Source organism: Euleptes europaea, chromosome 4 (genome assembly GCF_029931775.1).
Source record: "Euleptes europaea isolate rEulEur1 chromosome 4, rEulEur1.hap1, whole genome shotgun sequence".
Classification (NCBI taxonomy): domain Eukaryota; kingdom Metazoa; phylum Chordata; class Lepidosauria; order Squamata; family Sphaerodactylidae; genus Euleptes; species Euleptes europaea.
Window position 1 is genome coordinate 115,045,560 of NC_079315.1, and position 137,148 is coordinate 115,182,707.

At 46.9% G+C, this 137,148-nt stretch overlaps 1 protein-coding gene and 1 non-coding gene across 2 annotated transcripts; one reads left to right on the forward strand and one right to left on the reverse strand.

Annotated features, from left to right (window-relative positions):
• Positions 1-2,987: 2,987 nt before the first annotated feature.
• Positions 2,988-99,215, reverse strand: ARK2C (arkadia (RNF111) C-terminal like ring finger ubiquitin ligase 2C). The gene is made up of 8 exons (XM_056847822.1): positions 99,153-99,215; positions 21,453-21,744; positions 17,782-17,907; positions 16,898-17,027; positions 16,282-16,386; positions 11,019-11,114; positions 5,978-6,084; positions 2,988-3,124 (listed from the first exon to the last, which is right to left on the reverse strand). Exons 1-8 carry the CDS (start codon positions 99,211-99,213, stop codon positions 3,007-3,009), a joined length of 1,035 nt encoding a protein of 344 aa, XP_056703800.1. The 5' UTR covers positions 99,214-99,215; the 3' UTR covers positions 2,988-3,006.
• TRNAV-UAC (transfer RNA valine (anticodon UAC)) lies at positions 15,790-15,862 on the forward strand. Its single transcript has one exon. It is a non-coding gene; the product is annotated as a tRNA-Val (tRNA).
• Positions 99,216-137,148: the final 37,933 nt, after the last annotated feature.

The following is a 137,148-nucleotide window of genomic DNA, read 5'->3' on the forward strand; positions in this document are numbered from 1 at the left end:
GGAGAGTTTCATTTACTTCTAGGGTTGCCAACCTCCAGGTGGTGGCTGGAGATCTCCCGCTATTGCATTTGACCTCCAGGCGACAGAGATCAGTTCCCCTGGAGAAAATGGCCACTTTGGAAGGTGGACTCTATGGCATTGTAGCCTACTGAAGTCCCTCCCCTCCCCAAACCCCACCCTCCTCAGGCTCCACCCCCAAAATCTCCAGGTATTTCCCAACCCGGAGCTGGCAACCCTATTTACTTTCCCTCACCCTCAACTATTAATGCACTTGGGTGGGTTTCAAAATCCAGTTCAGAATTTTTATATATATTAAAATGTGTGGTTTTACGTAGCGAGATTGACTCTGTAAGGGTAAAATCCTGGATGATGGTTTGATTTCACATTGGTTAAGTTCCCTACCCCCACCCCCACCCCTAAGATCGGGGCACAATTGTAACACATTCCAGATTTCCCTTGTGTCTAGACTCTCACGGATCTTGCCATTTGGACTCAGGTATCTGCTGCGTCGTATCGCATTTCCACCGCTCCTATGGGGCTCAATTGGAAATATAGCATTTTTTTTAAAAAAAAAAGCAGCTTTAAAAAGTTTCAGGATGGTTTTCAAGCCAAATTTTCCTCTCTTTTTTGTTTTGTTTTTGTTTTCTGTCGCACATGCTCTTTTTAAACAGTCCCAAAAACTACAGAGTTCATCATTTGGAAAGAAAAATTACAAAGAGCTGGATGAAAAGCAGGAGGGGGTTGGTCTCTGTCCTTCCTTCACTCCTCGGGAGGTTGAGATGGGAAGGTAGAGCGGACGAGGATCCGACGGATCGTTTCCTAATTGGCTTTCCGTGCCAATTTAGGAACTGAAAGTAAAAAGAAGAACAGGCAAGAGGCGGTCTTTGGGGCCCCATTCTGGACATTTTTTTCGAGTGAATGGGGCTTGTGCTTTTTCTGTGTGTGTGTTTTCAAGAGAAGGCAGAATCCATTTCTTGTAGCCTATGCGACCCATCTTCTGACCAGTTATCCTTGAGCAAAGACTGTGAGTGTGCGTCGCCTTCTGCTAGGACAATGGGGGACTTGTCCAAACCACCTCAACTGATCCACAGGTCCAGATAAAGCTTGCTTTCTCCTCCCAGTCCACGGGGGCTCTGGCCAAACAGCCATCTGGTTGTAAAAGCCCACCTCCCTTCCAAAGAGCAAGTGGGGAGACTATCAGAATGGCCATTTTATGTTGGCGAGGCCGATGAAGGGGAAAGGATCAGATTAAGCGTCCCTCGTTCGCCTTTTCTGCAGGCTGGGGTCCCCATCGTGGTGCATGTGAGTGCCACGGCACCCGCCAATACCTTTTCCTGGTGCTCGCCAAATGTGTTTAGAAAGTGGGTGACGCCGAGTGGACCTCTTGCACAGCAGGGCTTCTGACTGGCCATTGGAGATTTGATTGACTGTGTGTATTTTTTTAATGCTGTTTTGCCAGCAGCTGCCAAAGAAGAAGAAGAAGAAGAAGAAGAAGAAGAAGAAGAAGAAGAAGAAGAAGAGTTGGTTTTTATATGCCGACTTTCTCTACCACTTAAGGAAGAATCAAACCGGCTTACAATCACCTTCCCCTCCCCCTCCCCACAACAGACACCTTGTGAGGTAGGTGGGGCTGAGAGAGCCCTAAGAGAGCTGTGAATAGACCAAAGTCACCCAGCCGGCTTCATGGGAAGGAGTGGGGAAACCAACCCAGTTCACCAGATTAGCCTCCGCCACTCATGTGGAGGAGTGGAGAATCAAACCCGGTTCTCCAGATCAGATTCCACCGCTCCAAACCACCGCTCTTAACCACTACACCATGCTGGCTCTCAAGCATCTTCACTGTGGCCACCACACGGTGTCAGAATCATAACAATGCCCGCAGGCTCAAAAAAGACTGGGTACCCCTGCTGTCGATGGGTTTTTGGTCCACTTGCAGAACAGCCCACAACCTAACATCCGCTGGGATTCATGAGCTGTAGGAAGAATTGGGCCCAGAGGGCGTGGAAGTTGCTCGTGAACACACCGTCTATCCTTTTTCTTGGAATTCCACCGTTCAGACACAGGAGGAGGAAGCAAGCGTCAATCAAGCCCTGTAACCTTGCTAACACATCCAGCACAGAAGATAAGGAAGATAGAAGCTTCTGGCAATCATTCCCTCCCCCATTTACCTCCAGTTCTCTCATTTCCCACATTTCTTCTTTTGTTAAAAAAAAAAAAATCATCTCTCTGCAAACTTGACTCCAAGTTAATAAACGCTCCACCCATCTTTTTCCCCCATCACAATGTAAGCAGGATTTTTCTCTTTTCACCTAAGCATGGGAAGAATTTATTCTCTTTGTTTCTCTCTGTGTCTCTCTCTGTTCCTCTCTCTCTCTTGTAATGTTTTCAGCCAGGCACCAAAGCAAGAAATCTTATGCAGGAAAAAAATTATCATTATTTTTTTTTTAAAAAAAACCCAACCCCCAACAAAAAGTTTGGTGCGGATTAAGGTAACAGCCACAAATCCACCACAAGATGACGGGGCACCAAGACGACATTTCTAAGCGCACATGCTCCAATAGCCATCCATGGAAATAGCTAAAGAACCCCTAATGCATTTCTACTTATTTCAAGAGGTATATATATACAATCCTCATGAGAAGCAGGATTGAGAAGCCATTACTAGAACACTATGCGCCTCCCTCCTCACAACTAACTCTTCCCGCAGGGCATTCTAGCTGCGTCCCCGCGCATTTCTCCGCCCCCGGGGCTGCTGGGATCTCTTCCTACCTCTAGACATTATAACCACCAAATCATCATCATCTTCATCTTCTCCTTTTTGTTATTTTTGTTCTTCTTCTTCTTCTCTCTCTTTTTAATTAAGCTGCAAACAAGCTTGCAGGCTTTCTTAAAAAAAAAACCCAAAAAAATAATCGAATGGCTCAGAAGGCAAAATTCCACTGCGTGGGACGTCAAGTGTCCCGGCGAGGACCGAAAAAGAGAGGACGCCTCCGCACCGGGCCGGTTTCAGCTGTCGGATCCCAGTTGGGTTTCAATGTCCACGCGGCAGATGGGGCATTTCTTGCTGGTCGCTAGCCACTGATCCACACACACTTGGTGGAAAAGATGCATACACGGCAACCGCCTGGAAGAGAGAAGTGGAAGGCCGGGGTTAATTCTTTAATTTTTTAAAATTGGTTTATTTTTCAACATATTATAAAACATACAGCAAAAGGCATACAAACCACACGACCTAACAATTCTGCCTGTCAATACATCTCTTGGACAAGTTACAGTATGAATAACTGGCATGGGTTTATAATCTTTCTAACCTAAACTGTTATAAAACTATTAGATGCTTACACAACATAATATTGATTGGTTAAAACTGCATTGACGTGCTATATATTTATCTATATATTTGCTGATATCAAAAGTTAGCTTATATGGTTAATTCTGAAGAAGAAGAAGAAGAAGAAGAAGAAGAAGAAGAAGAAGAAGAAGAAGAAGAAGAAGAAGAGGAGTTGGTTTTTATATGTCTCTACCACTTAAGGGAGACTCAAACCGGCTTACAATCACCTTCCCTTCCCCTCCTCACAACAGACACCCTATGAGGTAGGTGAGGCTGAGAGAGCTCTAAGAGAGCTGTGACTAGCCCAAGGTCACCCAGCTGGCTTCGTGTGTAGAAGTGGAGAAACAAATCCAGTTCACCAGATTAGCCTCTGCCGTTCATGTGGAGGGGTGGGGAATCAAACCCGATTCTCCAGATTAAAGTCCACTGCTCCAAACCACTGCTCTTAACCACTACACCACGCTGGCTCTCAGCAAAGAGAAGTTCGCCTGTAGAACTCTCTGCCACAGGAGGTAGCAAGGGCCGGCAGTTTAGCGGGTTTAAAAAGAGGATGAAAGGAATCTCACGGAGGAGGATAGGTCCATGAGGGAACACACATGAATGCATGAAGCTGTCATGTCAAGTCAAGTCAATACCTTTATTGGCATACTATGAAGCTGTCTTATACTGAATGACGCTCTTGGTCCATCAAAGTCAGTATTGTCTACTCAAAGTGGAAGCGGCTCTCCAGGGTCTCAGGCAGGGGTCTTTCACATCACCTACTTGCCTAGTCCCTTTAACTGGAGATGCCAGGGATTGAACCTGGGACCTTCTGCATGCCAAGCAGATGCTTTGCTACTGAGCCACAGCCCCTCCCCAGAAGCATGGATGAACCCCAGGGCTTTGACATGGTCTAGACTTGTACATGGTGCATTTGGCTTCTTCTGCTAATGTCATTTACATGTTGCCAGCACTATTTAAATATTTAAATTATGCACTGTGATTTGAATCAGATTGTTTTCCTATTCAAATTTCCCCCGAAAACCCACATCACCGATTGGAAGCGATGACATCAGAGTGGATGGACCAAGAGTCTGATTCAGCATAAGGCATTTTGGCCTTTCATGCAGGGGTGTTTCTCTGCGGTCACCCCCACCAGCTGCTTCGGGGCTTCCTTTTGATTATTCATGCCTTTCCCAACCACCCGAGGTCGCCTCGCTCTCCCCACGCGTTTGGTTCAAGAAGGCTTAGCCCTTGACCGATCCAGAGAGGCCGAATATCTGTGGGATAACGGGAGGCTTTGGGATAGGCTACAAATAGGGCTGCCAACTCCGTAGGGTTGCCAACCTCCAAGTAAAAGCTGGAGATCTCCTGCTGTTACAACTGAGCTCCAGACAATAGAGACCAGTCCACCTGGAGAAAATGGCTGCTTTGGCCACTGGACTCTATGGCATTGAAGTCCCTCCCCTCCCCCAAACCCCACCCTCATCAGGCTCCGCCCCCAAAATCTCCCACCGGTGGTGAAGAGGGACCTGGCAACTTTACGACTCCTGCAACCCTACAACAGGTTGAGCAATTCCTGGCGATTTGGGGGCGTAGCTTGGGGACGGTGGGGTTTGGGGTGAGGAGAGGCCTCTGTGGGGCATAATGCCCTAGTGTCCACCCTCTGAAGCTGCCATTTCCTCCAGGGGAACTGATGGGGTTACCAACCTTTAGGTGGCACCTAAAGCTCTCCTGCTATTACAATTGATCTCCAGCTCACCAAAATCAGTTCTCCTGGAGAAAATGGCTGCTTTTGAAGGTGGACCTTATGGCATAATACCCTGCTGAGGTCCCTCCCATCCCTAAACCCCACCCTCCCTAGTCTCCACCCCCAAAATCTCCAGGTATTTCCCACTCCAGAGCTGGCAATCCTAGGAAATGTTCTCTGTAATCTGGAGATCAGTTGTTATTCTGGGATAAATCCAGGCCCCACCTGAGTCTGGCATCTAGGGTTGCCAGGTCCCTCTTCGCCACCAGCGGGAGGTTTTCGGGGCGGAGCCTGAGGAGGGCGGGGTTTGGGGAGGGGAGGGACTTCAATGTCATAGAGTCCAATGGCCAAAGCGGCCATTTTCTCCAGGTGAACCGATCTCTATCGGCTGGAGATCAGTTGTAATAGCAGGAGATCTCCAGCTAGTACCCGGAGGCTGTACAAAGAGGCAGCACGTGGCTCAAAATAATAAACACCAATATCAAGAAACAACAATTGTGTCTGTCTTACTGTCAAATGTATTGAAAACGGACCACCAAAACAAGTGAAAAGTGTGTCAAAAAACACACACAATAGCCTTGTTTCTTGATATTGATGTTTATTATTTTGACAGTAAAACAAACACAATTGTTGTTTCTTGATTTTGATGTTTATTATTTTGACAGTAAGACAAACACAATTGTTGTTTCTTGATATTGATGTTTATTATTTTGAGCCACGTGCTGCCTCTTTGCACAGTTACCACTATTTTCAGCACAGGTTCCCTCTTTCTCCAGTTTAAGTACCTGGAGGCTGGCAACCCTACTGACCCTAGTTACCAACCCATCGCACGGGCACACGCACACACACACAAAAGAAATTGGGGGAGGGGGTTGTGCAACATGGCTTTGCCAGGCTCCCCTGGAGAATAATTATACCTCACATCCTCGCCATCTTCCAGCATCGAGAGACAGATTGTGCATTTCTCATCCGTGTCCGACTCTTCCCCCTCCTCCTTCTCTGCTTTGCTCTCCTGCGGTCTCCTCTGTGGATAAGAGCAAAGACATCGTCGGGTTAGCAAAGGCGAAGCCCGGCAGAAGCAGGGAAATCTGAACGGGCAGGCGCTTTGCCATCCCCTGCGCGGACACAGCAGGTCAGGGAAACCTGCCCAGGCGAATAAAAGCCCGCACGGGAGGGATGCCAAGTCTCATTACAGCCCTGCCTGTCTACGTGGGGCAGGAGCGGAGAGGCTGACGGATGCCTGTCGGCCTCTTGCCAGCAGGGAAGCATTTCGCGGCCGGTTCTCTCAAAACCCATAGCCCCCCACTAGGGTTGCCAACCTCCAGGTGGTGGCTGGAGATCCTGGGTACTCAAGGTTGGGTGGGATAAATAAAATGTACAGATGGTGAATGAAAATATAATTTATTTAAGGCACAATGTCAAGATAAAATTATTTCAAAAACTTTAAAACAGCACAATAGCATTTCCTAAGGTTGATAACTATCACTACATGCCAGACCCGTTTCGGCCTATTTGGCCTTCCTCAGTGGTCAATTGAAACCCAAGTAAAACATACACACATTTACAGATATATATACTTATACAGACAATATATATCAGACCAGGAATGTATATAGGTTGTATAATCTATTACCAGTTATTCAAACATCTGGTAAGATTGTCTCAAGTTGTCATACTGGGCTGTATAGGCCTCCCATATAAAATGTATGCAATTATCAACCTGGTAAAACAATGCCACGGCCCACAACCTGGCCGGAGATTTCCTGCTATTACAAATAATCTCTAGGTGAAAGATATAAGGTTGCCAACCCCCAGGTACTAGCTGGAGATCTCCTGCTATTACAACAGATCTCCAGCCGATAGAGATCAGTTCCCCTGGAGAAAATGGCCGCTTTGGCAATTGGACTCTATGGCATTGAAGTCCCTCCTCTCCCCAAACCCCGCCCTCCTCAGGTTCCACCCCAAAAACCTCCCGCTGGTAGCGAAGAGGGACCTGGCAACCCTATATTCCATATAGCTGCTTTGTTGCAGTTGAGAAGGCGAGCTTAGCCCCAGCTCATTCAAAATCCTCTCATGCATGTTTGGCTCTGAGACATATTTCTTTCAAGAATCATAACCTGCCAAAATCTTATACATTTGTATTTGAGGGCTCTCAACCAATTAATTTTTTTAGTTCATTAGCGACCTGCATTTTAAGCAATTAGTATGCTAACTATGCAATTGTAGATAATGTACAATTTGTACATCACCCAAGGCTCAGTACCAATTGCCTTTTTTAAATACTGAAAGAAAGCGTCAGATAATTTACAAGCTGATTAACAGAAAGCTACCAATTCTTGTTAGAAGGAAAGGTTATTTTATTTCTCCCTCTCTCTCTCTTGTCCTGTTATCTCCTTTCTGTATGGAGTTCAGGGCACCAGCCATGGTTCTCCCCTCTTCTGCTTTAACCTCACAACAACCTTGCAAGGTAGGTTAGGCTGAGACAGTAGGATATTAGTGCTGATTCAGATGTTACGAAATTCCCCCTAAAGTAAACCTGCAAAGGCTTTTAAGTAGTGACACTCAGGCTTGCAAAAGTGTGCTACTGAATGGCTTTAAATTGAGCTTACTGCTTCCTCAGGTGGCAAGTGGCAACATCTAGAGCAGGTATCCCCAACCTTTTCAAAAGCACCAGAGGTTGCAAAGCATGGATCTAATCACTTGTAGCTACTCCAAAGTTTCACAAAATAGTAGTAACGTCAAAGATGCAATTAAATTGCAAACATGCATTACAGCATACAAATAACGAGCAAACGCAAAAAGCAAAAGTGCTGATAATATAACATAAAACCACAACAGTGACAGGTTTGCACACATGAAGCTGCCTTACCCTTGGTCCGTCAGAATCAGTATTGTCTACTCAGACCGGCAGCGGCTCTTCAGGGTCTCAGGCAGAGGTCTTTCACATCACCTACTTGCCTGGTCCCTTTGATGCCGGGAATTGAACCTGGGACCTTCTGCATGCCAAGCAGATGCTCTACCACTGAGCCACAGCCCCTCCCGGCTAGCATCCTGTTGCAATATCCTGTTCAGACTGTTACTAGCTATCATCAGAAATGAAGTAATTATCCTTTATGACACATAAATAATATGAGACAATGAAGCCATACATTCAATTGACATGTGCAGTATAGACAGCTATGGGCTGATGGAACCTGGGATTTTCTGCATGCCAAGCAGTGCTGTGCCATTGAGCCACGGCCCCTTCCCAATGACTAATAACCATTTATGTACCTTATTTTGTCTAATTCCTATGTAAAGACAATGGAATTAGCAGCCATCATTGTGCCTGGTGCCAGTAAGGAGGGGAGGGGCCACGGCTCACTGGTAAAGCACCTTTTTGGCATGCAGAAGTTCCCAGGTTCAATCCCCGGCATCTCCAGTTGAAAAGACCAGGCTGTAGGGGATTTAAAGACCTTTGCCTAAGACCCTGGAGAGCCACTGCCAGTCTGAGTGGACAATCCTGACCTTGATGGACTGAGGGTCTGATACAGTATAAGGCAGCTTCAAGTTCTCAGCTTAATCGGTAGGGTTACCCACATCCATGTACTAGCTGGAGATCTCCTGCTATTTACAACTCATCTCCAGCCAATAAAGATCAGTCCACCTGGAGAAAATGGCCGCTTTGGCAATTGGACTCTATGACATTGAAGTCCCTCCCCTCCCCAAACCCCGCCCACCTCAGGCTCCACCCCGAAAACTTCCCACCGATGGCAAAGAGGGACCTATTAATCGGTCTGTCCTGAACTGACTGCCCATCAGCTTCCTTGGGTGCCTCCAAGTTCTAGCATTATGAGACACCTTCTCCATCTACTTCTCGGCCACGCCCGAGAGGGGGCATAGCAGAACTAGCCTTGAAGGTTGGCCTGCCATTCAGAAAAGTTGACCTTCAAAATATATAATGTAAACACACAAGCCGCTAAAATAGGAAGTGCTTCTCAAACTTAGAAATATAATACAAATGCAAAACATGCAGGAAAACCCATCTGTCATTCCATTCAGTGATAGGAAGATCCTGGATGCGCTCCTGAAAAAGCTTACAGCGCTATCCTGAATACTCGCTTCCGCATTCAGTGTGTAAATCACGGTGAATGCTTTTAACAGCTCGACACTAAACCCACAAATCCATGGCTCACTGCATGGTAATGCTGCTAAAAGACCCAATATGAGTTCCAGCATTTCCAAAATCTTCACATCTGTACCGTCTTCACAAAACCCCTTTCAGCTAACAACCTTCCCAACAGTTTAGGTCAGACAAGAACGGAGAGATCTGCGATTAGGTCTCCCAACTGTTTAATTTTATTTTATATCAAAGGATTGGGGGTCACACATGAACACGTGAAGCTGCCTTATATTGAATCAGACCCTATCAAAGTCAGTATTGTCTACTCAGACTGGCAGCGGCTCTCCAGGGTCTCAGGCAGAGAGGTCTTTCACATCACCTACTTGCCTAGTCCCTTTAACTGGAGATGCCTGGGATTGAACCTGGGACCTTTTGCATGCCCAGTAGATGCTCTACCACTGAACCTCCAGCCACAGTCCTGCCATCCTTAGTGGAATGAATCCACAGGATCCTAACTGAGATGCTCCAAACTAGATCTGATTGGCCTGGAATTATAGGATTTATCCAAGACCTGAATGAGTAGGGCTGCCAGCTCCAGGTTGGGAAATACATGGAGATTTGGGGGTTGGCGCCTGAGGAGAGCAGGATTTGGGAAGGGGAGGGACTTCAGTGGGGTATCTTGCCATAGAGCCCACCTTCCAAAGCAGCCATTTTCTCCAGGTAGGTTTGCCAGGTCCCACTTCGCCACTGACGGGAGGTTTTTGGGGAGTAGCCTGAGGAGGGAGGGGTTTCGGGAGGGGAGGGACTTCAATGCTATAGAGTCCAATTGCCAAAGCAGCCATTTGCTCCAGGGGAACTGATCTCTATCAGCTGGAGATCAGTTGTAATAGCAGGAGATCTCCAGCTAGTACCTGGAGGTTAGAAAATTAGTACAGAAACAGGCAGATAACAATGTGTAATAACAATAGTGTATTAAATGTAACAACGTGCTACCAAGCAAATATACAACAAAAAGTCTATTAGTCCAAGTACAGTAACAATCAATCCGAGGTCGATGTCTTCAAATGAAGAAGGGTAGAAAGGGATACAATTATTTCAATTCTTTTTCAGTCCCGTTTTTGTGCAAATATGCATATATTACAATAAACAATCTATCATAAATATTTTCACAAATAACTTGAACAATTTTAAATAAAGATATACTTACAAATATTGATGTCAAATGTGTTCATTTCAATATAAGCTTCTGTAGCTCGAATAATTTCCATAAACTTTTAACTTTTAAACATTACCCTTTTAGGGATCTAAATTGCAACCATATATATTTCTTTCTTAGTTTCTCTATTCCAACATCAGGATATCCATTGAAAATATTTATGCTAGATTGTTTATTGTAATATATACATTTTGGACAGAAACAGAACTGAGGAGGAACTGAAATTATCGTATTCCTTTCTACCCTTCTTCATTTGAAGACATCGACCTCTGATTGATTGTTACTGTACTTGGACTAATAGACTTTTTGTTGTATATTTGCTTGGTAGCACGCTGTTACATTTAATACACTATTGTTATTACGCATTGTTATCTGCCTGTTTCTGTACTAATTTTCTAACCTTAGGTATAGGTACAGAGGTGTTGTTTTTTGATTGCTTAGTACCTGGAGGTTGGCAACCCATGGATAGCCCTATCCTCCACGAACATGTCCACTCCCCTCTTAAAGCATCATGCATAAGCATCACGTGCCCCAATGGCAACTGTCCTACTGGATCCAGGCCACGGTTCCTCTGCTCCTGACACCATCTCCCAGGGCCCAGCAAGCGCTGGAAGTCAGGTGTGCTTTTCCAATCTTTTACCTTTTTGTACTTGTGCGGGAAAGTAAACCGTTCGATGGTGTTCTGCACGGCCCCCCTGTTCACGCTTCCTAGCCTGTCTTCCAGTTGCAGCAGCTCCTGAAATGAAAAACACCACGGGGTGAACGGGGGTCCTTTTCCAAGATCAGCCGCTGGAACATGGGCAGAGAAGAAGCAGCTTGTGGGACATCTGGATTTGGCCCTTTGTAAACCAAACAAATTTAAACCATTTTTTTAAAAAAGCAAACCTGCAATTTGTCTAATAAAAATGTTTTCAAAAGATATGTATGAGAAGCATAATGTTCTGATAGGAAAGTAATGAATTATTGATGATACTTATTGTGTTTATAGATCTGTATCTCAAATAAGATGGAGGTTACTCAAGTTGAATCACTGTAAAGTAATAATAGAATTTTGAACTTGACTCATAGTAGAAATATAATTCAATAATTTTTAAGCAATACTATAATTATTTACTCAAACTACCTGAGAAATTATCTACATTCAAGGACATCTACAGATATAATGTGCCGATATGTATTATTTAATTATCTTACCATATATTGCCTACTCTTGTACTTACTATTGAATTTTTTATCTTCTTCCAACAATATGTTACTTATTATATATATATATTATGTTATCTCTAAAGGAGACTTTGGCATGAGTCCTTCTATATCATTTGTAGTAATCTCAGGGTTTTTTGTAATTTGTCTCATGTTTTGTTTTTATTAATATCATATAATAAAAATAGAAAATAAAAAGATTTTTATTTTATTTATTTTATTTATTTGTTCAATTTATAACCAGCCTTCCCCGGCCGAGACCAGGCTCAGAGTGGGGAACATCAAACATATCAATATTAACAATAAAAGTAATAATTCTAAAATTAAACAATAAAACCCAATTAAAAACCTTAAAATCTTATATATATATCTACATAGTACCTAGTAATCTAGTACATAGATTCTATACTGTACTGCTATGTCTGGAAGTATTAAACAAATTATTTTGAAACACTGGAACATAGTCGGCTCTATTGCTGGCTGTGCTATGCCACCCATTATAGGCTACAGGCATACTTTGTTTCTTAGGAACAAACTGGTACACACAGATCAGATGATAGAATTTTCCCCTCCATCTGTAGTTGTTCATCATAGATGAGGGTCATGTGCAATGTGTCCCTTCTCTTTACCAGTCAAACGTTTCACATATGAAAATGCTGTATTTTGTTTTGAATTAAAAATGTTCACAAATTGCAATTCTAGCAATGTCATTTATGCGATTATTTGCCCCTGCCATTTGATGTGCATAGGAAAAACCACCTGAACCCTAACATTGCATATAGGAAAGCATCGATCTCGAATAAGAAATAACGTCCTTCAGTCTCCCCTGGTAGAACATTTCAAATAGTTAAAGCATGCTGACACCGATGTAAGATTGTTTTGTTGTTTGGCAACTTCAACAAAAGGAACATACAAAAGTGAATGTTGACAAGATTTTTGTCCAACAAAAAGCACACTTTATTAGCCTGTTCAACATGGTGGATTCTTTAATGTGGATGGTGAAACTGACTAAGTGGGAAATTATCACAGTGTATGATGCCATAATACATGGTGGTATATATTATGTGGAGCCGTTAGTTTCTTTGTAAATCCTTTGGTAAACGTTTCTTTATACTTTTGGCCATAGTGGCTGCAAGTACCTGGAGGTTGGCAACCCTAGTTATGTACGAAGCAAGTTGTAGCTTTATTCTAGAGTCAGTCTGGGATCCATCTCACACAGAGGCAGCTGACACGACAGCCGTTGGGGACCACCCCCCTACCCAGAATTAATTCAAGAAATTTAATGATTCCCGTTCAACTAATTCATTAGGTGGGCTTCCAGCAATGTATCTGGATCTCCCAGATTAATTTTGATCAAGCTCAGACAGATGCAAGTAACCGTCCCTCGACAACAATTAATTCAAGAAAATTAATTATCCCCCTTCCTCTAATTCATCAGCGGGAGTTCCAAAAATGGATCTCCCGGATTAATTTTGACTCCCTCCCCCCATAGCTAGGAGGCTTTTATCCCCCAAAGCATGCTTGGATTAGGACTAGCTTTAATTTTCAATTTTTGGCAGTAAAATTATGTCTGGGCTGTACCGTCTCTGACTCCAGATTACGGGGCGGGGGGGGGGAGCTCATGGGTTTGTTTGTTTGTTCATTTGTTTATTGCATTTCTAGCCCACCCTCCACAACCAGCCTCTAGATGTGTTTGACTACTCCTCCCTTTAAAATATTTCCTGCTACACAGGAAACTATTAAGAAGAAGAGCTCTAGCTTTACAATCTCACTGGCATGCTTGTTTTCGATGTGGAGGGAATATTTTACCCCTCAGAGAGCAATGGTGTGGTCTAACCTTAGGGTTGCCAACCTCCAGGTAATTAGCAAAAAAGAAAAGAGCATAATACCGTCAGGTTTGGAAACTGACACGGGAAGAAATCAGTACAATAATACAAAATGTGTATATTGTGTTTTAAAACATTTCAACAAGTACAATGGACTACAACAAGCGACAATAAACGATATATACAAAATATACAAAACATGTTTGATGCAGTTTATGAATAGTACAGTCTATAAATAGTAGAATCTTCTTAGTATATAGAAAAGTATTTTAAAAAGTCCATCAGGTACATGTATAAATGATCACAAAATCTTCATTAAGCATGATGGGTGGGGGACGGCCGTTTCAAGAAAATTTCTTCAGCCCCATTTCCAATCAAGTATCCAAGCTTAATTAAATTGTATATATCATCATGAAGTCAGTTCACCAGTTCACACTTGAGAGTATCCTACGGGAACTGGTGAACTGACTTCATGATGATATATAGAATTTAATTAAGCTTGGATACCCCACCCATCATGCTTAATGAAGATTTTGTGATCATTTATACATGTACCTGATGGACTTTTTAAAATACTTTTCTATATACTAAGAAGATTCTACTATTTATAGACTGTACTATTCATAGACTGCATCAAACACGTTTTGTATATTTTGTATACATCGTTTATTGTCACTTGTTGTAGTCCATTGTACTTGTTGAAATGTTTTGAAACACAATATACACATTTTGTATTATTGTACTGATTTCTTCCCGTGCCATTTTCCAAACCTCCAGGTAATAGCTGGAGATCTCCTGCCATTACAACTGATCTCCAGCTGACAAAGATCAGACCGCCTGGAGGAAATGGCTGCTTTGGCAATTGGACTCTATGGCGCTGAAGTTTCTCCCCTCCCCAAACCCGGCCCTCTTCAGGCTCCACCCCAAACACCTCCTGCCGAGTGGCGAAGAGGGACCTGGCAAATCTATCCAGCCTCAAGGTCTGACTTGAAGCTTCAGGGTTTTCGCTTCTTTCTCATGTCTCCAGGCAAAGGAGTAAATTTTGAGGAGGAGAACAGGACAGACGCCAGAGGGCTGGCTCTTCTTTGGGGGGCATTTTTCTCTGCTAGTCTCAGTCAAAATGGTTAACTGGCTGCAGCTAGGCTTACCAGGTGCCTGCTAATGGCAGGCGAATTCCTGGTAATTCTTTCTGATGCTCGCTGATGCTATCTGGTCAGTGAGTGGAAGCAGGCCAAAAACCTCCCACAGTTCAAAGAGAACTGTGACTAGCCCAAAGTCACCCAGCTGGCTTTTTGCATAAGAGTGGGGAAACAAACCCAGTTCACCAGATTAGCATCTGCCGCTCATGTGGAGGAGTGGGGAATCAAACCCACTTCTCCAGATTAAAGTCCACCACTGGTCTTAACCACCACACCACAACAAAACTTGTAGCAGAATTCTCCCCCCCCCCCCAATTCAGCCCTTGGCTCTTAATTACCATATCTCTGCTGACAATGTTCAGTTATTTTTTGCTCTTTCCAACCTGTCCTGGCCTCCTTTTCTTATTCTTCATCTGTCTCCTTGATATCTCCTTATAGCTGCCTGTTCATTCTTTGAAGCTAAACCTTTCCAAGCCCCAAATTTCTTGGTCCACTCCCAGACTTTTCTTCTGGGTTTATTTTGTCTGTTTAGCGATGAGATTGCCATTTCTCCTTCACTTCAAACTAGAGGTCCTGGTGTTATTTTTAACTCTTCTTTTTCCATCCTTCCTTTTCACAGTCATTAGCATCTTATTATTATTATTATTATTATTGTTGTTGTTGTTGTTGTTGTTATGAGGTAGGGCCCTTCAAAAAGTGTTGCAAATTATCCAGCTTGCTCTTCATCTCCTCCATGATCTCCTACTGCAGTTTCCAACTGGGAATGCTCTTTTTTTTTCTTCATGCCTACAGATTCCCCCAGGTCTGCAGAAACTAGGGTTGCCAGCTCCGGGTTGGGAAATACCTGGAGATTTTGGGGGTGGGGCCTGAGGAAGTCAGGGTTTGGGACTTAGTGGAGTATAATGCCATAGAATCCACCTTCCAAAGCAGCCATTTTCTCCAGGTGAACTGATCTCTGTCACCTGGAGATCAGATGTAATCCCAGGAGATCTCCAGATACCACCTGGAGTTTGGCAACCCTAGAAGAAACTTCCCCCTTCTTTGCGGCTGGCCTCACTGTGTTATTTTGATGATCCACATGTGGGCCAAACTCTTTTATATTAGAGCAGGGGTGTCAAACATATGGCCTGTGGGCCGGATCGGGCCCCTTGAGAGCTATTATCTGGCCCGCGAGCCAGCCGAGGCAGCCACACCCCTACTCTCGGTCTGGGTTGGTGAGGCATGGCCCGGCCCAACCAAGTGTGGTTCCATAGTGTAGTGGTTATCATGTTTGCTTTACACGCAGAAGGTCCTGGGTTCAACCCCCAGTGGAACCACTTGGAATTTGGGGGGAGCATCTGCTTGGCATGCAGAAGGTCCCAGGTTCAATCCCCGGCATCTCCAGTTAAATGGACTGGGCAAGTAGGTGATGTGAAAGACCCCTGCCTGAGACCCCGGAGAGCCGCTGCTGGTCTGAGTAGACAATACTGACATTGATGGACCAAGGGTCTAATTCAGTATAAGGCAGATTCATGTGTGTTCATGTGACATTTATGTCATATCCAGCCCTTGTAACAAATGAGTTTGACACCCCTGTATTAGAGGGTTTATCATCTCATCCTTCTCCTATTCCCCTGGAAGACAAGACTGTAAAAATGTGACAACAATCAATAATCCTAGTTTATTTAGTATTATACCCACAAAGGCTGAATTAAGTTCCTGGAAAAAGGGTCTTGTTTAATGCCAGAAGACTTACTTCATAACTCTCTCTCACGGCAGACGTGTGTCTGTTTGGATTCAATCCCTGAAGAGTGAGAAGCTGAAGTTGAGGATATGGGTAGTTTCTGATATCATGGATGACCTGAAAGGTGGAGAAACGTTGATTAAAAAACCCAAAAAAACAGAATGTCACACAAGTGAGGAGAACTGAGTACCTGCTGTTCTTTGGCCCTGACCTGGATGGTCCAAGCTAGCTCAATTTTGTCTGATCTTGAGAGCTAAGCAAGGGACACACTGGTTAGCACTAGGGTTGCCAGCTCCAAGCTGGGAACTACCTGGAGATTTTGGGGGTGAAGCCTGAGGAGGGCGGGATTTGGAGAAGAGAGGGACTTCAATGGGGTCACTTCCAGCGTGACCCAGACGTGCCGGCATCACACCGGGCCAGTGCTAGAGCATCATCATGTAGCTACAACGTTGCCGTGCCCCTCCCCTTGTTTTGCCAGCCTGTTTTGCCCACCAAACAGATGAGCGTTGGCGGGCTTCAGCAACAATTACCAGGAGTTTGCTTGCCATTAACAGGCACCTGGTAAGCCTACCTGAAACAATTTTAGTGTGCGACCAACAGGCCTCCGATGCGATGCTTTTTCGCTTACCATTTGTGTTGAGGATGTGCTTCGGGGGAAATGGTGTATCCTTTGAGTAGCTAAGTAATGCTGATAATGCTGCGGAACGGGCCTCACTTGGAACTGATTGTGAGTCAAACCGGCATCGACACTGAGGTCCCTGGAAGGAAGGAAGCCAAACCAAACATGACCTTCCATCTTGCTTTTAGGTCAAAACTGAACACACCGAGTTTTCACCCCTTGTTGCTAGGAGCTGGGATTTACTTTACTTTCCCAACTGTATAGCCAACTGTTTGCTATAGAACTGCCAACTTTGGTCTCTTCCACAGCTCCATTGCCTTTAAAAGCTGGATAATCAGTAATCAGGGCAAGCCGTTTTAGGCACTACATCTGGGTAAGGTTGCCAACAGCTTAATGGGCTGTTGGGGTTGCCAGGCCGAGGCTGGCAACCAGCAGGAGGATTGGGGAGCAGTAGGGTTACCAGGTCCCTCTTCCCCACCGGCGGGAGGTTTTTTGGGTGGAGACTGAGGAGGGCAGGGTTTGAGGAGGGGAGGGACTTCAGTGCCATAGGGTTCAATTGCCAAAGCGGCCATTTTCTCCAGGTGAACTGATCTCTATTGGCTGGAGATCAGTTGTAATAGCAGGAGATCTCCAGCTACTGCCTGGAGGTTGGCAATCCTAGGGAGCAGGGATATGGGGGTGGCATGTGATGTTAACAACATGACCAACATCACTATGTCACTTCCATGTACAACCCAGACATGACAATGGGTAGCTCTAGGAATTGCCTGAAACTCTACGGTAAAACCATAATGTTTCCAGCAAATCCTAGAGCTATCCATTGTCACTTCCTGTTGTGCCTAGAAGTGACGTACCAGCACAGGGCCAGCAGCAAAAATCAAGGAAAGGCTTACCAGTCCGTTCCTTCCGCTAAGTATCTGGGCTGAGGCCCCATGGGTTGAGGCGTCTGGAGTTGATGGCCAAATTCGAAGCCTGGATGTAACCGATGAGGTTGGACAGACATACGCTCCTGAGTCCGCCTGCAGGATCCAAGAGGGAAGCAAAGATGGAAAGTTCTGAATCAGTACGACAGTAATGCTGACCTCTAAACAAAGCATTCAAATCAGTTGATTCAGAGGTTGAGCAAAATAGTATGAAGTGAATGAAAGAAATTGTCTTGCTGAATCAGTAGGGTTCCCATTTGCCCGGTGATGGCAGGCAACTGCCCGCCAATTAACCGGGCTGCCCGCTAACCCTCAGCTGGTTGGCGAGCAGAAGCAGGCCAGCTGAAGCGGGGGAAGCATTGGCATCGTGACATGGACATTCTAGCATTCTCCCCACAAATCTCTATGGTTTCCACAGAATTTTTGGCGGACAGTCCTAGAGCGTCCCGCGCGATGCCAGCGCTTCCGGGGTAAAACCGGAAGTGATATCATCGCACCATGCACGCGGATCAGCACGCCCAGCCCTGCCTCCATGAAGCTCCCGCCGGTGGCCAGGAAGGATCTGGCAACTTTATGAATCAGGTCATCGATTCATCTGGTCCATGCAGCTCCCAGGAAGCTCAGGAGGACATTATAGAGATGGATATCCTGTCAGTGGCCCCCAGGATCTACATATTGCCTCTGTATGTGGAGGTTCCATTTTTGGACCCATATATTCATCCATCAAGTTATTCCTTCAGCCAAAATAGATATTTCATGAAGGGGAGATGTTTTAATGCTTTTTCCAGGAAAACAAATTCCCCAACACACAGAATAACAGCAGGTCAGCCAATACTGTTGCTTGCCTATGGTGGATGATCTATCCTCTGCCCATTTGTCCAATGCTTTTTTGAACGCCGTCTCCTTCAGCCTGTGCCTACTCCACAGTGGTCTTTGGCAAAGCCTGAAAGCTCTTCATGGCTGAGGGATGGTAGAGCACAGCAACTAAAGGAACAATCTGGGAAGGTCCCTAATTCAAACCTCATTTCTGCCATGTGTTAGAGTTGCCAGCCTCCAGGCGGGGCCTGGAGATCTCCCGATATTACAATTGATCTCCAGACTACAGAGGTCAGTTCCCCTGGAGAAAATGGATGTTCTGGAGGGTGGACTCTATGGCATTGTACCCCACTGAGGTCCCTGTCCTCCCCAGGGTCCACCCCCAAATCTCCAGGAGTTTCCCAACCTGGATCTGCCCACCTCACCGCCCACTCCCCCACCAGTGGCCGGGGGGACACCTGGCAACCCTAATTCCAGCAGCAGCCATGCCAACACCACAGACTCAGTAGAGGAGCACAGGCAAGCCACTCCTTTCCCCAGCCTCAGCCTCCCTCTGCAATAGGGGTATAATAAGACCTTTAGGGTTGCCAGGTCCCCCTTCGCCACAGGCGGGAGATTTTGGGGGTGGAGACTGAGGAGGGCAGGGTTTGGGTAGGGGAGAGATTTCAATGACATAGAGTCCAATGGCCAAAGCGCCCATTTGCTGCAGGTGAACTGATAGGGTTGCCAACCTCCAGGTACTAGCTGGAGATTTCCTGCTATTACAAATGATCTCCAGCCAATAGAGATCAGTTCACCTGGAGAAAACGGCCACTTTGGCCATTGGACTCTAGGGCATTAAAGTGTATCCCAAACCCCGCCCTCCTCAGGCTCTGCCCCAAAACCTCCCACCGGTGGTGAAGAAGGACCTGATTTCCATGAGCTAGAGATCAGTTGTAATAGTGGGAGATCTCCAGCTAGTACCTGGAGGTTAGAAACCCTACCTATCTTAAAGGTAAAGGTCCCCTGTGCAAGCACCGGGTCATCCCTGACCCATGGGGTGACGTCACATCCCGACGACTTTGTTTTCATGGAGGTTTGCCATTGCCTTCCCCAGTCATCTTCCCTTTGCCCCCAGCAAGCTGGGAACTCATTTTGCCGACCTCAGAAGGATGGACGGCTGAGTCAACCTTGAGCCAGCTACCTGAAGCCGACTTCTGTCAGGATTGAACTCAGGTTGAGAGCAGAGCTTGGACTGCAGTACTGCAGCTTACCACTCTGCGCCACGGGGCTCCTTCTACCTATCTCACAGGTATGTTATAAAGATTATAACTATATAACATATATGGAGAACTATGAACACTTATTCTCGAACTCCAAGGACAGTAAAAAGATATGAAATTTGTGTTTTCACGTCTCACTTTTGGAGGGGTATGTAGACCGTGTAACTTTATCTGTTAAGAACATCTCAGTTCTTTTCAGAGGATCCCTGAATAACCCAGTAATAAATACCATTATGCAGATTGATCATGTTTATGCAAGAGTACTTACTTTGCATATATCCCAGAGGGGAGACCTTGTGAGTCTTTCTCCCCAAAAGAAAACAAGAAGCGCTTTTGCAGTATGAAGTCTAGCAGATTGACAGTGGAGTCCTAAACAGAATTGTATCCCTCGAAATCCACTGAACTCAATGAGCTTAGAAAGGTATAACTCTGCTTAGGATAGTACCACAAGTATTGCATGAACGTCAAGGTGGCAGCCCTAATTTCTGTTCTCACAGGATGTCAGCAATTAGGGTTGCCCACCTCCAGGTACTAACTGGAGATGTCCTGCTGTTAGAACTGAACTCCAGCCGATAGAGATCAGTTCACCTGGAGAAAAATGGCTGCTTTGGCAATTGGACTCTATGGCATTGAAGTCCCTCCCCTCCACAAACCCCGCCCTCCTCAGGCTCCGCCCCAAAAATCTCCCACCAGTGGCAAAGAGGGACCTGGCAACCCATTTAGCAGGTGGGGGGGAAGTACCCCAAAATTTGGGGTCATCACACTGTATGTGACACTCTAGGGTTCACCTAAAAAACCCTAGGGTGTCAAGTTTGATGGTGATGTCACTTCTGGGTATTCGCCGGAAGTGATGTCATGCTGCTGGCAGATTCACCCTGTCCCCACCACCTCCCTCTGGCTGCTTGCCTCTTTACATGTCACAAAGTCTTTGTGTTTGTTGAGCGATGGCATAAGAACTTTGAATCAGACGTTGAACGGGCAACGTGATGACGTCAATTCTGATGTCTGCCGGAAGTGACGTTGATGCATTCTGGGTGACAGAGTCCTAGGCCTCAGTTTGCTGCTGGTCTGTTTTCCCCAACCTAGGGTTGCCAGGATTCCTCTTGCCACCGGCGGGAGCTTCATTACGGTGGGACTGGGGGGTGAATGGTGCGAAAGTCACACTTGGGGTAAAGCCGGAAGTGACGGAGACGCTAGCTCCAAAAACTCTATGGTTTCTATAGTGTTTTGGGAAGAATGTGCTAGAGCATCCCCATCACTTCCAGGTTTACCCCAGAAATGACATTAATCAACCCCCCTTCAGCTGGCTTGCTTCTGCCCGCCGGCCAGCTGAGGAGCAACTGGCACCCCCTTAATTGGCGGGCGATTGCCGGCCATTACCTGGTATCTGACAACTCTCCCCCCATCCCAACTGGTTGCCAGGGGGTACCTGGCAACCCTAGCACCATCCCCGAAATCATGCACAAAGGTCTCGTCCTCCAAATGGCTCAACAACCGGCCAGGGGGCTTCGATTCCTTCCCGAGGTCGTCGTGACGCCAGGTGGATCCTGGGATGAGGCTCACCTGGGATGAGGCATGATTCTGCGTTGCTGGGCCTCGAGGAGCTGCTGCTGGAGGAGGTATTGCTGGTGTAGGGCCTGAGGTAGGAAAGAGGGTCCCGTCACATCCTGGAATGGCAGGGCAGGCAGAGGCGGCAGGGGCTGGTGGAGTGGGCCACTGTGCTGGTGAGCGGTCGCCACGTGAGGCTGGACAGCGTGAGGCAGGGGGAAGTCAGCGGACATCTGAGGCTGGGGGCCCAGGTGGAAGTGCCGGCAGGAGGTAGCGTGAGGATGCTGAGACCTTTGAAAAGGAGCGCCTGCAAGGGAAAGAACGGGCCATCGGTCAGAGAGGGGCCGGAAGAGGAAGGCAGAACAACCCAACATCCTGCTAGGGTTGCCAACCCCCAGGCACTAGCTGGAGATCTCCTGCTATTACAACTGATCTCCAGCCAATAGGAATCAGTTCACCTGGAGAAAATGGCCACTTTGGCAATTGGACTCTATGGAATTGAAGTCCCTTCCCTCCCCAAACCCCGCCCTCCTCAGGCTCCACCCCAAAAACCTCCCACCGTTGGTGAAGAGGGACCTGGCAACCCTATTCTCATCACTTAGGATGACCTAGGGTTGCCATCCTCCAGGTACTACTGTAGCTAGAGATCTCTTGTTATTACAACTGATCTCCAGCCAATAGAGATCAGTTTACCTGGAGAAAATGCCCGCTTTGGCAATTGGACTCTATGGCATTGAAGTCCCTGCATGCACACAGCCACCCATTGCTCTGGAAGCATGTCCCTGGAAATGAGACGGGGATACGTGTTCACACATGCATGCAAGACACGCAGTTTCTCTTTGTTTACTTTGCACCAGGGCCTACAACGTTTGACAAAACACATGCCTTTTGAAAAACTTTGGGGCTGTGATCGTGGGACAAGACACAAAAGAAAAGAGCAAGAGTCCAGTAGCATCTTAAAGATTAACAAAATTTCTGATAGGGTGTGAGCTTTTGTGAGCTGTGAGCTGTGACTCACGAAAGGTACTAGCTGGAGATCTCCTGCTATTACAACTGATCTCCAACCGATAGAGATCAGTTCCCCTGGAGAAAATGGCCACTTTGGCAATTGGACTCTATGGCACTGAAGTCCCTCCCCTCTCCAAACCCCACCCTCCTCAGGCTCCATCCCCAAAAACCTCCCGCTGGTGGCAAAGAGGGACCTGGCAACCCTAACAGCGACCCATTGAGACCGAAAAGTCTGTGAAACTGAACATGTTGCAGACACTCATCCACATGTGCCAGTCACCACCTGGTGCCACAGCCCCGCACTGAGAGATACACAGAGGTCTCAGCCCTGAAGCAAGATTAAAATTCTATTTTATGGCTCCCAAGAGAAACGAAACACATATGCTGAATCCTGCCTGACTTGCCAAATGTATGCAAATTAACTCTGGTTTCTAGATGTCTCATGAGTAGGGTTTCCAACCTCCAGGTACTAGCTGGAGATCTCCTGCTATTACAACTGATCTCCAGCCGATAGAGATCAGTTCACCTGGAGAAAATGGCCGCTTTGGCAATTGGACTCTATGGCATTGAAGTCCCTCCCCCTCCCCAAACCCCACCCTCCTCAGGCTACGCCCCAAAAACCTCCTGCCGGTGGAGAAGAAGTTCCTGGCAACCCTATCCATGAGCCTATTATAGGTTGCCAACCTCCAGGTGAGGCCAGGAGACCTCCCAGAATTACTATTGATCTCCAGGCAACTGAGATCAGTTCTCCTGGAGCTAATGGCTGTTTCCGAGGGCGGACTCGATGTCATTATACCCGACTGAGATCCCTCGTTTCCCCAAACTCCTCCTTCCCCAAGCACTACCCCCAAATCTCCAGGAATGTCTCAACCCAGAGTTGGCAACTCTAGGCCATCATAGTGCTTTTCCACTCAAAAGGACGCAGATATCCGGAATCTCAAATATGCAGACTCTGTTGCATTGCCTTATCCCTAGGTTATCCTTATCCTGAACGTCTCCCAGGTTGTCCCGTTCCTTCTGGGTGGTCTTAATCTCATACCACCTTTAGATAACCTTGACACAACCTCCATTAAGTCTCGATTAGGCCAAAATAATGACCTCCCTATCAGTAGTCAATGCTTGTGTCTCCCTCCTTCCCAAATGCTCAAGAGGCCTGTTTTGTGTCAGTCTGTCCCCGGCTGCAAGATTTAAGCGATTTAACCATTAGATTAATTGACAGAGGAGCCAGTTTTAATTGGCAAGGTTGCGAACTGATGGCAAACTTCTTGACCAGTTGCCAACCTTTTTTGTACCGGAATTCATCCTTGTGTCTCTTTTCCAGGCCGTTTTCCTATAGCCAGCGCGGTGTAGTGGTTACTCTAATCTGGAGACTCTAATCTGGACTCTCATCTGGAGAACCGGGTTTGATTCCCCACTCCTCCACAGGAGTGGCGGATGCTAATCTGGTGAACCGGGTCGGTTTCCCCCTTCCTACACGTGTAGTCTGCTGGGTGACCTTAACCATTACACCATGGGGAATCCCCGCCTCTGGATACGCTGCTTTGTAAAACCAAGCTTGCAAAACCAAGCTTGAGTGCGAGCAAAACCAAGCTTGAGTGCCCCGCACTTTGCCTTATGCACGGAGGTTTCACCTGGACTTTGCTCAGGGGAAAGGGAAGAGTCGGGTTAACGGAGGAATGGGAAGACCCGGACATAGTGAGGGCTGGGCACGAGGTTGTCTCTAGTAGAGGGAAAACTCATGCAGAACTCCAAGGAACAACTGATTCAGACCGGGGGTGAACATTAGTGAAAGTACCCATGCATAAACGACCAGAGAATTAATGTGTGGACATGGGCAAGTGAGGCTTTTCATGCCAGAGAAGTAAATAACCTCATCTGGTCAATAACAATAACTGTTGGTCTGCAGTAACTGTTGGTTACTGTTGGTCTGAGAGCCAGCATGGTATAGTGGTTAAGAGCGGTGGACTCTAATCTAGTGAACCAGGTTCGATTCCCCACTCCCACACATGAAACCTGCTGGGTGACCTTGGGCTAGTTGCAGTTCTCTCAGAGCTCTCTCCGCCCCTCCTACCTCACAAGGTGCCTGTTGTGGGGAGAGGAAGGGAAGGTGGTTGTAAACTGGTCTGAGACTCCTTAAAGGAAGAGAAAATCGGGGTATAAAAACCAACTCTTCTTCTTCTTCTTCAGTAAACTGTTAGATGCGAGTCCAGCCTTAGAGACCATCAAGATTTTCAGCGTATGGGTTTTCAAGGGCCAAAGCTCCCTGATGAAGGGGATCTGACGAAAGTAGCTTTGACTCTTGAAAGCTTGTACCCCCCCAAAAAAAATATTGTTGGTCTCTAAGTTGGTTCTGGAGATTGCCAACTCTGGGTGAGGAAATACCTGGAGATTTGGAGGGTGGAGCCTGGGGGAGGGACTTCAATGTCATAGAGTCCACCCTCCAAAGCAGCCGTTTTCTCCAGGGGAACTGACCTCTGTCGTCTGGAGATCAGTTGTACTAGTGGGGGTCTCCAAGCCCCACCTGGAGGCTGGCAACCCTATACTGGACTCAAATCTAGCTGAACATCCCATTGAGTCTCTGTTAAAGGGACAGGACTTTTTTTCCCCCTTTCCAGGTTATTGGCAACCCTACCAACAGCCATTTTTGGAAGCAGAAGATGCAGGGATTCGGAGAACATCACCGGTCCACCCCCCTTCCTCTTCTCTCAGATCCTTAATGTTTTTTAGGCTGTAGGGACGATGAACAAGAGGGGGAATTGTCAAGGATGATGGGAGGCGAAGGGAGGGGGGGTGAGGCGGGATTTCCCAGTAGACCAGATTGGGAGGGGGAGAAAGCCATGAACTTTCCCTCAAAGTGATCCGCGGAGGAGAACGTTGCAACCTCAGGGGGTAAAAGAGTCCAGCTCTGTTGCCACATGTCAGATGATGGCGTTCCTCTGAGGCGCATGACAGCCCCCGTGACATTTGCATGCTCGCTTTGTATCCCTGACAAGCGTCTCAAGGCTTGTGCCGACAGCCGAGAAATTCTCAACCAGGCTGCCAAAAAAAGAAAAGTCATCAATCAGTTTGTGGATTTGTAATTCGTGATCTTTCATGGGGTATGTTGGCGGCTGGGCCCTCTGCCACGAGCAACCCTCATTCAGTTATCAAAAGAACATTCATGTTTAGAAAAATACCATGGCTGTAAGGGTAAGGTTGGCTGAGGGACTGCTTTTGAATCTGACGGCCCACCGGCCCAGTGGGAAGGTGGATTGGTGGGAGATTGGGCATTTTCTTTCGGCTTTCGCGGGTAAATTCCTGGCATATGAACAAGCCCATGCAGGGGAGAAGACAGAGGGGATTAACTAAGGTTGCCAACCTCCAGATGGTGCCTGGAGATCTCTTACTACTACAACTGACCTCCAGGCGGCAGAGAGCAGTTCGCCTGGAGAAAATGGCCGCTTTGGCAATTGGACTCTATGGCATTGAAGTCCCTCCCCTCTCCGAACCCTGCCCTCCTCAGGCTTCACCGCCCAAAACCTCCTGGTATTTCCCAACCTGGAGCTGGCGACCCTAGGATTAACCATTCATAGAATCATAGAGTTGGAAGGGACCACCAGGGTCATCTAGTCCAACCCCCTGCACAATGCAGGAAATTCACAACTACCTTCACCCTCCCACCAGTGACCCCTACTCCATGGCCAGAAGATGACCAAGATGCCCTCCCTCTCATGATCTGCCTAAGGTCATAGAATCAGCATTGCTGACAGATGGCCATCTACCCTCTGCTTAAAAACCTCCAGGGAAAGGAGCGTTCCCACCTCCCGAGGAAGTCTGTTCCACTGAGAAACCGCTCTGACTGTTAGAAAATTCTTCCGAATTCTTCCTTCAATCCCCCTCCCAAAGGGTTTTACTAATCAAACCTGCCAAATTAAAAAGGGGAGGCCTTAAAAATTCCACTCCTCTGCCTTTGGATGCACCAGGGGCTGGTTTCAGTTAGCAAAACCGCTGGGATGGAAGCGTTAATTCCCGCTCCTCTCTGCATAGCACCGATCCAAATCATGGCCATGTATGCCCTTAATTTACCTTTTAAAGACAAATAGATCTGTTATATCCTTCAGGCCTGGTTTGACCCAGACAGAGCAGGCAATGCCAGCCCACCCTCCTCTCCATTAGGGTAGCCAACCTCCAGGTAGTAGCTGGAGAACTCCCGCTATTACAACTGATCTCCAGCTGATAGAGATCAGTTCCCCTGGAAGAAATGGCTGCTTTGGCAATTGGACTCTATGGCATTGAAGTCCCTCCCCAAACCCCGCCCTCCTCAGGCTCCACCCCAAAAACCTCCTGCCAATGGCGAAGAGGGACCTGGCAACCCTGCGAGGCAAGCATGTTAGTGTGTTTGATATTTTGCAGGGGGGGATGTGGCTCAGTTGAAGAGTCTCTGCTTGGCATGGAGAAGGTCCCGGGTTCTATCCTTGCCATCCCCAGTTGAAAGGACCAGGCAGTACACGTGAAGCTGCTTTATACACGTGCTGACAAGTTCCAGCCAATTTAATTATAGTTTCCAACTTGAGCCCACGTGCTGATAATTTATCTCAACCTCCAGGTACTAGCTGGAGATCTGCTATTACAACTGATCTCCAGCTGATAGAAATCAGCTCACCTGATACCGGATACAATTTTTGCTCACCGAACTTTTTTGATATATGCACCACTGCTGCACGTTTGATATATGCAGCTAAATGGAAGACGGGTGAGATAGCGACAAAAAAAGACTGGATAAATAAGATGCTGGAACTGACAGAAATGGCAAAACTTATGGCTTTGATAAACCAAACTGATAATGTACAATTTTGGGGGGAATGGGAGGCGTGGAGACTTTACTGTGAAAAGCAATTTTTGATGGGATCATTTAAAGGATACTCTTTGATTTAATCCCTTATATGAATTTAAACTATGGTTATATTATGATATTGAATTAACAAATAGATGAGACAAGATAAGATAAAAATATATTAATTAACAGGATAGGGATTAGTGTTGTTAGCAAAAGTATATACAATTTAAGTTAGGGTGGAAGAGAGTGAGGGGAAGTCATTTTTTATTTTGTTATGATTATCTTCTTTTTATTATTTTGTTTGATCTTAAGTAATGAATGTTTTTATATACGTTAATGAAATGAAGAAAACAATAAAAAATTATTATAAAAAAAGAAAGAAATCAGTTCACCTGGAGAAAACGGCCGCCTTGGCAATTGGGCTCCATGGCATTGGAGTCCCTCCCCTCCCCAAACCCCGCCCTCCTCAGGCTCCTCCCCAAAAACCTCCCGCTGGTAGCGAAGAGGGACCTGGCCTCCCTAATGAACACACACATGAAGCTGCCTTATACTGTATCAGTCCACCGGCCCACCAAGGTCAGCATTGTCGTCTCAGACTGGCAGCAGCCCTCCAGGGTCTCAGGCAGAGGTCTTTCATGTCACATACTGAGGAGGGGCTCAGAGGTAGAGCATCTGCTTAGCATGCAGAAGGTCCCAGGTTCAATCCCCAGCATCTCCAGTTGAAGGGACTAGACAAGTAGGTGATGGGAAAGACCTCTGCCTGAGACCCTGGAGAGCTGCTGCATGCCTGAGTAGACAAGACTCACTTTGATGGACCAAGGGTCTGATTCATAGGGTTGCCAGGTACCTCTTCGCAACCGGCGGGAGGTTTTTGGGGCGGAGCCTGAAGAGGGAGGGGTTTGGGGAGGGGCGGGACTTCAATGCCATAGAGTTCAATTGCCAAAGCAGCCATTTTTCTCCATCTGATCTCTATCGGCTGGAGATCAGTTGAATTAGCAGGAGATCTCCTGCTACTACCTGGAGGTTGGCAACCCTACGGATTCAGTATAAGGCAGCTTCATGTGTTCAATGGCAGGAAGTTTTGGGGAAGGGCCATAGCTCAGCGGTAGAGCATCTGCTTGGCATGCAGAAGGTCCCACAGGTTCAATCCCCGGCATCTCCAGTTAAAGGGACTAGGCAACTAGGTGATGTGAAAGACCTCTGCCTGAGACCATGGAGAGCAGCTGCTGGTCTGAGTAGACAATACTGACTTTGATGGACTGAGGGGCTGATTCAGTATAAGGCAGCTTCATGTGTTCATGTATTTAGATGGACTTGTTTAAAGAAGGTTTTCTTCAACCAGTCTGAAGGACAGCCTGTCCCCATATGTCCCTATGGGCCAACTGCAGTTTTCTGTGACCCGTTTGGCATCTGCTTGATGCCATTTTTTTCTGAATAATCATTTCGGCTTTGTGCAACAGGGTCTCTGTAGAAGTGAAGGGGCGCGCTGTCTTCAGAGGTTTTAGGTGGTACCATAAGGCTGTTTTATTTGTCATGACTTTAAATGTAGTTTAAACTATGGACATTTTCTTGGAGGGGTCATGGGGTATTTTTTTAATCGCATTTAGAATTGGATCTTGGAATTGTAAGCCACCTTAGGCTACAAGGGGAGAGCAGGGTATAAACATTTTAATAAATAAACAAATCCCACGACAATCTACGGATGGGAAACATTCCTGTAGACTTATCAAAACTCTTGGCTTCTCTTAAAATCCAGAAGAAAAAAAAGGAGGAGGAGAAACCTCTGGCAGAAGACACAACAGTGACCGGTTCTGCCGGCTAGTATCCCGTTTTGATATCCTTCTTCAGACTGCAGCTATCATCAGAAATGAGATAATTCTCCTTTATGACACATAGGTAATATGAGACAATGAAGCCATAAATTCAATTAACGTGTGTCGTGTAGACTATGGGCTGAAGTGGAGCACATTCCAGCACCCATAAGTCTGGATACTAGCCAGCAGACCTGTCACTGTTGTGGTTCTGTGTTATATTATCAACACTTTTGCTTTTTGCGTTTGCTCATTATTTATATACTGTAATACATTTTTTAGGAGCCCCGTGGCGCAGAGTGGTAAGCTGCAGTGCTGCAGTCCAAGCTCTGCTCACGACCTGAGTTCGATACCGACGGAAGTCGGTTCCAGGTAGCCGGCTCAAGGTTGACTTCAGCCTTCCATCCTTCCAAGGTCGGTCAAATGAGGACCCAGCTTGCTGGGGGTAAAGGGAAGATGACTGGGGAAGGCACTGGCAAACCACCCTGTAAACATAGTCTGCCTAGCAAACGTTGGGATGTGACGTCACTCCATGGGGCAGGAATGACCCGGTGCCTGCACAGGGGACCTTTACCTTTTTTTAAACCTTTTTTTTAATACATGTTTTGCAATTTATTTGAACCCTTGTTGTTACTACTATTTCGTAAAATTTTGAAGTAGCTACAAGTTATTAGATAGACGCCTTGTAACCTCTGGTGCTTTGCACATTATTTTTTTCTGTTCCCTATTATAATAGGCACGCTCCTCTGATCCTGGAGAGAATAGGTATGCATCATGACTGGTATCCATTTTAACTAGTATCCATGAATACTCCTCTCCTCCATGAACATGTCCACTCCCCTCTTAAAACCTTCCAAGTTGGCAGCCATCACCACATCCTGGGGCAGGGAGTTCCACAATTTAACTATGTGTTGTGTGAAGAAATACTTCCTTTTATCTGTTTTGAATCTCTCACCCTCCAGCTTCAGCAGATGACCCCGCATTCTAGCATTATAAGAGAGGGAGAGAAGCTTCTCTCTGTCTACTCTCTCCAAACCGTTTGTGTTTGTGTGTGTAGGAATATGCTGGTTCTCTTTCCACATCTCTCTTTTCGATCACAGAGTTCCCCCAGCAACGTCTGGCTGCAGAAGAGGCAGCGGTAGATTGACTCAATAAGTCCCTGCCAAGAGATCTTCATTTGTCTTTCCACTATCTGTACCAATGGGAGGCTGAGTCGGTCCACTGGGAACCCACCGCTCCAAATCACGCCGGCGCTTATCGCAAAGTTGACAAGATGCAATTGTCTCAGGCTCCACACTTAAGAGCGCCTCCATTCCTTCCTCTGCGCCCCTCTTAAAAAAAAAAAGCTCAGATAATGGTGACATGTGCATTGCAAGTGCCAGCTGGAAAACTTTTTCCGAAAGCACCGATCTTGGAGCGGGGTGGGGAGAGTGGGGAGAGCCAACAGTGGATGGAAATGCTGCTGCTTTCGGTTCAGTTTTCTCACCTTCAAATGTGTTTCCTGTAGGATGGTGGCACATTTGCCAATTAGGGGAGGGGCTATGGTTGCCAGCCTCCAGGTAATAGCAGGAGATCTCCTGCTATTTCAACTGATCTCCAGCTGATAGAGATCAGTTCACCTGGAGAAAATGGCCGTTTTGGCAATTGGACTCTATGGCATTGAAGTCCCTCCCCTCCCCAAACCCTGCCCTCCTCAGGCTCTGCCCCAAAAACCTCCCGCCAGTGGTGAAGAGGGACCTGGCAACCCTAGGAGGAGCCATGGCTCAGTGGTAGAGCATCTGCTTGGCATGCAATCCCCAGCATCTCCAGTTAAAGGGACTATGCAAATAGGTGATGTGAAAGACCTCTGCCTGAGACCCTGGAGAGCCGCTGCCGGTCTGAGTAGACAATACTGACTTTGATGGACCAAGGGTTCAGTATAAGGCAGCTTCATGTGTTCGAGTGAGCAACCTCCAGAGGGTAGCTGGAGGTCTCCGGCTATTACAACTGATCTCCAGGCAGTAGGGATCAGTTCGACTGGAGAAAATGGCTGCTTTGGAAGCATTATACCCCTCTGAAGTCCCTCCCCTCCCCAAACCCCGCCCCCTTGGGCTCCACCCCCAAAATCTCCAGGTGTTTCCCAACCTGGAGCTGGCAACCCTATCCATCAGTGGCTACTAGCCATGTTGACTAAAGGGAACCTCCATGGTTGGAGGCAGTCAGCCTCTGAATCCCAGTGCCAGGAGGCAACATCAGGGGAGGCCTCGGCCTCTATGCTCTGTTGGTGGCCCTCCAGAGCAAGTGTTTGGCCACTGTATGAGACAGGATGCTGGAATAGATAGACCTTCACTGGTCTGATCCAGCAGGGCTCTTCTTACGTTCTTATTTCTTATGTCAATAAAAATGGCATGTTGACGCTGCTTTTTTCCATTTCCTTATTGTCTTCCAGAATAATGTAGTGGCAGAATACTGGACTTAGGGTTGCCAGCTCTGTGTTGGGAAATACCTGAGGTTTTAGCACAGAGATCACAGAAAAACAATTCCACTCCTGCGTGTGTGTTAAGTGCCGTCAAGTCGCTTCCGACTCATGGCGACCCTATGAATCAATGTCCTCCAAAATGTCCTATCTTTGACAGCCTTGCTCAGATCTTGCAAATTGAGGCTACAGCTTAGATATTGGTTAGATTGTATGAGGAACCAGGAACAGTGTGGAGAAAAAACGTCCAAAAAAAACTAAAAAAAAAAAATGCAAAAAGTCAAAAAAAAAATAAACGTTGTCATCCTTCTGCTGAAAGTATAAGGCTGAAAGAAGAAAATCTTCTACAGATCTGGCCTGGACACCCAACCCCTTTCTCGTTCTCACACAAGAATGCCCAAAAGAATGCCCCAAATTTCCAGTTAGGGGCTGAGGTTATGGTTGCCAGCTCCGGGTTGGGAAATACCTGGAGATTTTGGGGGTGGAGCCTGAGGAGGGCGGGGTTTGGTGTCATCATGTGCATGCGGCCACGCGCGCACACAATCTCCGCTCCAGAGCGGCTAGGTGGATTGGCGGGCACCCACCTGGCAACCCTAACTTAGAAGGATGAAAGTCCATTGTAGTTAATGGCGTTAGAAAAGTGTGACCGTGTTTAGGATAGCGCTGTATGGATACCTTTGTCCTTTCTTGCTCATTCCTATCTTTTCTTCAGTTTTGCGATATCTTTTTACAGAGTGGCAAGTATTACAGCACACGGTGTCTTAAACTTGGCCTCGGTACCCACAGGCACACACAACGCCCAGCCCACTAAGAAGAATGTGCATGTCCACACCCCGGGGAAGTGCTACAAACCTGTGATTATTAGTAGTAACTAAATTATACCCTGCCCAGTGTCCAAAGAGACCCTCAGGGGCCGCTTGCAAACGATATAAGATTCAATAAAACAAGCCAACAAATAGGAGCAATTAAATCCATTTAAAAACAGTCAGCATGCTAGAAAGCTAGAATTAATTTTCCAAGCGCCTGGATTCTCCCTAACCGTTTTCCCATAGCAAAAGGCTTTGCCATGAAGCAATTCTCACACTAATTCCCAAGTAAGTCCCATGGAAATTTGCTCTGTACTTTTCAGATACAGTTAGGGTTGCCAACCTCCAGGTACTACCTAGAGATCTCCTGCTATTACAACTGATCTCCAGCCAATAGAGATCAGTTCACCTGGAGAAAATGGCTGCCTTTGGCAATTGGACTCTATGGCACTGAAGTCCCTCCCTTCTCCAAACCTCGCCCTCCTCAGGTTCCACCCCAAAGATCTCTCGCCGGTGGCAAAGAGGGACCTGGCAACCCTAGATACAATCTTCTGAATTTGATAGCTGATGCCTATCATATTATACATTAAAATTGAAGGCACTGGGGTTCCCAGCTACGAGGTGATTTCTGGAGATCTCCTGGAATGATTTCTTGTCTCCAGATGACAGAGATCAGTTCCCCTGGAGAACTGTGGGCTCTATGCCATTCTACCCAGCTGAAGCCCCACCCTTCCCCAAACCCCACCTTCCCCAGACTCCACCCCCAAATCTCCAGAAATTCCTCAACCAAGAGTGGGCGACCCTAGGAGGCACACTTCATTCTTATGCTTTAAAACACTAGAAAGAAGAAGACAAAGACGAAGAAGAAGAAGAAGAGTTGGTTTTTATATTTTGGGGGGGGGCTTGGAGTGGATCTCCAAGTTCTCAGGTGAGAGAATGTTTCCCAGCCCTTTTAACTGAGGCCTTTATGCAAGGACATTTCCCCGCGGTCACCCCCATCGACTGCTTCGGGGCTTCCTTTTGATTATGCATGCCTTTTCCACCCGTCAGAGGTCGCCTCGCTCTCCCTGCGCCTTTTGCCCACATTTTCCAGATTCTGGCTAAAACAGCATCTGGAAAACACGAGCAAAATGCGCGGGGAGAACGAGGTGACCTTTGACGGGCGGAAAAGGCATGCATAATCAAAAGGAAGCCCTGGAGAAGTCGGTGGGGGTGACCGTGGGGAAACGTCCCTGCATAAAAGACCTGAGATCCTTTCGGTGCCAGAGAATGAACATGGGAACTTCTCCATGCATGGCATGAGCCCTGGCATTGAACTATGGTCCCAGTGTGGTGTAGTGGTTAAGAGCGGTGGTTTGGAGGGGTGGAGGCTGATCTGGAGAACCGGTTTGATTCTGATTTGTGTGTGCAAAGTGCCGTCAAATTGCAGCTGACTTTATGACAACCCTGTAGCGTTGGGATGTTCATAGGTGGTTTGTCACTGCCTGCCTCTGGGTAGCCACCCTGGTATCCAGCCAATAGAGATCAGTTCCCCTGGAGAAAATGGCCACCTTTGGCAATTGGACTCTATGGCACTGAAGTCCCTCCCTTCCCCAAACCCCACCCTCCTCAGGCTCCCCCCAAAAATCTTCCTGCTGGTGGCAAAGATGGACCTGGTAATCCTAGCCATTGGACTCTATGGCACTGAAGTCCCTCCTCTCCCCAAACCCTGCCCTCCTCAGGCTCCGCCCAAAAACCTCCCACCAGTGGTGAAGAGGGACCAGGCAACCCTACCTGCTTAGCTTCTGAGATCTGACAAGATCAGGCTAGCCTGGACCATCCAGGTCAGGGCACAGTTCTGATACTGGGTTGTATAAGCAGACCTACTCTGCAGGAAAGCCAGATATAGGAAAACTGGGCACTATGCAAACATGGGAGATAGTTGGCTTGACAACAGTACATGTGAAAGAGTTCTGGGAGTCTTAGTGGACCACAAACAATATGAGTCAACAGTGTGATATGGCAGCTAAGAAGGCCAATGCAATTCTGGGCTGCATCAATAGGAGTATTGTGTCTAGATCAAGGGAAGTAATACTACCACTGTATTCTGCATTGGTCAGACCTCACTTGGAATACTGTGTCCAGTTTTGGGCTCCACAATTTAAGAAGGATGTTGACAAGTTGGAGCGTGTCCAGAGGAAGGCGACCAGAATGGTGAAAGGTCTGGAATCCATGCCCTATGAGGAGAGACTTAGGGAGTTGGGTTTGTTTAGTCTGGAGAAGAGAAGGTTAAGGGGTGACATGATAGCCATGTTTAAATATTTGAAGGGATGTCATGTTGATGCGGGAACTAGCTTGTTCTCTGTTGCTCCAGAGACCAGGACACGGAGTAATGGATTCAAACTAAGAGAAAAGCGATTCCACCTAAACATTAGGAAGAGGTTTCTGACGGTGAGGGCTGTTCGGCGGTGGGATGCGCTGCCTTGGAGGGTGGTTTAGTCCTCGTCTTTGGAGGTCTTCAAGCAGAGGCTGGATGGCCATCTGTCGGGAGTGCTTTGATTGTGGGATCCTGCATGGCAGGGGGTTGGACTGGATGGCCCTTGTGGTCTCTTCCAACCTTGTGTGATTTTGTGATAGGGTACTTTCACAAATGCCAAATAATACACGTTTAATCCACTTTCCATGCATTTTGAAGCTGGATTTTACTGTGTGAAATGGTAAATCTACTTGCAAACGATTGTTAAAGTGCATTGAAAGTGTATTGAAAGTGCATTTTTCGGCATGTGTGAAAGTGCCTTTAGGGTTCCAACTTTTCTCTTAGCAGAGACTCTATAGCATAGCTGCAACAGGCGGAAATCTCACGGGTGTACCACTCCCTCCCTCCCTTGCATCGGACATTATTTTGGTTCTTCATTGCCAGCTTAGCTCGGAATGGCTTTCGGCCTTCAAATGAAGGGCCTTCCGCAGGCGTGGGGATTTTTCCATGCCAGTGTGCACAGCTGCCTGTAACCTCCCCTACTCCCGGTGCGCAACACATGGAATGCTAATGAGCTCCAGCAGATCCTCCGGGGCCTCCTCTGACAGCCGCCGAAACAGCTCCTACTTAACGTGCGACGGATGACAGAACCGTGGCTCCACCGCCAGAGTACCGGCATGCACACCTTGGCGAGGCGGGGACGGGAGAAGAATATCTGCCGTGTGGTTGAGGCGCGCAGACAACAACACACCCAGTGAGTCCCTTTGCAAGAGGCCTGCGAGACGACTGCCGTGCGACTCAGCCCCAAAGCCCCAAAAGAGAGAGATATAAAGAGAGAAATAGAGTTGTGATTTCCCCCCCCCCCCGGCTCTACTCTACTCTACTCTACTCTACTCTACTCTACTCTACTCTACTCTACTCTACTCTACTCTACATCAGAGCAGAGGAAAGCCAAACGTTAGGGTTGCCAGCCTCCCGGTGGCACTTGGAGATGTCCCGCTATTACAGTTGATCTCCAGACGACCAAGTAGGGTTGCCGACCACCAGGTACTAGCTGGAGATCTCCTGCTATAACTGATCTCCAGCCAATAGAGATCAGTTCACCTGGAGAAAATGGCCGCTTTGGCCATTGGACACTCCGGCATTGAAGTCCCTCCCCAAACCCCGCCCTCTTCAGGCTACGCCCCAAAAACCTCCTGCCAGTGGTGAAGAGGGACCTGGCAACCCTATGACCAAGATCAGTTCCCCAGGAGAAAATGGCTGCTTTGGAGGATGGATTTTATGGTATTACATCCTGCTGAGGTCTCTACCCTCTCCAAACTCCACCCTCCACAGTAGGGTTGCCAGGTCCCTCTTGGCCACTGGCGAGAGGTTTTTGGGGTGACGTTTCAGAGGGTGGGCTGTGTGGTATTATACCCCGCTGAGGTCCCTCTCTTCCCTAAACCTCACCCTCCCCAAGCCCCACCGCCAAATCTCTTTTTTTATTAAAGACTTTTTTGTTATCATGACATATAGGAATAGGGTTGCCAGGTCCCTCTTCACTACCGACGGGAGGTCTTGGGGGCGAAGCCTGAGGAGGGCGGGGTTTCGGGAGGGGAGAGACTTCAATGCCATAGAGTCCCATTGCCAAAATGGCCATTTTCTCCAGGCTAACTGATCTCTATCGGCTGGAGATCAAGTGTAATAGCAGCAGATCTCCAGCTAGGGTTGCCAGGTCCCTCTTCGCCACTGGCCGGAGGTTTTGGGGGCAGAGCCTGAGGAGGGCAGGGTTTGGGGAGGGGAGGGACTTCAATGCCATAGAGTCCCATTACCAAAGTGGCCATTTTCTCCAGGGGAACAGATCTCTATCGGCTGGAGATCAGTTGTAATAGCAGGAGATCTCCAGATAGTACCTGAAGGTTGGCAACCCTACATAGGAACAATTAGTAAACCTGACATCTAGACATAGAACGTATTACATAAATTTCTAATGATTCATTTCTATACTAGGTTTCATTGAAGATCTTCCCCCAGGTCTCCTGGAATTTCCCAACCTGCAGCCGGCAACCTCAGGAGCGCCAAAATAAATAAGCAAATAAGTATGGGTGAAATGTGTTCAGAGAAGAAGAGCCAACGCTCTACAATCCTGTGACCTCTAAGTGGGTTTGTCACACACACCCCATCCCACTGTAATGGTCTTTGTAACTGATTTCTTTGAAAGGCCTGCTGAGATCTTGTTTTCCAACGGAGCTGAATAATCAGTGCTTTGGACACGACCTGAACCGACCTGGCTTTGTGAGTCTGAATTTCCTGACAGCAACTTTGCAAAATCTGGTCAGGGAGAAGTGCTTTTTCTTGTATTCCAGTGGAGGTCATTTTATTCTATTGATCTCAGACTGCCGTGGGGCCGTGGGGCCGTTCACCAGATCCAGTGGTAGGGTTGCCGACCTCCAGGTGGTACTAAGGCAAAGATTGCACATGTACTAATATAGTCAAGTTATAGGAAAAATAGTACAAGGCTCGCAAATAGCTGCAAAAACATATATTCAAAAGTGCAAACAGTGAAAAGTGTGAACATACCTCAAAGGAAACTTATCAAAAACTACAACGGACCAAGTATAAAGAAACAAAGTAGCAAGGCTACTAAAATGGATGACTATTATGTAACAAGTAAGGAGTTCACAAATAGTCTCAAAGAGACTTCAGTAAGTCCATATATGTGCTTGGATCCCACAGGAGGCGGGAAAAACACCGGTGGACGTTGTAAGATGTTGGAAGGAGATAGAAACGCCGTCCGGATGTCTCGCGTTTTCACTGCCGCTCGGGCAGCTTCATCAGCTCTCCGTTTAACTGGAGACAAGGCTCCTTATAATTCAATAAATAGGTGTTGTCGAAGGCTTTCACGGTCAGAGTTCATTGGTTCTTGTAAGTTATCCGGGTTACACAACCCGGATAACCTACAAGAACCAATCAATAAATAGGCTTCTAGAAAAAAATTCTTTGCGCCCGGTGGGCTGCTCCACTCTAGGTGGTGGCTTGGGATTTCCCACTATTACAACTGATCTCCAGGTGACAGAGGCCAGTTCCCCTGGAGAAAAGGGCGGCTTTGGAAGGTGGACTCTTAAGTCCCCCCCCTCCCCAAACTCTGCCCTCCTCAGTAGGGTTGCCAGCCTCCAGGTAGTGGCTGGAGATCTCCCGCTATTACAACTGATCTACAGGCGACAGAGATCAGTTCACCTGGAGAAAATAGCCACTCTGGAAGATGGACTCTATGGCATTATACCCCACTGAAGTCCCTCCCCTCCCCAAACCCTGCCAAAAGTGGCCATTTTCTCCAGATGAATTGATCTCTACCAGCTGGAGATCACTTGAAATAGCAGATCTCCAGCGAGTACCTGAAGGTTGGCAACCCTAAGCCACCAGCATCTGGGGCCCTGGGCCTTATCATACTGCTCAGTACCACGCAAGAGTTTTAAAACCCCTTTCTTGCTAGACTGCATCGGTAGGCATGCCAACCTCCAGGTGAAGCCTGGAGATCTCCCAGAATTACAACTGATCTCCAAACATCAGACAACAGTTCCTCTAGAGAAAATAGCTGCTTTGGAGGGGGGGCTCTATGGCATTATACCCCGCTGAGGTCCCTTCTAGGCTTGCCAGGTACCCTGTGGCCACCAGTTGCCAGATCTGGGTTGGGAAACTCCTGGAGATTTGGGGGTGGAGCCTGGGGAGGACAGGGACCTCAGGGAAACGGAACTCTGTAGTCTGGAGATGAGCTGTAATTCTGGGGGATCCTCAGGTCCCACCTGGAGGCTGGCGATTAAGATCGGGTCCTTTTCCTTACAGCTCCTGCTACTTAGAGGTTGCACAAATGTGGGAATTCCAAAGCTTGTTGTCATTCTTATTTTTTTTCACAGAAGGAAGGGGAAAAAGAATCTTTGCTTGATATTTGGCAAGGGCTTGGAGATGCAGCGTGTGACCTTTCCACTGATATTTTGGTGCCCTTTCAATATCAGGATGTGGAGCGGTGGTGGAATGAAGGGGATAATATCTGGTGTCACCGAATGCCAGTGGAAAACCGGAGCAACAGTGCGATAATATCAATATGGGGAGGGCTAGGCGGCAGTTACTTGGCCTTGTAGACAACGTATGCTCCATGTTTGTTTGTTTATACATACTCCGCTTTTCATTCTGGTCACCATAAATTGGTTGTGACTTGATGGCATTGAGCACATGCATGTTTTCTGTGAGGCCAGGCTGAGACCCAGCACCTGTGGGACCTACGCTCCCACAAACTAGATACAACAGGACAAACGAACTGGAGGAGTGGCTATTTTTTTTTTTGTTCTGGATGAAGCCTGCCTTCCAAACTCTACTTCCAAGAACCTGCAACCGCTACAGATGTCGAAATCAAATCCTGCTCACATGCAAGCGCTGCGCACCTGATACCTGTGTGGTCCACTTAATAGGAGGTGTCTGGTCAGGGATATTGTTTCTAGGCGATGGGATAGGATCGAGTTCGTGCTTCTAAACAGTACCACTCCCCATCCTGGCCTAGTTTAGGGCTATCTGCTGTCGTCTTAAATGTTATCATGTGTGGCCAAGCGTCAGGGAATGTAGATGGCTGTCCAGCGCATAGTTTTTGTTAAGGTACAGACCATCTGTGGCATTCACCAGGACATTCCAAATAGGGTTGCCAGTATCCAGGTGGTGGAGAAAATAGACACCACTGTACTAGTATCAAAGGATAAGAAATTCAGTACAGGAGCGAAGAATACTTATAAGTGCAAACAAATATTTATAAACTACCGTGTCTAATACAATACGCACTTCATGAATATACAAAAAGAAACATTCATACAGTTGTAACACACATACACAAAATCATCTCTAGGATGGTGGTGAATGGAAAAAGTTCAATAAAAGGTGCAGTTTCTCTCAAGATATGCTCAACAGTCTTCTGTATTCATCCCATGCAGGTAAGTAGAGATAATAAATATTAATTCAGGAGGAATAACTTCATGGAGGATACGGCCGTTTCAAATTCTTGACAGTTTGAATTCTTCATCAGTCCTTCAAGCATTTTCCTCTTATATTGCACATCTTGATAATAAATTACAAGGTGCTGGATACACTTAAATACCTATAGGTATTTAGATAGTTAGTTTCACGTCGCATACATGGCTACACTTGTGAATGTTACCCTTCGTGGGAATTGAACTGTATCCAGCACCTTGTAATTTATTATCAAGATGTGCAATATAAGAGGAAAATGCTTGAAGGACTGATGAAGAATTCAAACTGTCAAGAATTTGAAACGGCCGTATCCTCCATGAAGTTATTCCTCCTGAATTAATATTTATTATCTCTACTTACCTGCATGGGATGAATACAGAAGACTGTTGAGCATATCTTGAGAGAAACTGCACCTTTTATTGAACTTTTTCCATTCACCACCATCCTAGAGATGATTTTGTGTATGTGTGTTACAACTGTATGAATAGTATCCAGGTGGTGGCTGAAGATCTCATAAGAACATAAGAAAAGCCCTGCTGGATCAGACCAAGCACTGTTCACACAGTGGCCAACCAGGTGCCTCTAGGAAGCCCACAAACAAGATGAGTGTGGCAGCACCATCCTGCCTGGGTTCCACCGCACCTAATATAATATGCATGCTCCTCTGATCCTGGAGAGAATAGGTAAGTATCCATTTTAACTAGCAGCCATGAATGCTCCTCTCCTCCATGAACATGTCCACACCACATCCTGGGGCAGGGAGTTCCACAATTTAACTATGCGTTAAATCTCTTGCTATTACAACTGGTCTCCTGCCAACAGAGATCAGTTCACCGGGAGAAAATGGCCCCTTTGGCAATTGGACTCTATGGCATTGAAGTCTCTCCCCTCCCCAAACCCCATCCTCTTCAAGCTCCGCCCCAAAAACCTCCCACCGGTGGCAAAGAGGGACCTGGCAACCCTAATTCCAAACTATGCCCTTATGGCCTCATTGAGGTAGTAAACCTATCTGGGATGTACCACTTCAGACTGTAGGTCTGAATCCATCCCATAATTGTGTGGAGATGGGGGCTAGGGTTGCCACTCTGGGTTGGGAAATTCCTGGACATTTGGGGGTGAAGCCAAGGGAGGGCAGGGTTTGGAGAGGGGAGGGGAGGGACCTCAGTGGGGTATAATGCCATAGAGTCCACCATGCAAAGTTGCTGTTTCCTCCAGGGGAAATGATCATAGAATCATAGAGTTGGAAGGAACCACCAGGGTCATCTAGTCCTACCCCCTGCTCAATGCAGGAAATTCTGAACTACCTCCCCCCACACACACACCCCAGTGACCCCTACTTCATGCCCAGAAGATGGCCAAGATGCCCTCCCTCTCATCATCTGCCTAAGGTCATAGAATTAGCATTGCTGACAGATGGCCATCTAGCCTCTGCTTAAAAACCTCCAGGGAAGCTCTCGGTCATCTGGCGATCAATTCTAATTCCAGGAGATCTCCAGACCCCCCCTATAGGTGGGCAGCCCTAGCGGGTGGAGGGGGGTGATGCCAGCACGCTCGTGCCCACACTCCCTCCCTGCTCGCTCAGTGCCCACAGAGACTGGATGTCTGCATAGGGCAAATGTCCAATCCCAACAGGGCTCAGCTCATGTTCTTAACACAGGCTGTGTAAGCAGTTGGACCCCTCCTCTTCGCTAAGGGGTGTCACGACGACACAGGGGCCAAAGACTGGCATCAGAGCAAGACACTGCTCCCCACAAAATGGATGCCTCTCAGAGGTTTTTGGGATCCATCTTGTGTGTCAAGCTTGGGCAGGAAGGTGGTTGGCCGCTGAACTTTCCCCCTGGCCCTGAGGTGTGCCTGGCTGGACAGTGGGGCCAGCTAATCCCCATAAGGTCACCCTAAGGCAGTGGTTCCCAACCTTTTTTTGACCAGGGACCACTAGGACTTTTTTGTTCGGTGCAGGGACCCCAAGGTTCAAAATAACAATTCCGAGAATTTGAAAATAAACTTTAATCATAACGGTTAGTTAAACATTAAACTTAGAATAATATTTGAATATATATTTTTATAATAGAGAACTTTTAATTGAAATTATTAATTTATTATGGGTTTATAACTTTGTTTCGCGGACCTTAATTTAGTTCTCGTGGACCCCTGGGGGTCCACGGACCCCCGGTTGGGAACCAGTGCCCTAAGGTGATTCAATCAGCGCTCCGAGCAGACCATTACTTACCCTATCTGCACCCATCCCAGCAATCAATCAGTACTCAGGAGAATAGCCCAGGCATTCTCTGGGGACCTGATAACTCACCAAGACTCTCCTGCCTTTTTGTTGGAACCCTGGAAAAGCAATCAATTCTTTGTCTCTGGCTTTCCTGCCAGCTTACCTCATACCGCCTCAGGACCCGTTTTGGGGTATAAATATTGATCCTTTGGCCATTCATAGTGTGTATGTATGTGTTCTGGATCAATGCGTGCATCCCCCATTTGTCCAGGGGGGCTTACATGTTTATGAAAACTAGTGTTTGCAATAGGGTTGCCAACCTCCAGGTGGTGGCGGGAGATCTCCTGCTATTACAACTGATCTCCAGCCAATAGAGGTCAGTTCACCTGGATAGAGGTCATTTCCTTTGCTCCTGGAAATGCTGGTCGCTTTCCTCTTCAGTGCTGCTGTCGCTGGACGTCCCTTCTAGACGGGTAACTATTACCCATCCCTGAAACCCTTTCCAACTTCCTCCCTTTTCTCTTCATCAGCTCTTGTACGTTTCGCGCGTGTATGTTCATTGTTTAAAATGTATTTCTTGTTTTTATTACTTTATTCTTTAATAAAACCAATTTTAATTATACAACCGCCTGCTCATTTGAGAGTTTTCACCCAGGACTATTTTGGCATGCATAGGTTATCGATCCTAGTTACCACCTCTCTGTTTCCGGCTAATTCCTCCAACTAAAATGGAGACTGCCTACTTAGGGTAACAGCTAGAACAATTTCTTCTCTCGACTAGTTTTCTATATGCAGGGAGTCTCACCCAGTGGGGCTTACATGTTTACGAAAACTAGTGTTGGAAATAGGATTGCCAACCTCCAGGTGGTGGCGGAAGATCTCCTGCTATTACAACTGATCTCCAGCCGATAGAGGTCAGTTCACCTGGAGAAAATGGCCATTTTGGCAATTGGACTCTATGGCATTGAAGTCCCTTCCCTCCCCAAACCCTGCCCTCCCCAAAAGCCTCCCACCGGTGGTGAAGAAGGACCTGGCAACCCTAGCTGGAATCCTGCAGTAGTAGCTAGAGTTGCCAACTCCTGATTGGGAAATACCTGGAGATTTTGGGGGTGGAGCCTGGAGAGGAGGAATCTCAGCACAATATAATGGCATAGCGTATTTGGATGGGAGACCACCAAGGAATACCAGGGTCACTATGCAGAAGGAGGCAATGGCAAACCACCTCTGAACATTTCTTGCCTTGAAATCCCTATGAAGTCATTCAAGGCACGAGATGTTCAGAGGTGGTTAGCCATTGTCTGCCTGTACTTCATGCCCCTGATATTCCTTGAACACATGAAGCTGCCTTTATACTGAATCAGACCATCAAGGTCAGTATTGTCTACTCAGACTGGCAGTGGCTCTCCAGGGTGTCAGGCAGAGAGGTCTTTCACATCACCTACTTGCCTAGTCCCTTTAACTGGAGATGATGGGGATTGAACCTGGGACCTTCTGCATGCCACGCAGATGCTCTACCACTGAGCCACGGCCCCTCCTTGGAGGTTTCCCATACCAATACCAGCTAAGGCTGACCCTGGGGTTGCCAACCTCCAGGTGGTGTCTGTACTGTCTGTACTGTAATAAATGGCAGCACGTGGCTTTAAAGATAATAATATGAAATATACCAACTTGAAAAGAAAACAATATTATAGAATATAATAATTCTATTTTTTGAAAAATCCAAAACACAACATATATTCATAAACACTGTGTTGAAAGCCACACAGAAACCTCACAGGGTCTAAAATAACAAAAAATGTATAATACAGATTGCTTTAAACAACATGAACAACATAAATTCAAGAAATTTTTTTCTATGGCCTAGCAAGGGCTCATGTATACTCAAGAATTATAGTCCATGAAAAATCACGAAGAGACGAAGAAAGGTCCAAGGTGGGTCTATCACAAGTACGCGTTTCGGAATCCAATCCTTCCTCAGCTTGGCGACCACAATGATGTTTAAAGAGACCAAAAAATGGCTTCACTGCTTTTCAAAAAATCCAAGGAATCTTCAAAAGGAAATTCATGGGAACAATTTTTTCCCCATATGAAAGGGATCAAGAAAGAGTAATCAACCCATTCAGAAATCAGTATTCTTCGAAGAATACTGATTTCTGAATGGGTTGATTACTCTTTCTTGATCCCTTTCATATGGGGAAAAAATTGTTCCCATGAATTTCCTTTTGAAGATTCCTTGGATTTTTTGAAAAGCAGTGAAGCCATTTTTTGGTCTCTTTAAACATCATTGTGGTCGCCAAGCTGAGGAAGGATTGGATTCCGAAACGCGTACTTGTGATAGACCCACCTTGGACCTTTCTTCGTCTCTTCGTGATTTTTCATGGACTATAATTCTTGAGTATACATGAGCCCTTGCTAGGCCATAGAAAAAAATTTCTTGAATTTATGTTGTTCATGTTGTTTAAAGCAATCTGTATTATACATTTTTTGTTATTTTAGACCCTGTGAGGTTTCTGTGTGGCTTTCAACACAGTGTTTATGAATATATGTTGTGTTTTGGATTTTTCAAAAAATAGAATTATTATATTCTATAATATTGTTTTCTTTTCAAGTTGGTATATTTCATATTATTATCTTTAAAGCCACGTGCTGCCATTTATTACAGTTTCTACTATTTCCAGCATAGGTATTTTCTTCTTCTAGTAACCTCCAGGTGGTGGCTGGAGATCTCCCGTTATTACAATTGATCTCCAGCCGACAGAGATCAGTTCCCCTAGAGAAAATGGACGCTTTGGCAATTGGACTCTATGGCACTGAAGTCCCTCCCCTCCACAAACCCCACCCTCCTCAGGCTCTGCCCCAAAAACCTCCCACAAGTCTAGAGCTCTCCTATATCACTTCTGGTTTTCAGTGGAAAATGACATAGCAATGCATATGATGTTGCAAACCTCCCCCCACTTGTGTTCCCACCCTTGAACCTGCCACTGATTTCCAGGTGACCCCAATTACCTCCTTCTAAGTCCACTGAAGTCAATAGGCTTAGAAGGATGTACTTCTGCTTACAATTGAAGAAGAAGAATTGGTTTTTATATGCCGACTTTCTCTACCACTTAAGGGAGACTTATAGAATCATAGAGTTGGAAGGAACCACCAGGGCCATCAAGTCCAACCCCCTGCACAATGCAGGAAATTCACAACTACCTCCCCCCTCCACACCCATAGTGACCAGAAGATGGCCAAGATGCCCTCCCTCTCATCATCTGCCTAAGGTCACAGAATCAGCATTGCTGACAGATGGCCATCTAACCTCTTCTTAAAAACCTCCAGGGAAGGAGAGCTTACCACCTCCCGAGGAAGCCTGTTCCACTGAGGAACCGCTCTAACTGTTAGAAAATTCTTCCTAATGTCTAAACGGAAACTCTTTTGATTTAATTTCAACCCATGGTTCTGGTCCGACCTTCTGGGGCAACAGAAAACAACTCGGCACCCTCCTCTATATGACAGCCCTTCAAGTACTTGAAGATGGTTATGATATCCCCTCTCAGTCTTCTCCTCTTCAGGCTAAACATACCCAGCTCCTTCAACCTTTCCTCATAGGACTTGGTCTCCAGACCCCTCACCATCTTTGTTGCCCTTCTCTGGACACGTTCCAGCTTGTCTACATCTTTCTTAAATTGTGGTGCCCAAAACTGAACACAGTACTCTAGTTGAGGTCTAACCCTCATCACATGCTCTGTTTATGCCATGTTGAGCACCACTTCCCTCACGAGAAAAGACTGAGGAAAAGTAGGAATTGAGGAGTTCTGCCCTCTCTTCAACTCCTGTTACAATTTCACTTTCCGGTCCACGCAATGGGCTTATCTTGTCCTTGTTCTTACTCTTACTCTGTACATAGGAAAAGAACCTTTTTTTGTTGCGTTCAGCATCTTTCGCTAGCCTAAGTTCATACTGAGCTTTAGCTTTCCTAACACTCTCCCTACAAGCCCTAGTTATTTGCTTATATTCCTCTTTGGTTATAAGGCCCTCCTTCCACTTCCTAAATGAGTCTTTTTTTATTTCTCAACTCTTTTATTTCTCAACTCATACCGGCTTACAATCACCTTCCCTTCCCCTCCCCACAACAGACACCCTGTGAGGTAGGTGGGGCTGAGAGAGTGTGACTAGCCCAAGGTCACCCAGCTGGCTTCATGTGGAGGAGTGGGGAAACAAATCCAGTTCACCAGATTAGCGTCCACCGCTCCAAACCACCGCTCTTAACCACTACACCACGCTGGTGTACACCAGAAGTCTGCTACGCCTCCTGATGAAGAGTTGTGGGGGAACCTGAAAACTTGACCTCGGTTCCGAGACCATTTTATTTGTCTTTTAAAAGGATCGCTTTCCTGGCGGGGCACATTTTTCTAATGAATCTCCGTGGCTTCCGGGGGCCTGGAAGGACCTGGCAACCCTACCCTGTGTGCATAAGTAATGATATCTTTTGGCCCTGAATTCCAAGTTAATTATGAAATTAATTCTGGAAACTTCGAACTGCATCCAGACGGCCAGCTTCTTCCACCAATTAATTTCTCAAGCTTCATTCAAATTCCAAAATAAACCTTCCTCTTAAAAAAGAAAGGAAAGACCAGCCCAGCAAAGTGCTGTAACTTGCTCTAAGTGGGTTGTTTCTATCCAAGGTCAAGCATTATTAACCACCATTTCTATACGGACCTTCCGAAACAGCGTCTGCCTTTCTCTGTTCCGAACTCTACACGGTACGCCTCTTTTCCTAAGGGCTGTGATGAAACGCATGAACAGTCCCAACCCCAATTTAGATTCATTTTTAGGATATCGCTTTAGGCCAAAAAAAACAAAAAACATCCCCTGCTCTCGATATTTTCTTAAGGGGAAAAATCATCTAAAAGCAGCTGCAACAAAGAATAGATTCTGGGCTCCCAGACCCCAGAGGCGTTTGTCAGATGGAGCTGATCTATGTTCATACCAGGAATCAGAATTTGGCATTTCATAGAATCATAGAGTTGGAAGGGACCACCAGGGTCATGTAGTCCAACCCCCTGAGCAATGCAGGAAATCCACAACTACCTCCCCCCCACACACACCCAGGGACCCCCACTCCATGTCCAGAAGATGGCCAAGGAGCCCTCCCTCTCATGATCTGCCTAAGGTCATAGTTATCAGTATTGCTGACAGATGGCCATCTAGCCTCTTCTTAAAAACCTCCAGGGAAGGAGAGCTCACCACCTCCCGAGGAAGCCTGTTCCACTGAGGAACTGCTCTAACTGTTAGAAATTGTTCCTAATGTCTAGGCAGAAACTCCTTTGATTTAATTTCAACCCATTGGTTCTGGTCTGACCTTCTGGAGCAACAGAAAACAACTCGGCACCATCCTCTATGTGACAGCCCTTTCTGAAGTTTCTCTTCAGCCTCCACTGGCATTTAGAAAGAAAACTCAGCGCTAATGATGTTCTATGGCACTTCGGGGTCAATGGAACTCATGGCTACAAGATTCTGTGACAGTCATCCAGGCCAGTGACTTTCACAAGGATAATGGGTGCTACTAAGGCTGTAGACCAATGGAAGTAGTTGTAGTTGATGAAGAAGAAGAGTTGGTTTTTATATGCCGACTTTCTCTACCACTTAAGGGAGAATCAAACCACAATCACCTTCCCACAACAGACACCCTGTGAGGTAAGTGAGAGAGCTGTGACTAGCCCAAGGTCACCCAGCTAGCCTCATGTGTAGGAGAACATAAGAACCTAAGAAAGGCCCTGCTGGATCAGTCCAAGGTCCATCAAGTCCCGCAGTCTGTTCACACAGTGGCCAACCAGGTGCCTCTAGGAAGCCCCCAAACAAGACGACTGCAGCAGCACCGTCCTGCCTGTGTTCCACAGCACCTAATATCATAGGCACGCTCCTCTGATCCTGGAGAGAACAGGTGTGCATCATGACTAGTATCCATTTTGACTAGTAGCTCTCCTGCTTTTTAGCCAATTAATTGCAAATGTGTTTTTAAAAAACTGGTTAAATAGTTGTCAGTAACTTCATTGCCTTTCTTCTCCTTGGTATTAGAAGGCAGAAGCAGATACCTCTTACTGAGATATTGGGTAAAATTAGGGTTGCCAACCTCCAGGTGGGTCCTGGAGATCTCGTGGGATTACAACTGATCTCCAGGTGACAGAGATCCGTTCCCCTGGAGAAAATGGCTGCTCTGGTGGACTCTACGGCATTATATTTTGCTGAGGTCCCTCCTCTTCCCAAACCCTGCCCTCCTCAGGCTCCACCCTCCCAAAATCTCCAGGAGTTCCCCAACTCAGAGTTGGCAACCCTAGGCAGAATTCATCCTACATGTATTCCCCCTTCTCTTTCAGTAAACAAGGCGAAAATAGATTTTTTATTAAAATAATAGAACATTTAAATGAAGGGACCCATCTGTCCCTATCTATCAGTCATATTTGTTAGACCACCCATCCAGAAAGGAACACAGCGTAGCTTATACGGTTCATCATGCCTCCTCCATTTTACGCTCATGACTACTCTGCAACATACATAGGACTGCCAGCTCCAGGTTGGGAAATACCTGGAGATTTTGGGAGTGGAGTCTGAGGAAGGCAGGGTTTGCAGAGGGGAGGGACTTCAACGCCAAAGAGTCCAATTGCCAAAGCGGCCATTTTCTCCAGGGGAACTGATTTCTATCGCCTGGAGATCAGTTGTAATAGCGGGAGATCTCCAGCCACCATCTGGAGGTTGGCAACCCTAAACATACATTAGAAGGATCGAGAGCGTGACTGGGAGCTGAATAGGGATTTGAACTCGGCTCTCTCCAATCTGATGTTTTAACCACTACACCACACTAGCTCCATACTGGACTGGGGTCCACAGGCCATCTGACCAACCCGATGGCTGCATCCTGGGTTATAGTGTCTAAAAGCGCACAATGCATATTCACACAGACACACCACAAAGCGCTATGGTCTGGAGGTAGGAAAATGTCAAACACCTAGGGTTGCCAGGTTCCTCTTCACCACCCGTGGGAGGTTTTTGGGGCAGAGCCTGAGGAGGGCGGGGTTTGGGGAGGGGAGGAACTTCAATGCCATAGAGTCCAATGGCCAAAGTGGCCGTTTTCTCCAGGGGAACTGATCTCTATCGGCTAAAGATCAGCTGTAATAGCAGATCTCCAGCTAGTACCTGGAGGTTGGGAACCCTACAAACACCTCCCAGAGCATGGTGTCTCTTGGGAACTAGGGTTGCCAACTCGGGGTTGGGAAATTCCTGGGAATTTGGGGGTGGAGCCTGGGTTAGAAAAGGCTTGGGGAGGGAGGGACCTCAGTGGTGTATAATGCTGTAGATGTCACCCTCCGGAGCAGCCATTATCTCCAGGGGAACTGATCTCTGTCGTCTGGAGATCAGAAGTAATTCCAGGAGATCGCCAGGCCCTAGCTGGAGGATGGCAACCCAAACTGGGAACAGCAGAACAAATTCAAGCACCACTGATGAGTTTTCAGACTAAATGAGGGTTTCTTCCCTGGGCAAGGAGCCCGCTGCAGGCCGGGTTGGATTTGACTTTCATTTATGATATAAAGCATAACTATGAAAAATGTTTTCATCAGAAATGGTCTAATATGCCTTTACGGGCTGCGTCAATAGCAATCAGACAACCCAAATGCCTTGGCAGTCTGGACACCAAACATTCCCCCCCCCCCCCAGGAGTGGGCTGGGATCTTAAAGAACTATTTCACAGCACAAAAAATTAAAATCCCCATTCAATGGAATTAGGGTTGCCAACCTCCAGGTGGGGCCTGGAGCTCTTCTGCATTTATAACTGATCTCCAGACTACGAAGATCAATTCCCCTGGAGAAAATGGCTGCTTAGAAGGCAAACCGTATAGTTCAGGGGTGGGGAACGTAAGGCCCGGGGGCCGTTTAAGGCCTGCAAAATCATTTGGTCTGGCCCTTTGTGGGTCCTGGCAGATCTCTAGCTCAGAAGGATCTAAGACTGGCGATCCGCCCCCTCCCGCGGACAGGAATAGCCTCTATTCAAGGTGGATGTGAGTTGGTTTTGCTGAGAAAAGGAACTTTTTTTTCCCCTTGCAGAAGAGTCCTTAGCTATGGAGCTGCTAGGACCACCCAAGAAACTGTGTTAACCCTTTCCCACCCAGGCCATGGAGAAACGTATTCCCTCTGTCCTACAAGAGGGCTTGGGGCAGAAGTGGAAACAATGGAGGGGTTAAAGGAGGCAGGGCCAGAATGAGCGGGGAGGGGAGTTCTTAGCCAGTGTCTCCTCATTTCATCCCTGCAGGCGGAGGTAGCAGGAGCCGGCCGTAGAATCCGGCCCCGACCATGTGAAGCAGGAGCAACTCCGGCGTGTGGCTGGACGGCTACTCCCGGCTGGTGCAACAGACCACCCTGTGCCACCAGGTGGGCGAGTGCACCACTAGTTGGATGCCCGCCTGCTTGCCCATGCCGAGGGGGAGTCATCTGGGGCAGATGCCTGCTTGGGGCTTGGTCGGCTTATTTTTTAGTTTGATAATTTTGTATGGCCCGCAAATGATGTTATAAATATTCAAATGGCCCCTGGCGGAAAAAAGGTTCCCCACCCCTGGTATAGTATAACATTAGTCCTAGCTGAAAAACTTCCCCAAATTTTCCCATCCACAGGAATTTTCAAAGCCAGAGTCAGCCAGGCCTACCTGGTAAGCCTCTATAGTGGTTGGACTGTCCAGACATAGGATTGCCAGCATCCAGGTGGGGTCTGAAGATCTCCTGGAATTACAACTGACCTTCAGACAACAGAGATCAGTTCCCCTGGAGAAAATGGCCACTTTGGAGGGGCATTATATGGCATTATACCCCACAACTGACCTCCAGATGACAGAGATCAGTTCCCCTGGAGAAAATGGCCGCTTTGGAGGGGCATTATATGGCATTATACCCCACTGAGGTCCCTCCCCAAATGTGTCTTCACCAGGCTCTACCCCTGAAATCTCCAGATATTTCCCCACCCAGAGCTGGCAACCTCCAGTAGCACCTTAGAGACCAACATTTTTTCAACCAGGAGTTGGGAAGCCTCCCTGGAATAGCAAAGTTAATGGCTTGTTATAATCCCCAGAACCACCCAACAGAGCAGGCAACACTAGCCAGTGGCTGGAGATCTCCTGGCGTTACAACTTATCTCTAGATGACAGAGATCAGTTCCCCAGGAGAAAATGGCTGCTTTGGAGGGTGGACTCTACAGCAGGGGTGTCGAATGCATTTTTTTTACGAGGGCCGGATATGACATAAATGTCACTAGGTCAGGCTGGGCCATGCCTCGCCAGCCCAGATCGGGAGCTGGGGGGGGTTTGCTTCAGTTGGTGAGCTCACAGTGGCCTCACCAGCCCAGATGGAGAATGGGGAGGTGGCTACCTTGGCTGGCACATGGGCCAGATAAAAGCTCTCAAGGAGCTGGATGCGGCCCGCGGGCCGTATGTTTGACACCCCTGCTCTACAGCATTATACTCCATTGAAGTCCGTCCTCAGGCTCCACCCTCAAAAGCTCCAAATATTTCCCAACCCAGAGTTGGCAACCCTAGTAATGAATAATCGGCAATGTGGAATAATCGGCAACAGCTAGTGTGGTGTAGTGGTTGTGAGCGGTGGTCTCTAATCTAGAGAACCGGGTTTGATTCCCCACTCCTCCACATGAGCGGCGGACTCTAAACTGGTGAACTGGGTTGGATTCCCCACTCCTTCACATGAAGCCTGCTAAGTGACCTTGAGCTACTTCTCTCTGAACTCTCTCAGCCCCACCTACCTCACAAGGTGTCTGTTATGGGGAGGGGAGGGAAGGTGATTCTAAGTTGGGTTGAGACTCCTTAAAAGGAATAGAAAATCAGGGCATAAATACCAATTCTTCTTCATCTTCTTAATTCCCAGCATTAATAGAGCACTTCACGTAAGTGGTCTCTGTAATCATTACGGCAACCGATATTATCTCCGTCTTGCAACCGGGGCAGTGTTTGGGGGAGGTAGGTCTGCGTCACCTGCTTAGCTCATGGCAGGGACAGGATTTGAACCAGCGGCTGCCTTCCCCCCCAGCCTGTGCCCTGATCCACTGCACTACACAACCTCCCCCAGCTTGTATGCATTCAACAGGCGCTTGATTATTTTTCTCTGAGCATTTCCCTCCCGCCTGTGCAATACTATAAACGGCTTTTCAAACTCCAGAGGGCAAGATTAGATCGAATGAGCTTAAGCTAGAGATTGGGGCTGAACGTTAAGAGGAACTTCCTAGCAGAAAGAGCCGTCTGACAAGAGAACCGATTCCCTGGATGGGGATGACCTGGGCTTTCTAGGGTCGCCGAACTCCAGGTGGTGGCTGGAGATCTCCTGCTATTACAACTGATCGCCAGGTGATAGAATTCGGTTCTCCTGGAGAAAATGACTGCCTTGGTAGAATGTATCCTTGCCAACACTGTCATTTTGACAAACACTGAACAATCCACTTCCGACACACTTTGGCAATTGTTTACAAGTGGGTTTTGCCCTTTCACACCGTCAAATCCAGTTGCAAAGCGCACTGAAAGCGCACTGGCAGTGCATTATTTGGCAAGAAACGGAATGTGCTAAAGCATCCCCACAATCCCATCGTTTTATGACTCTATTTTCTTATTTGGGGGGAAAGAGAATTGTCGTTACCATAAGCCTATCAAAAACGGTGATCTCATTCTAAGGTCAGAGGCAAGCCTGAGAAATATTTGAAAACGGGAGATAAGACGCCGCTTGCAATACCTGTGCCAGCGACAGAGCAGGCCAGCAGCGGCCCGCCTTATCCATTATGTTGTCGTTTTGTGTGAGCTGAACTCTAATTCATCCTCACAGTCATCTGCGTTTTGAATCCCAGCCAGACCTGTCACTTTTCTCCTTCCTGTGATTTTGGAAGAGTTTTGCAATACCTTAGAGAAGTCCAAAACTTTGGCAGCTGACTGTGAACAGAAGCATCACTTTAATGTACTGATTATTGAAGAAGAAGAAGAAGAAGAAGAAGAAGAAGAAGAAGAAGAAGAAGAAGAGTTGGTTTTTATATGCTGACTTTCTCTACCACTTAAGGCAGAATCAAACCGGCTTACAATCGCTTTCCCTTCCCCTCCCCACAACAGACACCCTGTGAGGTAGGTGGGGCGGAGAGAGCTCTAAGACCTGTGACTAGCCCAAGGTCACCCAGCTGCCTTCATGTGTAGAAGCGGGGAACCAAATCCAGTTCATCAGATTAGCCTCCGCCACCCATGTGGAGGAGCGGGGAATCAAACCCGGTTCTCCAGATCAGAGTCCCCTGCTCCAAACCACCGCTCTTAACCACTACACTACAAGAAGAAGAAGAGGAAGAAGAAGAGGAAAAGGAAGAGGAGGAGCTTGTTTTTATATGCCGACTTTCTCTATCACTTAAGGAAGTATCAAACTGGCTTACAATCTCCTTCCCCTACCCACAACAGACACCCTGTGAGGTTGGTGGGGCTGAGCTCTAAGAGAGAGCTCTAAGAGAACTGTGTTTAGCCCAAGGTCACCCAGCTGGCTTCATGTGTAGGAGTGGGGAATCCAACCTGGCTCTCCAGATTAGAGTCCGCTGCTCCTAATCACCGCACTTAAACCACTATACCATGCTCGCTCTCAGAAGAAGATTTGGTTTTTATATGCTGTTTTTCTCTACCTTTTAAGGAAGACTCAAACCAGCTTACAATCACCTTCCCTTCCTCTCCCCACAACAGACACCATGTGAGGTAGTTGGAGCTGAGAGAGGTCAAAGAGAACTGTGACTAGCCCAAAGTCACCTAGCAGGCTTCATGTTGAGGAGCTGGGAATCAAACCCAGTTCTCCATATTAGAGTCCACTGCTCTTAACCACTACACCACACTGGCGCTCAGTCTGAAATGAAATGCTCTTGTTTTAAAGGGGGTGGGAGATATCCGTGAGGTATGAGAGTGACTTTACCGGTGGCCCTATTCTAGGACTTTATCATCTTCTCCAGTCCTTTGCAATGAGGAGTCACATTGAAGATCTCCCTTTGCTCTGGGCAGTAGAGGAAGGTGAGAGTTGGTGCTAGCTGTATTTGTGCAGCTTCAGACTTCTCTAGAACCCTGTGATGATGTTGGCTGGGCATTAGGGCTGTCGATTCGGTTCTGAAAGCCGCCGAATCGGGGGAAATTCGACTGCTTTTTGGTTCAGGACGAACCGAATTCAAAAAAAGGTGGGAAAACGATGAGCCAAATTCGGCGAGTTCGGGCGATCGCCGAATAAATTCAGCAGGTTCGGCGTTCCCCGAACCTGCCTTTTTCCGCCTTTAAAGACCCACCGCTCCCCTATCAGGAACTCCCTGGAAGGGGGCGTTTTTTTTTTTAAACTGCTCTGCGCTTCCAGCCCAGGCAGCGCAGAGCAGTTTAAAGACCCACCGCCTGGCTTTATTTGGCTGAATTGATTCGGGAATGCCGAATCTCGTGCCAAATTCCCGGATCTGAATCAGGAGAGTTCGGACTTCAGCATTTCCCGGATCAAAATGGGCTGGATTTTGATGGATCCGAATTGTACCGAATTTTTTTTCCAACAGCCCTACTGGGCATTTGCCCAATCCTGCCTACCTGATAGCAGGGATGAGGATCATATAGGGTTGCCAGCTCCAGACTGGGAAATACCTGGAGATCTGGCGGGGGGTGGAGCCTGAGGAGGGCAGGGTTTCGGGAGGGGAGTGACTTCAACGGGGTATAATGTCATAGAGTTCACATTCCAAAGCAGCCATTTTCTCCTGGTTAACTGACCTCTGTCACCTTGAGATGTTCTAATAGCAGGATATCTCCAGCCACCACCTGGAGGTTGGCAACCCTAATGACATCTGAATCCAGACTCTGTGGGAACATTTGCACCTCAGCAAGATCTTTGGGCAAGTAGGATAGCAGTGGTCAAAAGTACCTTCCTCTGATGCAAACAGATTTTCGGTAGGGGGAGGTGCCTTGATTCAGGGAAAGCTTCTTCATTCATGGAACGGATGATCCGGATCTCCTTCCTCCATCGGTGGAAGCCGTTTCCTTGGGGAGCCAGCGAGGTGTAGTGGTTAAGAGCAGTGGAGCCAGTTCTGGAGAAATGGGCTTGATTCCCCACTCCTCCACATGAGCGGCGGAGGCTAATCTGGTGAACTGGATTTGTTTCCCCACTCCTACACATGAAGCCAGCTGGGTGACCTTGAGCAAGTCACATTCTTTCAGCCCCACCTGCCTCACAAGGTGTCTGTTGGGGGGAGGGGAAGGGAAGGTGGTTGTAAACCGGTTTGATTCTTCCTTAAGTGGTAGAGAAAGTCAGCATATAAAAACCAACTCTTCTTCTTGGCGCCACAACATTTCATGGCGGAGGTACATTATCGGGCTGATCATGGAAGGTTGCTAGTGTACACCTCTGGAGTACGTTAAAGAATCATAAACCTGTGGAGTTATTTAAAACGGCTGGAAACAAGGATACGATGAATCTTCGCTGGTGACAAATGGAACAGCATTTTTGTCATTTTCATTTGGATTGCGACTGAAGAAATTTCTTTTGAAATAGGAACTACCGGATGCCTATCTCGCAATACAATCCAAATTGTGGTTTTGACTTGTTATGGATCTACATAGTGATAAAGAAACCGTTCAGTGTTTAGGAGTGATAAAGAAAAAAATCTCCTTGGCTTTTTAAAAACTATAAGTGAAGTCGGAATGGAACTGTGGATATGAAGAGCTAAGTTGGAGTTGATATTTGTAAGGTTTGGGGTTTATGGTTAGATAAGTAACTAGCACCATTTGTGAATGTATCTCGTATGTTGGAATTTTGTGAAATGTTAAAATGTATAGATTTATAGCTGATTAAAATACTTTTCTTTTAGAAATATCTACCTCAGATTACAGCCAAAGTTTCTGTTTGCTTTTGATAGTACCTGGAGGTTGGCAACCCTACCCAGTGCATTTGGGGACATTACATCCTTGACATTACATCAGTCTGTAAAAAGAACACAGCCGGGGCTGAGTCAAGTTTGGCCCTTGTGTGTGTAAAGTGCCATCAAGTCGCAGCCGACTTATGACGACCCCATATGGGATTTTCAAGGCAAGAGATGTTCGGAGGTGGTTTTGCCATTGCCTGCCCCTGCATAGCAACCCTGGACTTCTGTCCTGGTCTCCCATCCAAATACTAATCAGGGCTGACCCTGCTTAGCTTCCGAGATCTGATGAGATCGGGATATACCATGCTGCCTTCCCTCCAGTTTGGCCCTTAGGAGCCTTTTAATGGAGATACAGACAAATTCATAAGAACTTAAGAAAGTCCCTGCTGGATCAGACCCAGGCCCATCAAGTCCAGCAGTCTGTTCACACAGTGGCCAACCAGGTGCCTCCAGGAAGCCCACAAACAAGACGACCGCAGCAGCACCATCCTGCCTGTGTTCCTCAGCACCTAATATAATAGGTGTGCTCTTCTGATCCTGGAGGTAATAGGTATGCATCATGACTAGTATCCATTTTGACTAGTAGCCATGAATAGTCCTCTCCTCCAGGAACATGTCCACTCCCCTCTTAAAGCCTTCTGAGTTGGCAGCCATCATCACATCCTGGGGCAGGGAGTTCCACAATTTAACTCTGCGTTTTGTGAAGGAATATTTCCTTTTATCTGTTTTGAATCTCTCGCCCTCCATCTTCAGCAGATGACCCCGCGTTCTAGTATTATGAGAGAGGGAGAAAAGCTTCTCCCTGTCCACTCTCTCCATACCGTGCATAATTTCATAGACCTCTTTTTTATAGACAAAGTCATGGAAGGTAAGTCCAGCTGTGGCTATGAGACACGATGGCTGGACAGAACCTTCATACACAGGGGCTGTGTGCAGAGGGGAAGACTGTTGTGTGTGCGCTTCCTGGAGGCATCTGGCTGGCCCCTGCAAGAAACAGGATGATGGTATAGAAAGGACCTGTGATCTGACCCAACAGGGCTCCTCTTGAGTGTATATGTTCCTTAAAACCAATAGGTATTAGGATTGCCAGGCAGAGCAATGTATTAGGATTGCCAGGCAGAGCAGTGGCAACCAGTGGGAGGGTTGTGGGCAAGGGCATGGGCGAGGTGTTGCCAGTGTGACGATGTCACTTCCTGGGAAAACCCGGATGTGACAGCAGGTAGCTGTAGGAATCACCAGAAACTCTATGGTCAAACCACAGAGGGATGGAGGGCAGCCCTAATAGGTATCCTTAAGGAAATCATTCTTTTTCTTTCTCTCTCAGCGACCCCTCTGCACAACACGGGACTAATTATGCTGATCTTCCTTACAGGGTGGTTGTAACAACTGCAACCCAAAAAATGTGTGTGAAATACTCTGAGCCCTGAGGGGGGAAAGTGTTTTATGAATGATAACTATTATTAAAAAGTGGAGCTGAATGTCCTGTGATCTTGGATATACCTGGAATCAAGTGATTCCGCTCCAATGGTTTCCAAGGACTATATGATCTCCAATCAGGATGCTGCTGGCTAGCTTGAGATGTAAGAGTCACTGGCCATTTACGCGTGGCTGTTTCCGCGCGGTTACCCAGCCAATTACTTCGGGGCTTTTCTTTAATTATGCTTGCGTTTTCGACTGTCAGAAGTTGTCTTGCCCTCCCTGCGCGTTTCCGTGCGTTTTTCTGAATTTGCGTTTAGCCAGCATCCAGAAAATGCAAAGAATACACATGGAAATGCGCGGGGAGAGCGAGGCAACCTCTGACGGTCAGAAAATGAAAGCATCATCAAAGCAAAGCTCCGGAGTAGTCAGCGGGGTGATCGTGAAGAAACAGCTATGCATAAATGGCCACTGATTTCTATATAGCGTCCCCAAATGGCCAGATATTTTTTGAAACCTCCGGGACAGTTGCTGGAATTTGTTTGGTGTGTATGTGAAAAGGCAATCCTTCATACTGGTTGCCAAAATTGCTTGAGAGAAGTGGAAAGGTACTTAAGTAAAGGTGAGTTGCAGAAGCAATTCTGTTCACGTCAACTCCCAAACGGTGTCTCTTATACATGCAGCTAAATTAGACATAGTGGCTTGCATTCAGTGATGTGGGAGTGCAAACATAAATGGACTTAGCACAGCTCCACTTGTGGAACAAACAGCATGTTCCTTCCTATATAAATTATAATTGTATATAATTTATTATATATAATATTATTTATTATATAATTATATATAATCCTATATAATTATAAATTGGCTACCCAACATCTTGCGTAAGCAGAAACGCAAGTGAGGATACAAGAAGGAATTTCCCAATCCAGTGTTGGTAACCTTAAGTAGAGTCCACCCTCCAAAGCAGCCATTTTCTCCAGGGGAACCGATCTCTGTCATCTGGAGATCAGTGGTAATTCCGGGAAATTTCCAGGCCCCACCTGAAGGTTGGCAAGTTTAGTGCATTCCTTGCTTCCACCACAGCCTTCTCTCCCCTGTCCATGCCAAGCAGAGGATAGCACCACCATTTCCACATCTCCCAGCCACAGGAGCCCAGAGAAAGTTTTGTTCAGCTCTCTGGTACATTCCTATTGTCCTTTTCCTCTCGAGGAGCTCAGGGAAGCACACCCAACTCTCCCTCCTTCAGTTTGAGCCTGACAACAACCCTGCCAGGAAGATTAGGTGAAGAGAGAGGGACTGAGCCAAATGCACTTTCGCATATGCAGAATAATGCACTTTCAATGCACTTTGCAGCTGGATTTTACTGTGGCCGTTCATGCAGGGTCAATTTTGTTGCTTGCTCAAAGCTGTTTTTTTTTTTAAAAATGCGATTTTTAAAATGCCTATTCACGGTCTTGATGCAAAAGAAGAAATTCCACTCCCCCCCCCCCCACTGGCCTGCTCTTTTGTTCCTAATTCACAGTGGGTAGCCGTGTTAGTCTGTTTGCAGTAGTCAAAAAGGGCAAGAGTCCAGTAGCACCTTAAAGACTAACAAAAATATTTTCTGGTAGGGTATGAGCTTTCGTGAGCCACAGCTCCCTTTTTCAGATCAATCTGAAAAAGTGAGCTGTGGCTCACGAAAGTTCATACCCTACCAGAAAATATTTTTGTTAGTCTTTAAGGTGCTACTGGACTCTTGCCTCTTTTGTTCCTGTTTGCATAGCAATTAGCAACCGCCGTGTGCATAGCTAATGCGAGGCTGTAAGTTTGCATGGTTCCTTGAGGGGATTCTTCGTGGTGGGGGCAGAACAAACACAAAAGGTCACGTTAAAGGGGCTCTTAAGAAATGCAAAGCAGGTATGCACCGGCTTCACAGCCACTTCCTGAATGATGGTTCAGTGTGAAAAACTCAAAAAAAAAAAAAATGCAGGGCAATTCAGCCTGGAAGTGCTACTAATTACCAAGCATAAATGGCCTGTGTGAAACGGCAAAGTTCACTTCCATAGTATCGCTAAAGAGCATTGAAAGTGGATAGAAAGTGCATTATTCAGCATGTGTGAAAGCGCCCAAAGTTACTCATGCTGCAATTAGGGTTGCCAGCTCCAGGTTGGGAAATACCTGGAGGTTTTGGGGGTGGAGCCTAAGGAGGGGAGGGTTTGGGGAGGGGAGGGACTTCAATGCCATAGAGTCCAATTGCCAAAGTGGCCATTTTCTCCAGGTGAACTGATCTCCATCGGCTGGAGATCAGTTGTGAGAGCAGGAGATCTCCAGCTAGTACCTGGGGGTTGGCAGCCCTAGCTGCAGTCCTATGCAGCATTACACTTGGCTTCAGTAGACTTAGAAGGGTCTAACTCTCCTTAGGATTGCACTACCAACAAGCTTCGTGGTACAGTGGGGATCTGAACCCGGGACTCCCAGGTCCTAGCCCACAAGCACAACACCACACAGTCTCCCTACCCATGACCCACTGGACTCCCCCAGGCTGAGCTCTCTGGTCCAGCACAAACGCAACACATATATTCCGCTCAGACTGGGAATCTCCACCGCTCCCGTCCTGAGCGTATGACTCACTTCCCAACAGCGCTTCTCTCGCGCTCTGCTTCCCCCCACCCATCATTACATGTCACATTCTCTCTCTATAGCTCCTCAGCAAATAACCCCATTTCTTATCTCAGCCTCTGGAGATTTGTGGGATATTGTAGAAGAACCTGCCGTACAAGATAACAACCCTTCTGCATCGGTCCTGGGATGCGGGCGAAGTGACACGTTTAAAGCCATTTCAGCTCGGAATTAACTGAGTGAGCGCCGGGCCACTCAGAGCTAGGTCTGCTGGCCTTTTGCACTTGAGAAAGAGGAAGGGTGGGGAGGGAGACAGTAGAGTTGCCAGGTCCCTCTTCGCCACCGGCAGGAGGTTTTTGGGACGGATCCTGAGGAGGGAGGAGTTTGGGGAGGGGAGGGACTTCAATGTCATAGAGTCCAATTGCCAAAGCGGCCGTTTTCTCCAGGGGGACTGATCTATGTCGGCTGGAGATCAGTTGTAACAGCAGGAGATCTCCAGCTACTACCTGGGGGTTGGCAACCCTACGTGTCACTCAGAGCTAGGTCTTCTGGCCTTTCTGTGGGGGGGGGGAGAATGAATTGTGCTTTAAGGAAAGCCAAATGCTGCACCAAGCAAAGCCGAATTCGGCATTTACTGTGCAAATGTACATAGAATCATAGATTCATAGAATTATAGAGTTGGAAGGGACCACCAAGGTCATCTAGTCCAACCCCCTGCACAATGCAGGACATTCAAACTACCTCCCACACACACACACATACACAGTGACCAGAAGATGGCCAAGATTCCCTCTCTCTCATCATCTGCCTAAGGTCACAGAATCAGCATTGCTGACAGATGGTTATCTAACCTCTTCTTAAAAACCTCCAGGAATGGAGAGCTCACCACCTCCCGAGGAAGCCTGTTCCACCAAGGAACCATTCTAACTGTTAGAAAATTCTTCCTAATATCTAGACAGAAACTCTTTTGATTTAATTTCAACCCGTTGGTTCTGGTCTGGCCTTCTTGGGCAACAGAAAACAACTCGGCACCATATGACAGCCCTTCAAGTACTTGAAGATGGTTATCATATCCCCTCTCAGTCTTCTCCTCGCCAGGCTAAACATACCCAGCTCCTCCAACCTTTCCTCATAGGACTTGGTCTCCAGATCCCTCACCATCCTTGTTGCCCTCCTCTGGACATATTTTTGTCTAACGGCTGAACCATTACATGTGGGATTTGGGGCCCTTTTGGGCTCACTAATACTTCCAGTCTTTTCCGCTCCATTCAGCTGTCTCGTGAAACTGCAGTTTCTCAATCTGTGATTAAACGTTGGTTCGGCATTATGGCTGAACGCTGGCTACCTAGGGAGACCAGGGCCTTTTATGCACGGCTGTTTCCCTCACAGTGACCCCTCCGGTGACTTCAGGTCTTTGTTTGGGTTGTGCATGCCATTTCTGACCGTCAGACACACACATCCTATTAGGCCATTTGACCTAATACACTGCTTGGTGTATACACATCCTCAAGAGCCCGGCATGTAACAGAAGGTGAGACACGGAAGCCATGTTCTAGTATATAAGGAATAAATAAACTTACAGGGAGCTTCATTATACTAGAAGGGCTTTAATACATTTTTTTTACTGTTTATTATGACACGATTATATCATTAGGATGTGTGCTAGATTATAACTCAATTACTGACCACTGAGGACGGCCTTCTCAGGCCAAAATGCGTTTGGTCCTTTTTGGATCCTACTTTGGTCAATGAAAGATTGTACATCGCAGATGTTTAAGTTTGCATATATTGAATGTGAAAATCTTCCCTGTGCTTGAGGCCTTATGTTTTTAACTTGACTGTGTACCTTATTAAAATTTATATATGTGTAATTTTAGCATTTTTCAGCTCAGCCTCTTCGGTTTGGAATCAGCATTTAGGTTGAGTTCCATTTGTTGTCCCCCCCCTTTTTTTTTGTTCCATCAATAGGGTTGCCAACCTGCAGGTACTAGCTGGAGATCTCCTGCTATTACAACTGATCTCCAGCCGATAGAGTTCCCCTGGAGAAAATGGCTGCTTTGGCAATTGGATTCTATGGTACTGAAGTCCCTCACCTCCCCAAACCCCGCCCTCCTCAAGCTCTGTCCCAAAAACCTCCTGCCGGTGGTGAAGAGAGACCTGGTAACCCTACCCATCAAGTCCAGCAGTCTGTTCACACAGTGGCCAACCAGGTGCCTCTAGGAAGCCCACAAAGAAGATGCCTGCAGCAGCATTGTCCTGCCTGTGTTCCACAACACCTCATATAATAGGCATGCTCCTCTGATCCTGGAGAGAACAGGTATGCATCATGGCCAGTATCCATTTTTAGCCATCAATACCCCTCTCCTCCATGAACATGTCCACTCTCCTCTTAAAGCCTTCCAAGGGGGCAGCCATCACCACATCCTGGGGCAGGGAGTTCCACAATTTAACTATGCGTTATATGACACTGCATGACATTAAGGTCGTTTATGCAGGACCCCTGCTGATTGCTTCGGGGCTTCCTTTCAATTATACATACCTTTCCCAACCATGAGAGGTCGCTTCACACTCCCCGTGAGTTTTCACACATTTTGCCTGTGTTTTCTGGATTCTGGCTAAAACACGGGCAAAACACGCGGAAATGCACAGGGAGAGCAAGGCCACCTCTAATGGTGGGGAAAGGCATGCATAATCGAAAGGATGCCCTGAAGCGGTCAGTGGGGTGGCCACAAGGGGAGCAGCCCTTAGTCGCCTGGAGGTCAACCGTAATAGCGGGAGATCTCCAGGTGCCACGGAGGTTGGCAACCCTTCCTGGGGGAGATACCAACTCTGGCTTAGGAAATTCCTGGAGATTTGGGGACAGTGCCTAGGGAGGATTGAGCTTGGGGAAAAGAGGAAACTCATTGTGGAGAATGTGAGTTTACAGAATCTGCCCTCTGAGGCGCCCATTCCTTCATTGGAACTGATCTCTGTAGTATGGAGATCAGCTTTAATTCCAGGAGACCTCCAGGCCCCACCTGGAGGATGGATTTCCCACAGAGCTTTTGCAAATCATAGAGTGTCCCATGATGTCACTTCCAGTTTTTGCCACGATTTATATCCGCACCAGCATGCCAGTCTCTAACTCCCAAAATGTTCCTTGTTGAAATTCACTGCCTACTTTCCTCCAGCGTGAGAACTATCCATTTGTGCTTGTATGCCATTGCTGTTCTTGTAAACAGAGAGCCTGCGATCAATCTCGGATCACGGTTTGAAATCCATGGCTCTAGTTGGATTTCGGCTAAAGGCAGGGGGCTTACCGGATGCTTTGCTCTCCAATATGGTCTACTGCTTAGATTACTATCTGGGTTCAAGCTTCCGTGTTCCATAAAGGTGCTGAGATACTACCCAGGCCACCTGACGTTTAGAGTGTTTGAGCAAGAGGTCTGCCCTACAGTTTTTTGGCCCCCAAGGTGAAGTACGCCTCCCCACCACCACCACCCCGATTCCCTAGAGAGAAAAGTGAGAAGTCTAGAATGAATGCTTTACTTACTGGTCATTCAAAAAGAACATAAAAAGTAAATCACGATGGGTAACCATGTTAGTCTGCCTGAAGCAGTAGAAAAGAACAAGAGTCCAGGAGCACCTTAAAGACTAACAAAATTTCTGGCAGGGTGCGAAATTTTGGGTGAGAAATACCGTCAGAAATTTTGTTAGTCTTTAAGGTGCTACTGGACTCTTGCTCTTGTTTACTGTAAAAAATAAGAATAGGCAAGCTCTTCAAAGCCCTTTATGTTTTATCATGGCAGCTATAGAAGACCAGAGTCAACATGTGTGAAGATTCTACAAGGCAGTTAATGCCAATTTTCCTTTCAAGCAAATAGATGAAGTTCCTCTTGCCTTTTTGGCACCCCTCGAAATCTGGAGCCCTAGACGACTGCCTAGGTTTGCCTAATGGTCAGGCCAGCTCTGATGGTCAGCTTCCTGAAACCCACCTGAAGATAAGAAGGCAAGGTGTTGAGGAGGTAGGGCTAGCATCCCTTGATGAAAATCACCCTGATGTAGGGCATTTTGACCCAAATTTACAGGAGTTCTTGGACAGATGTGATACCATCTATGCCGGCATGACTAGCAGGGCTGCCAACCTCCAGGTGGTAGCTGGAAATCTCCTGCTATTACAGCTGATTTCCAGCCGATAGAGATCAGCTCACCTGGAGAAAATGACCGCTTTGGCAATTGGACTCTATGGTATTGAAGTCCCTCCCTTCTCCAAACCTCGCCGTCCTCAGGCTCCGCCCCCAAAATCTCCAGGTATTTCCCAGCCAGGAACTGACTAGAGATCTCGGTTGGCCCAAGAAGTCTTTAACTCATGCAAACACAGAACCACCCAGCTAGGATGATCTCCATTTGTTACTTGGTTCTCCCTTAGCAATCGCTGCCTCAGGAGAAAGCCAGCTTGGTGTAACGGTTTGAATGCTGGATTGGGGAGACGGGGGTTCAAATCCTAGTGTGTGAGAAGTGCCATCAAGTCGCAGCCGACTCATGGCGACCCCTTTTTGGGGTTTTCATGGCAAGAGACTTACAGAGGTGGTTTGCCAGTGCCTTCCTTACCAAGTCATAAAGCTCCCTGACTGCCTCTGGGCTGGTTGCTCTCTCTCTGCATCTCGCCTACTTCATCGGATTGTTCTGAGAATAAAATGAGGGGCAGGAAAACCATTTGGACTCTCCTGAGGAAAAGCAAGATCATAATCCACTAGGCAGAATTAGTGTTTAAGTGATGGATATGGTTGTTGGGAAACACCTGGAGATTTCGGGGGTGGGGGCTGAAGAGGGTGGGGTCTGTGGAGGGGAGGGACTTCAGTGGGGTGTAATGCCATAGACTCCACCTTCCAAAGCGGCCATTTTCTCCAGGGGAACTGATCTCTGTCGCCTGGAGATCAGTCGTAATCCCAGGAGATCTCCAGCTACCACCTGGAGGTTGGCAACCCTAGTGGAACTATGGGGACGTTAAGGTCAGGGAAGAGGATTTCCCACATTTCTAATCTCTTTCAGGTGGAAAAAATATTTATTTCATGGATACCGTACTTTTCTTCCCAGCGGGGACGCAAACTGGCTTACAACATTCTCCTCCCCTCTCCATTTTATCCTCACAATAATCTTGTGAGGTAGGTTAGGCCAAGAGTGTGTGACAGGCCCAAGGTCATTCAGCCACCTTCCATGGTAGATAGGGTTTCCAACCTCCAGGTCCTAGCTGGAGATCTCCTGCTATTACAACTGATCTCCAGCCAATAGAGATCAGTTAGCCTGGAGAAAATGGCCGCTTTGGCAATTGGACTCTATGGCATTGAAGTCCCTCCTCTCCCCAAACCCCGCCCTCCACAGGCTCCGCCCCAAAAACCTCCCACCAGTGGTGGAGAGGGACCTGGCAACCCGAATGGTAGGGATTCAAACCAGGGTCTCCCAGATCCTAGTCTGACACTCTTTATCACGATACCACATTGACTCCCTTCCCTTGTTATGTTTGAAGGCAGCAAAGACATAACGGAACAAGCGGGCCTTTCTTCAGCATGGGGAATTTCACCAAAAACTATTATAAATTCTAGTAAAGCACACAAACTTGAGTCAGCTCCATTCAGACTCCCCAGCAAACTCGGTTTGGGGTGTAATTCAGTGGCGACGTTTTTTTAAAAAAAATGCAGCAACCTAGAAGGAATTTGTGTAAGCCGTAATCGTCGGTGACTTTGCAGATTCCCAGAAAATACATTGTGCGATCTTTTTTTTGTGGGGACAGCAACTATACCCGTCACCCTCTCAGGCGTTATCAAAGAGCCGTAAATTGTAAGACGCAAGTGCCCTTAATTCCGCTGAATGGAACTTTTCCCCATTAAAGAATTTATGGGGACGACTCATGCGCTAAAGTTGTCTGCTTGGAGACAGGGATTCAGTATTTACCAGCAACGTAAAAGGAGAAGAGAAGGACAGGAGGCAGGCGCGGGGTGTGTGTTGGATGGTTGGTTAAGAAGCTCGATCCGCCACATCGAGCTTAGAAATAGTGATTCATAATAATGCAGACTTTGCGAGGAAAAGATAACGCCATTCATGATTAAGCGCCGCTTTGATTTCTCTGCTAAATATATTCCATGTTTGCGCACCCCCGGAATTGCAGAAGGATATTTTGACACCGCCTCAGCCCTCGTCGGGGCAAAAGTCAAATTACTGTCGGGAGGCCATTTCCCCCCACCCCACCACCCCCAAAGCCGCAGATCCATCCTACGCGCAATCCCAACACCGAGAGACGAACTTTCTTGCTGGGAATCGTTTGAAGGGATGAGTAATAAACACTTCTTATGGGGGAATTAATGCCTGAGCTGAAGAGACTCACATTAAAGGACAAAAGAATTTCATGCGGATTTAATGAGCGGAAAAGGAAGAACCAGCAAGGGAATTACGAGTTCCTTTTGGGTGGGCTAACCACAAAACATTTAATGCTAGATGTTGGACACATGGACACGTGAAGCTGCCTTCTACTGAATCAGACCGTTTGTCCATCAAGGTTGGTATTGTCCACTCGGACTGGCAGCGGCTCTCCAGGGTCTCAGGCAGAGGGCTTTGACATCACCTATTGCCTGGTCCTTTGGGGGATTGAACCTGGGACCTTCTGCATGCCAAGCAGGTGTTTTACCACTGAGCCACGGACCTTCCCCAAACAGCAGCCCTGGACTTCCTTGGGGGTCTCCCACCTAAGTACGAACCACGGCCGACCCTGCTTAGCTTCCAAGAGCTGAAGAGATTGGACCTAGGGATACCAACCACCAGCTACTAGCTGGAGATCTGCTATAACAACTGATCTCCAGCCGATAGATATCAGTTCATCTGGAGAAAATGGCCATTTCGCAATTGGACTCTATGGCATTGAAGTCTTTCTCCTTCCCAAACCCCGGCCTCCTCAGGCTCTGCCCCAAAAATATCCAGGTGTCTCCCAACCTGGAGCTGGCAACCTAATCAGACCATACAGATCAGGGTATATTCTGTGCCCGTGGATGGATTTCATAACTTTGCCAGTACATATTTCTCTTATTTATTTATTATTCTTCAGGAAGGTGTGTGTTGTTCTCTGTTCCCCATTTTATCCTGTGAGGTAGGTTAGGATGAGATGGTAAGTTTGGTTCAAAGTCATCCAGCAAGCTTCATGGCTAAGTGGGAATTTGAACCCGGGTCTCCCAGATTCTAGTCCAACTGTTACACAAGATCAGCTCTCATCCTGGTGGTCTGATCCTCATTTCTCTGTTTCAAAGCTCTAAGTACCTTTATGGGGGGTTTTCAACACAACCACTAAAGCTGAAAACTTTTTGGATGGGAAAGGGAGGGGCTGTGGCTCAGCAGTAGAGCATCTGTGTGGCATGCAGAAGGTCTCTGGTTCAATCCTCGGCATCTCCATTTAAAAGGACCATAAGAACATAAGAAAAACCCTGCTGGATCAGACCAAGGCCCATCAAATCTGTTCACACATTGGCCAACCAGGGGCCTCTAGGAAGTCCACAAACAAGACGACTGCAGCAGCATTATCCTGTCTGTGTTTCACAGTACCTAATATAATAGGCATGCTCCTCTGATCCTGAGGATAGGTATGTATCATGACTAGTATCCATTTTGACTAGTAGCCATGGAGAGCCCTCTCCTCCATGAACATGTCCACTCCCCTCTTAAAGTCTTCCAAGTTGGCAGCCATCACTACATCGTGGGGCAGGGAGTTCCACAATTTAACTATGTGTTGTGTGAAGAAATACTTCCTTTTATCCTTTTTGAATCTCTCACCCTCCAGCTTCAGCAGATGACCCCACGTTCTGGTATTATGAGAGAGGGAGAAAAGTCAGCCTTGGATCAGCCTTGTCCTAAACACACATAGACAGAACTGTGAACTGTAGTCCTATTCGCTGAGTGTCCGTGTCTGATCACACGGAGAGGTCTAGTTTTCATGATTTTGCATTGCGTTCTTGAAAGGGAATGATCACAGTATCTACACTCGCATTTAACTGGGTGCTTACAAGAAATGGCTGGTGCCTGCACCCTTTCAGCCCAGTCTCTGGCTGGACACATGAACCATGGCTGGGATGACCCCTTTTCTCGCAGATACAAAGGATTTAGAGCCAACTTAGTGTTATGGTTAGAAAGTCAGACTAGGGGCTTTTCCGCATTTGCATTTTCCTCACTTGTAAATTCTTGTTACATTGGATTTTTTCCTGTTCCACATGCGTTTTGCATGCGTTTTGCTCCCTCTAGTGGTCGATTAGATATTGCCCCAGTTTATATGTGGTCTACCTCCCTACAGATTTAAACTGTGGGCTTTTATGCCAGATATAAACCCATGTAATATCAAATCGATCATTAGAGGGAGCAAAATGCGTGTGGAACAGGGAAAAAACAAGAAGAAACAAGAACTTACAAGTGAGGAAAATGAGAATGTGGAAAAGCCCTTGTATGAAACAGGACATTTACCGGAAGCCTGTCTGTGAATGGTCCTAACAATATTTTGTTTACATGTCTTTGTGAAGGAACAAAAGACTAATACAGTATTACATTTATACTGATATCATTGGTTTGTTTTATGTAATTGAAGAAATCATAGCCATAGTGATTGCTTATCGTTGAATAACTATAATATTGCAATCCAAGTTCTACTTATAATTGTAATTTAACCTACAGGTAGTAGCTAGAGATCTCCTGCTGTTACAACTAATCTCCAGCCAATAAAGATCAGTTCCCCTGGAGAAAACAGCCACTTTGGCAATTGGACTCTATGGCATTGAAGTCCCTCCCCTCCCCAAACCCCGCCCTCCTCAGGCTCCACCGCAAAACCTCCCGCCGGTGGCAAAGAGGGACCTGGCAACCCTACTTAGGAGAGGTGTAAGAGAAGAGGGGAATTGACTCTGCGAAGGTCCAAACTAGAAAAGGCAGAATAATGTGGGTTTATTTTATTTACTTTATTTATACCCTACCTTTCTCTCCAATGGGGACACAAAGCAGCTTACCTCTCCTCCATTTTGTCCTTACAACCTTGTGAGGTAGGTGCGGCTAAGGGTGTACGTAGGGTTGCCAACTCTGGGTGAGAAAATTCCTGGATATTTGGGGGGTGGAGCCTGAGGAGGTGGGGTGGGGGAGGGGTTCAGGGTGGTATAATGCCATAGAGCCCACCTTCCAAAGCAGCCATTTCCTCCAGGGGAACTGATGTCTGTCATCTGGAGAACAGTTGTAATTCCAGGAGATCTCCAGGCCCCACCTGGAGGTTGGCAACCCTAGGTGTATGACAGGCCCAAGGTCACCCTAGCAAGGCTCCATGACAGAGCGGGGATTTGAACCTGGGTCTCCCAGATCCTAGCTCTACACACTAACCCATGCACCAGGCTGCAGTTCTGAAAAGACTGAGCTGATCCTTTTCCTGTGGTAGTCTGCCCCTGTTCCCACACTGTGGTCATTTATATATGGGAGTTTCACCTGAGGTTTGTTGCTGGCTGGACCCACACTTTCCTGTTGGGAATCTCTGCACCAGCAGTCTCCAAGCTCAAAATCAAGTCCCTGCCCCTTGAAATACTGCTTTGTAATCGGCTTAATTGTAGTGCTTACTGTGATAGAAAATCCCCCCCCAAACCCAATCGCCACATAAAAAACCATTTTAAGAACAACGACATAAAAAATGGAGCTATCTAAAAGGAGGGCGGGGGAGAAATCCAAGCCTCGGTGTTAAAAAGCCTTCTTCTGCTCAGAAAGAGCTCAGAGGAAGCAGGAAGCATTTGAATCCCCGCCTCTGGACACGCGGCTGTGAAACTGACTGTGAGAGAAACCAAATTTGCGTGTCCTGCGCTTTGCCTTATGCATGGGGATTTCACCGGGGCTGAGCTCAGGGGAGATGGAAGAATTGGGTTAATAGAGGAACAAGATGTCCCGGGATTTGTGAGGGCTGGCAGTGAGGTCATCTCTAATGGAGGGAAATCGCAGACATAACTCCAAGGAACAACCGATTCAGACCGGGGGGCGAACGTGAGTGAAAGTACCCGTGCATAAACGACCTGTGTACCTTTGCCTTGTGAAGCAAATAATTCCAGGGACAGAGATTTGCATCAGAAAATGAGTGATGTTATAAAGTAAGAACTGAAACTTTGATAACCCTGTAATTTTTCTATGTTAATATTATTTTTGCTAAGGCTCGGAAGAGACAATTTGTGTTAAATGATTCTTTCCCCTATCCTCCTTCTTTTTTCTGTACCCTAAAACTTTATAATAAATAAATAATATTTTTTTAAAAAAGAAAGAAAAGGAGTGATGTGGGAAAGGATTAAACTACCCCTCAGCCCTGATCCAAATAACACCCCTGCCCATTGGCTCCCAGTAGTGTTTGGAAAAGTTGCAGGAGATCAGATTGTGGCTCCTCATCGGATCATCTAGCCACGCCCTAATGTCATGCTTGCATTTAATGTATAGGTAAGGCATGGACACATATAATTTTAAAATCTGTTGCCCAATTTATTGTGGCCGCTTTTTAACAGATCATCAGTGCCATCGAGGGTTGCCAACCTCCAGGTGGCACCTGGAGATCCCCGCTATTACAATTGATTCGCCAGGCGACCAAGATCAGTGCTCCTGGAGAAAATAGCTGCTTTGGAGGGTGGTGTCTATGGCATTATACCTTGCTATGGTCCTGTCCCCCCACAAACCCTACCCTCCCCAGGCTCCACCCCCCCAAAACCTCCAGGAATTTCCCAACCCAGTGCTGGCAGCTAGGGTTGCCAGGTCCCTCTTCACCACCAGTGGGAGGTTTTTGGGGCAAAGCCTGAGGAGGGTGGGGTTTGGAGAGGGACTTCAATGCCATAGAGTCCAATTGCCAAAGCGGCCAATTTCTCCAGGGGAACTGATCTCTATTGGCTGGAGATTAGTTGTAATACCAGGAGATATCCTGCTACTACCTGGAGGTTGGAAAACCTGATGATGCCAGAGTCCTCCCTCCAAAGCTGCCATTTTCTCCAGGGGAACTCGGGATGCTAGCCTCCAGGTGGGACCTGGGAATCCCCCGGATTTACAGCTCAGACTACAGAGATCAGTTCCCCTGGAGAAAATGGATGCTTTGGAGGGTGAACTGTATCGCATTGTACCCCACGGAGGTCCCTGTCCTCCCCAGGCTCCATCTCCAAATCTCTAGGAGTTTCCCAAGCTGGATCTGACAACCCTACCCCCCCCCCTTCTCCCACCAGTGGCCGGGGAACTTGGAAATGCTATGGGGAACTGATCCGTGTAGACTGGAGATCAATTGTAATTCCCAGAGAACTCCAGGCCCTATCTTGAGATTGGCAAGCTTATTTTCTAACACACATGAATCTGCCTTATACTGAACCAGACCCTTGGTCCATCAAAGTCAGTATTGTCTACTCAGACTGGCAGCGGCTCTCCGGGGTCTCAGGCAGAGGTCTTTCACATCACCTACTTGCCTGGTCCCTTTAACTGGAGATGCCGGGGATTGAACCTGGGACCTTCTGCATGCCAAGCAAATGCTCTACCACTGAGCTATGGCCCTTCTACTGAGCCTTTCTTGAAACAAATGCGAAAGCCCGACGACAATGACCCACGGGTGCTCTTTGCACAGTTTCATTTCACCTTTGAAAAACGATGCGCATTCAAAAAAAAGGCCACTCGAGAGCGGCATGAATTTCTTGGCTGCTTGCGCTTGAGAGAATGATGCCACCGCCGCGGCTTCCCCCAACCCTTCCGACAGAGGGGAGGCCGACAGCAGCTGCCGACTGATTCATCTTAGCTAATGATCCACAGAGGAAGTCAGAAGCTAAAGAAGATGTCACAGGGAACGAACCCCGCCCGGGCTTGGCCCAGAAAGCTGTGAACCAAGAGTGCCAATTAGCGAGAGAATTCAAGCGGCCTCCCAAGCAGAACCTCCTCGACATAACAACAGCAGTGCCGTGGAAAGTGGCAACCCCGACACACCTCCCTGCCTGCTTGTGCCAGGGGAAGATCCAGAGTGGCGCAGCTGGCAAGGTGCCTTTTCAGGGATGCTTGCTATGGTTGCCAACCTCCAGGTGCTAGCTGAAGATCTCCCACTATTACAACTGATCTCAAGCTAGGGTTGCCAGGTCCCTCTTTGCCACTGGCGGGAGGTCTTGGGGGCAGAGCCTGAGGAAGGCGGGGTTTGGGGAGGAACTTCAATGCCATAGAGTCCAATGGCCAAAGCAGCCATTTTCTTCAGGGAACTGATCTCTATCGACTGGAGATCAGTTGTAATAGCGGAGATCTCCAGCTACCACCTGGAGGTTGTAATCAAAAAACGGCTTGCAAGTGCTTAATCAGGAGTGTGGAATTCAAAATATAGCACAAGACAATTGTTTCTAAAATGAAGAAACCAAACAATAGCAACTCATGAAATTATTATTATGAAATTATTAATACGGACTGAATAAGGACTGAGCATTTTGGCTTATATTTTGTATTGTAAAGCCTTATGCTGAGAGCTGGGGTCTTACTTAGACCAATTGTGATATACATTTCTTTGCTCCAGAATTGTGGTTATTGAATGTTTCCAATATATATCTGTAATAGCATGAGTTGCTATTGTTTGGTTTCTTCATTTTAGAAACAATTGACTTGTGCTATATTTTGAATTCCACACCACCTGGAGGTTGGCAACCCTATCTCCAGCTGATAGAGATCAGTTCCCCTGGAGAAAATGGCTGCTTTGGCAATTGGACTCTATGGCATTGAAGTCCCTCCCCAAACCCCGCCCTCCTCAGGGTCCACGCCAAAAACATCCTGCTAGTTGTGAAGAGGGACCTGGCAGCCCTAATGCTTGCCCACATCTCACTGGGACCCCGTTACGGGCCCGGTAAAGTTGATGGGCAATCGGTTCAGGATGACCAAAAGGAATTCATTCTTAACACATCAAGGAATTCAGTTGTGGAGTTTGCTGTCTGTGGACACGGAGATACAGCCAAGAGCATAGATGACTTTGAAAGGGGGTTAGGCAGATTCATGGAGATGTCAACCAATGGGGAATTAAGAGAACTGCCCTATTCATAGGCATCAGAGCTCTGAATCCCAGTTAGGGTTTCCAGTTCCCCCCTGGCAACAAGCAGGGGGGTGGGGTGGACTTACCAGCAGCTAGAGTTGCAAACCTCCAGGTACTAGCTGGAGATAGGGTTGCCAGGTCCCTCTTCACTACTGGATGAAGGTTTTTGGGGCGGAGCCTGAAAATGGCAGAGTTTGGGGAGGGACTTCAATTCCATAGAGTCCAATTGCAAAAGTGGCCGTTTTCTCCAAGTGAACTGATCTCTATCGGCTGGAGATCAGTTGTAATAGTGGGAGATCTCCAGCTAGTACCTGGAGGTTGGCAACCCTAGCTGGAGATCTCCCGCTATTACAACTGATCTCTAGCCAATAGAGATCAGTTCACCTGGAGAAAATGGCTGCTAGTACCTGGAGGTTAGCAACCCTAGCTGGAGATCTCCCACTATTACAACTGATCTCCAGCCAACAGAGATCAGTTCACCTGGAGGAAATGGCCGCTTTGGCAATTAGACTCTATGGCATTGAAGTCCCTCCCTTCCCTAAACCCTGCCCTCCTCAGGCTCCGCCCCAAAAATCTCCAGGTATTTCCTTGCTCATAGCTGGCAACCCTACCAGCAGTGGTTGCAGGCCTAGCCTGACATGGCAGTGACATCACCAGTGACACAGTGATGTCATTTCCAGCATGCAGAGGAGGTGACATGGCCGGCGATGTTGCTGCCATGTCGGGCGAGGCCTCCCCTCGCTGCCGGTAAGTCCAGCGAGGAGCCCGGTCAATTGGCAGGCCCTTGCCCAATTGGCAAGCCTAGACCCAACCATCTCATCCAGCTGGGCTGTACTCATACTCTGCTTCTGAGGGACCCAGGAGGCCCTGGGTGCAGAACAGTTTGAAAACCACTGCAGCGGAGCATGTCAGGCTGACCGAAGGTTGATGCTCAGATTGTACATGTTGCCAGAACTGAAACAGGCACGCACATGCTCAAAGAAGTCATGGTTCTTGTGAGCATAACCAAAGCACGTGGCAGAATTACCACTGACCTTCTGAATGGGGCCAGACTCAAACCTTTCTCTGGACGAAGAACCATGAGAACACCAGTAGGGGAGATCTGGGACCAGGCTCCCATTTCCTGCTGCCGCTCCAAGCAAACTTCCATATTCGATACGACCTCCTACATCTACTTCAAACACTAAAAAGTTAAAGGGAGTCCCCTGTGCAAGCACCGGGTCATTCCTGACCCATGGGGTGACGTCACATCCTGACGTTTACTAGGCAGACTATGGCTGTTACCGCACTAGGTAGTCCCAGCGATGTATTGAGAGTTTGAAAATGTTATAAAAAATACTGTTCGCACTTTCTGTGTATTCACACCGATGTATTAAGAGTTTGAAACTGTTATAAAAAATACTGTTCGCACTTTGGTTGGCCCCTTTCGCTGTGAAGACGTCTTCCAACCATTTTTTAGCTGTGGCATCCAAAAAACCTTTTAAAGTTTTTTATAACATTTTCAAACTCTTGATACATCGCTGGGAATACCTAGTGCAGTAACAGCCTATGTTTACAGGGTGGTTTGCCAGTGCCTTCCCCAGTTATCTTCACTTTACCGACCTCATAAGGATGGAAGGCTGAGTCAACCTTAAGCCGGCTACCTGAAACCGACCTCCGTCACGATCGAACTCAGGTCGTGAGCAGAGCTTTTGACTGCAGTACTGCAGCTTACCATTGACAGCATGAGGACACTTCTACATAAAGCCTGGAAGTGACGTCAGTCCTCTCCAGGAATTGCCAGAAACTCTATGGTTTTACCACAGAGACTCCATCAATTCCTAGAGAGGTGTTATGTCATTCCAGGTTTTCCCAGAAGTATTGTCATGACGTCCCTGCTAGCCACAGCTCATATCCCACCCCCCAGTCTCCCAGTGGTTGCCAAGCCCTCCCTGGCTACCCTAGCTGGCTTAAAGTTTGTCAGTCACGAGAATGTGGTGGAAAGGAAGTGAGAATGATAAAATGGTTGCTGGCAGCGACAGACCAAGAAAGGGATCTTGGAGTGGTAGTGGATAGCTCAATGAAGATGTCAACCCAGTGTGCGGCTGCTGTGAAAAAGGCAAATTCCATGCTGGCCATAATTAGATGAGGAATAGAGAATAAAACTGCTGCTATCATACTGCTCTTGTACAAATCTATGGTGAGACCACAAGCGGAATACTGTGTACAGTTCTGGTCACCACACCTAAAAAAGGATATTGCAGAGCTTGAGAAGGTGCAGAAAAGAGTGACCCAAATGATCAGGGGGCTAGAGCAACTGTTCTATGGGGAGCGGTTAAAACACTTAGGGCTATTTTACTTGGAAAGAAGGCGGTTAAGGGAGACATGATAAAGGTCTATAAAATTATGCATGGTATGGAGAGAGTGGACAGGGAGAAACTTTTCTCCCTCTCTCATAATACCAGAATTGGGGGGGGGGGTCATCTTCTGAAGCTGGAGGGTGACAGATTCAAAACAGATAAAAGGAAGGATTTCTTCACACAACGCATAGTTAAACTGTGGAACTCCCTGTTCCAGGATGTGGTGATGGCTGCCAACGTGGAAGGCTTTAAGAGGGGAGTGGACATGTTCATGGAGGAGAGGGCTATCCATGGCTACTAGTCCAAATGGATACTAGTCATGATGCATACCCATTCTCTCTAGTATCTATTTTCTTAGGTGCTTTGGAATACAGACAGGATAACGCTGCCGCAGTTGTCTTGTTTGTGGGCTTCCTAGAGGCACCTGGATGGCCACTGTGTGAACAGACTGCTGGACTTGATGGGCCTTGGTCTGATCCAGCAGGGCCTTGCCTTATGTTCTTGTGTTCTTAACTTGGCACAGAATTTATACATTCACTTTATTTACTTCATTTATACTCTGCCTTTCTCCCCAGTTGGGACCCAAAGCAGCTTACATCATAATGCGTTCTATCCCCACAACAACCCTGGGAGGTAGGTTAGACTGAGCATGTGTGACTCGTCCAAGTTCACCCAGCAAACTTTCAGGGCAGAGTGAGGATTTGAACCTGGGTCTCCCAGATCCGAGTCCGTCACTGTAACCACTGCATGGCGCCAATCCACCTTTCTCATTCAGTATATAGTCCCTCCCCAATTTTATGATCACAAACTACCCGCCAGGCGGGGTAGACTGAGAAGTAGTGCTTTGCGCCCAAGGTCACCCAGCGATCTTCAAAGCAGAGTGTGGATTTGAACGCAGGCCCGCCTCTAACGATTTAACCACCCTGCCAAACTGGCTGCTCGCACTCAGAAAAGGGGCTAGGAACATCAGACAGGTAGATTCTCTTTTGAAATCTTCAGCCCTGAGAGAATCCGGAGTGCTAGATCCTGCACAAGAAAGCTATTTGTCAGAATTTATCCGTCCCGAAACAGGTGCCTCCTGGCAGAACTCATCAGATCAGTGGCCCGTTTGAGTGGCTCTACAAAGCCGGCGGATTTACTGACTCCCGAACCCAACGGAGCTGACATCTCTCCTCAAGGAAGGCTCTCCTCGTATTGCTTCCCACCTTCCCTTCCCTTCAAGCATTTGCTAAGGCTTATCGTCTTGAAGTTTAGCCGAGGGGCCGATTCACACATTACGAAGTCCTCCTGTCCCACATTTGCCCACCAAATCTCCTGTCGGCAACGTTTGCTTTGGGAGTCCCATGTCCAGAACTGAATTCCCAGATGGGCAGGGACCCCAGAGCATGGAGTGTGCAGAGAGTAGCCATAAATGTGTGAATTAGCCATAAATGGGTGAATTAGAGCGGTTCCTCAGTAGAACAGGCTTTCTCGGGAGGTGGTGAGCTCTCCTTCCCTGGAGGTTTTTCAGCAGAGGCTAGATGGCCATCTGTCAGCAATACTGATTCCCTGACCCTAAGCAGATGATGAGAGGGAGGGCATCTTCTGGGCATGGAGTAGGGGTCACTGAAGGTGTGGGGGAGGAGGTATCTGTGAATGTTCTGCATTGTGCAGGGAGTTGGACTAGATGACCCTGGTGGTCCCTTCCAACTCTGTGATTCTATGAAATCTCTCTGCATGGCTTTCCAGACCTGAAAGAGCTCTGGGAAGCTTCTGTTTACCTCATTGAGGTGACTTAGTTATACTTGTGGCTTACACGTTTTCATAGGCTATAGGCAATTTCTCCCAGCGGCGCAAATAGCAGCTCCTTGACGCTGTTTCAGGACAGGGAAAAATGGCACAGGGGTAGGCCTAGGCCCCTCTCCCTGCGTGCACTGGTCCAATCCAAATCAGCCCCCCACTGGGGTTGACAACCTCCAGATGGGGCCTGGGGATCTCCCAGAATTGCAGGCAATCTCCAGACCACCCAGATCAGTTCTCCTGAAATAAAATGGCAACTTTGGAGCATGGACTCTATGGCATTATGCTAAGGTTGCCAACCTCCAGGTACTAACTTGAGAGCTCCTGCTATTACAACTGATCTCCAGCCGATAGAGATAAATTCACCTGGAGAAAATGGCTGTTTTGGCAATTGGACTCTATGGCATTGAAGTCCCTCCCCTCCCCAAACCCCACCCTCCTCAGGCTCTGTCCCCAAAATTCTCTAGGTATTTCCCAACCTGGAGCTGGCAACCCTACAACTAATCTCCAGAAAAAAAGGATCAGTTCCCCTGGAGAAAATGGCTATTTTTTAGAGTGGACTATATGGCGTTATACCATGATGAGGACCTCCCCTCCCCAAACCCCGCCCTCCTCAGGCTCCACTTCCAAATCTCCAGGAATTTCCCAACCCATAGTTGGCAACCCTAGGCCCCTGCATACCTGGGAATTCAGCTCTGAACATTAAATTCCCAGCACACACCTCATCAACAGGACCAGGGTTGGTGGAGGGGCAGGAACATGAGTGCAATGTATCATGCAGTTAGGTAGGGTTGCCAGTCTCCAGGTGGTGGCTGGACATCTCCTGGGATTACAACAATGTCTAGGCAAAAGAGATCAGTTCCCCTGGAGAAAATGTCCACTTTGGAAGGTGGAGTCTATGGCATTATACCCCATTGAAGTCCCTCCCCTCCCCAAACCCCACCCTCCTCAGGCTCCTCTCCCAAAATCTCAAACAATTTTCCAACCTAGAGTTGGCAACCTTAATCATGATGCATACCTATTCTCTACAGTATCAGGGCTCATACTTGCCGGGAAGCTACACCCCATAACACTGAAGCCCTGGCCCCAAACTCCAGAAGGGTGATAAAGCAAACAAATGCTCTCTCTGCTTAATGAGATTCAATGTGACCAAATGTAAAGTGTTGCATACTGGGGCAAAAAATCCCAACTTCACATATACATTGATGGGATCTGTACTGGCAGCAACAGACCAAGAAAGGGATCTTGGGGTGGTAGTGGATCTCTCGATGAAGATGTCAACCCAGTGTGCGGCTGCTGTGAAAAAGGCAAATTCCATGCTGGCCACAATTAGACGAGGAATAGAGAAGAAGACTGCTGATATCATACCGCTCTTATCTGACTACAAATAAGATTTTAACAGCAATTGTGCCCAACTCTAAAGAGACATGGCGGATCGGAGAGTGAGAGGTAAGCGGCATATGCAGACGGAGAAAGAACCAATTGGCTGGATCGGACGAGGGTCCGTTGACTCCCAGGTTCTTTTCCCAAGAGCAGCCATTCAAAAGTCTCGCCGTTTGGTCCTCGCGATGTCTAGAACTGCCAAGCAGAGACTGTAGCTACGCGATTACGTTTTGATCCGGCCCTTCCTCTGAGAAGCTGCGGGCAGCATACGTAGCTCTCCCTTCCTCTTTTTAAAACTCTCGACAACCTTGCAAGGTGTGTCAGGCTGAAAGAGAGCAAAGCCGTCCAGCAAAGTTGTCAACCTCCAGGTGGGGGCTGAATAGGGTTGCCAACCTCCAGGTACTAGCTGGAGATCTCCTGCTATTACAACTGTTCTCCAGCCGATAGAGATCGGTTCCCCTGGATAAAGTGGCCGCTCTGTAGGGTTGCCAGATCCCTCTTCGCCACCGGCGGGAGGTTTTTAGGGTGGAACCTGAGGAGGGCAGGGTCTGGGGAGGGGAGGGGCTTCAATGCCATAGACTCCAATGGCCAAAGCAGCCATTTTCTCCAGGGGAACTGATCTCTATCGGCTGGAGATCAGTTGGAATAGCAGGAGATCTCCAGGTAGTACCTGGAGGTTGGCAAGCCTACGATAAACCCAGATTTGCTGCTGAACAGGCGGGTAAGTGAGGCTGGATCTCTTTCCCTGATGAGTGTACTTGCTTGATAACGTGTCTGCAAAGATAAATTTTGCCAGGATCACCTATTACCTTGATTTCTTTTAAAAACCCTTAAAACAGCTTAGGTTTACAACTAAAAACATAATGTGGAAAGCTATCCTGTGATGAAGGAGCAGCAAGTCAAGAGCCATGGGAATCTTGCCAGGATTTGCTGAATCCCCCACCCACACACTTCCAGATTGCTTCAGTCCTGCTCGGGGGAATAAAAGGGTCTTGTTCGCATGCAGGAGATCAAAATTGCAATTCCTGTTTAAAGGCAGAGACGGGATTCTATGGTCTAGTTATGGTCTAGTTCCTGGTAATGTTGCCAAATCCCCCCTGGCCACCAGTGGGAGGTGGAGGAGTAGGGTTGCCAGATCCAGGTTTGGAAATCCCTGGAGATTTGGGGCTTGAGCCTGGGGAGAACAGGGAACTCAGTGGGATACAGTACCAAAGAATCCACCCTCCAAAGCATCCATTTTCTCCAGGGGAGCTGATCTCTGTAGTCTGGAGATGAGCTGTAATTCCAGGGGATCTTCAACTCCTACCTGGAGGCTGGCACCCTTAGTTCCTGGGCATGCCCTTGCCTATCCCCAAACAGGCATTTTTCTGTACTGATTACACTAGCAATTCTATGTTACCAATAAGCACAGTTCAGTGATGGAGAAAGTGATCTACAAGACCAGATGTCCTGAAAGCACTTTTTAGTAACTGAACCCTGAGCCCCAAATAGAACATGGCACCTTTAGCAGCTTTCCTCTACTCCTTCTTCACCCGCCCAGGGTGGTGTAGTGGTTAGAGTGTCCGACTAGGACCTGGGAGACTCCAGGTTCGAATCCTTGCTCTGCCATGGAAGCTTGCTGGGTGACCTTGGGCCAATCACACACTCTCAGCCTAAACTACCTCACAGGGTTGTTGTGAGGGTAAAATGGAGATGGGGAAGGATGCTGTAAGCCCCTTTGGGGAGAAAAGTGACGTATGCATGAAGTAAATTTTGATTCAGCTGAGCTGAGCTGGGGACTACAGACAGGGGTGAGTTTAAACTTTGCCTTTTTTTAAATGCTGGGAAGCCTAACTAAACTGAGAATTTAATTGAGGTTTGCTGGGAGAGGTTGTGATTGTTGTGCCAGTGGGTGATTAAGGTTGATTGCTGCCTGAAAGCTTGATTGTTACACCTTGTTAAATGGGGTTGTTGTGACTGGAGCTTGTGTGTGAGAGGTGGGGGCTATGAGCATTTAAATTCCGAGGCTCCTGCTCGCTCTTAGCCTGTGGATCGTGACTGGGGATCTGTAAGGTGAGTATAAAATCTTGTTATCTTGGCAGAGTAACTCTCTCCATCCAGTTGGAGTACCGAGCAACTTGAAAATCTATGTGAATTAGCAGCAGATAGCTGCAGGGCAAGGAACTTCAGCACTCAGTTCTTATTTGGTACAGGAAGAGTGCAAGAGAGTAAAGGGCAGGGTTCCAACACCAAAGAATAATATAATAATTGATTAATAAAATACCAGTTATGAAGGTAGAAAGCCAGCAGGGGTCGGTGGGCTATCCAGTGTGCTGCATGGAGTGTCACATGTATGATTATCTGCCTGCTGGACAGAAGTCGTGGGTGTGCGCTCGGTGCAGGGAGCTCCTGGCTCTCAGGAAGCGAGTTCACTTCCTAGAGGCCAAGGTAGCTCAACTGGATGAGCTGAGGCAGGCAGAGAGAGGTGACTAAGGACTCCGGGGATGAAATAGTCACATCCCAGTCCCAAGGTGACGGCAACCTGCCAGTCACGGATGATGGAGCCCTTGGGGAAGGAGACCATCTCACTGAGATAGGGGGATGTGGTACCTCAGAAGGGACCTCTTCCTTGGTGGATGAACAGATATCCTCTCTTATTGAGGATATGCCTGAGGGGGGCTTCTTGTAGTGGGGGATTCAATCCTTAGGAATGTAGATAGCTGGGTTTCTGGTGGGTGCATGGACCGCATGGTGACTTGCCTGCCTGGTGCGAAGGTTGCGGACATTACCAGTGTCCCGGGTGGGGCTCCCCATCCCCCCTCCCGGGCCGAACCGCCGCCCCGCATTCACCGGGCGTCTTGGGGGGGTGACTCACCTGGGCTTTCTCCCCCCCCCCAGCAGCCGCCGAGGAAAGAACGAGCCCTGCCGGAGTCGCCGCGGGAGCGGCAGGCCGACGCCCAGCAGGCCCGGCCATCGCCGCGTCCAAGGTCGCGGGCCGCCGACCCGAGGGGCCCGCCTCCGCTGCCGGAGGAGCGGTGGGCCGCCGCCCAGCAGGCCCGGCCGCCGCCGCCTCCAACGCTGTGGGCCGCCCACCCTCGGGGCCCGCCACCGCCGCCGAAGGAGCAGCGGGCCGACGCCCAGAAGGCCCGGCCCACACCAACGCCGGAGCCGCAGGCCGCCGACCCGTGGGGGCCACCCCAGCTGCCGCGGGGATGGCCAGCCGGCGCCGGGGAAGACCAGCTACCGCGGGAGTCGTGGACTGCCAACCCGCGGGGCCAGTCAGCACCCTTGCAGGGGTGACCCCCAGCCAGGACACGCACCAGGCTGGGGGGTGAGGATCTTGCACCCGTGGCTCGGGGGGGAAGGTCAGCTGTGGTCATCCCCCTCATGGCCCAGCTGGCCGGCGGACGGGCTCGGGCCGGACCGGGGCGCAAACCATGCCCGGTGTTTCAGGGCTGGGAGGCAAGGCTTCCCAGTCCTTATATAGACTTCCGGGGGGAGGGATACGGGCGGAGCTTGGGGGAGGCTTCTTTGGCCTGGAGGCTATTTAAGGCCAGAGAAGTCTAGCTGCCGGGGAGGAGAGAAGCTAGAGTCTGACCGCAAAGTGTGGTCTGCGGCACTCTGGCGATGCCTGAGGGAGAGTCGAGCTCCGACTCCCCCTCGGACTGGTCTGAGGCGGAGGAGATTGTCTCAGCCCCAACCTCCTCCAGGCCAGAGACCCTCCCGGCTTCCAGGGCCAAGGGCCCTCGCGACACCAGTCATATAGGTAGTCTGGTAGATAGTGCTGGGGAGGAGCCAGTGTTTGTGGTGCATGTTGGCACCAACGACGTGGGGAAATGTAGTCTGGAGGTCTTGGAATCCAAATTTAGGTTGCTAGGCAGGAGACTAAAAGCCAGGACCTCCAAGGTAGCTTTCTCAGAAATGCTACCTGTTCCACATGCAGGACCAGCTAGGCAGGCACAATTGGTGAGTCTCAATGCATGGATGAGACAGTGGTGCAGGGAAGAGGGCTTTAGATTTGTAAAGAACTAGGCAACATTTTGGGACAAGCCGGGCCTATCCACTTGAACCAGGATGGCACCAGACTGCTGGAGCGTGATATAAAAAAGGCGGCAGAGTAGCTTTTAAACTGAACCGATAGGAGCTGAGAAGCATCTGGTTCGGGCAAACTCAGTGCATACAGACAAAGGGAAAATTGCTTCAGAGTGCCCACATAGGAATTACTTAGACATGAAAGGGAATGGGGAAAAAATGATGGATAGCCACTTAAAGATGCCCAAAGGCACATGCCAGGCAAGTCGAAAGAGAGAAACAGTGTGGAGGTGTTTCTATGCTAATGCTAGAAGCCTCCAAGCAAAAATGGGGGAATTAGAGTGTATGGTTTTAAGAGAAAACATAGATATAGTGAGCATTACAGAAATCTGGTGGAGGGGAGAGAACCAGTGGGATACAGTCATCCCTGGTTACAAACTGTATAGAAATGACAGGGAAGGGCGTATTGGAGGGGGTGCTGCTATGTATATCAAGGAAGGCATAGTGTCTAATAAGCTAGAGACCATAAAAAGGGCACACTCGTCCACAGAATCCTTATGGGTAACAATTCTGGGCCCCAAAGGAGATTTAGTACTGGGGACGTTCTATCGGCCCCCTGACCAAATGGCTCAGGGTGATCTTGAGATGGAGAATGAAATTAGGGAAGCATGTAAAGGTAATGAAGTAGTAATAATGGGAGACTTCAACTTCCCTCATATTGATTGGCTAGACTGGAGCATACATTTATCCAAAGAGATAAAAATTTTAGACATCCTAAATGACTGTGCCCTCGAACAGTTGGTCATAAACCCAACCAGAGGGGAGGCAATACTGGATTTAATACTCTCTGGTGCTGGCAGAGACTTAGTCCGAGATGCGGATGTAGTTGAGCCAGTTGGCAATAGTGATCACAATTGCATCAAATTTAATTTATATGCAAGTGGGAAAGTGACTGGGAACTTCTCTAAAATGAGAAAACTGGTAAAGAGGAAGTTGAAAGCAACAGTTAGGAGGGTTAAATCTCTTGAAAAGCCTTGGGGGTTACTCAAGTCCACATTACTAGAGGTTCAGCTAGCTTGTATACTACCCCCACACCCCCAGTGACCCCCTACTCCATGCCCAGAAGATGGCCAAGATGCCCTCCCTCTCATCATCTACTTAAGGTCATAGAATCAGAATTGCTGACAGATGGCCATCTAACCTCTTCTTTAAAACCTCCAGGAAAGGAGAGCCCACCACCTCCCGAGGAAGCCTGTTCCACTGAGGAACCGCTCTGACTGTTAGGAAAATTCTTCCTAATGTCTAGACAGAAACTCTTTTGATCGAATTTCAACCCGTTGGTTCTGGTCCGACCTTCTGGGGCAACAGAAAACAACTCGGCAACCTCCTCTATATGACAGCCCTTCAAGTACTTGAAAATGATTATTGTATCCCCTCTCAGTCTTCTCCTCTTCAGGCTAAACACACCCAGCTCGTTCAACCTTTCCTCATAGGACTTGGTCTCCAGACCCCTCACCATCTTTGGGGCTTCCTTTTGATTATGCATGCCCTTTCTGACTGTCAAATTAATCCACACAGCAATCCAAGCAGAAGGGTCCTGGGAACCAAAGTCATCTGTAATAGTTGCACAGAAGAGTGAAATAGGTTAGGTACAACTTGCCATCCCAGGGAAGGAAAAGCTGCACCAGCCAAATCCCCATTTTATGCAACTGTCAAACCACAGGAACTTTTGTCCTGCTTTGCAACTGAGCATCCTTGAGCTGCCGACTGATCAGGAAACAAATGTCCTGGTTGGGCCTTTTAGCAGCAGCTTAATCTGCAGAAAATGGTATGTGGAACTTTCACAGCGTGGAGATAAACACTGGTTGGCTCCACACTGGACCGCTTTTGTGCTGTTCGGTCATTCCTTTCCCCACCATCAGCTGCAGGTGAAATTGCAACTGGGGTTCCTTGTGACACTTAACGTAGTACTGTATTAGCCATAAGTCCAGCAATATCCAATACCGCAGGCAAAAGACTACTATATGTTTACTCAGGAGTCCTACTCACCAAATGTCCTGCTTCTTTCTACAATTTTCCCTTGGCTCCTTGGCATTATTTACATTCTGTTCATGCATGACTGGACCATTTCATTTGTAAATTATTTTTTACAGTCATGAAAAGAAGCAAAAAAACCAATTTACAATTATTATGACTGCACCATTTTCAAATCAGATGGTAGATGGTAGTTTGTGCTTAGAGGTGTTAAGTACTGTGTTTCTGTCTGAGGTCAAAGTGATTGGATTTTTTTTAAAAATCATTAAAATAAGCATGGCATGGCTTAGTAGGGATTTGACTAGTCAGGCTAGTTTTGCAATTGCATTTCAAGTTTTAAAAATATCCACAAATCAGATCTGAGAAAAGAAGAGGAGGACAACAGGAAAACCACTAGACTGTAATGTGTTGCCAAGAGCATCATCTGAATTCTCTGTTAAAACTGAGCAATTCAATGATGTCAGCTGCAAACTAAGCAGGTAGTGTGGTCCTCACGGTCACCTGTGAATGTCTAGGTTTGAGTCCAGTAGCACCTTGTGTGTGCTAAGTGCTGTCAAATCACTTCCGACTCATGGCGACCCTATGAATCAGTGTCCTCCAAAATTTCCTATCTTTGACAGCCTTGCTCAGACCGGCAGCAGCTCTCCAGGGTCTCAGGCAGGGCTGTTTCACATCACCATGAAGGGCCATAGCTCAGTGGTAGAGCATCTGGTTAGTATACAGAACATCCCAGGTTCGATCCCTGGCATTTCCAGTTAAAGGAACTAGGCAATAGCATCACTAGTACAACCCCGGCCCACTTCACCAAACGTTGCCTTGGTCAGACATTTGAACTCATGAACACACATGCAGCTGCCTTATACTGAATCAGACCCTCAGTCCATGAAAGCCAGTATTGTCTACTCAGACCGGCAGTGGCTCTCCAGGGTCTCAGGCAGAGGTCTTTCACATCACCTTTGCCTAATCCCTTTAACTGGAGATGCCGGGGATCGAACCTGGGACCTTCTGCATGCCAAGCAGAGGCTCTACCACTGAGCCACAGCACCACCCCAGTTCACCAGATTAGCCTCCGCCACACTTAAACCGGGGTATAAAAAGCAAATCTTCTTCTTCATCTGGTTCAACATTGTCAACTCTGATTGACAGAGGTTTTTCAGAGTCCCAGGCACAGAAAGGTCTTTCCCAAGTACCAGCTACCTGAGATCTTTAACAGGAGATGCCGAATACTGAATCCGAGACCTTCGGCTGAACATATACGTGAAGCTGCCTTATACTGAATCAGACCCTTAGTCCATCAACGTCAGTATTGTCTAGACCAGCAGCGGCTCTCCAGGGCCTCAGGCGAAGGTCTTTCACATCACCTACTTGCCTAGTCCCTTTAACTGGATTGAACCTGGGACCTACTGCGTGCCAAGCAGATGCTCTACCACTGAGCCACAGCCCCTGCAGACCCACACAGCTACTTTCTGAAACCGTTAGTGTCTGGGCCTCAAAGAGCTACTAAAGGCACAGCTACAATGGCCAGCTGAAAAGCTGGGAGCCCAAGAACCATCTAGCAGACGTGCGTATAAAGGCGATTTCTAAATAATATTGGCAAGAATGATGTTGATACTGACTTCATTCTGTCCACCCCAAACGAAATGGCAATCAAACCTCTGCTCACAACCTGAGTGTGATCCCAATGGAAGTCGATTTCAGGTAGCCAGCTCAAGGTTGACTCAGCCTTCCATCCTTCTGAGGTTGGTAAAATGAGTGCCCTGCCTGCTGGGAGTAAAGTGTAGATGACTGGGGAAGGCAATGACAAACCACCCCGTAAACATAGTCTGCCTAGTAAATGTCATAAGAACACAAGAAAGGCCCTGCTGGATCAGACCAAGGCCCATCAAGTCCAGCAGTCTGTTCACACAGTGGCCAACCAGGTGCCCCTAGGAAGCCCACAAACAAGACAACAGCAGCAGCATTCTCCTGCCTGAGTTCCACAGCACCTAATATCATGGGCATGCTCCTCTGATCCCGGAGAGAACAGGTATGCATCATGACTAGTATCCATTTTTACTAGTATCCATGAATATCCCTCTCCTCCATGAACATGTCCACTCCCCTCTTCAAGCCTTCCTAGTTGGCAGCCATCACCACATCCTGGGGCAGGGAGTTCCACAATTTAACTATGCACTGTCTGAAGAAGTACTCCCTTTTATCTGTTTTGAATCTCTTACCCTCCAGCTTCAGCAGATGACCCCACGTTCTAGTATTATGAGAGAGGGAGAAAAGCTTCTCCCTGTCCACTCTCTACCATGCATAATTTTATAGACCTCTATCACGTCTCCCCTTAACCGCCTTCTTTCCAAGCTGAACAGCCCTAAGCATTTTAACCGTCCTTCATAGGGCAGTTGCTCTAATCCCCTGACGCTGTGACATGATGTCACCCCATGGGTCAGTAATGACCCTGTGCTTGCACAGGGGACTACGTTTACCTTTTAGATGCTTCGAAGATTTGTTGTAATGACTTCTGTCGTCCAGAACATGAAGAGTTAGCTAGAGTATCCCTGCCAAACATCACCTTTGCCAGGTTTCCTTATTCTCTGCAAATGGAAGTGGCATTCCCAGCCTGAAGGGAGGAACCAGTGAACACAGGAATTAACCAAGGTCATCATGACAATGATGTGGAAGAAAAGTCGCCAGATTCGACAGAGGGACTATGGGATGTCTCTACCTTTTAAGAGATCATTTATCTTGTTTCCAATGGCTTGTTGCTCTTATACTGATAACTTATTACTTTAATTGTAAGCCGCCTCAAGCAGAACTCTGATGAGGCGGCACAGAAATCTCCCAAATATTCCCCCTCCTCCACATGAGCGGCGGAGGCTAATCTGGTGAACCGGGTTGTTTTCCCCACTCTTCCACGTGAAGCCTGTTGGGTGACCTTGGGCTAGTCACAGCTCTCTTAGAGCTCTCTCAGCCCCACCTGCCTCAGAGGGCGTTTGTTCTGGGGAGGGGAAGGGAAGGTGATCGTAAGCCAGTTTGATTCTTTGTTAAGTGGTAAAGTCGGCATATAAAAAACAACTTCTTCTAAATAAATAAATAAATTTGCAGGAATCCAGCAAAAAGCTCAGTCCTGGCAAAAGGGTCTCACGCGGTCCTGAATCTACACATTTATGCAAAGAGTAAACTCAGAGTACGTTGCCCCCTTGAACCATATTAGGACCTCTTGAAATCGTCCCTCACTCTGAGACAGATGGCTGGAATTTTTCCAGAAAGAGGTAGGAAGATGAGAGTGAACAGCCTGGTACTTCCTAGCACGGGAAACGTGAGCACACAGATATATATGCCTGGGGTGGGCGGGCTGCCCCGTTCACTTTTCCCCAACCTCACTGGAAATCTCAGAAAGCTTCTCTCCTCTGTCCCTTTCTTCTGCGGCTACCATGTCTCCAGCCCAACCACCATTTTAGCCATTTTTTTGCTGGGCAGGACTCTGTCCCTGGAAAGAAACATCACTGGGGGGGGGGGGGAGGATAAACTAAAAACACCAGCAGTTTTGTGGAGAAAAACGTCCACACCTTTTTCCAGATGGGGGGTGAAGAGTGCCTTATACACAGGTTGGGAAGGAGAAAATGCTCTGTTACCTCCCCAGTGTAGTAAGGCAAGCAGTTGAGGAGAGACACTATGGAAGAGCTCAGTGGCAGAGCATCTCCTGGGCATGCAGAAGGTCCCCGGTTCGATCCCCGGCATCTCCAGCTGAAAGGACCAACCTATTATATTGGGTGCTGTGGAACACAGGCAGGATGGTGCTGCTGCCGTTGTCTTGTTTGTGGGCTTCCTAGAGGCACCTGGTTGGCCCCTGTGTGAGCAGACTGCTGGACTTGATGGGCCTTCGTCTGATCCATCATAGCTTTTCTTATGTTCTTATGTCCTTACCCTTCCTTGAAGGCTTGAAGAGGGGAGTGGACATGTTTCATGGAGGAGAAGGCTATCCATGGCTACTAGTCAAGATGGATACTAGTCGTGATGCATTCTCTCCAGGATCAGAGGAGCAGGCCTATTATCTTAGGTGCTGTGGAACACAGGCAGGATGGTGCTGCTGCAGTCGTGTTGCTTGTGGGCTTCCTGGAGGCACCTGGTTGGCCACTGTGTGAACAGACTGCTGGACTTGATGGGCCTGGGTCTGATCTAGCAGGGCTTTTCTTATGTTGTTATAACTTGGAAGGCTTTAAGAGGGGAGTAGTTCATGGAGGAAAGGGCTGTCGATTGCTACTAGTCAAAATGAACACTAGAAATGATGCATACCTATTCTCTCCAGGATCAGAGGACTATTATATTAGCAGGATAACGCTGCTGCAGTCGTCTTGCTTGTGGGCTTCCTAGAGGCACCTGGTTGGCCACTGTGTGAACAGACTGCTGGACGTGATGGGCCTTGGTCTGATCCAGCATGGCATTTCTTATGAATCCTGGAGCTGTCTTACCTTCCTCTGGACATAGAACAGGAGTCATTTTGGGGGGGGGGGTAGTTTTGAATTTCCTGCACTGTGTAGGGGGTTGGACTGGATGACCCTTGAGGTCCCTTCCAGCTTTCATGTTTCTAAGGAACATGAAAGAACCGCAGTCCGTTCTCTAGGAAGGTTCTGCATGAGCATTTATTTTATTTTATTTTACGAAATGTATACTCTGCTTTTCTGCCCTTATAAGGGCCACTAAGGCAGCTAACAAATTTTTAAAAAGTAAAGGTAGTCCCCTGTGCAAGCACCAGGTCATTACTGACCCATGGGGTGACGTCACATCCCGATGTTTACTAGGCAGACTATGTTTATGGGGGGGGGGTTTAAACCTACATAATAAAATGAGCATGCATGCTTAGCATGGGGAAAGAGCTTGACAGCTGGTGTGAGGAACGGTTAGCCTGTCAGGCTCGGACCTGGGGGTGGGGCAGGTTCCACTTCCCCCCTGGCCACAAAGCTTGCTGGGAGACTTCACTGGTCAGGGTAGCCTACCCCACAGGGTTGATGTGAGAGGAAAATGGAGGAAAGGAGAACCATGCATGTCACCGTGAAGGACAAAAACATGTGCTAAATAAATATATTCTTCAGGGCCTCCCCAAATCTGGACCAGTTCCACTAAAGCCCCTCTCGACAGCTTATTTCCCCTCAGTCCAAGTTAATGCACAGTCGCCAAGATCTGTGTCCTTTGCTGACGCGCCTTGGACTTTCTAGACATCGTTTGCATTGCTTTTCTTTCTGGTAACTTTAATACCAGGTAAGGCGCCGAAGGCACTTTGCTGGAACGTCTTCCCACCTGGAACGGGCCTAAGTGGTTCCCATGGCTACTGCCACCATTCCCAGAATTCGTTGCTGCTGGTCATCTCAGAAAGCCAAGCGCTGGCATAACGTTGGCAACTCATGCTGGAAATCATTTTCTGCCCCTATTTTCCCCCAGACCTCTGGGCCTGGTGTTTAGGGTTGCCAGCCTCCAGGTTGTATGCACTCAGCTGCATACCGGCAGACCGCGGCGTTGAGAGCATCTTCTACTGCAACCCTAAATTTCTACTATTGCAAAGATATTTACTGCCGGATGTATAGACACTTCCCTGGGGGATTCTAGTAATAAATGGATGTGAACTATTGTTGAAGCATACAATTGTATTGGAAATATTGCTAAACAAGTTCCATATTTATACAGAATTGTAACTATCAGGTTTTTCTGTATATGCTGATGGTTATATAGTATTGCTAGAGCAAACAAATATATTGTTAAAATTGTACATATTCAGTGTTCAGTGGCTGTGTACTGAAGTTTTTCTTTGGATTTCAACAACCTCCAGGTAATAGCAGAAGCTCTCCTGCTATTACCAGCTGCTAGAGATCAGTTCACCTGGAGAAAATGGCCGTTTGGGCAATTGGACTCTATGGCATTGAAGTCCCTCCCCTCCCCAAACCTCGCCTTCCTTAGGCTCCTCCCCAGAAACCTCCCGCCGATGGCAAAGAGGGACCTGGCAACCCTACTGGTGTTTCATATAAAGCTCTGATAGGCTCGCCAGCTTCTAAGCGGAGAATGGAGATCTCCCAGAATAACAGTTGATCTCCAGATGACAGAGATCAGTTCCCCGGGAGAAAATGGCCGCTTTGGAGGGTGGAGCCTATGGCATTATACCCTGCTGAAGCCCCTCCCCAAACCCTGCCCTCCTCAGGCTCCACCCCCAATCTCCAGGAATTTCCCAATTCTAAATTCACTCAAAGGAAGCCACATATCTGGTTATCGTTTCACTTGCGGGTTGCAAACCAGCATATTTGATTTATGCCTCCAAAAAAAAAAAGATCAGCAAAGACTGAGATGAGATCATAAAATTCACATCAGCTGTTGTGCAGGGCCCAGCGGAGTTAAAATGTACTACTCCTCTGGTTTTTGTTTGCAAGGACAGCTAGGAATGCTGCATTGGCAGTACAAAGGATTCTGCAGAAAAATGGTATCGGTGCATTTAATGACACCCTCCAGCAAAGCTTGTGGTCTGCTCTCAGTGGGGGGAGGGAAGAGAGATTAAACACACCTGCAGAAAGACAACTTAAATTCCACACCAAGAAAACATTGCCTATATAACTTTACAAATTGACCAGCTGTGGGGGTGGAGGTCAGCACCCAATTCCTTAAAATATTTTTTTTACTGCTAGCCATTTGGAGAGGTCTTGTATACGCTGGAACTGCCCCCTTAATCCACGGAAACCTTCTTCAGTTCTGCAGCTTTTGTGATTTCACCAAGTATTACCCATTCAAGTCTGTCTTTACATTCTTAAGGACTAGAAGCTTGCTTTAAAACAGTGGTTCCCAACCTTTTTTTGACCAGGGACCACTAGGACATTTTTGTTCAGTGCAGGGACCCAAAGGTTCAAAATAAAAATTCAGAGAATTTGAAAATAAACTTTAATCATAACTGTTAGTTTAACATTAAACTTAGAATAATATTTGAATATATATTTTTATAATAGAGAACTTTTAATTGAAAATATTAATTTATTATGGGTTTATAACTTTGTTTCGTGGACCTTAATTTAGTTCTCGCGGACCCCTGGGGGTCCGTGGACCCCCCGTTGGGAACCAGTGCTTTGAAACAACCCTCCCTCTACATTCTGCACCCAGTATCAAATGTTGCATTTGGGCCATGTAATGGGAAATCCTGTTCACAGGCGCTGAATAGTATGAAAACCACGCAGCATTTCGGAGTGGAACGTCAATGGAAGGAAGTCACTTCCTGCAGTCTTAAGTCAGAAGCCCCCCCAACACTGGTACTTTATCCAAGCCCCCACTTAACCTAGCGGTTCTGTCAAATACAACTTTTTCCTTAAGAACACTCTCGCTCTTAGCACTCGAAAGGAGGCACTCGGATGAAATGAAACATTCCCAATTTTTTTTTAACAAATTTCAATACACGGTTCACCAGGAATATCACTTCCACAAGCACACTTGATGCAAAATGGGAGATGCATTTTCTCACGCGTCCTTTAAATGGTGTGTGTATGAGAGATGATCCCAGCACAATGGGTGCAGAGCTTACCTTAGCCCATGGTTGCGAGATTGCTGCGCCAATTTTTTCAAATTAAGACTCTAAACCTTGTACATGGGAAATCCAGACTCTCTCTCGGGAACCAATTGCCCTGATCTGTTAGGCTGTCCTGACTTATTTATTTAGCATCATTAGTTCCACTTTCCGGGTACAGGTGGATGGAAGAATTTAGAATACCTTGGCAAAGGACTAGGTAGTTGTAAACAGCCCAAAGACGTCTGGTAGGATTGAGAAGACAAGGGAACCGTAGCCAAGGGCGGAAAATACCCTAATGATAGCGGACAACCATTCCAGCCTTGTACCGTTTTCTGAGCTGCCACAAGGCACTGCCTACTTTCAACCTTTAACCAAGAGGACTAGCACCTTTTAAAAAAAATGAAATTTCAAGAATCCAAATTCTGTAGCTGGTACCCAGTTTTTCTCTCAAATTGCTCTCAGTTCTGCCCCGGAAGGCAGTACCATTATACTCAACACCATTTGTAACCACAGGTGGTAGAGGGAAGGAAGCAGCTCATGGATACGCATTATCCACACATACACACACACACCAGAAACAACCATTGCGTGAACTTTCCCAGAGAGGCAACAGGAGCTTGCACATGTCAAAACATTAACAGTTCCGTGTCAATGAAACAAAAAAAAGGGGGGGAATCCTTTTTATGCAGAGGGTTTTGCCAAAGTGGAACGCCTTAAGCTAGTCTGTAGCCAACGGTGGATGCGCTGAATGAATTATGGGCAATGGAGACCTATGGCTGTTTAATGGTGAAATGTGGCAGAGATAAACCTGGGCTCCTGTGAGAATGTGCTCCTAAGCAAGTGGCCAGATGACAAATGGCTTCGCATGAGTTCCCATTAACCCGGGAACTTTGGGGGTCGTGTTAGCGCATGGGACTATCTCAAAGGCACAGCAAACGAACGGTTTTCATTCAGGCGGGCGGTAATCTGTGGGACAAGACCCGGTCGATTGTTATCCGGTCGGCGTGGTAAAAGCACTGCTCCCGGAACAAAAGCAGTGAAGTCCCCCCCACCTCGCCCCCCAAAACAGCAGTTTTGTCTGTTATAGACTTCCCTTTGGCCAGAGTCGAAACAGAATACTCCCCCCCTTGGGGTGGGTTCCTTGCGGTATGGTTTATCATTCCCCAAAGGGGGGGAAAGCAAAATGGTTATCATGGGAGGGTGGTGGGCAGAGAGAGGGAGGGGGATTTAAAAAAAAACATATCATCCAATGATGGTTCAGCCCTCTTCCTGCTCCCCCCCCCCTCAAAAGGGCATGCAGTCTCCCCCCCCCCTCCCTCCCCACTTCCATGCAAAATAATGAAAACACAGCCTGGCTCTTTGACATGTGTGGATATGAGCGTGTGCCACGGCAAACAGCTAAGCCGCTGGATCCGGCAGAAGACAGCGCACAGAACAAAGGGCTAGAGAGCATTCACCACATTCAAAAGAGGAGGAGGAGGAGGAAGAGGAGGAAATGTGTCTTGCGTTATGGTCAAACGAGAAAGGACGGCAATGGCCAGACTGACTCGGGATACATGGAAAAGATATATGAAGCGGGGGTGATAACTCAGGACGTGTCTGGGGGTAGGGGGAGAGGGGTGGGGGGCAAAGCCCATTGCTTTTGCCTGGCGGGAGGCCTCCGACCTACAAAGCTCTTCCTTTTACCCCATTGGTCTTTCTCTCTCTTTCTTCTCCCCCCCCCTACAAGACTGTCGATCCCACCATATTTCAACATATCCTGCGACCTCCCCCCCCCCCAACACACACACACACTTGAAGGATGCGGGGAGAGAAAAATCTCCGCCATGTCAACCCCGTTTGGCTTAACCTATTTTTAAAAATGTCATTATGGTGCTTTTTTTTGGGGGGGGGTCTACCCCCTCCAAGAGAATTCTTAAATCTCTTATCGCACGTAGGCAGCACAATGCGAGCCATGTTCAACGTATTATATAATGACAGCACCCTTCCCCCCCCTTTTCCATTGCATGCTTAGATGTAGTTGTGTAAATGGGCTTTGGAGAGAGATCCAAGATCTGTTATCATTATTTCCTGGCGCCTGCTTTACAAATAAAAGTGAAGAACCGAACCCAGCTGATTAAGGTTAAAGGGTTGGCAGAGAAGACCATGTGAATATAAAATTTAAAAGCTAGTTAACTGTCTCTTTTACCTACCAAATGCCCAAAATACTAGGGACTTGAGATACTGGTCCCAGAGAAAGGGAAATCTTTAGCATCTCATACTTGGTCTCCCCTATACTACACCCCCCCCCCAACGCCCATCTGTTTTTTCCAAGGTCATTGTTAGCTACCAAGACCGAAGGATTTTTACCTACAGGATTACGTGAGCACGTTCAGCCGAGTCCAACGGGAGGGTTTGTGAAATGTGAGAAAGAAGAGTCTTGTAAGAACCAGTGACTCTTTGCTAACTAGATCAGCCAAATTTTAAAAAAGAAAAGGGGGGGGGGAACGCCTTTCTATCTCCATCCATCTTTAGCAAACTGGAATGATGACCGACATGTAACCTTTACATGGGGCGGGGTAGGAATAAATTGCAGCTTCATTGTCTATTTAACGTCTCAGAACATTTGTCAGCGTGTGTATATCGGAACGCGTTTGAGAAATATATTTCTTTCTCTTGACATCCTGCAGTCGAAACAGGACTTTGTGGAAGAGAGTCACCCCCACTCCGCCTAGATATAGCAAAGATAATATAGGATGTGTATCTAAGAGAGTTTGGTCATTCACAGGCATAATGCTTGCAGGCAGATGTGGGATAGAGAACATTTAAACACCCCTCCCCGCCCCCAATATCAGTGACACCAAAAAAAAATCCATTCATTCAAATGGGGGTGGGGGGCGGGTGGGTGGGAAAGCAGGGGGAAAATAATCTAAAACAGCAGGGATACAACAATATAATGGGGGGGGACAGCAATAGAAAAAGCACACTAGGTTAATATAGGAAATCTAGTTTCTTTATTGAGAGATTGTATATTAGTGTTAGAGGGACTGTGTCGTAACAATGTTGTCATGCACACAATACAAAAAAAAGCCCACCATGCCGTGGAAGGGCGAAACAGAACGGAAGCGGCATACAATGGCTAGATGTATAAAGAGCTACAGCACGTTACATTTTGGCAGGAATATGTCTCTACAGAGAGATTTACATCAGAAAAAACTAAGTAATGTAAAAAAATACAGACCATGCTTCAAGTTTTAGTACAAGAAAAAAGGTGAAGAAATACACAACCAAAGGATATTCGATACAGAAAAAAATTTACCCACAAAATAAGAACAGGAAGTAAAAAATCCAGCACAGCAGAAGGAAAATGTTATCCCTGTTGAATGGAAAACCATTTTGCCAGTACGCGTCTGCTTCCGCGTCATTTTTTAAATTTTTTTGTTTTCCCCGTCCCTCCCTGGAAAGATTTAAGCATGAATTGCCACCCAAAAGGTGTTTGCATTGGCCTAATTTTTGTGTGTGTGTGTCAAATTCAAAAGAAAAGCTTCACATTGCCTTTTTTTTTTTTTTAAGTAGGCAACTATGAATGTTGGTTTGGTTCGGTTTTCAATGAAAACAGATGGAAGCCCACTGTGGGGAGGGGTGTAATTTTGGCCAGGAGAGAGAAAATCTGTGTGTGCATGGTGTGTGTATGAATGCAATGCACAAAGATGCGGTATCCTTTTTCTTTTTTTTTAAAGCCTTGGCACAATTTTTAAGCGTCAGGGTGGTGTAGGGGCAGTACATCTCCCCAATTACTTTAATGCCCCAAATGAAACATAGTGACTATTGTTAAACCCTTCTGGCTGATGATTTTAAATAAATTGCAAGATTTTTTAAAAAATATTAAGACCCAAGGCAATTTGCATGGGAAACCAAGACCCCCGTAGGACCTGGGTGGAGATTTGACAAAAGGGAGTGTCGAATGTAGGATACTGCATCCTCCATAAAACTAAAGCAAAATGAATCCACTTAACAGGAATTTACAGTGCAAATGTACTTAGCTACACAGGATGAAGGTACAAAAATGGCGTTATAAAACTAGAACTATTTTGGAAAATGGCCTTTTTTTGGTTCTAAGCTACTACAATGAAGCTAAAGAGAAAACAGGTTTGAGTGTACAGTCTGTCTACCATTTGGAGGGGGGGTCTTTTTCTTTCTCCCCCCTCCCCTTTTCATGAAAAGATTGGTGATTTAGGACTTCAGTTTTAAGCTTCGGCATCCTCTCTTGCAAAGTCTCTGAGGGCTTTTAAGGTCTCGTTTTTAATAGCTCAAATGCCACCTGCTTGGCATCAGACTTGTTCGGTAGGTGTGTCCCAGAGCCAAAGAGAATGTAGGCAAAGGTCTATTGTCCTTCTTCCCCCATTCCTTCACCTTTCTTTTATGCCACCTGCGACTGCATTTTAAAAGCCTGATGAAGGAGAACATGACTTCATCAATATCGTCACATTTCACCAGGCCCATTTTTTAATAGCGCAAGTGTTATTTTCTTTTCATTTTTTTTTTTAAACACAAAGTTCTCTGCTTTTTCAGTCCTGGCCAAAACACCTGAGCAGGTGAAAACAGAGAAAACCTTTCAGCTAGAAGGGAGACCCCCCACCCTCACTTCCCCGCCCCCCTACAAAGAGGATGCTTGGCTTAAAATGTCTCTGCCTTCCTCCGATGGGTACAGGAAATGGTTAAAGAGAGGGGTGGGGGTGTCAACATGAGAGCTAAATGCAGAGGCAGAAAGCTAGAAGCCACGGGGCGGGGCAGCGAAGGTGGCCGCTCACTGATCTACACAGATGAGGAAACAAAAATTGTTAAAAAAAATTGGGGCGGGGGGGGGGAGTATTCGAAAGGGTTTTTTTTTAATCAATGCAGGGAAAAAATGTCCATCGTCCCATCACCGCACTAGAAGAGACCACAATTAAAGAAAAGAGATCGCCACAAATGTGCCAGCTAAGCTGTTACGTTACACATGTACGGTGGGGTGGGGTGGGAGAAGAAGAGCTGGAAATATGGGCAAAGAAAAAAGTCACAGCACTCGAATGGGGGTGGGTGGGAGAGAATATAAAAGCAAGACAAGCTGAATATATCCAGACGACTGTTTTGCCCAGAGGCCTCAGAAGTTCTTCAGATACTGAAGGCACTCCATATTTCTCACCTGTGTTTAACAAGATCAAAATATGGCCCGGAAATGTAATTATGCAACACGTTCACCCAGGGGAGGGGTCCCCACTGGAACCCACAAGGCTTGGTCTTGGGAATTTAGAAGGGGTAAGACTCTCGCCCTGGACTCCAAAGTTTTTGTTAAAGTCCAAATGATCCTGATCTCAGTAGGGATGAGGAAAATGGAATCCAGGATCTGATGAATTTTTTTTTTTTTTACGTAAAAAAATATCTAAAACTGCAATTTCGGTCATGGGCCTGAGGAGAGGAAGCAAGGAGAATATTCTATACAGAAAGCAAGACATGGGTTGTTTTCACAGAACAGTGATACCTAAATACATCCTGAATTTGACAGAAAGAAAATAGAAGGGATGAGAGAAAGGCAAATTAAAAAAAAAAGGACAAATAGGTTCAAAGTTTATTGTTTGTGGCAGCAGATGGGGTGGATGGGAACAGGGGAATGTGAGAAAAATATGCAATGGCCATACACATCCCATATTGTTCAGGACCAAAAAAAAGTCAATTCTAAAACTGGCGTTTCTTTTGGATTTCTCTAGACCCTCATTAGTTCTGTCTGGCCTCAAAAAGCTGTTGCGAATAAAGAGATTCTCTGGACTGAACGTTGTAAAGGGTTACAATCCCTCCAGAGGGAAAGCAGGGGAGGCGAACATGGGGAGGGGGGGTCGCACCTCCTCTTGGACCTCGATATACCAAATAAACCAACAAAAGGCGCCTCAAAACCCCTCAAAATGATTAAAACTTGTTGGAGGAGTTACTCTAAGGGGCAAAAGGGAGGGAGATAAGAAAAGGTTAAAAAGGGGGAAGGAGCAGGAGGAGGGGTGAGACCAGCTGTGGAAAGAGATCATGTGTGTGTGTGTTTCTTTGGAAGGGGGTGGGTGGGCTAACAATTCACAGATGAACACCCTGCATGCCAGCCTAGCCTGGTAGGAACTCCTGAATCCAACCCCCTGAACAGAATTTCCCACCCAGATTTCCACAATGGGTCCCTTTCGAAAGGGGCAGAGAGATAACAGCCTTTTCCCCTTCCAGCTGGGATCTGCATTGGTCAGGTGGAGGAAAGGGGGGAGGGGGGCGGCCTCAAAAACCTAAAATGGAGCACCATTTAAAAAAACAAAAAAAAAGGCTAGGCATTTATTCTACACTTTTTAAAAGGCTAGAAAACAACTCTAAAATTCAATCCTTTGCAATATAATCCAGGACCTTCCGCCCCTTGAGATCCCCCTCTTCCTGCCAGCCCCCCAAGCACATCGCTTGGAATCTCTGGTTTTAATCTCTCAGGTAGCCTGTGGTTTGCCCACCTTCCTGCTCTGGCAGCTCTTCCCAATCCCCCCCCCGAATTTCCCCCCTTTCTCCACCAATCCTCCTGGGTCCCTCTTCTTTCCCCCTCCCCATCTGCATCCACGCCTGCTTTCTTCTCCCTTGCCATCTTCCCTTGGGGGGGGACCTTTCTTCTGCCCTCCACCCCTCCCCATAGAGCCCCCTCTTTGCAAGCTTCCCCCCGTTTCCTTGCCTCCATTCTTCCCCTTTCTCTGCATCCACGCCTGCTTTCTTCTCCCTTGCCATCTTTCCTGGGGGTGGGGTGGGGGGGGGGAGAGGCTTTCTTCTGCCCTCCGCCCCCTCCCCATAGAGCCCCCTCCTTGCAAGCTTCCCCCCCATTTCCCTGCCTCGATTCGCCCCCTTTTTCCTCGCATGCCCCCCCCCTCTCCTCCACGCCTCCTCTCTACCTCCTCTGACCCTATACAAAAACGATGCACAAACCAAAGCGGTGCGGGGAGGGGAGGGGGTTCCCATCAAAGCCGTCTTCCAAATTTAAATATTGGGGGCTGGGGGTGCTTTCTCTCTCTCTCTGCCCCCCTCTCCCCCCCCACGCTCTCTCCCCCTAGGAAAAGACCCCGATTAAAGAGAGATACCTCTGTTTCGCACAGAGCCAAACACTGGAAGAACAAGATAGCCGACGTGCACCAAAACCATCCTGGCCGGCGGCGTCGAGGCGACCCCCCCCCCGGGGCTCGGCGCTAGCCCTCGGTGGCGGCCGGGGTCCCTCCGGAGGGCGGCAGGCGGCGGGGCGGCTGGAGGGGCGGCGGGGGGCTGCGGGCGGGCAGATGGCCCATGGAGAGGGTCCCCCCTCGAAGCCCTCTCTGCATCCAGGCGGGGGAGAAGCGAGCGGGCGGGAGGCTGGCGGCAGCTGCCCGGCGCACAAAGGGGAGGGGGCGGGCTGGCTGCCGGGGCTTCGCCTCGCTGCCTCTCCCCCCGCCCTGCTCGCCTCTCCAGCCCTCCCTTGCAGGGAGGAGGGAGGAGGGAGGAGGAGGAGGCCGGCTGGACGGGGAGGGGCTGCAGCCCGGCCGCTCCCACCCGCCGCCGGGGAAAGGCAGCCTCCAAAGAAGGAGCGCGGACGGGCGCCGGGGAGGCAGATGGGGGGGGGGAGGCAGCGGGCACGCGCACACGCCAGTGACCCGCGGGGGAGAAGGGGCGGACGGGCGACGCGCGTTCGCGCGGGCGGACGGGCGCTGGCGGCGGGTACAGAAGCGCGCGCGGGTGGGGCGGGCCCGTCGGAGGGGCCGTGGCGCAGGGGTAGGGGCTCCGCTCGGCGCGCACAAGGTCCCCGGTTCGAGCCCCCCCCGGCAGCTCCAGTTAAAGGGACCAGGGCAAGTAGGTGATGGGAAAGACCCCTGCCTGAGACCCCGGAGAGCCATGGAGAGGGGCCGTGGCGCAGGGATAGGGGCTCCGCTCGGCGCGCAGAAGGTCCCAGGTTCAAGCCCCCGGCAGCTCCAGTTAAAGGGACCAGGCAAAGAGGTGATGGGAAAGACCCCTGCCTCAGAGCCATGGAGTAGGGCTGTGGCTCAGTGATGTAGACTCTGTACAGTATCTGCTTGGGGTGCAGAAGGTCCCCAGGTTCAATCCCCGGCATCTCCAGTTAAAGGGACCAGGCAAGTAGGTGATGGGAAAGACCGCTGCCTGAAGCCATGGAGAGGGGCCGGGGCTCAGTGGTAGAACATCTGCTTGGTATGCAGAAGGTCCCAGGTTCAATGCCCAGCATCTCCAGTTAAAGGGACTAGGCAAGGAGGTGATGGGAAAGACCCCTGCCTGTGAGACCCTGGAAAGCCATGGAGAGGGGCCGGGGCTCAGTGGTAGAACATCTGCTTGGCAGGCAGAAGGTCCCAGGTTCAAGCCCCTGGGACGAGGCAAAGAGGTGATGGGAAAGACTCCTGCCATGGAGTAGGGCTGTGGCTCTGTACAGTATCTGCATGGGGTGCAGAAGGTCCCAGGTTCAATCCCCGGCATCTCCACTTAAAGGGACCAGGCAAGTAGGTGATGGAAAGACCCCTGCCTGTGAGACCCTGGAGAGCCATGGAGAGGGGCCGTGGCTCAGTGGTAGAACATCTGCTTGGCAGGCAGAAGGTCCCAGGTTCGATCCAGCTAAAGGGACCAGGCAAGTAGGTGATGGGAAAGACCCCTGCCTGTGAGACCCTGGAGAGCCATGGAGAGGGGCCGGGGCTCAGTGGTAGAACATCTGCTTGGCATGCAGAAGGTCCCAGGTTCAATCCCCGGCATCTCCAGTTAAAAGGACTAGGCAAGTAGGTGATGTGAAAGACCCCTGCCTGAGACCCTGGAGAGCCGCTGCCGGTCTGAGCAGGCAATACTGACTGTGATGGGCCCAGGGTCTGATTCAGTAGAAGGCAGTTTCGTGTGAGGGGGGTACCGACTGAGTAGGGTTGCCAACCCCTCCAGGGTGGCACCTGGAGGCCTCCTGCTATGACAACTGATCTCCAGGCAACAGGGATCAGTCCCCCTGGAGAAAATGGCCACTTTGGAAAGGGGATTCTATAGCATTATTAGGGTTGCCAACCTCCAGGTACTAGCTGGAGAGCTCCTGCTAATACAACTGATCTCCAGCCGATAGGCTTAGAAAATGGCTGCTTTAGCAAATGGACTCTCTAGCATTGAAGTCCCGCCTCTCCCCAAACCCCACCCTCCTCCAGCTACACCTCAAAAACCTCCTGCTGGCAAAGAGGGACCTGGCAACCCTAACTAAACACCATAGGGTGCTCCAACTAAGTACCACCAGGGGCTGCCCCCATTTCATCAGACTCCTCCCCTAATCGGTTAGGCACCACCCCTTCTCTCTCTAGTTCTCTCTCTAGTTCCCTTGCATCTCAGCCTTGGGACTCACAAACTCACCTGCCCTCCCTTCTCATCGTTTTTTCTGCTGGTTCCTTCCCTTGATTCAGAATCATTGTCATTCCCGTCCTTCGCGGAAAGCCCAGTTCCAGGAAGGAAAACGGAAGGAAACCAGCCGTGCAGAACTTGCGGCCTTGGGATCCAAATGTCATCAGCTAGCAGCCCAAAGGCCTTCCTTTTTCGGCTGCTTACCAGAGACTGCAAAAATAGGGGGGAGGGGTTCAGCCTGGCGGGCCACGATCCTTAGCTACTGTTATGCATTCAGCTTATTGCAAGTTATTCAGCCTGCAGTGGACGCATCAGTGCAAAGCTGTGTCATTTGTTTAATGGCACTTAGGTGGGTGGGGGTGGCGGCGATTCTGGGCTTGTATCAGGCGCACAATAGGCACCAGTTTTCTAGCAACTTTCCTGGAAGTAAAATCGTCTCAAGCTTTTCCAACAAGAGGTTCTGCCTCACAGGGTGCTTTAAAAGACAAAGAAATGCCATCTGTTAAAAAGGCGTATGTGTTAAGTGCTGTCAAGTGGCTTCTGACTCATGGTGATCCTATGAATTACTGACCTCCAAAATGTCCTGTCTTTAACAGCCTTGCTCAGGTCTTGGAAATGGAGGGCTGTGGCTTCCTTTATAGAGTCAATCCACCTCATGTAGGGTCTTCCTCGTTTCCTGCTGCCTTCCACTTTTCCTAGCATTATTGTCTTTTCCAGTGACTCTTGTCCTCTCATGATGTGACAAAGTAAAAAAAGCCTCAGTTTAGTCATTTTAACTTCTTGGGAGAGTTCAGGCTTGATTTGACCAAGAACCCACTGATTTGTCTTTTTGGTGGTCCACGGTATCTGGAAAACTCTTCTCCAACACCACATTTCAAATGACTAACTTTCTTCCTATCAGTTTTCTTCACTGTCCCATTTTCTCACCATCCATAGTAATAGGGAATACTACGGCCTGAAAGATCTTGTTCTCGGTCGCCAGCAGCACATCCTTACTTTTAAGAATCTTTTCTAGCTCCTTCATGGCTGTCCTCAGTCTCTTTCTGATTTCTTGGTTGCAGTCTCCCGTTTGGTTGATGAAGGTGCTAATCCTTTAAACATAGATCGCTTATGCATGGGTACTTTCACTCATGTTCGCCCCCGATCTGTCTCAGTTGTACTTTGGAGTTATGCATGAGTTTTCCCTCCATTAGAGATGACCTCGCTGCCAGCCCTCACAAATCCCAGGACTTCTTGTTCCTCTATTAACCCTATTCTTCCATCTCCCCTGAGCTCAGCCCTGGTGAAATCCCCATGCATAAGGCAAAGCGCGGGACAGGCAAGCTTGGCTTCTCTCACAGAAAGAGCTTCGGCCAGTTACAAAGCAGTGGGTCCAGACGTGGGGATTCAAATGCTCCCTGCTTCCTCGGAGTTCTTCCTGAGCAGAAGAAAGGCTTTTAAAAACAAGGATTGGACCCCCCCCCCCTTTTCAGGTAGCTCCTTTTTTTGTTTTTGTTCTGAAAGTGCTTTTTTTATATGGCAGTTGGGTTTGGGGGTGGGATTTTCTCTCACAGTAAGCACTACAAAGTAAGCCGGTTACAAAGCAGCATTTAAAGGGGCAGGACCTGATTGGAGCTTGGAGACCCCCGGTGCAGAGATTCCCAACAGGAAAGCGTGGGTCCAGCGAGCAACGAACCTCCGGTCAAACTCCCAGGCATAAACAGCCACAGTGAATTTTGGTTTTGGGGGATCTGCCCTGGGATTCCTTTTAGTACTTCATCCCCCCCGTCCCCGCCCCCCGCCCAAGTAGAACAGCATGTAGACAGCCCTGCATTACCACTTGGGCATGAAACAGGCCTCCCTGTGTTTGCGTTGCCTGAATGTGTGTCTATCATTATGGGCGAGGGAAGGTGTCTAAAGCGATGGGTGGCTGATTAGAGTCTGTGGATAGTCTCTTGAGCAGGCAATTCACCTGCAGGGGAGGAGATGTAGACAAACAGCTGGCCCACGGGTCTAGGAGAAACATTGGAATGGCAAATGTGACTCAGGAGAGCACTGTGAGTCGGCTTGAGGGGTGCCGGATCTCTCTCTCAGGGATTCATTTATTCACTTTATTTATATCCCACCTTTCTCCCCACTGGGAACCCAAAGCAGCTTACACCATTCTCTTCTCCTCCGTTTTATCTTCACAGCTACCCTGTGAGTTGGGTTGCCCACCTCCAGGTACTTGAATAAATATACAGTTAGCCTGCTATATAGTTAGTTAGCAAAACCCAAAATAGCAGAAAACATTCACTAAACAGAAAACATTCACATTCACAGCTAGTACCTGGAGGTTGGCAAAACCCAAAATAGCAGAAAACATTCACTAAGATAATAACTCAATTAGGCATATGTATTTCCAATAATATATTCATTAGTAATGCCCAAATCATGTGAATTCTTATCAATTCTAAATCATATCAGTTCGCATATATGCTGTTAAATCACAAGCATTGCTAATCAGTAAAGTCTTTTGCAAGTATCTCGCCAACTTGCGTCTGAAAGACGTTGGAAGAGTCATAATAGTATTGGACTCTGGCAATGTAGATAGCAGAGGTCTTCTTGTTAATGCTCTGTTGATTAGTAGTCCCGTGTGTGGCAATATTGCAGACAATACAGGGTGCCGGCACTATTGTGACTGTTCCAACGTCTTTCAGACGCAAGTTGGCGAGATACTCGCAAAAGACTTTACTGATTAGAAATGCTTGTGATTTAACAGCATATATGCGAACTGATATGATTTAAGAATTGATAAGAATTCACATGATTTGGGCATTACTAATGAATATATTATTGGAAATACATATGCCTAATTGAGTTATTATCTTAGTGAATGTTTTCTGCTATTTTGGGTTTTGCTAACCTCCAGGTACTAGCTGGAGATCTCCCAGTATCTCCCAGCCTGTCGGGCGCAGAAACTTTACAAACATTATAAGAAGTTCACTTCATTCTTGAGCAGCTTTGTCTCCTGTTTAACGGAGAGCTGATGAAGCTGCCTGAGCGGCAGTGAAAACGCAAAGCATCCGGACGGCGTTCCAACTCCTCTTTGCGCCTGTCAGCCTTCCCGCCCCCCATGGGAATCAATTTGTATATGGACTTTATTGGAGTCTTATGAGACTGTTTACAAATCTTAGTATATAGTAGCTTTTTGTAACTTTTGTAGCCTTTGGCTACTTTGCTTGCTATACCCGGTCTACCTTAGTTTTTGATAAGTTTCCTTTGATGTATGTTGACATGTTCACCTTTTCACTATTCAATATATGTTTTTTGCAGTAAGCTGTGAGCCTTGTACTATTCTTTTCCACAGCGTGACTATACTAGTACGAGTGCAATTTTCTTTCTCAGACTCCAGGTACTAGCTGGAGATCTCCTGCTATTACAACTGATCTCCAGCTGATAGAGATCAGTTCACCTGGAGAAACTGGCTGCTTTGGCAATTAGACTCTATGGCATTGAAGTCCCTCCCCAAACTCCGCCCTCCTCAGGCTCCCCCAAAAAACCTCCTGCCGGTGGCAAAGAGGGACCTGGCAATCCTACCCAGCCCTCCCTGGCTTACCAGTAGGATTACAAGCCTCCAGGTACGGTAGGATTGCCAACCTCCAGGTAGTAGCTGGAGATCTCCTTCTATTGCAACTGATCTCCAGCCGATAGAGATCAGTTCCCCTGGAGAAAAAGGCCACTTTGGCCATTGGACTCTATGGCATTGAAGTCCTTCCCCTCCCCAAACCACGCCCTCCTCAGGCTCCGCCCCAAAAACCTCCCACCAGTGGCAAAGAGGGACCTGACAACCCTAGGGTGCGGCCTGGAGATTTCCTGGAATTACAACTGATCTCCAGGCAACAGTGTATATACGGCATTGTTCCAGCGACACCCTAGCAGTGAGGTCCTCTATGAACGGGGATGTGCTATCTGAGAGCCAGCGGTGATCACGTGCTCCAAACTTCCTCCAGCTAAAATCCACCTTGCATTGAAAACAACATTGAATTCCAACGTGAAGTTATTCAGCTTCAAGGAAGAAACAAGCAGGCAGAGACGGTGTCCTCAAATCACCCCCCAGTTACCTTGCATGAGATAAACAATTTAGCAGCCGCAGCTTCTGTTTGAAGAAGGCCTCAGCATCGTCTGTGTTTTCAATGTTATTTTTCGGTACCCTGGTGATGGAGGAGAGAGACTTTTTCCCTTTCCCTAAATGTAGCTTTTCATCTGCTGTTTAACAGTGGGTTTTTTAATTGCACTAAATGTATGGCCTGATCTTACAAATCACTGTGGAAACACAGGAAGATTTAGCAACCCTATCATAGGCCAACCAAGAACCCAGAGCATGTGTTTACTGTGCCTCAAAGAGATAGCTATGATGCGTTTATAGGGGGTAGGGTAGCCAACCTCCCGGGTACTAGCTGGAGATCTCCTGCTATTACAACTCATCTTCAGCCGATAGAGATCAGTTCACCGGGAGAAAACGGCCGCTTTGGCCATTGAACTCTATGGCATTGAAGTCCCTCCCCTCCCCAAACCCCGCCCTCCTCAGGATCCACCCCAAAAACCTCCCGCTGGTGTTGAAGATGGACCTGGCAACCCTAATGGGGGAAAGTAATAGAATAATGTGGGGGTGGCAATAGGGTTGCCAGGTCCCTCTTTTCAACCGATGGGAGGTTTTTGCGGTGGAGCCTGAGGAGCTCAGGGTTTGGGGAAGGATAGACTTCAATGGCATAGAGTCCAATTGCCAAAGCGGCCATTTTTCTCCAGGTTATCTGATCTCTATTGACTGGAGATCAGTTAAATTAGCAGGAGATCTCCTGCTACTACCTGGCAGTTGGCAACCCTAGGTGGCAATAGGGACAACTGTCCTTCAGATATCAGACGTTATATAAATATAATGTTAGTAAAGTTACATTGCATCATGTTTTCTGTTTCATATAACTGTGCTTCCAAGGTGAGAAATGAGAAGCAGGGTTTGTTCTGAGGCTTACTAAGGGCAGCAGGCTGGGCAGAGAAGTAGAACTGACGAGTTTTGTACCTGCAGCCGAATCCATTAGAGCACACTGAACCGCGCTGGCTGGCAGGGGAGGAGAAAATCAAGACATGTGATGCTGCCTGGCTAGCTGGAGATCCCCTGCTATTGCACCTGATCTCCAGCCGATAGAGATCAGTTCCCCTGGAGAAAATGGCCGCTTTGGCAATTGGACTCTATGGCATTGAAGTCCCTCCCCTCCCCAAACCCCACCCTCCTCAGGCTCCGCCCCCAAAACCTCCCACCGGTTAGGAAGAGGGACCTAGCAACCCTAGTTGAGCTTAAGGTAGCCTTTCTTATGTCTACCCAGGATGTGGCCGCAATTGACTATGTAGCCAAGTTTTTGCAGCAAGCAATGAGGATTCATGAATGTTATTGTAAATAGGAACAGGTGATCTTTGCTGAGTGAAACTGTACAATTACATTCTCGGTGGGTATTGTTTATGCCAATACAGATTTTGACATTGACATTGAAATAAGGTGATTTTTAAAAAATATTTTTCTGGTCTGCTTCTAGCCTGAGAATGGAACTCCCATTTTATGATGTTTGTACTGTTTTTATGCTCTGGATGGGGTTTTATTGATGGGGTTGAACTTGCAAGCCCCCTTCAAGCTGGTTCTCTGGAGAGGCAACAAAGAAAAATTCTAAATAAATTAATAAAATCTAGAGAACAGCATTTCTAGAAGATTCCAGCAGACGGGCAGGTTCGTACAGAATTGCTTTCTCCGGACTTGACTAGTCCTCTGTTTCCGTTCTTGAGGTTTTCATGCACTACGTAGAAAATAGCTTTCGCTTTGTTTATCCATAATATGCATCTGGGTACATCTAAAAAATTTAATCAGAATATGAGTCCCCTAACACACATGCAGCCCGATTTTAATCTGGATTATACTCCTCCCCCTCTGATCTCAATATTTAAAAAAAGGAGAATGTGTAAAATTGAATCTGGTTAAGCTTTGATGTTACACAGAGACTTCCGGTAGAGACGCTGATCTGAGCGCCACGTTCCTTGGGAGCTCCCGGGGGACCCAAGAAACGTTCGAATTTGGGGAGCACCCAGCACCCCCCAGGTTCCAAAACAGTGGACTGGGAAGCAGGAACACCCCTGCAGCCGCGAAGAGCGGTCTGACCCCCATTTTTTCTGAGAGGAAGAAGTATCTCGGGAACATTGGGTGCGGTCCCGCTGGCATAGGGGAAATACATCGCCGTGAATGTCTTCTTGAAATAGGCTCAGATCTCCTCTATCTATTACCATCTAAGCAACTATATGGAAGCAAGAATACCTACGCTTCTAAAATCTGAGTAAGTTACAAGATCTCTTTCGTTTTACCTGGATTTGGAAGCTCTGAAGGAGTGTTAAAAACATCTATTAAATCCACGTCTCCCCACCTAATGTATAAATGACTCTTTGAAAACAAGAAAATATCTGATAAACCGGCAGGAACCTTATCAATTCGATCGGTGGGTAGACATAAAAACAGGATCTTTTGAAAGACATTACAACTAACAATTAGATACCGCGACGCTGAAACGGGAGGGAGGAGGAGATACCCCCCCCACCCTAGAGGTGACATCTTTCTGACTTAAGTAGGTCCTTCAGCCACGTTTCTCCTGGAAGCGACCTGTCTTGGAGAAACGGAAGACAGTAAACTTGTTGTTTCTTAAGGCGTTTAATACCATCGTAGCATCATCGATCGTAGGGCCGGAAGTGTGTCTCCCTTGTGCAATTGGCAAATATCTCCCAAGTTCCTGGATATCAAAAGGACGTAACGGAAGGTCCATGACTTTGAAATTCCCTGCGCACACTATGTTTCCTGTAATATCTCCATGCTAGAGTGTCTCCAACTCGATGGTATTCTGATTCTAAAGTACTACCCACAATACAAGAACCCTGCCAAATTTTCTACAAATTTTCTTCTTCCTTTTCGGTGTATTTGTCTGGACTTTACCAACAGAGTTTTAATATAATTCAAAAGGCAGCAACCATGGAATGTGTGATTAATCAGCTTGATCATCTAATTGCTATGATAAGTTTTCAACATCAATCTATCAACCAAAAACTGGACATTATTTTAGATGAACTTAAAGACGTAAGGAACCAAGCTATTACAACAAAGCCTAATGTGGGAGCAGTGGATTTTCCAACTGAGAAGACGGCTGAAAAACAGGAAAATCCTATAAAGGAACTGGAAAGCCATGACCAACAACCAGAAGCTGTATATCTTCAAGAAGAAATGGCAATGGATTATCTGGCTACAATGGGTCTAAAAGTGAGAGACTTTGATTTTAGTCTTTACAATCTGCCTGTAGAACTCTTTAATGTCAGCTTGGAGGACTTGAAAGGTGAAAAGGCTGGAATCACTGGGATCTCTTTCTGCGACTTTGGGATGGAAGAAATTGCGATGCAGATTTACTATGAGAACCCAATGTCTGCAGAGGGAACTGTACCAACAATTTCCAAGGATGCTCCTGGATGTTTGGTGTTAAAGAGGAAAAGTGGAAGACGCTGGAAATTCCGGACAAAGGGACTGGTTAAAAGAGTTTAGTCTTTCTGGAAAGAAAAAAAAGGATCTGGTTAAAAGGTTTAGCTTTGGGGAAAATGGAAAAAATATATATTAATATTTTAGAAAGATGATTTGCAGTTATGGGTGATTGGGAGATATGGAGAGAATTTGACTTTTAAAGGAGATATTAAATGTTACCTAGTATTCTAATCTATCTACTATTAATGAGATTTATTTTAAAAAATTCTGTGTTAGTATTAATTAAATTTTTTAATGAATATATTCAATGCTTTATCTTTAAAATTGTATGTGATTTAGTTTAAATAATAAAATTAAAAATATTAGGATTAGAATTACCAATACTAAAGAGTACATAGATTTATTATGGATGGAGGAAGATGCAGGGGAAGTCTTTCTTTTTCTTTTTTATCTTTTTCTTTTCATATTGGATATACTTTCTTTTTTTATATATATATAAATTTTATTGGGTTTTATGATAGAAATTTTCCATTGCATTTAACAACATCTATAACAATATCGAATTTCAATTCTAACCTAAAGTTGTTATAATTCCATATCATATAATAAAAAAGAGAAAAGAAAAAAGAAAAAAAAGAAATGGAAAATTTTTTGACTTCCCCATCACCTCTATCTGCCTCTTAATAAAAAGTTCATCCCGTCATAGGTAATCTAATCTTGATAAAATATCAATACCATATATAAAAAGCCATAATCTGTTAGTAAATATAATTATGCTTATTCAATATATAAAAAAAATCAAAAATAATCCTCTGGATCAGATTAGAAAATATTCTTCCATTCTTCCCAATTTTAACTCATATTCACAATAATGCATCCACGCCCCCCATTCCCCCAAAAACCGAACGTCATTTTCTTCATTTAGAATAGCTGTGAGTTTTGCCATTTCTGCCACTTCAAACATTTTAACAATCCAGTCTTTTTTCTCGGGAGTTTCTAGCCCTTTCCATTTCGCTGCATAAAGCAGTCTCGCAGCTGTTGTGGCATAAATCAAAAAGGTTCTTTGTGTTGCTAAGTCGTCTGGAATCATACTCAGTAACATCATTTCTGGTGTTTTGGGTATATTCTTTTGTAGTATTAATCTCAATTCATTATAGATCATGTCCCAGAAGTCTTTGGCTTTGTCACAGGTCCACCACATGTGATAAAAGGAACCAATTTCTTTGTTACATTTCCAACAAGTAGGGGACATCGTTTTATAAATCTTTGCAATTTTCTTGGGTGTTAGATACCATCTATACATCATTTTATAGATGTTTTCTCGCACTGACTGTGCTTTTATTCCTTTTAAATCTTTAGACCATAATCTTTCCCATTTATTTAAAACAATATCATGTCCCACATTTTGAGCCCAATCGATCATAGTTGGTTTAATCGTGTCCTGCTCACAGTATATTGTTAAAAGGAGATTATACATTTTAGAAATCAGCTTTGTATTATTGTCTAGTAGAATCCTTTGAAAAGGAGATTTTTCTTTAGAGAAACCTTTTTTTGCATCTTGTACAAAAACTGATTTGATTTGGTAATATTGAAGCCATTGTAAATCATCCTTAAGAAGTTGAAAGTCTTTTAGTGAGCATTTCTTTCCTTCCCAATTAATTAGATCTTGATAAGTAATAAATTTGTCTGGTCTAAGTGGGCGCAAAGTTAGCATTTCTTGGGGCGATATCCACATCGGTGTTTCTGGTTCCAAAATGTGTTTATATCTCATCCAGATACGAAGTAGAGAGGACCTGATTATATGATTACGGAATGTTGCTTGTAATTTAATTTTATCATACCACAAATAACCATGCCATCCACTTAAGTTATTATAACCTTCCAAGTCTAACAAACGTACATTTGACAAATTCATCCAGTCTTTTAGCCATACTAAAGCTACCGCTTCAGCATAGAGTTGAAAATTAGGCAGTGCTAAACCTCCTCTAGTTTTTAGATCCACCAAGTATTTATAAGCAGTCCTTGGTTTTTTTCCTTGCCAGATGAAGTTTGAAATGTCTTTCCTCCAAGTTTCAAAATATTTTGTTTGTGATATTATTGGTAAATTTTGGAATAAGAAGAGCATCCTCGGTAAGACATTCATTTGGATCGTTGAGATACGTCCCATTAATGACAATTTTTTGTTTGACCATATAATCATATCAGTTTTAATCTTACCCCATAACTTGAGGTAATTGTTGGTTAACAGATCTTTATTCTTTGCAGTGATCCAAATTCCCAGGTATTTAACTTTGTTAGCTTTCTCCCAGCCAGTATATGATATAAATTCCTGTTGTTGTATTTCCGATAAGTTTTTAAATATTATCTTTGTTTTTTCTTGATTCACTTTAAAGCCTGATACTTTTCCAAAATCATCCAAAGTCTCCTGAAGTATATTCATTGACTGTGTTGGGTTTTCCAAAATTAGCAGTAGGTCATCCGCGAATGCTCTCAACTTAAATTCATGTTTTTTAATTCTTAGCCCGCGGATGTCCTCCATACTTCTTAGTTTCACACATAGCGGTTCCAACACCAACAAAAATAAAAGTGGAGACAAGGGACATCCCTGTCTAGTCCCTTTCGTGATTTGGCAGTTATCTGACATTGATTCATTAACCAAAATTTTAGCTTGTTGGGAGGTATAAATAGCCGATATACCTTTCTGAAAACGATCTCCAAAATTCAATTTATCCAAAATCCGTTTCAAGAAGTTCCAAGAGACCATATCAAAGGCTTTTTCTGCATCCAAAAATACAAAAGCCGCAGTTTGTTGAATATTCTGGTCATAATATTCCAGTGAATCTAGTAAAATTCTTACATTGTCTTTTATTTGCCTTCCTGGTATAAAACCTGCTTGGTCCTCATGTATAAGATCCTTAATAAATTGCTTTATCCTACATGCCAAAACCGAAGCAAAAATTTTGTAATCCACATTTAAGAGCGATATAGGTCTGTAATTAAATGTTTTTTCTGGATCTCTTCCTTCTTTGGGTATCAGTGATATAAATGCGTGTGACCAAGTCTCCGGGGATGTTCCCTCGTCCAAAATTGCATTGTAAAGTGAACCAAAAAATCCAACTAAATTGTCACTAAATGTTCTATAAAATAGTGCAGTAATTCCATCTGGTCCAGGTGTTTTATCCGTTTTTTGTCTCAGTATTGCTTCTTGTATTTCTTCCCTTGTTACTGGAGCTTCAATACATTCTCTCTGGGTCATTGACAAAGCTTTCATCTGTATTGAGTTTAGAAATTTATCTATTTTCTGTTTTGGAGTATTTTCTTTCTGATATAACTTAGAGTAAAATGAAACAAATTCTTTCTGAATTTCTGAAGTTGAATAAACTGGTCCTTTAGCAGTTTGGATTTTTGTTATAATCTTCTTTTGAAATGAGTCCTTCAGTTGTGTTGCTAAAAATTTTCCTGGTTTATTTGCATATTCAAAATACTTTTGTTTAGCAAGTTTCAGATTTTTATTCATTTCCTCCATTATTACCAAATTTAATTGGTGTTTAGATGCAGAAATCTGTATTTGAATTTCTCTTCTCTCCTCTTCCTGTGTTACCATTACCAATTTCTGCTCCAAATTTTGTAAATTCCAAAGTATGTTGTTTGTAAATTGCAATTGAGTCTTCTTCCAGGCCGAGTGTTTCTGTATCATAAAACCTCTCAGAACAGCTTTGAATGCGTCCCAAACTGTATTTAAAGAAGTTTCCCCATTAAGGTTAATTTCAAAAAAGTCTTTCATTAAAACCTGTAATTCCTTTTGTATCTTGTTGTCTTTTAAAAGTTTATCGTTCATTCGCCATCTAAATGCTTGTTTATTGTTCCAATCAAAGGTAACAGGATTGTGATCAGAAAAAGTTCTAGGTAAAATATGAATTTTACGTAGTTGCGTGAAAATTGATTTACTGGCCCATATCATATCGATTCTGGAGTGTGAATCATGTCTTGCTGAATAAAAGGTGTATTCTTTAGCTGTTGTATTCATTGTTCTCCAAATGTCTTGTAATTCTAATTCTGAAGCCATGGCAAAGAAAGTTTTAGGCAAGCATCCATCATTGATATCTTTTGCTTTTGATTTTTTGTCCAGAGATGGGAGAATAATTCCATTGAAGTCGCCCATCAATAAAATTTGGTCTTTTGCGTACTGGGCTATCAGATCATGTAATTTTTCATAGAAGGATTTTTTCCCTTCATTGGGTGCATAGATTCCAACCACTATTGTCCTTTGTCCCAATATTTTAGTTCTGATAATTACAATTCTTCCTTCATTGTCTTTATATACTAGTTCTGGACAGAGACTGGGGTGGGCATAGATTACCACTCCCTTTGTTTTAGTTTTAGCAGAAGCAATAAATGCTTGTCCAAGCACCTGTTTCTCCAGGTATTTTTTATGCTTTGAAGCTATATGGGTTTCTTGTAGGCAAATTAGGGAGTATTTATATTTCTGTAGATATTTGAAGATTCTGGCCCTTTTAGTTTTCTCATTCAGTCCATTTACATTCCAAGAAATTGCTTTTGCCATAATGTAGTGTTTTTTAGCAAAATAAAAAGTCTATAGTTTGGTACCACCTTCTGCACCCTGTACCTCTTCTTCTTCCTCTTCTTCTTCCTCCTTCTCTCCAGGTAATTCTTTAAGGTCCGTTTTATATTTTCTCAGAAATTTCCCCACATCTGCTTGGGATAGAATTGTCGTTTTCACTTCCTTATAGGTGAAAGCCAAACCTTGTGGCATAATCCAACGGTATTTGATACCATTAGCTTTCAGTATAGACACAAAGTCTTTGTAGTTATTCCTCTGTGAAAGTAGATGCCTTGGAATATCCTTCAGTAGTATAAGAGAGGAATCTCCTGCTGACACTGGATTTTCATAATGAATCTTCATAATCTTATCTTTAACTCTGGTGTCATAGAACACTATCATCAAATCTCTTGGCTTAGATCTTCTCATTCTAGCAGGTAGTGGTATCCTGTATATTCTATTAATGGCTTGTTTTAATTCTTGTTCATCTATCTGAAATAAGTAGGCCAAATTTGGTATTGCAGATTCTTTATTGTCTCCCATCATATCTGGAAAATTGCGTATACGAAGGTTGGTCTCTCTCACTCTCATCTCCATCATTGCCATTTGATTTTTTGCCGCCATCTGATCCGCTTGTATTGTTTCAATCTGTTTTTCTTGGCTTGTTAATTTTTTCTTTGTGTCCTTGTGCTCATCCATCACTTTCTTAATTGATACATCCATCGCTTGCATATCTGTCTTCATAACAGTCATTTGAGTTTTTACTTCTTTCAAGTCTCCAGTGACCACATCCAACTTCTGATTAATAGCTTGGGATGCTTGACCAAGATTTGTCATCATAGAAGTCAACTGTGCCATCTGTGTAGACATCTGTTCAAACTGTTTATTTGTTGCCTCAGTTTGTTTAGTTAGCATATCCTGTAACTTTTTTTCCATGGTCGAGGTTTGTAAAGAGTCCCTTAGTTTAGTATAGGCAGGGCTGTGTAGTGAGCCAGAGCGGGGTCGAGACATTTACATTCAAAAAAAGCTGGTAAAATACATGTCCACCGACAGGGCCTTTAAGGTGCTGGTTAAAAGATGATAGTTCAAAGATCAGCCTAATAATTTTTTCGGGTTGAAAAGAGTCGAAATTGGCTTTAAAATTGCATTTTAAAGTTTTAAAATACCAGTGAGTTTTTTCGGTCACTCTAGGTCGGGGTAATCAGGAAGTAAACAGGAAGTTACTAGTGCTGCAGACCTTCTATCGCCTCTTCTCGATGGTTATTCCTTCAGGAATGATTTGAAAGTGACTCGAGTGCGACAGATATTCAGTCCCGCGGCTACTTCCTGTTGTTTTAGTTCCAATGATAGAGAGGGTGTTATAGAGAGTCTTCCGTTCCAGGCACTCCCTTACTGCAAACGTGGCAGGAATTCGCCGGAAAATCAGGAAGAGAGATCACCCTCCCCTTCCTTCGGACCTTCTCATTGGTGATAATTCTTGTCAGTCTAAAAGGTATCCTTCCGACTCTTTGTTATGGTTTAGGCTGATCGATCCGATAAGGCTCCTGTCGCTAATCCCGATGACTAACTCAGATCAAACTTTTTCAGTTCGGATTATGGAGGGGTGGGGGTCCCAGAAATATTCTTATCAGCCCCCCGTCTGTTCAAATTTCTAGTAAGTAGACGAAGAGTTCTTTTGTACTCACTTGGGTGTCAAGAGGTGAGGTTCTTTTCTTTATGTAGTCCTTATGTTGGTATTAAGGCGGTGGAGGGTAGAGCTTGCTGCCAGAGTTACGTTTTGGCGATGTCCTTCCCTAGTGCCCTCGCAGGACCGGCGTCTAGGACTCCGAGGGGCTTAAAAAAGCCCCCTCAGAGTACCTAGGAGGTCAAACCGCGTTTGCGGGCTGCAGGGAGTTCCTGCTTTCCAACCCACTTGCAAGGGTCGGATTGGGGTATCTATGTACCCCCAAAATAACGCAAACTTGGATTTCTCCCAGGACAACCTGGGGAAATGGAGTGCTCTCTCCAACGGCACCACCGGAAGCCCATATTGGATATACTTTCAATAACAATAGAATGTGTTTTTTTTTCTTTATGATTGTTAGCAAATATAGAAATGTATATGTGTAATGGATTTAGAAAAATAATAAAAATTATTTAAAAAAAAAAAGCTTTGATATTACACAGCTTTCCTCACTCAAATCAAAAATTTTGCTGGGAAAACTGAAATGCTCCTTGATAATTCTGAGATTTTTAGATCAGGGCACGAAGTAGAGACAATTGTTGGCAAAACGTGGGCATACCGCAGGGTTGCCAATGCCAGGTCCCTCTTTGCCACCGCCGGGAGGTTTTTGGGGCGGAGCCTGAGGAGGGCAGGGTTTAGGGAGGGGAGGGACTTCAATGCCATAGAGTCCAATGGCCAACGCGGCCATTTTCTCCAGGGGAACCGGTCTCTATCGGCTGGAGATCAGCTGTAATAGCAGGAGAGGTTGGCAACCCTAGCATACCATTTTTTTTAAAAAAAAAATCTGGTGTAGCTTTGGAAAAGAGTACCCCCTCTGCCTTTGTGACTTGTTATCACCAGAAACAAACACAGATAAAATAATTGAAAAAGAAGAAAGACCTGGATTTTTTTTGGGGGGGGGAACAGATGGAGGGGGGAGGGAATATACTCCTGAATTCCCACATTTTTAAATGGCACTAAATATTTAAGAGGTTACATGAGGTAACATAAGTGAAAGGTTAGCGTGACTAACACAGAGTGCCCTGGGTGACACATGGAATAGGAGGAAACAGACGTGTTTTATTTCAGTTAGCAGGTGTTCAGCAGCAAAATGGTTGCTTTCTCTCTTTTTTTTTTGTTAGAACGCATTCCTCAGAGCGGCTTCTCTTCTACAACAGCTCACGGAGGACATTAGTTCCCACTTAATGTCACCATAACCACTGGACCAGAGGCTCCTCAAGACGTAATGGCCTCATAAAAGTTGTTTCCCCAGGACTTGACCCCGCTGCGATCCAAATTCCTCCAAGTGTCCAGACTTTATTGGTGATGCACAGTCCTTTGGAGCACACCTGGGGGGCAACTTCATGTCTTTGCTAATGCTTAGCGCCCCTCCCCACCACGGCCTGTGGCCCTTGGTTCTACTCTTGCTACAAACAGAGTTATTTCCTTCACTGTTTGCAAAATAGGTTAGGTGGGTCATTGGGTTGCCAACCTCCAGGTAATAGCTGGAGATCTGCTGTGATGACTGATCTCCAGCTGATAGAGATCAGTTCCCCTGGAGAAAATGGCCGCTTTGGCAATGGGACTCTATGGCATTGAAGTCCCTCCCACCCCCACCTGGAGGATGGCAACCATACCTCTTGTTAGAACACTGTGTGGACAGAGTAAAACTAAATCCAGAGGAGGGCAACAAAGATGGTGAGGGGTCTGGAGACTAAGTCCTATGAGGAAAGGTTGCAGGAGCTGGGTATATTTAGCTTGGAGAGAAGACTGAGAGGGGATATGAGAACCATCTTCAAGTACTTGAAGGGCTGTCATAGAGAGGAGGGTGCCAAGTTGTTTTCTGCTGCCCCAGAAGGTCAGAACAGAACCAACAGGTTGAAATTAAATCAAAAGAGTTTCCGTCTAGACATTAGGAAGAATTTTCTAACAGTGGTTCCTCAGTGGAAAAGGCTTCCTCGGGAGGTGGTGAGCTCTCCTTCCCTGGAGATTTTTAAGCAGAGGCTAGATGGCCATCTGTCAGCAACGCTGATTCTATGACCTTAGGCAGATCATGAGAGGGAGGGCATCTTGGCCATCTGGGCATGGAGTAGGGGCCACTGGGTGTGTGTGGGGGAGCTAGTTGTGAATTTCCTGCATTGTTGGACTAGATGACCCTGGTGGTCCCTTCCAACTTTATGATTCTATGATGCTATCTCCTGCTATTACAACTGATCTCCAGCCGATAGAGATCAGTTCCCCTGGAGAAAATGGCCTCTTTGGCAATTGGACTCTATGGCATTGAAGTCCCTCCCCACCCCAAACCCCTCCCCCTCAGGCTTTGCCCCAAAACCTCCCACCCAACCTGGAGGATGGTAACCATACCGCTTGTTAGAACACTGTGTGGACAGAGTAAAACTAAATCCAAAGATGTTCTTCCGCTCGTGAAACAAACTGCACAATACTTCGTGAACCTCTGGCAGAAACGAGAAAACCCGGAGTGCTTCAGCACCTACCTTTGCGGCATGGTGTGAACTTTTGTGCGAATTCTCAACCCTGCCTTTACAGAATGCCGTAGTGGCTATTGCCCTTGAATCCAACCCCCTGGGAGAGGCAACAGCTCCCACACACAGGAAGGGGTAGGCAGTTTGTGGCGGTGGGGGACCAGATTGGCCTCGTATCATTAGTTTCCTTCTTTGTGGTTTGCACAAAGCAATTCGATTGTAAGCCTTGGGCAGCTCCTGAATTTCATTATTCCCCATCAATTGCATAGAACTCCGATGGTTGCTGAGGTTCTTAATAAATATTATTATTCAAAATTGGCAGGTCGGCTATTATAAAAATAGGGCAAGGGAGTTTTCTCCTCTGGACGTTGTGAACCCACACGTTTTGTTAACAGAGGGAGAGCAAAAGGGAGAACTGTGTGTGGGTTAAGTGCTGGCAAGTCGCTTCCGACTCATGGCGATCCTATGAATCAGTGTCCTCCAAAATGTCCTATCTTCGACAGCCTTGCTCAGATCCTGCAAATTGAGGGCCGTGGCTTCCTTTATAGAGTCAATCCATCTATTGTTGGGTCTTCCTCTTCCTGCTGCCCTCCACTTTTCCCAGCATGACTGTCTTTTCTAGTGACTCTTGTCTTCTCATAATGTGACCAAAATACGATAGGGGGGGAAACTGGCATCATGCAAATAGGTATGCGCTCCAGCAGCCTAGCCTGGTTCTCAGATTCGATGTCAGCAACGCATCAGTGCTGATCACAGGGTCGACAGCTGTGTTTCTGCAGGCCGCTGCTTGGAGACGCTTGCCCGCCCCGTTCTCCTTTGCAGCTGCTTCTGACACATTCAGGCTCTCCTCAGATGCCGCACGACACGTGTTCCCTTGATCGGAGCCCTTCTCTCACAGCCAACTGCCAGGCGTCCCAGCCCGCTGGTGACTTCAGATACCCTCTCGTTACAGTATCGGTTGTCTTGGGTATCTGGCAGGACATCCATTCTCAGGCTCCCTCCTGCTCGGCATTTTAATCTATGGGCAATTTAATCCTCCGACGCAGCTTTAAATTTCGCTCAGATGCCGGAGGTCCAGGACTTGGGTTAAAATTAGCCCAAGTCCTTCCTTCACCACCCCTGTGTAGTCTGCAAGGCCGTCTGCGTCCAGGGGCAGGGCTGAAACAACAGCTGGAAAAGCTCAGTCCTTTTGGAAGCGCTTTTACCCTTAACTTCACACAAATAAACTCTTCCCCCCAAATTAAAAAAAAAATAGAGACACAGTTCAGTCTGGCACCCCAAAAAAGGTTTAGCAAGCAGATGAGTCATTCAACTAGGTTTTACACCCCTGGGTTGGGAAATACTTGGTGGTGATTAGGGTTACCAACCACCAGGTACTAGCTGGAGATCTCCTGCTATTACAACTGATCTCCAGCCGATAGAGATCAGTTCACCAGGAGAAAATAGCTGCTTTGGCAATTGGACTCTATGGTGTTGAAGTCCCTCCCTCCTCAAACCCTGCCCTCCTCAGGCTCCGCCCCAAAAACCTCCCGTGAAGAGGGACCTGGCAACCCTACTGGAGATTTTGGCGGTGGAGCTTGAGGAGGGCAGGGTTTGGGGAGGAGAGGGTCTTCAATGCCATAGAGTCCAATTTCCAAAGCGGCAATTTTCTCCGGATGAACTGATCTCTGTTGCCTGGAGATCAGTTCTAATAGCGGGAGATCTCCAGCCACCACCTGGACATTCACAACCTTAAGGGCAACCCAATCCCATGGTTCTGTCTCAGCCACCAATCAGGTGATACTACCTAAATTTTACAGTTGAAATTACTCTTTGTGAATATTACCTGGAGGTTGGCAACCCTAGAGGGGAGGAACCTCACCAGGGTAAAATGCCATAGAGATAGGGTTGCCAACCTCCTGGTGGTGGCTGAAGATCTCCCGCTATTACAACTGATCTCCATGCAACAGAAATCAGTTCCCCTAGAGAAAATGGCCGCTTTGGCCATTGGACTCTATGGCATTGAAGTCCCTCCCCTCCCTCCTCAGGCTCTGCCCCAAAAATTTCCAGGGATTTCCCAACCTGAAGCTGGCAGCCCTTGGCTGATTTCGCCCAGGTGTGTATGTTGGTGGGGTGTTTGTGTGTGTGTGTGAGGGACTGGCCATCAGCTCCCTGGGAAAAGTCCCAGTGGCTATAAGGGCCAGAAAGTCCCAGTTGCTATAAGGGCCAGAATAAGGGAGATGCTGTGGCTCAGTGGCAGAGCCTCTGCTTGGTATGCAGAAGGTCCCAGGTTCAAACCCCGGCATCTCCAGTTAAAGGGACCAGGCAAGTAGGTGATGTGAAAGACCTCAGCCTGAGACCCTGGAGAGCCGCTGCCGGTCTGAGTAGACAATACTGACTTCGATAGACCAAGGGTCTGATTCAGTATAAGGCAGGTTCATGTGTTAATTCCCCATCTCAAGGACTGGGCCAGCAGACTGACCGGGTGTGGGCAGAAGCTTCGCCTGTGGTTCTTTGGATCTTTGGCTGGGTTTCGTCTAATTAAAAATTCCATATCATGTTCCACAAGGCGAGAAGCGTTTAATCGGGATGCCTGGATCGTTTCCAGTTTATGTAATTAGATTTTTTGCCACCTTGGAATTCCACAACAATTTTAATTAGAAATGGATTTCTCCTCCCCCCACCCCTTTGGTTTCCTCACTGGAATGGCTTTTTGATGGCCTTTAAAATGCTCTTTCTACCTCCAAGCTGCCATACATTAATAATTGCTGGAAATTCCTTGTACCACGACAAGGTTTATGGCAGGGGTGTTGAATTCAATTGTTACAAGGGCTGGATATGACATAAATGTCACTTGGTCGGACCGGGCCATGCCTCGCCAGCCCAGCCCAGATCGGGAGGGGGTGGCTGCCTTGGCTGGCTGGATAAGAGCTCTCAAGGGGCCAGATCTGCCCCACGGGCCTTATGTTTGTCACCCCTGGTTTATGGGACACCTGTCTGTCTGTCTGTCTGTCTGTCTGTATAAACTCTGGCATGCTTGGAAGAACTCCAGATTATAAAACAAGAAATCAGGTTAAAAATTAGATACTGCAGGTTCAAGGCGTGTGCCTCGAACCCTTCACTGAAGAAGAAAAAGAGTTGGTTTTTATATGCTGACTTTTCACTGAAGAAGAAAAAGAGTTGGTTTTTATATGCTGACTTTTCCCAACACTTAAGGAAGTATCGAACCGGCTTACAATCACCTTCCCTTCCCCTCCCTACAACAGACACCCTGTGAGGTAGGTGGGGCTGAGAGAGCTCTAAGAGAACCGTTACTAACCCAAGGTCACCCAGCTGGCTTCATGCGTAGGAATGGGGAAACCAACCCAGTTCACCAGATTAACCTCCGCCGCTCATGTGAAGGAGTGGAGAATCCCACTCCAGATTAGAGTCCATCACTCCTAGCCACTCCTCTTAACCACTACACCACACTGGCTCTCCATGGCTGTAAGGGAGAGCATCTACTTTGCATGCAGAAGGTCCCAGGTTTAATCCCCAGCACTTCCTGTTAAAAGGATCAGGTAGTAAATGAGGTGAAAGACCTCTGCCTGAGAGCATGGAGATAGACCCTCCAGGTGGGGTCTGGAGATCTCCTAGTATTACAACTAATCTCCAGGCTACTGTGATCAGTTTCCCTGGGGAAAACAGCTGCTTTGGAGGGTAGACTCTATGCCATTGTACACACAGCAGAGGTCCCTCCCCTTCCCAAACCCCTCCTCTCAAGGTTTCACCCCCAAATCTCCAGGAATTTCCCAATCCAGAGTTAGCAACCCTAATAGAAGGCCATCCTTTGTCCTGAATAAGGTTGCCAACCTCCAGGTTTGGCCTGGAGATTTTCCTGGAATTACAGCCAATCTCCAGACTACAAAGATCAGTTCCCCTGGAGAAAATGGCTGCTTTGGAAGGATGGGCTCTATGGCATTATACCCTGCTGAGATCCCTCCCTCCCCCCAAACCCCACCCTCCCCAGGTTCCATTCCCAAATCTCCAGGAATTTTCCAACCCAGAGCTGGCAACCCTAAATACTGCCCCTTAGCTACACAGGGCACTCACAAAATCTAGTGCTATGGAAGAGGGAGAAAAAGCTCTGTCCCCCCTTCCATAATTTTATAAACCTAGAATCATTTTATAAACCTAGAGTCGGAAGGGGCCGTATGGGCCATCTAGTCCAACGCCCTGCAATGCAGGATCAGCCTAGAGGGGCTGTGGCTCAGTGGTAGAGCATCTGCTTGGCATGCAGAAAGTCCCAGTTTCAATCCCTGGCATCTCCAGTTAAAGGGACTAGGCAAGGAGGTGATGGGAAAGACCTCTGCGTGAGACCCTGGAGATCTGCTGGCAGTTTGAGTAGACAATACTTACTTTGATAGACCAAGGATAAGGCAGCTTCGTGTGTTCATCCCTGACAGGTGTTCGTCCAGCTGCTGCTTGAAGACTGCCAGGGAGGGGGAACTCGGTCATGCCATCTTGTTAGTTATTTTTTCTTTCAAAGCCCTGAAGCTTTCCTTCAAATAGAAAGTGTTCTACGTCCTTGATTATTTCGGTTGCCTGTTTCCAAATCTGCGATTTCTTTCTTGACATACAGCGACCGGAACTGCACGCGGTGCTCCTAAGGCCACCGCGCCATAGATCTATACAAGGGGGTTACGTCACTGGCCATTTTGTTCTCGATGCCTTTCCTGATAACCCCACACAAACACACCCCCGAACAGGATATTAATCACTGTCTACGAATCTTTTGCACACCAGGCGGGTGTGTATGTAAAAAAAAAAAAAAGATTCAAATTGGTCTCCATCTGGAAAGGACGATGGCTTCTCCAGACCCACACAAAGAGGAAACAGAGAGCCCCCCACAGAGGGGCTCTTTCTATGTCGGAAAGTGGATACAGCCTCAGAACAGATTTCCAATAGATTTCTCGCCACTCGGACTCAAATGTCTTTATGTTCCTTCCGCGCTGGGGTGTGTTACTCAGCCTGCAGCTGTCTTCGGGGGGCCAGCTATGCCCCCACTCCATGCGTCGCAGCAGGCCAAGCCACTCATGATGAATGGCCGCTTTGGAGAAATCGGCCCCTGGAAATTAAATAAATGCAACGAAAACTTGCAAGAGACCAGCAAAGGACGCCCTGGTCAGAACCGTGTCTCCCAAAATTTTGGTTTGCGTGTGTCGGTTGTTCACACTGAATCGTCCTCTTGGTGTTTGGTTACCAGTAGGAAACCAAAGGAACATGTCTTTTTTTAATATAAATTTTATTAATTAAAAAGAAAAAGAAAAACAATACATACATACTACTGCTTACATACAGCCCTTCCACCCATCCAAAGTGTGCCTATACCCATAATATTGTTTAATAATAACTTCTTAATTACAAATAGTAAAATCTATTTTACTAATACTATAATAGAGAATCATAGAATAGAATCACAGAATCATAGAATTGGAAGGGACCACCAGGGTCATCTAGTCCAACCCCCTGCACAATGTAGGGGGATTCCTAACACCGTATTTGTCCTAATTGTTACTAATTATTATTACTAATTATTATATGTCCTAATTATTATTCCTAACACCGTATTTGTCCTAATTACTACTGCTTCTCATTTCTAATTTTATAGCTAATATTATTCATCTTGTTTGAGAACAATCTGAATACGAATAACATTCTAAATTCGAATTGCACATTAAAGAAATTGCTGTGTCTGTATGTTATCCGTCTTAAGTGTTTCAGTTATATTTTCAGAGTGGGAAAAGCATGATTCCACCCAAGTTTAACTACTTTTCATTCCCTTGGATTTGAAGGGAAGAGATTACACATTTTCCATAAATCTCTTCCGTTTCAAATCTGTGGTTCTTAAAAGAGCTAGGTCCTGGGCTGGCTTTCTGATTTTTGCTACCCGGGACTTTATACGCCAAGTCCTTGAACCGTATCCAAATGTATGGACAGAAGGGAGTTAGAATCATAAAATGTATGCAGATCGTGCAGAGGACCAGATATAAACATCACAAGGAGAAAAGAAAGCTGGCTGTCACCTCCTTCCCTGAGTTGGACTCGGCAGCTAAGAGACTGACCTGGGTTCATCTCGGGTTGCCAACCTCCTGGTGGGGCTGAACATCTCCTGAAATTACAGCTGACCTCCAGACTATGGAGATCAGCTCCCCTGGAGAACATGGCTGCTTCGGAGGGTGGTCTCTATGGCATTATACCCAATTGAGGTCCCTCCCCTCTCTAAACGCTGCCCTCCCCAGACTCTGCCCCTCCCAACTCTTCAGGAATTTCCCAGCCTGGAGCTGCTGTAATATGCAGTGTGGGATTTTAAAGTATGTTTTAATGTATGTTTTATGATTATGTTGTGACCCGCTCTGAGCCCGGCTTGTCAGGAATGAGGGCAGGATATAAATGCAACAAACAAACAAATAAATAAAATTTGTATCCTGCTGAAGTCCCTCCCTTCCCCAAAACCCCACCCTCCCCAGGCTCCACCCCCAAAATCTTCAGGTCTTTCCCATCCAGAGCTGGCAACCCTACCCCTCCTGCATGGCACACCACCTATTTCTTTTGCAACTTCCTTGTGTTTCAGAGACCTTTGGGGATGGGAAGCTTCTAGGTGAGAAGAGCATACGGGGTATGTTACCCTGACTCTGAATCACCTTCCCTCCCAAAGCTAGGGTTACCAACCTCAAGGTGGGGCCTGGAGTTCTCCCAGAATTAGAACTTGGCTCCAGGTAATAGAGATTTGTTCCCCAGGAGGAGGAGGAGAGTTGGTTTTTATATGCCAACTTTCTCTACCACTTAAGGGAGACTCAGACCGGCTTACAATCACCTTCCCTTCCCCTCCCCACAACAGACACCCTGTGAGGTGGGTGGGGCTGAGAGAGCTGTGACTAGCCCAAGGTCACCCAGCTGGCTTCTTGTGTAGGAGTGGGGAAGCAAATCCAGTTCACCAGATTAGCCTCCGCTGCTCATGTGTAGGAGTGGGGACTCAAACCCGGTTCTTCAGATTAGAGCCTACCACTCCAAACCACCAATCTTAACCACTACGCCACGCTGGCTCCCAGCTTGGAGGACACATGAACACATGAAGCTGCCATAAAGTGAATCAGACCCTTGGTCCATCAAAGTCAATATTGCCTACTCAGACTGGCAGCGGCTCTCCGGGGTCTCAGGCTGAGGTCTTTCACATCACCTACTTGCCTGCTCCCTTTAACTGGAGATGTCAGGGATCAAACCTGGCTGGGACCTTCTGCATGCCAAGCAGATGCTCCACCATTGATCCACAGCCCCTCCCCATACTTGGAGAGAGGACTCTATGGCATCCCATCCCTGCTGAGCTCCTTCCCCCAAGCTCTTCCCTCCTCGGGTGCCGCCACCAAATCTCCAGGAATATCCCAAGCCAAAGTTGGCAACCCTAAGCCTAACAGTCATTGGGACTGCCACGAAGGGGGAACGATCTCCATAAAACTGGGAGAGTCTACAACTTTCGGAAGCAAATTCTGACTAAAGGATCTCTCTCCCCCCCCCCCCCATCTATCTCAGCTCTAAAATAACTTTGGAAGAAGGCCTCAGTTTCCATACCAACCAGACAAAATGAGGACGGTGTGTCACAGACGAAGTTTAGGACACTCGTGTTCATGTGATGCTCCCCTCCCCAAGCCAGGGATCACTCTGAGCTGATCACACACACACACACACACACACACATGCATTGCTGAGAGATTTTGGGCACCTGCGGTACCCTGTAACCATTCACATTAGGGTAGATGGTCTTGTAGTGATTTAAAAGCATAGGCTGTCAGTATTGTCTACTTAGACTGGCAGTGGCTCTCCAGAGTCTTACTCAGACTGGCAATGGCTTTCCAGGGTCTTACGAGCGGGTATTTCATGTCACTTGTTATCTCATCCTTTTAAGTGGAGATGCCAGGGATTGAACCTGGGACCTCCTGCATGCCAAGCAGATGTTCTTTCACTGAGCCACAGCCCCTTCTTAAAGGGGCATGTTCACTTCATGTTGGTTTCCGTGACTGCAACAGCTACAGGTGCCCGCTAGTAACCAGGAGATGGACAGAATACCTTTAACTCCAAGGCCAGGGAGACCCTAGCGGCCCCTGCAGTCCCCGGGCCTCAGGAGGAGTCCAGACGTACCCCTCAGCAGATGGGAAAGGGGAGTGGCAGTAGGGTTGCCAATCTCCAGGTGGGGCCTGGGGATCTTCAGGAATTACAACTGACCTCCAAACAACAAGAGACCAGTTCCCCTGGAGAAAACGGCTGCTTTGGAGGGTGGACTCTATGGCATTATACCCTACTGAGGAACCTCCCCTCCCCAAACCCCTTCACGCCCCCAAATCCCAAGGAATATCCCAATCCAGAGTTGGCAACCGTAAGCGGTGAGAGGCAAAGGACAGTGAGGAGGAAGGACATTGAGAAGGGCAACCTGCTGGATCTATGGTTCCCATGGAGACAGTGATGTGGAGTGGTTAAAGAGTTGGACTAGGATCTGGGAAACCCAGGTTCGAATCCCCACTCCGCCATGGAAGCCTGGCAACCCTACCGGCTGTTCTGGTCAGCATGGCTCCTAGTCGGGGCATGGCAATGTTAAAACTCACAGATTTTATTTATTGACTGACTTACTTTATAAATATTCCACCTTTCTCCTCAGTGGGGTCCGAAAAGAGCTGATGCTCTCCTCTCTTCCCTTTTATCCTCACAACAACCCTATCAGGTAGGGTAGGCTAGGCTAAGAGTGTGTGACTGGCCCAAGGTCATCCTCGTCGCTCTCACCCACTCGATTCTGTCCACATCCTTTTTGAAGTGGGGCCTCTAGAACCGCACACAATGCTCCAGGTGTAGCCTGATCAATTCTGTATACAGCGGAACTACGACATCTTGCGATTTGGATGTTATGCCTCTGTTGATGCACCCCAAGATCGCATTAGCTTTTTTTGTCGCTGCATCACACTGGCTGCTCATATTTAATTTATGGTCCACCCGTACCCCAAGATCCTGTTCACACACACTGCTGCCCAGAAGTGTATCCCCCATCCAGTACACATGTCCCTCATTTCTGTTACCCAGATGTAGAACTCGGCACTTATCCTTGTTGGATTGAATCCTGTTCACATTCGCCCACTTTTCCAGCGTGTTCAGATCTCATTGAATTCTATCTCTGTCTTCTGGTGTGTTCACCACTCCTCCCGTCCAACTAATAACCAGGGCTGACTCTGCTTAACTTCCGAGATCTGGCTAGCCTGGGCCATCCAGGGCAGGGCTTTGGCGGCCCTAAAAGGTAAAGGTCCCCTGTGCAAGCACCGGGTCATTCCTGACCCATGGGGTGACGTCACATCCCGACGTTTACTAGGCAGACTTTGTTTACAGGGTGGTTTGCCAGGGCCTTCCCCAGTCATCTCCCCTTTACCCCCAGCAAGCTGGGTACTCATTTTACCGACCTTGGAAGGATGGAAGGCTGAGTCAACCCTGAGCCGGCTACCTGAAACCCTAGAAGCTCCTAAAATACAGGTAACCCTTGCATATTTCAGTTTGGCATTGGCATTGGCTTTCAAACTCTGGCGCCATCTAGTGCAACGAGATGACTGAGAAAGGTACGTGCCTCTGCGCTATTCATAGCCAGACTTCGCTAAGTGTGGAATTCTAGACATCCCCCCACCCCACCTGACCCTGGACACCTGTAGCAGTGCTAGCATATATAGCCTAAAAATATATATCAGATTCTTGCAATGTATGCTAATTAAACTTAATCTCCTGCCCGGGGTATGGCAAGTGTCTCACTGAGAATTGAAAGTACAGCAGATACTGTGAGCTCTAAGCCGACCCAGGCAGCCAGCAAAGGAAGCCAACCCTTAAGGTAAATATGAGATTACAGTGAAATAAAGTTCCCCTTTTGAATCCTAAGGAGCCCCATGGCGCAGAGTGGTCAGCTGCAGTACTGCAGTCCAAGCTCTGCTCACGACCTGAGTTCGATCCTGACGGAAGTTGGTGTCAGGTAGCCGGCTCAAGGTTGACTCAGCCTTCCATCCTTCCGAGGTCGGTAAAATGAGTACCCAGCTTGCTGGGGGTAAAGGGAAGATGACTGGGGAAGGCACTGGCAAACCACCCCGTAAACAAAGTCTACCTAGTAAATGTTGGGATGTGACGTCACCGCATGGGTCAGGAATGACCCGGTGCTTGCACAGGGGACCTTTACCTTTACCTTTTTTTGAATCCTAAAGGGGGGTTTGACTTGCATTGAATCCCTTTACAGGATGCTTCAGGCATCTTTCTCAGGACTTTCTCACCTTATTCTGAGTGATGGGTTTGACATTGAAGATCTGATTATATCTATATTGGCAAATATTGCCTCTGGCCATACAAGAAACCTTGTGAGGCACGAAACAGGTGAAAAGGGTTAATTTTAGAAGGTTTCAGTTGTTTTGGGAAAGTTTAAAGACTCCTGAGAAAATGTCATAAAACAATTGATGATGTCTAACCATAGCTTAAGGTTTCCCATGAAAAAGGGTATAAAAGGGGTCAGAAATTGTTCAATAGTTGGGAGTTCTTTAAGAGAGACTATGGTGCGAGACTGAAGGGACTTTTTACCATCAATGGTGGACTTGCAAAAAGGCCCAGAGATTCTGGAAATTAATTCATAAAGAGATCATGGCAATGCTCCAGGAGGAATTTGACTTAAATCCTAAATTCATGCTTCTGGGGACGATTCCAACCCAACTCCAAACTATCCAGAAGGAACTCTTTCAGTATGCGGTCACCGCAGCGAGGGTCTTATATGCAAGATATTGGAAAAATAAAGAGACACCAAAATTAACGGAATGGATTAAAAAATGATGAAATTCGCTACTATGGCAAGACTAACTAATCAACTACAAGGAAAACAGAATGAGCACCAACAGAAATGGCAACCGTTTTATTCTATGTATGGCTGATAGTGTTTTCGCCTCAGACATGATTTTAATATTACTTTGAAAAGTACCGATTCTGAGTTATAGTTTAGAAGAATAGTAAAAGAGATGAAGTAGTAGAGCCTGATGAGTATATGAAATAGTATGTGAAGTAGTATAAATTGGTGAGCTTTAGATAAGTCAATAGTTTATAAAATGTGTTATGCTGTAATTTAGAATGATTTATAAGAATGAAATACTTGATTTAAATGTAAAGTTTTGTTTCAAATTGTAGAAGTGTTACAAGGTGTGCAAACCAGGTAATTTTACCCTTTATAATTCTTTCCTTTTCCCCTAATTTCCCCCTTTTTAATTCTGTACCCCAAAAAACCAATAAAAATTAAAAAAAAAACAGACTCTGTTGTTGTTGTGGTTTTTAATTTTCCCCATCAGCATGGCACATCCAGAGGTATGTGAATGTGGTATTTCTACTGTAACTTTTACTGGACAGATCTGCTTAAATTTTGTAATAATTCTGTTAGGCTTTTTCCTACAATGTTCGGTTTTTCCTACAATGCAACTGTCATATATTTGTAACTGATGTGTTTTTTATGTTCTACCTTTATTTCTTTTTTATACTGTTTCCACAATAAAAAGATTTTTTTAATTCAAAGCTTGTATCACTACTTATGGGGTAACTGGTTAAGATATCATATTTTCTTACCATTTACCTCTTCCCTTTCCCTTCCCGTTTTATTCTGTACCCTAAAAAACCCAATAAAAAATTAAAATATTTTTTTTAAAGAAATAGATATCGTATTTTCCAGGAAAATACAACATCTAGAAACCTAGTTACCTTTCACAGTACTGACCGCTTCAATCCAGAAAGGTAAGTCTTTCTGGTCTCTCTTCCGCCTCCTGAGCCAGATGGCCTTCTGCCCGCTGGCATTGCTATCACCAGCTGGCTGGACATGACGCATGGTCAGATTCAGACTTAAGCTAAGAGCGTTAGCGAGGCTTTGGTCCCCAATGAGTGTCTGTGCTGGAATCCTGTGCTGGAATCCTGGAATCACAAGAGGGGTGGGGAAAGGTATAGTGCAGGGAACAATAAGTAGAGCAGGTCTTGCCATGTGGAATGTATTTAAAAATTGCAGGATTAGCTTTTTGAAAGAAGTGAATGGAGGCTTTAGCTGCCAAAAGGGGCAGCTTTTGATGAATGAGAATCATTCTGGGGGATCCCATATCTGTCTGTCTGTCTGTCAGGTCTCTTTGTCTATAGCACTGGTTCCCAACCAGGGGTCCATGGACCCCCAGGGGTCCGTGAGAACTAAATTAAGGTCTGCGAAACAAAGTTATAAACCCATAATAAATTAATATTTTCAATTAAAAGTTCTCTATTATAAAATATATATATTCAAATATTATTCTAAGTTTAATGTTTAACTAACAGTTATGATTAAAGTTTATTTTCAAATTCTCAGAATTTTTATTTTGAACCTTGGGGTCCCTGCACCGAACAAAAAAGTCCTAGTGGTCCCTGGTCAAAAAAAGGTTGGGAACCACTGATCTATAGAAAGACAGACAGAGTCCGCGTGGTGTAGTGGTTAAGAGCGGAGGTTTGGAGCGGTGGACTCTAACCTGGAGAACCGGGTATGATTCCCCACTCCTCCACATGAGCGTCGGAGGCTAATCTGGTGAACTGGGTTGGTTTCCCTACTCCTCCACATGAAGCCAGATTGGGTGACCTCGGGCTAGTCACAGTTCTCTCCAAACCCTCTCAGCATGGTATAGTGGTTAAGCGTGGTGGTTTGGAGCGGTGGACTCTGATCGGGAGAACAGGGTTTGATTCCCCACTCCTCCACATGAAGCCAGCTGGGTGACCTCGGGCTAGTCACAATTCTCTCCAAACCCTCTCAGCATGGTATAGTGGTTAAGCGTGGTGGTTTGGAGCGGTGGACTCTGATCGGGAGAACAGGGTTTGATTCCCCACTCCTCCACATGAGCAATGGACTCTAATCTGGAGAACTGGGTTTGTTTCCCCACTCCTACACATGAAGCCAGCTGGGTGACCTTGGGCTAGTCACAGTTCTCTTAGGGCTCTCTCAGCCCCATCTACCTCACAGGGTGTCTGTTGCAGGTAAGGGGAAGGAAACGTGATTGTAAGCCGGTTTGATTCTTCCTTAAGTGGTAGAGAAAGTCGGCATATAAAAACCAACTCTTCTTCTTTTGTATAAGGCCTAACTGCTGACCAGATGACTTTAGGGTTCAGTTCCACATGCTGACAGAACTTGGGCATGGATGGAAAGAGGAGTGTGCAATATCAGATTCTGCGGCAGGTGGGAAACTCGAAGCCAGGTCAGGTTGGCCAGGCCAGTTACGAACACCTGAACAGTGAGTGTGTCCTCGTGTGACCCAAGATCAGAGGGGTAGCCATATCTGTCTGTTACAGCACACACACACACACACACACACACACACAAAACAGCCACAAAACCCTGGACTTACAAATATTGCACATGAACAAATGAAGCTGCCTTATACTGAATCAGACTCTTGGTCCATCAAGGTCAGTCAGAGCTCTTTCACATCACCTACCACCTGATCGTTTTAGCTGGAGATGCCGGGGATTGAACCTGGGACCTTCTGCATGCCAAGCAGATGCTCTACCACTGAGCCACAGCCCCAACATTAGCTGCTGTAGGCTATTGTATGTTTTATACTATAATATTATACTACATGTTGTAGAAAGAGCCAGGGGGTGTAGAGGTCAAGGTGTTGGTTTAGGATCTGGGAAACCCAGGTTCAAATCCCCACTCGGCCATGGAAACTCACTGGGTGATCTTGGGCCAGTCACATGCTGTCAGCCTGACCCTGGCTAGTGTATGGATGGGTGACCTCCAAGGAATACCAGGGTCGTGATGCGGAGGCAGGCAATGGCAAACCACCTCGGAATGTTTCTTGCCTTGAAAACCCTACTGCGACTTGACAGCAGGTATACATACATACATACATACATACGTGTGGTTGTATGTGTGTGTGCGCGCGTGTATGCATATATTGTAGGCTACACTATATTATATGGATTGTGTATTGGTTTCCAAATTTGTCAGTGTCAAATGATTTTTAAAGAGGGTAGCTGTTCACATTAGAAGATCGAGATCTGAGTCCAATAGCACCTTAACATAAGAATGGCCCTGCTGGATCAGACCAAGGCCCATCAAGTCCAGCAATCTGTTCACACAGTGGCCAACCAGGTGTCTCTAGGAAGCCCACAAAGAAGACGACTGCAGCAGCATTGTCCTGGCTGTGTTCCACAGCACCTACTATAATAGGCATGCTCCTCTGCTACTGGAGAGAATAGGTATGCATCATGTCTATAATCCATTTTGACTAATAGCCATGGATACCCCTCTCCTCCATGAACATGTCCACTCCCCTCTTAAAGCCTTCCAAGTTGGCAGCCATCACCACATCCTGGGACAGGGAGTTCCACAATTTAACTATGTGTTGTGTGAAGAAATACTCCCTTTTATCTGTTTTGAATCTCTCACCCTCCAGCTTCAGAAGATGACTCCGCGTTCTAGTATTATGAGAGAGGGAGAAAAGCTTCTCCCTGTCCACTCTCTTCATACTATGCATAATTTTATAGACCTCTAAATTGGCTCCTCTTAACTGCCTCTTTCCAAGCTAAACAGCCCTAAGTGCTTTAACCGCTCCTCACAGGGCAGTTGCTCTAGTTTCTTTAGGGACAACGAGATTTTTGAGGTATGAGCTTTCCCGAGTCAAAGGTCCCTTCATCAGATAAGGGAGCTTTGACTCTCGAAAGCTTATACCCTGGAAAATCCTGTTGGTCTCTAAGGTGCTACTGGACTTCAATCCAGCTCATCAAAAGACTGTGACACAAGAAACATGTCCCTTTTTTTAAAAGGTGCCAGAAGACCGGTTTAAATGTCTGCACAGTGCCCACAAGGTGGTGCCAAAATACAGCCCTCACCTCTCTCAAGCAGCTCACAGACTAATTTGACAAGAAGAAGAGCTGGTTTTTATATGCCGACTTTCTCTACCACTTCAGGAAGAATCAAACTGGCTTACAATCACCTTCCCCTCCCCACAACAGACACCCTGTGAGGTAGGTGGGGCTGAGAGAGTGTGACTAGCCCAAGGTCACCCAGCTGGCTTCATATGTAGGAGAGGAGAAACTAATCCAGTTCACCAGATTAGCCTCCGCCGCTCATGTGAAGGAGTGGGGAATCAAATCCGGTTCTCCAGATCAGAGTCCACAGCTCCAAACCACTCCAAACCACCACTCTTAACCACTACACCATACTGACCTTTGTGTAGAACTAAGCAAATGTAGCCCTGACCTGGATGGTCCAGGCTAGCCCAATCTCGTCAGATCTCGGAAGCTAAGCAGGGTCAGCCTTGGTTAGTACTGAGATGGAAGACCACTGAGGGAGTCCAGGGTTGCTATGCAGAGTCACGCAACAGTAGACTCCCTCTCTTAGTCTCTTGCCTTAAAAACCCTATGGGGTTGCCATAAGTAGGCTCTGACTTTATGGCACTTTCCTCCAATATGTAGCTGCTTGACCTGGATGGCCCAGGCTAGCTTGATCTCCTCAGATCTCAGACGCTAAGCAGGGTCGGCCCTAGTTAGTGCTTGGATGGGAGACCACCAAGGAAGCCCAGGGTCATGACACAGGGGCAGGCAAACTACCTCTGAACGTCCCCTTGCCTTGAAAACCCTACAAGGTCACCATAGGTCAGCTGCGACTTGATGGCACTTTCCAGAATGAAGTGCTAGACATCGAACGCCTACAGCGGTTAAACCATGAGACTGTTAGGATCCAGGATCAAAGTCTGAGCAGAAAAGGGTCTTAAAATCTGGACCTGGGAAATTTTGCTCTTCCATTTTTAAAATATTTTCGTTAACATCCAACCTGATGAAGAGTTCTGGTGAGTTCAAAAGTTCCCACAATGCTGTGTGCCATTTGGTTAGCCCTAATAAAAGGCATTACATGGATCTGGTTACTCATTTTGGATTTTGCGTGGGCCAATACGGTCATTTCCAACTTTAGTCTCAGTGCGGCCAGGGGAAATAGTTGATTGTTATCAGTAATATAAATGTACGGGGGAAAGAAAGACATCATCTCAAATGAGAGAACTGTGTCAACTTCCAGTGGCCTCAAGTGACCTCTTCAATGTGATTTAGAGATTGAAATAATCTCTCTGAAAGACTGTCTGTCTCAGGTTCAAGGGATAGCTAGCGCTTCAGTCAACAGACCTTGACGGTTAGGATCCACCTCTGATCAAGGGAGCTTCCCCTTTAAAAACAAATAAAAACTAGATACCCTTTGGCATCAGGAAAGCCCCCATCAAATTACACGGACTGAAAGGCCATGGTATTATTAAAGTTCAAAAACATCCTAACAGCTGGGAGACCAAGGCAGCTTGGTCACCTGAGAAGCGAAGCCACTGGGCTATGGAAAAGCATTACACCTGTTGTTTGCAAAGTAGTAGAGAAGCTCAGGTGATCTGTGGGAGACAGGAAGCATTGGATGCTCTTAAGGTACTGTTAGAGCTTCCTATAGAGGCACCTGGTTGGCCACTGAATGAACAGACTGCTGGACTTGGTGGTCTTTGGTCTGATCCAGCATGGCCTTTCTTATGTTCTTATGAGAGAAATCAGCATACCCTGTGTGTGTTAAGTGCCGCCAAGTCGCTTTCAACATGGTGACTCTATGAATCAATGTTCTCCTAAACATCCTATTGTCAACAGCCTTGCTCAGGTCTCGCAAACAGAGGGCCATAACTTCCTTTATACAGTCAATCCATCTCATGTTGGATCTTCCTCTTTTCCTATTACCTTCCAATTTTCCTAGCATGATTGTTTTTTCTAGTGACTCTTGTCTTCTCATAATGTGAATAAAGTACAATAGCCTCAGTTTCGTCATTTTAGCTTCTAGGGACAGTTCAGGCTTGATTTGATCTAGAAACCAGTGATTTGTCTTTTTGGTGGTCCACGGTATCCGTAAATCTCTCCTCCAACACCACATTTCAAAGGAATCATTTTTCTTCCGGTTAGCTTTCTTCATTGTCCAGCTTTCACACCCACACATAGTAATAGGGAATACGATGGCATGAATTAACTTGATCTTGATTGCCAGTGAGACATCCTTACACTTAATAATCTTTCCTAGCTAACTTCATGGCTCCCCTTCCCAGTCTCACTCTCTTTCTGATTTCTTGGTTGCAGTCTCCCTTTTGGTTGATGATGGAGCAGAGGAATAGAAAGTCTTGAATGATATAGCATACCTCAGGCCTGACTATAGATTTTGGATGAAAGCTAGGCAGTGGGGCCCCATTCTGGCATAGACAACCAAGACAGTGCTTCTCCAATCTTTATATTTTTACTTCATTTATACCCTTTCTCCCCATTGGGGACACAAAGGGGCGTACATCTTTCTCCTCTCCTCCATTCTATCCTCACAACAAGCCTGTGAGGTAGGTAAGGCTGTGAGCATGCAACTGGCCCAAGGTCACACAGCAAGATTCCATAGCAGTGGGGATTCAAACCTGGGTCTCTTAGATCCTAGACTAACCACTACATCATACTGCCTTTTTTGGTTTCAGCCTTCTTTCTTCACGTGGACTGTCACCATCTGAGGGCCAAACTATCTATCCTCTCAAATCCACCCACTCCATCTTGGCGCTCACACCGTCTCAGCCTCAGTCCCAGGTCTGCAATGTGACAACAACACCGACTTACCTTACAGCCTTGTTCTAAGGTCTGGTGCTCTGAACACGCTGAAATCGTCTTTGCTGTATCTACTAATAAAGCGGCTGATCCCCACGTAGCTGACAAAAAGCATTATCACTGGGCCACCCATAGACAAAGTAGGGATCGCCACACACTCAGGGGCACCCAGATATGCAGGAAGGAAAAGAACGATTCCGTAAATTTACTTAAAAAAACCCAAAACCCAGCAGTCTGATGAGGCCTAAATATGCTCTCAAAGGACTGGAATGTTGAGCGCTGAATGTCAATTAAAGGGGGAAAAGTGGAAAGAGAGGAAACCAGCCCACTCAGCTCCTAACAGAATACCCAGCTGCACGGATGTTGCTCCCAGCCAATGATCATTTAGCAGTAAACAGCAGCAGTGGGTTGCATTGATATGGATTTAGCCCTCTGGATCTGAAGGATCTGGCAGTCAAGTCACAGGTAACTGATGCTGGTGTGGCCTGGCTTACTTCGGCTGGGCTACTCACAGCAAGCCACCTGTGACTTTTGTTCTTGCTAAGCGAGAAAGCCGTGTTGAGTCAGAGACTCAGGCAGTCTACAGAAAGATGGGAGGATTGAGAAAGACCATATCTCCAAGTGGCTCACAGCACAAGTCAGGAATTATTTCTCATCTCCACCCCCTCCATGGTGCCTGTGTTCAAAATGGGGTTTGCCAGTGAAGAGGGAGCCCAAGAATTGTGCTGTTGGATCTGGTAAAAACTAATCATTCTCCTCCCCAGTCCCCATCCCCTCCCACTGTTGACAGCCATGAAGGAAAATGTTTCATTCTGAAATGACAAACAGGATCACTGCAGTGGACTTGTAGCCGAGGCCATCCCCCGCCCCCAGTAAAATAACAGAATCACCCAGTTGGAAGGGGCCATACAGGTCATCTAGTCCAACCCCCTGTTCAATGCAGGATCAGCCTAGAGCATCCTTGACAAGTGTCCATCCAGGCACTGCTTGAAGACTGCCAGTGAGGGGGCGCTCACCACCTCCCTAGACAGCCCATTCTACTGTTGAACTACTTTTACTGTAACCCCCCCTCCAATATCCAGTCAGTACTTTTCCATCCGTAATTTAAACCTATTATTACGAGTCCTATCCTTTGCTGCCAACAGGAACAGCTCCCTGCCCTCCTCTAAGTGACAGCCTTTCAAATACTTCAAGAGAGCAATCATGTCCCCCCTCAACCTCCTCTTCTCCAGACTGAATATTCCCCAGTCCCTCAGCCCTTCCTCGTAGGGCTTGGTCTCCAGGCCCCTGATCATCCTTGTCGCTCTCCTTTGCACCCGCTCCATTCTGTCCACTTCCTTTTTGAAGTGAGGCCCTCAGAACTGCACACAGTACTCCAGGTGCAGCCTAACCAATGCAGGATGCGGCAGGACAGTGACATCTTGCGATTTGGATATTATGCCTCTATTGATGCACCCCAAGATCGTATTAGCCTTTTTTTGCTGCTGCATCAGACTGACTGCTCATATTTAGCTTACGGTCCAGGATCTTGTTCACATACTAGGATCTCGTTCACACACACCACTACCAAGAAGGGTATCCCCCATCCAGTGTATCTGTTTATCCCGGCTGCTGGTGACAAAGATGGAGTGGGTTAACTGTGAGGGATAGAGCGGTTCCTCAGTGGAACAGGTTTCCTTGGGATGTGATAAGTGCTCCTTCCCTGGAGGTTTTTATGCAGAGGCTAGATGGCCATTTGTCAGCAACGCTGATTCTATGACCTTAGGCAGTTCATGAGAGGGAGGGCACCTTGGCCATCTTCTGGGCATGGAGCATGGGTCAC

Bases quoted from the DNA above. Each gene is read 5' to 3' on its own strand.
- ARK2C (XM_056847822.1), bottom strand. From the start codon at position 99,213: ATGGTTTTGGTGCACGTCGGCTATCTTGTTCTTCCAGTGTTTGGCTCT. The intron at 16,387-16,897 runs GTAAGCGAAAAA...TCCACCTTTCAG, and splicing joins GCACATCCTCAACACAAATG to GTCATCCATGATATCAGAAA. The intron at 11,115-16,281 runs GTAAGTCTTCTG...TTTTCATTTCAG, and splicing joins CCGTGAGAGAGAGTTATGAA to GAGCTGCTGCAACTGGAAGA.